Here is a 140142-nt window from a genome sequence, read left to right as displayed (position 1 = left end):
GCAAGACGGATCACGGACGTCAACGACACGGACACTGATTAAACCAACTTCACGCACCAGCGTCACTTAGAAGCCTGAGAGTCGGGCAGGCTACGTGGGCTTCCAAGCCCCTCTCACGACCAGAGCTGGTTGGGTAATCGAGAGCCCAAGCCAGCGGGTCTCAGGTCAAGTTTAAAGCTGCCAGGGTCTCCCTGTGTCGCCCCAGCCCCCCACCGCCCTGGGACGCTCGTCCATCTGTGTGCTGTTGGTAGCGTCTGCCATCCGGTGAAGGAAGCCGTGGACAACAGAAAAGTCTGGAGTCCACCCTAGCCAGTTCCTGGGCCAGGGTGCAGAAGTCTGGGCTTTAAACTCAGTTCCTGCTTCGCCTTTATGCCAACATCTCCAATTCCCCCTTCTGATCTCTCTCAAATCTTCCCTTTCTCTCCATCACCACGGTCCCCATTAGAGACGAAATCCACTCACATAACCTGAAGACACAACAGAGCAGGAGACGGGACGTCTTGGGCAGGCAGTGTCCTTGGAACCCCCTAGGCGCAAAGTACCGTGCCCAGTGCGGTCTTCGCCAGCCCTCTTCAATACCTGCCACGACCCTTTAGGTGGGTATTCCTGCCCCCATGTGACAGATGTGGAAACTGAGCCCAGAGACGTTAAATAATTTCCGTTACTAGATGAATAAATCCTGGGGATCAGATGCGCAGCATGGTGACTGTGGTTAATAATACTGTGTTGTATACTTGGAATTTGCCAAGAGAGTAGATCTTAAGGGGCGCCTGGCTGGCTGAGTCGGTTGAGCCCCCGACTTCGGCTCCGGTCATGATCTGGCGGTTCGTGGGTTCGAGCCCCGCGTCGGGCTCTGTGCTGACAGCTCGGAGCCTGGAACCTGTTTCGGATTCTGTGTCTCCTCTCTCTCTGCCCCTCCCCTGCTCGTGCTCTGCTCTCACAAACCGCGAGATCATGACCCGAGCCGATGTCAGACGCTTAACCGACCGAGCCACGCAGGCGCCCCTAAAATGGGCGTATTATTAAGAAACTGTTGTCACCAAGCGAAAGTCACGATTTGCGGTGATTTTCTTCTCGTTCTTTTCTTCATTCATTGATTTTCTGAGTGCCTACGCCAGGCCTGACACCCGTTTACTGTCCGAATAAGGGAAAACGGCGTGTGTGGAACACAAAGTGCTGGACGTGTTTATCTACTGTGTCTTTGGTGTTCCCGACAGAGAGTATGAGCTCGTTCATACCATAACGAAGCTCCGATGGCTGAATTAACTTGCCTTGGGGTCACGCAGCTGCTGAGTAGGGGTGTCAGGATTCGAACCCGGGCACGTGGCCCTGGAGTCCATTCTCCTCGTGCGGTGGTGACCCGGGGGACTGGGTCCCTTCCTGAAGGCCCTACGGCGAGTCGTGTCGACCACACGCACACAGTGAAGCCTAGCACAGGGCTGCTTATACAGAGGCCCAGGCTTCCAGAGTGGGGAGGCAGCATTGTTACATGGATGAGTCCGGGAAGACTTCTTGGAGGAAGCGACATGGAGTTCAGTTTGCCGGCAGTGCAGAAGAGAGGTCCTCCACCCCCACCCCCTGCCCCAATCCATGCTGCTCTGGTCCAGGTCCCCAGTGACCTCCATGTGGCTAAGTCCCATGGCCGGCTCTCCACCCTAACCTCACCTGAGCCCTCCGTTCATGTGCCCCAGTTCACCTCTCCCTCCTGCTGCAGACCCTCAGGAAGCACTGCTTCATCCCTGCTCACTGTCCCTTTACCCTCCTTTGCAGGTTTCTCCTGCTCTCCTCTCCCTGCCAACATCGGAGAGCCCCGGGGCTCAGGCACGCATCTTCCCCATCCGGACCCCGACTCACTCCCTGCTCTCCCCACTCCCCGGTGTTCTGGGGCATGAATCGCCACCCCCAGAGGTCCTCTCGACCGCGGACCTGTTTCCCCAGCTCCCCCAACGTGACATCTCTACTTGGGAGCTGCGTTCGTTCCCTGGGCCACCCTCCCCCAGAACCACAACCTTACTGTCTCGTAGCTCTGAGGCTAGAGGCCCGAGATCAGCGTGTCGATAGCACTGTGCCCCTCGGAAGCCTCTACACAAGAGCCCTTCCCTGCCTCCCTCTGAGCTTCCGGTGATGGCCGGCCACCCTTGACTTTCAGCCACCTCACCGCGGCCTCTGCCTGTGTCGTCGCAAGGCCTGCATCTCTGTGTCTGTGCCTCTTCCTTCTTCTTAGCAAGACGCCAGGCATATGAGACTTAGGGCCCCCCCTACTCCAGGATGACGTCCTCTTAACGAACCATGTCTGCAAACACCCCGCTTCCAAATAAGGTCACAGTCTGGGTCCCAACTGTCCCTTCCTGGAACGTATGGCACGTAAGTAACCACGCGATTGGTACAAACAATGGGATATTCGCACAAATGTCCCCTCTCATCAGGCACCAGGGCCCTGCGTTGAGGCCACATGGGGATGAACCACCTGGTGTGTCCCTCAGGGCCTCCAAGAACATTCCAGAAGAAACCTGAATGCAGAAGATATTGCTGGTTGGCCTTCACAGGGCCAGCCAGCCCTGGTCAGGCCTAAGAGGAATTATACACGTCTGTGGCATCTCTCTGCCCACAGCCCCCTCCTACGGTGTTCTAGAACTTACCACTCCCCGATGACATAGGACACATCTGCTCTTGCTTTCTTTGCCCCCCTTAAAGCGAGGGCCCTAATTCATCCTCCAAACCCCTCCCGGAGATCCAGACCCCATCCTGCACCCCTATCCGCCTTGTTGGCCCGCCCCTGCACCACAGTCCAGAAGGCCCTATCAGCTCGGACAGTCCAGAACAGGGGTCTGACACTGTGGCCCAGGGACCGAAGCCAGCCCACCACCTCTTTCCGTATGCCTGGTGAGCTGACACTGGGTTTTACATTGTTTAAAGAGCTGGGAAAAAAAAAAAAGAAAGAAGAGAGAGAGAACAAAATAAAAACAGTATGTCACGGCACGCGAACATTATATAAAATTCTAGTTTTAGTGTTTGTAAGTAAAGTCTGGAACGCGGTCACGCGTATTTGTTTACATCTTATGGACGGCTTCTTCAAGCTACCCAGGCAGACGTGAAGAGCTGTGGCAGAGACAGTATGGCCTGCCAAGCCTAAAATATTTACTGACTCGGCCTTTGCGAAATAAGTTTGCTGATTCCTGGTCTAGAATGCAATGATCTACCAGTGGGGGGCCAGGGAACCGACAAGCTAATCCAGCCGGGTCCCCCATGAGCAAATCCAATGCGTGCGAGTCCAGAGTGGTGAGAGCAAACTTGAGAGCTGTCTCCTCACTTGGCAGGTGCCCCTGTCACAGCCGACCTGTCCGCTTCAGACTTGGACTTATGCCATCTGAGGTCAGTGAGCTTGACTTTGGAGCTGTATCACCATTTCCAACTGGCCTCCCACCCAGCACCTTTCTAACTTAGCCAGATTGTTCCTCGATTCACAAATGTCCACGGTTCTGAGAAAGAGTGGCCCTCATCTAAGGAAGTGCAGTGCAGAGGAGGAGTCTCCCACTAAAATTGGCGTTTATTGAGTACCTACTACGTTCTAGGCACCGTGCTGGGTACTAGATGGGATACAGGAAGAAGGGAGACATGGGCCCGCCCCCTGGGAGCTTACATGGAGTGGCAGAGGCAGGTGAGGGCTGGCACGGAGGGCCCCAGGAGACACCAGCTGGGACTGGGGGGCTGCGACTTCCTTGAGGAAGAAGAAGGGGTATTTTCAGCTGAGGTCAGTGGGGCGAGCATTTTCTCCAACTTCAGAGGGGGCAGCATCTCTCAGACCGTGGGAAGAGAGTGAATGGAGGCATGGCCAGAGGGCACCAGAGCCAGGAGGACCCAGAAGTCCTTGCGAGGGGCCTTCTGGATGTTCTGGGCAGTGGGAATCATTGAGCACTCTGACACGGGGTGAGTTTCACGTGGTGTTCTCAGCAGGGAGAATGGACAGGCAGGGTGAGTCAGCCAGTGGGGCACGGTCGGGGGCGGCGGGGGTGAAGGACGAGCACTGATTCAAGAGGTATCTGGGACAGACACCAACATGCCTGTCCGGACGGGGCAGAGACAAAGAGTGTCTGGTTGACGCAGCTGGCTGGCACGTGGATTCCGACGACATCATAGCGTGCAACACGCGTGTGCCACTCACATTTTGCAGCACAGCATCACATCTATCCTTCCGGCCTCACGGCCCCCTGATAAGGGAATGGAACGTGGAACACGGGAGACTGGGGCGCTATCCAATGGCCCCGATGGACAGATGCAGGGACAGCCTGTCCTGAATGTGGCAGAGTTAAAACCCCAGGTGTTTTGGAGCTCCACGGACAACTCCAACTGCTTCCCTCGGTGACCCCCCCGCAGGGCCGGGGCAGAACACCCAGCCTGGCCCTCTGCAATGCCACCCACTGAGCGCCTCACCCAAAGACAGCTCCTATCTGTGCCTTTGCTGCATGGACGTCCATTCTTTGCTGGTTTCCCTCGTGGAGAAGCAGGATAACCTGCTGAGTGTTGCCTGCGCCCGCTTTATTCTTTGACAGGAGGCACTGTGATGAGGCAACTGAGGCACGGAGAGCTGAGGAGGCACGTCCGAGTTCAGGGGGAGCCCAGATTCCCATCCCGGTCTTCGGTCCCCAAACTCCTTCCTCGCCATCCCCTCCCTCCCGGCCCCGGATGACTCTCAGCCTGAGGACCCGGGACCACCCAGTTCTGCCTGTTCCGGGAGGCATTTCCGGGGGGGAAAGGATGGACTCGAAACTCACCAGGCTCCTCTCTATATGGTTGGGCTGCCGGTGCCAGCATATACTCGCTCACACCCGCGAAGCGTCAGGGAAGGGTGCGAGACCCCTTCCGCGGAAGTGAGGGCTGTGGGGGAAGCGGGGGCTGTACCTGGGGACACGTATACATCAGCCTGATTTGCTTCCCACATGGAGGATCCTTCAGGAAGGGCAGAAGACGCCTCAGCGTGGCTAAGCGGGGGACAGACCCCGAGCCGGGCCTCACCACCCCCCCCAAGTGGAGGGCTCAGCGCCGGGGAAGCGGCGCCACCTGCTGGACCTCTGGAGCGTGACGCTGTCCGAGACAGAAGAGAACAAAACCACTGAGCAAATAGCATCTCAGACCCATGAAAAGCTAACTTGGTATTTTACTGTTTGCAGTGGAATTTGGGGTTATGCCACGGTTTTATCCACTTAACATTTAAAACGAAACCCAAGTGAGTGTCAACTGTGCCCTAAATCCGTGTTGAGCACCTAATAGAATAAGACAGACGTGGTTTCTGCCCTTCTCGGAAGTTGTGTTTGGTAAAGGGTAGCCACACCTTCACATGCACACACATGTACATACAGACCTACCTACCTACATACCTGTGCACACATGCATACGTACACACAGAAGCTTGGTTTAGGCACTGACGGATGCCATGATTAAGACAGGATATTTATACAGATACTGATACTGATATTGATTTTTTAAAATTTTTTTGATGTTTATTTATTTTTGAGAGAGAGAGACAGAGTGCAAGAGTGGGAGGGGCAGAGCGAGAGGGAGACACAGAATCCGAAGCAGGCTCCAGGCTCCGAGCCGTGAGCACAGAGCCCGACGCGGGGCTCCAACCCACAAACTGCAAGATTGTAACCTGAGCCGAAGTCAGACCTTAACCGACTGAGCCACCAGGCGCCCCTCGATATTGCTATTGATACAGATATTGACCAGGGTTCTGGGGGGTGTAGGGTTTGCCCCCCCAGCCAGGGTGCTAGACATGGCCTCTCTGAATAGAACTGAATCACAAGAAGGCAGCAACCCCGCGGGAAGGAAGAACTTTTTAAGCAGAAGGAAGGGTGACTGCAGGCGGGGACAAGCCCGCCAAGTGTGAGGGACAGAAGGAAACCACCACGATCGGGGCACAGCTGAGTTCTGTAAGTAAGACCTGAACTGGTGAGACTGATTTTTCTCGAAATTATCTCTTGAAAAAGAAGACACTTCTTATAATTGATCCTTTGCAAAATCACACGCTACAGGGCATTTTTTCACCTACGTTAGTTGAAATAACTACCTTCCATCTGGGAAAGCCTGAAATGTCCTCACTGGGAGCTGGTTTGGCCAAAGAATTTAAACAGGATGCAGTCGATAGCCCCCGATGGAGTGTTGAACGTCATTATAAACAAATCTTTTAAAGATAACTTTAAAAAGCAAAACAGAGGGGTGCCTGGGTGGCTCGGTCAGTTGAGCGTCCCGAGTCTTGATTTCAGCTCAGGTCGTCATGCCAGGGTCGTGGGATTGAGCCCTGCGTAGGGCTCTGCACAGAGCATGCAGCCTGCTTGAGATTCTCTCTTTCCCTCTGCCTCTCTCCCCCGCTCACACACACACTCTCTCTCTGTCTCAAAAAAAAAAAAAGGTAAAAATTAAGAAACAAAACAAAACAGTAGGTGGTTATACCATGGAGACTGAGGGGAAACACCTATAGGAAAACAAGAAGAATTCAAGTGTCCTAATATGCATAAGATAAGATTCCCATGCAAGTGGTCGTACAGAGACTCAAAGCTGCTCCTTCTCAGGCAACTTAAATAAAAGCCAAAGGTATGTGCTCCTGGAACCTGCTTCTCACCCCACGGTCTTCAGACCAGCAGCAGCAGCGGCATGGGCCTGGGAGCTGGTTAGAAATTCAGAACTGGAAACTGCATTTAAACAGGATCCCTCCATGAGTGGTTTGTATGCACCACAGGGTTTGAGAACCACTGCTCTAGAGAGCCCATTACAGATCTCAAAACACGCTCTCGTTGTGACAAGGACATCGCTGTTGAAAACGCAAATGGAGCGTCTCGATAGTGTTTCGTAAACAGGGGGAGGGGGGAAGCAATACTCCTTAAGAAATATGTTTCATAATACATTGTATGTAACTGAACTGATAGCACAGCAGTTACGATTATGGGCCCTGGAGCCACTTGTTTGGGTTTATTATCCAGCTCTTTCACTTTTTTTTTTTTTTTTTTTTTTTTTTTTTTTTTTTTTTTAGCTGTGTGTCCCTGGGCAGGTCGCTTGACTTCTCTACGCCTCAATGCTCTTGTTGGGAAATTTAAAATCAGTGTTAAAAGTGGGATGGTTGCGGCATATATTTAATATATTTGAGTGTTTGGAAACATGAAGTGGTTCTGTTTCAGCTGGAATTCAGCTAGCTGGTGGAGTTCCTTTCAGTTCTTTGTTCTTAGCCGGATTCGGCCCAAGTCCCGGCTTTCAGGCAGTGTTTGTGTTGACCAACTCTGCTAACCTCAGTAAACACTAGGGTCAAGTCTTCAAAGGCAAACAATCTATTCAATGAATAGATGTAAATCCAGGGGACTTTGAAAAGCACAGGAAAGTTGCAGCTTGCCCAATGTCATTCTACAGGACGATCCCCCTAAGTGCCCTTGACTGTGGGTGGATAACGGCCAGCTTACCGCCCGGCACCGGGGCCAGAGGTCTCTCCCAGAGACACCGACATATGAAGGAGGCTGGGACCCAGATGGGAAATCCCAGCTCAGAGACTGGCTCTGGGTAGGTGACAGTGAGGGCTTAGAACCGTTTGTCTCTTGGCTTGGGCCTTGAACAATGCAGAGTCCCAGTGTGAGTGTTTGGGGGCAGGGGAGATCAGGGGTCTGATCCAGGATGGAAGGTCACAGCGGACAAGTCCAGGTGCAGAGGCTGCATCTATAAGCCGACTTGTCTACTCTGAGCGTGCTGGTTCCCCAAGTCTTTAGAAAAGACTTTGGGGGCGCCTGGGTGGCGCAGTCGGTTAAGCGTCCAACTTCAGCCAGGTCACGATCTCGCGGTCCGTGAGTTCGAGCCCCGCGTCAGGCTCTGGGCTGATGGCTCGGAGCCTGGAGCCTGTTTCCGATTCTGTGTCTCCCTCTCTCTGTGCCCCTCCCCCATTCATGCTCTGTCTCTCTCTGTCCCAAAAATAAATAAACGTTGAAAAAAAAAAATTGCCAGGAACTTTCTCGGGCAACTCCTCTCATTTGGGATCTCTTCTTTAAAAAAAAAAAAAAAAAGAATAGAAAAGACTTTGGCCACGTGTCCCAGTCTTGACCCGGCTATGCTAAAGGGCACCATGGGAAGGGGCATGGGTCCCTGAGTCTGAGGTCAGCCTGGGAACGGTGGAGGTAGTTTTGTAAGGAGTTAACGAGATACGGTCACTCTTCGAGAAGAGTATAGGGGATTCCGAGCCTAGCCGGTTGGAGATCCTCCCCATTGTCAGGGTCCCCAAGAGCACCTGATAGGACTCATGGGATTCAGAAAGGCTACTACATGGCTTATACAGTGAAGGGATATATATAAATTTTTTTAAGTTTATTTATTTATTTGGAGAGAGAGAGTGTGTGTGTGAGGAGGGACAGAGAGAGAGAGAGAGAGAGAGAGACAGAGAGAGAGAGAGAATCCCAAGCAGGCTCTGCACCGTCAGCATGGAGTTCAATGCTGGGCTTGAACCCACAAACCGTGAGATCATGACCTGAGCTGACGTTAAGAGTCAGACGTTGGGGCGCCTGGGTGGCTCAGTCGGTTGGGCATCCGACTTTGGCCCAGGTCACGATCTCGCAGTCCGTGAGTTCGAGCCCCGCGTCGGGCTCTGTGCTGACAGCTCGGAGCCTGGAGCCCGTTTCAGATTCTGTGTCTCCCTCTCTCTCTGACCTTCCCCCATTCATGCTCTGTCTCTCTCTGTCTCAAAAATGAATAAACGTTAAAAAAAAATTAAAAAAAAAAAAAGAGTCAGACGCTTAACCAGTTGAGCCACTCAGGCACCCGGGATAGAGCTAATTTTTAAAGCAAAGGTAAAAGGTACACGGGCAGAGTCCACGCAGGACCAGGCAGAGCTCCCCGGTGCCCTCCCCGGGGTGGCCGCAGGGACAGCACCTGATTCTTCCAGCATAGGACACGTATGCTGTGTGTGACCGAGCAGGGGAGCTCACCCGAGCTGGGGGCCCGGGGTTTTTCCTGGAGGTCAGTGGTGCACATGCTACTCTTGAGCCACTCAGTCTCCAGTCCCCGGGGCCCCCGGCCACGCAGACACTCCCAGCAGGCAGGATGTCCCAAGGGCCAGGGGCTGTCACCCAGGAGCCAAAGGCCAGTCCTTTCTCTGAAACGTGCAGGGTATTGAGCACTCCGAGCCTTTCTTACACCCTCCCACGTGCCACACTCCTAGGTTCCCCTTTCGTTTCACGCAGGAAGGTGACAGATCAGCGTACACAGGCCCACACTATGGTGGCTTGTGGGAGGCGGAGAAGAGACGCTGGCCAGTGTGGCCAACACCAGACGGGGGCCCCAGCCCCGAGGTCGGCCCGCGGAAACCTGCAGATGCACGCACACACGTGGGGCCAGTGGGCCCGTCCTGTGCGGCCCGTGCCCCTCCTGGAGCCCCGGGGCAGCGCTCATCAGCGGTGAGCCTCGTTCTTGGCACAGAACCACCAGAAGAGCGAACGTCCAGCGTCGGAGCAGAAAGAAAGCCTGCAGCTCCACCCAGAGTGTTCCAAGCCAGTGGCTCCCACCTCTCGGTGGGTTCCTCTCAGTTAGTCTTCAATCCAAACTGAGCTAAGCTCCTGCCAGTACCTTCCTCAGAAACACAGAGAAGAATCCCAAGGTAGGAAGTAAAAACAAACGTGAAGGGGCGCCTGGGTGGCTCAGTCAGTTAAGCATCTGATTCCGGCTCAGGTCATGATCTCGCGGATCATGAGTTCAAGCCCCGTGTTGGGCTCCGTGCTGACAGCTCAGAGCCTGGAGTCTGCTTTGGATTCTGTGTCTCCCTCTCTCTCTCTGCCCCGCCCCTGCTTGCACCCTGACTCTCTGACCCTCAAAAATAAATAAACATTTAGAAAAAATTTTTAAAACAAATGTGCAAAAGGGGCAAGAGACAACCCAGGTCACATCCCTCAGCAGGTGCAGGAGGCGCACGTCTGTTTCCTCAAGGAGCCTGCACGGAACCACAGGACCCATGGCAGTGTGAGAAGGGAAAGCCAAAAGCAGGTCTCTGGAGGTCCTGGGGGCAGCTGGACACCTGCAGGAACCCAAGAGAGCCCCAGCAGGAAGTGGGGTGAGGTCCTGGGCTCTAACAGCAAGGGAGGGGTGGCAGGTGGGGGGCCCAGCCCTCCTCGGCCAGATGGCCCCCCTCACTGCTATTCACCACACACGGCTTCCTCATTCCTAGAATGTTCTCGGCCACGGAACGGCTACACTGGCTTCCAGGCGAGCATTTCCAGCTCAGGTGGCAGCCTCTACTTCGGTCTCCCCAGAGCTCTCTTCTGCTCCCCCCACGAAAAGTCATCAGGCATGTGCGGCATGAAGGCTGCTCCAGGCTCGTGTCCCACTACTCCCGGCTTCACCCCTGCCTCTCCCCCTCCCCTCGATCTTCGCTGTCCACCCACCAATCACCAGTTGGCCCCCACCCGCCTTGGCCGTGCCGCAGGCTGCTTTCTGTGCCGGGATGCACCCCCCCCCCTTGCCTGGGGAGGCCCTGGGGAGACCTGAGACGCCTGGACAGCCACTACACTATGTCATTACGGTCGTCCTTCCTACGTAGGTGCAGCCAGAAGATCCTGGATGAGACAGAGACAAGCCCCATCTGGTAGGAAGCTACATCTAGAACCCCCAAATGGCCTGCTAAATGTTGCTATGCACGGGGCAATTCGGGCCATCTCTGACAGGTGCGGCGTAGGGACGGAGGGGGACTCGCCCTTGGTCCTCCCGTTCTCCGTCCAGTGACTTCATCCAGCCCCCGGGTGGGGGTGGGCAGCTGAATGTGGACACTGAGCTCTGTGTCCAGGCTCTATCCCCAACTGCCCATGAACTCTTGGGCAGAAGGTCTATCCACTGGTATGACGGCACTGTCCTCCCCCAAGAACACGGACTAAGAAGCTTTCGGGCCCTTGAAGCAGAAGCTGGGCACCGAGGCGGAGAGTTCCCAGATCTCAGTTACCTGCAGGACGGTCTCGGGGAGGAAGAGAACAGGGTTCCAGGTAGGCACGGCCCTTTGGCCCCACTAACTGTCCTGCAGGAAGGGAAGCAACTAGGAGGGGCCAGGGTGGCCGCAGAGGAGGGGCCCTGATGCAGGGTCCAAGGGTGGCTGTCTGCAACTCAGTGCAGTCTCTGGCCAGCCAGCAACTCGACCTGTGCACGCGTACACACGCACGCACGCGCCTGCGTGGCAACCCAGCGGGACCACGCACACACTGGGGCCGACGCACAGATCCTGCCGACACGATCCCTACCGAGCAGGACGCAAAACTCCACGGGGACCCTGGCCACTCAGACGGGCGCACCTCCATCACCTGCAAACCAACCTGGCCCCTCATCACCAAGATCTGGCCTTGATGGGACTCGGGTGACACAGCTGTCTGCTGTGGCCTGGTGGCCCCCTGGGTCGTTGCCCTGCAAGCCTAGCAGAGGGTCCACCTCTTCAGTGACCTCAGCCCAGGAGGCCGCCTGCTCTGTGCCTCCCTGGCCACCCAAGCAAGCTCTACTGTCGCGTTAGAATTTTCTGTGCACTCACACTCAGCCACAGCCCGCACTAGACTGCTGTGAGGAGCATGGGTCTTACTCAGAATCGGGCCCCTGTCACCTGTCTATCCGTCCGTAAGTAGATATGGAGTGTCTGCCCCGTGGGAGTGTCTCAGAAGACAGGCTCACGCCCCCTGGATGTGTGGCCTTAGAAGAGGGATGTCCAAATGCTCCCAGACCTGACAGTGGATGGCCGGGGTGGGGGGGGTGTCCCCCCAAAGATCCAGCCTCCCTAGCTGCGGGCTCCTATGGGAGGTGAAGACCGAATTCAGTGGCAGGAGCGGTTCTTGCCCTCAGGCCTGTGCCCCCAGGCCCGGCCATGACCACGGAGGGTGCAATTACTTGGCTGGGCCTCCCGTGAAGTGTGATATAGCATGAGGACTACAGCTCAACCCTCGGCCGTGCTACACACAAGGCAGTGACCTTGGACAAGTGCCCCAGCCTCTCTGAGTCTGCTTGGTCATCTGAGGCAGAGATAATATCCCACATGTGCAGACCTTTGGTGGCAAGTGTGTTAGGGATCTGAACGCCTGGCACGGGGCAGGGGCTCAGTAAGCGTTTGTCCCCTGACCCCTGTCCACTCCTACCAAGTGGTGCCTACCATAAACATCCGGGTAGCCAGTGGTAGGAGATTTCTGTCGCCGTTGTAGCAAATAACCCCACACTTGGGGGCCTGCGACAAGCTGAATTTTTTTCTCTTACAGTTCTGGAGGCCAGACGTCTGAAATCAGCCTCCCTGGGCCAACGGCAAGGCTGGGGGTCCTTATGGAGGCTCCAGGGGAGAAGCCGTTTCCTTGCCTTCCGCAGCTTCTGGAGGCCCCGTGCATCCTTGGCTCGTGGCTGCCTCCCCACCTGCAAAGCCCACCTCTCCACGCTCTGCCTCTTGACGCCCCACCTCCTCTCTGACCGTGGTCGTGGCTCCCCCCGGTAGGACACGTGTGACCGCACCGGGCCCGCCGGACCATCCTGAACTTGACCACGTCTGCGACGTCTCCAGTAACACAGTCTCGAGTGCCAGGATCAGGACGCGGGCACCTTCGCAGCTCCTTGTTCAGACTGCCAAACCAGACCCTTTGGGAGTCTACCCGAGGCGTAGTGATTTGGACGGGTGAGACGGCGACCAATCCCTGCGATCGTCTCCATAATAGGGTTCCGCTCTGCCAAAGATCATTCTAAGGAGACTTTCCTAAGTGGGGAAAAGCTAAAAAAAAAATCAAAATTAAAAACGCCAGTGGCATTGCCAGGTTCCCAGGATTCCAGCTTCCTTGTCAAAGTACTGAGTCAATGCAAAGTCCTCCCCCAGATTCCAAGGGTTCTGACACCTGTATTGGACCCTGGCCCTGCCTCAGCTGACCTCCAGCGGGAAGGCTCGCCCCGACCAGCCTGGGTCCGGGGCAGGAAGAGGCAGGCCCCAAGCAGAGTCGGGGGTTCAGCGCAGACCCTCCCCTCCCACCCAGGGGGACTGGTGCATCCATGGCTGCTGATTAATTAATAAAGCCCCTGCCTGCTCGGGACTAGTGACAGACACCAATAATCTGGAAATGCTTTCTACACTTCATCCCCCAGCTTCCTATGAACCAGGAGACATTTCTACTTTTTTTTTTTTTTTTTTCCTGGCAAAACGCATCCCTGTGAAAACTGTTAATTCGGTAAGTAGAACCCAGTACCACCATCCTGGCTACTGGTAAACTGGAATTAACTAGTTTGATTGTGTTTATTCAAGCCTGACTCCGCACACTAAACGCGTAACCTATCCGTTCGCTAAAGAGTTCCCTCTGTAGGACATAAAAGTAATATTAAAAAAAATAATAAAATTCCATGGCAGTCAGTGAGATTATAATCTTAGGAAGGTAATTTACGGGGAAGTCTTTGTCCAAGGCCCTCCTGTCGCCAAGAGCAGTGGGGTGATGCGCTCCACTGAGAAGACTGTCACAAATTCTTGTCATTTACCTTCAAAGAGGAGTCTCCATGCTTCTGGGGTGACCAACTATTAACAAGGGTCTGTCAATAAATAGGGACTTAGCTCTGCTCCTTTATATCTTAGAGTGCTGGTGAAGAACATAGCACAAAACAGTCTAGATGTGGTCCGAGGGAACTGCAGGGGTTCTCTTTCCTCGGAGCTCCCTGCGGGCCGAGCTCTCCATGGGATTCTCACATCTCAGCCTTTTGACAAGCGTGACGTAGGTGACATTGGCCACTTTCCTGATGAGTCGAGTGGGAAAGGGAGGTTATTAGCGTCTGAAGTGTTACACGCCTGGGAAGAGTTGGGATGAGAATCCAGGAGGTGTGATCTTAGCTTCTGCCCAGTGCTTTGGCTGGTAAACCAATAACCTAACACTTCTTGTGACCAGTCCAAAAGGAATGGAGAAAGGGAATCCTTTGCTCATGATTTATATATTGCTTTTGAGCATTACATCTGCCAGACGTAGGGGGTCCCTGAGCAAAGTTAAGAAGGCGGCCATTAGAACCCGGTATGATGGACAAAAGGGCTGGGAGGGAAGAGGGGGATCCGGGAGGGCTTTTGGGGCAGCGACCCAGGGAGGGTCACAGGTAGGGGAGTGACGTGGCCCGTGAGGTGTTTGTGGAACGCCACTCTGGCTGAAGCTGGGACAAGGTCTTTGAAGCTGGGTGGACTTTCTGCACCAGCTCCTGCCTTAGACCCAGGCCAGACCTGCTCTCGGCCCAACTGCCCTTGGCCCACAGCCACAAAGAGACTATTCTCAGAAAGTAGGACCGGGTTCCCTCGGTCACCTTGTGTGTCTGCGCCTGGGCTTGAAAGCAGCTCTTCTCCCTTCCCCCCGCCCCCACTCGCTCTCGCTCAAGGTGGCTGTCATAGCCTTCTTAGGTATAACTTAAAGCTGTTTTGGGGTTTACTAGACAATTCATAAGCAGAATACAAAATCTTTTTTTTTTTAATCTATCGATTCAGCTACTTTTTTGACCGTCTACCAAGATCTTTTTTTTTTTTTTTTTTCCTGTCAGTGACTGTCAGGAACAAAGTTGGAAGCTTCCTCACCTCTGGTTTAAATTTACTTCAACCAAACCTTGCCAACACAAAGTTTATTCCCATGAACCCTGAACACAATCTCCCCTGTCCGGGTAACAAGGGACTTGACCTCTCAAGAAACACTTTCTCCCTAAATATCAAAATAAGCTATTTAACAAAGTTACAAGAATTCTCTCTCAAGCTAGGTGCTGTGGCTTTATTAATTACAGGAAAGCTGAATGTCCCGGATTCTGCACATGTCAGTTCACTAGGGCCAGTGACAACAAACCCGAGAGACTTCTTAAAATCTACTGTCTGTCCTCAAGAATCTCCAACACTCACTGCTCAAATGAAGTGCGATGACATTTATGTAACCAGCTTAGGAAACAAAAACTACCTGAAATCATGCAAAGGTCTAAGCTTCTAAAACAACGTCAGCTACCTCTAAAGGGTCCATTAACACAGTACCTTGAAGCTGTGACAATAAGCCAATAAATCACAACGACACAAGCCAAATGTACTCTACTGGAAAGCTATGAAGCGGACCTTGCATTTCAAAATAGATGATGTGTGATATTGCTGTTTGTACAAGGAACTCTGGTGTCACTGTTGTAATTATCACAGTGAATTCTAATTATGCAGATCATTAAAATTATTCCCACTGACATAAGATAGCATCTTCAATTTTCTACTTGGTAAAGACTCGTTAAGCATATAGGGAAAAAAAAGTATTAATTAACTTCTGGAAAGAACGTTTCTGCTTCTGTAGCGCTTAGCGATTTCCTTAAACATCGAAGCTCTTGTGAAATTATTCAGTTGGGAACCCTTCCCCTGGTCCTCAGATTCCGGGGGGCAGCGAGGGGGGGGAAGTTCTCCCCACTGTTTCCATGCTAATCTTATCATTTCATTTTTCAGACAGACTCAAAGGGCATATAGGCAGATCTAAGGAAAAGCCAAAACAGGTAGGTTAAGGTACTGGCTACACAGCAGATCTGAAGGCGAGGAAGAATTGCCATGTGTGAGCCCCACGGGCCCGGGGCTCATCCAGGGACAGTATGGAGCAATTTGTCGATGATCTTCTCTCCAAAGGTCAAGGTTGCAACCTTGGCTCTGCCGCCTCGTAGCAGCAGCACAGGGGAGACCTAGAGCCTTCCTCGTGTCCACACTTTGATTTGTAGAACAGGGAGGGTCACGTGGCTGAGCTCCAACCCCCTCTAGGGGGGTCTACGTAAACTCATTTTGAGCAGACACCAAGGCAGTGATGGGGTGGAGTGCCCAACTCATGTAATAAAAAACCTTGTGACAACAATCTTGCTTTTCTCTCTCTGAAGCCCTGAGCTCAGAGACCGGCCAGGAGCCGCCCTCTAACCCGACTGGGCACTCTGGTCTCCAGTGCAGTGGGGGTGGGGCTCCCGCTTTCCTTTCCTTTCTTTTGGGATCCCCAACACCTCTGCGGGAGGGATGGTGGCAGGAACTCAGCAGTTCCCACTTACGTCAGTCTGTTTTCAGAGCTTTTTTTCAAGAGGCGCTCGAGCGGACTAAATACACAGAACAAGCTTCGAGACCGGCTCTGGGGAATGAGCCACACCGTCCTCGTCACTCCTGCCCTTTTCACAAAAACCTGCATTCTTTGTCCTTCCTCTGCCACCGGGAAAGGTGCAATTCCAAGAGATGTTCTGTTTAAGGCCCTGGAGATGAATGAAGGCCTCTGGGGACACAAAGGCGCTTGGTGACAGGATGGGCTTTCTTCCCAGGAGCCACGGTAAAGCTCACCTCCAGCTCCGCCTCCAGCCTCAGGACAGAGACACATTGAGAGTCTTATAAAAAGATACCATACACTGGAGGCATCTCTGCTAGGATTCCAATTAATCCCTTTTGTATAGAGACCTTTTTTCTTTTTTCATGTGCTAAAGCTTTTTTTTTTAATTCCAGTATAGCCAACGCAGTGTTAACATTAGTTTCAGGTGTACAATATTCAACAGCCCTGTATATTACTCGGTGCTCATCAAGGTTAAGTATACTCTTCATCCCCCACCCCCACCCCATTTCACCCATCCCCCCACCCACCTCCCCTCTGGAAACCATCAGTTCTCTAAAGTTAAGAGTTGGGTTTGTTTGGTTTTTTGGGGGAGGGGGAGGAGGTCTTTTTTTTTTTTTTAACCCCTTTGTTCCTCGGTTTCTTAAATTCTCACATAATAGTGAGATCAAATGGTATGTCTTTCTCTGACTTACTTCGCTTAGCATTTACTCTCTAGGTCCATCCACGTTGCTGCCAATGGCACGATTTCATTCTTTTTTATGACTAATATTCCATTGTATATTTATACATCTCCTTTATCCATTCATCTATAAATGGACACCCGGGTTGCTTCCATAATTTGGCTATTATACATAATGCTGAAATGAACACAGGAATGTATATATCCTTCCAAATTAGTGTTTTAGTATACTTTAGGTAAATAGTAGCGCAATTACTGGGTCCTATGGTAGTTCTATTTTTTACTTAAGGAAACTCCATACTGTGTTCCAGAGTGGCTGCACCAGTTTGCATTCCCACCATCGGCACAGGACGGTGCCCTTTCTCCACGTCCTCCCCAACACCTCCTGTTGCTTCCTGCCTTGTTGATTTTAGCCATTGTGAGGTGGTATCTCGTGGTTTTGATTTGCATTTCCCTGAGAAGGTGATGTTGAGCATCTTTTCATGTGTCTGTTGATCATCTGGATGCCTTCTTTGGAAAAATGTCTGTTCATCTCTTCTGCCCATTTTTAATTGGATTATTTGTTTTTTTAGGTGTTGAGTTGTATCAGTTCTTTATGCATTCTGGATACCAACCCCTTATCAGAAGTCATTTGCAAATCTCTTCCCCTATTCAGTAGGCTGCCATTTTGTTTTGTTGTTTCCCCTGTGCAGAATTTGATGTAATCCCAATGGTTTATTTTCACTTTTATTTCCCTTGCCTCAGGAGACAGATCTCGAAAAACATTGCTATGGCTGATATTAGAGAAATTGCTGCCTGCGGCCTCTTCCAGGATTTTTATGGTTTCGCACCTCACATTTAGGTCTTTAATCCATTTTGAATTTATTTTTGGTACCGTGTAGGTGGTCCAGTTTCATTCTTTTGCATGTAGCTGTCTAGTTTTCCCAACACCATTTGTTGAAAGGCTTTTTCCCATTGCATATTCTTGCATTCCTTGTTGGAGATTAATTGATCATATGATTGTGGGTTTATTTCTGGGTTTTCTATTCTTTTCCATTGATCTATGTGTCTATTTTTATGCCAGTACCATACTGTTGGTTACTATAGCTTTGTAACATAACTTGAAACCTGGAATTGTGATGCCTCCAGTTTTGTTCTACTTTTTCAAGATTGCTTTGGCTGTTCAGGGTCTTCTGTGGCTCTATATAAATTTTAGGATTGTCTGTTCCGAATCTGTGAAAACTGTGTTGGCATTTTGGTAGGGATTGCATTGAATGTATAGATTGCTTGGTTGGCGTTAGTGAGTTAAGTTATTTTTGGTGCAATTATAGATGAGATTGTTTTCGTAACTTCCCTTTCTGCTGCTTCATTATTAGTGCATAGGAATGAAACGGATTTTAAATCCTACTTTTCTGAATTCCTTTATCAGTTCTGGTAGATCTTTGGTGGAGCGTTCAGGGTGTTCTCTATATAACATCGTGTGTAGACCGTATTTTTTAAGAAAACACAATGCTCAGTGGATTCCTGTCTTTGGAGGACCGGTGGTGACGTACCCCTGACGGTAGCGCAGCTACCAGATCTCAGGGGCGGGCGAGCGGGGCTGCCTCTTCCAGCCTCAGCCACCTCCCTTCTCCGCACGCCACCCGGGCGCCCAACTCGGCCAGTCAACACCACCCGGCACTCACAAGGCTTACCTCAAGAAATTAGACCATCGCTTGATGGCAATTTTTATGTCAAATTTAACAGAAGAGTATGAGAATCACTCCGCATTTCTAAAAATGGAAGGTCACGGGCACTCATAATCCACACTGCTACGGACTGAATGCCTCCCCTCAACATTCCTATGTTGACCCCAAACCCCCAGAATGGTGGTGTTGGCGGCGGGGGGGCTTTGGGAGGTGACCGAGGGCAGGGTCCTCACGAATGGGATTTGTGCCCATTTAAGAGGGACCCCAGAGGGCTTCCTCATGAGGACACGATGAGAAGATGCCGTCAACGAACCAGGCACAGCCCTCACCTGACAGCTGGTGTGCTAGAGCCTTCATCCTGGACTTGCAGCTTCCGGAACCAAAAGACGTAAACATCCGTTGTTCATAAGCCTGCCCCGACTGTGGTGTTTTGTTACAGCAGGCCCGGGCAGAGGAAGGTGCAGTGTTCCTGCTATTCAGAATGAACGACTCACACACAGGATCCCTGGGTTGGCAGTTTATTTAAAAAAAAACAACACCCCAGTTATCACATCTTCCTCCCTGCCCATCATTTTTCTTAACAGAAGCAGCTACGAAAAACTTGGGGAGATATAATTATCTTTGCAGAGGACTCATGAAGAAGGACTCAAAAGCTCCTCGTTTTACTCCTGAATCAGGCAAAGAGCAAATGACAACCTAAGAGCAGATTTTGTTGACAGCAATATCGTAACACAACATCGAATCATTACAGTGCAGTGGTTCTAACGAAGTTCACAATAGAATATCCGCAGCCCCAACACCAGACACACCAAAATCGCCCAACTGCTCACAGACTGGAGAAATCCGTGCAAGCAGCTGCCGTCTGAAGAGTCAAGACCGGAATCGGTAAGGCTCGGCCGGTGGGGAGTCTGGGCACCAACAGCCCCTGCTGCTCAGGGAGGCCCCGGGCCGCCCTCACTTGGAGTCTTGGTCTTTCTTTTCATCCAGAAGGGCAGAGCGGATCCCCAGCTTTTTCAGTTCCTCCACCAGGTCCCCATTCTGGTGCATCTGCAACAGAATGTCACAGCCCCCCACGAACTCGCCGTTGAGGTACACTTGCGGGATGGTGGGCCAGTTGGAATAGTCTTTGATGCCTACGGGGAGAGAACATTTCAGTGTCATTTAAATGGTCAGAGCTGAACTTCTCGTGGCAAAATCTGTTTTCCACGCGCTCCCAGCAGGACATCCGGTGCTGTTCCCTTCTTGCTTCCCCCATCCCTGGGGGACGTGTTTGCCACAGACTCGGAGCTGCAGAGTCAACTGGGTCACGGTTCAAACCCCACCTCCTCCAATTACGAGCTGTGAGGCCTCGGCCAAGTCTTTCCACAACCCGCCTGTTTCCACCCCCATCTCGCAAGGCTTTCACGACGGGACAATCAGGTAGGCAAGGCTGTCGTAGAATGTCACACACACACACACACACACACACACACACACACAATCGGCAGGGATTGATGGCAGAGAACCGACCGGTTCATGTAAGTCAAACACATACAGAGCCACATTCTCCATTCATCTGCCAGTCATAGTTTCAGTGAGACCAAACGTTAAAGAAATGCCAGGACTTCATTTCCGAGCGGACTACTTAATATGGGTCTATCATGGACACACGGGTCCAACTCTGCCAAATGAGGCAGTCCCCGCCTCACGGTTTTTATGCCTATCTGGGTTGGTCATGGGTTTTTGCCTTTAATTCTTTGACCCAGAGAAAAGTCTCTTTCCTAGGGCAGACTGCAGCCCTCGCCCTACTCCACAGGGCAGGTGGATTCGGCTCAGCACAGAACTCGCAGCGACCAAGTCAAAGCAAGGAGCAGCCGGAAGCTCGCCTACGGCCCATGTCCTGGGCCAGGAGCGGTGCCAGAGGGTGAGGGGGCCCCCCCTCCTCGTTCTCAAGCGCTCACGGAGGACAAGAAACCAACCAGCATGCACGGGATCAGTCCCGTGTGTGAGCGGTGTGGAGGACACACAGAGATGAGGCACATCCTAGGACAGTGAAGCCGTGTGGTTCTTCTGTTCAGCTCTGGGCCATGAGGCCGATGGTCTTGACAACAAGGTAGGGAAAAAGCGTGGTTTCGATCTCAAGACAGAAGGCTGCTCTTTCCTCACATTCTTCCAACCATTCTACTTCCTTCCTACTTGTGAGTTGAGATGAGAAAACACTTTCAAAAACATGGCCTTCCAGCAAAACGTGTGTTGGCTCTATGAAAAACGGACGATGGTCAAAACCATGGCACATGACCATCAATCACTATATATTTGCCATGTTTACACTTCCGTAGATATTTTCAAATGGCCAAAACGAGCAAACAAACAAAACAGCAACGTCAACAGGCCGTTCAAACAAAACACAATACCGTGCAAATTAAAAGTCGTTCACGTGGGGGTTTTCATGCAAACCAACGAAAAATACTGGTGCTAAAAAGCTGGTCCTGGATACCCTATCATTTACCCAGCATTTATTTCCCAAATAAAAACACCAACTTGAGTGATGACCCAAATCCTAAGAGGCAATGCGTTTTTCTCTTTTAAATAAGTCACTGCCTTCTAAAAAACGGTAACTTCGCTCCTAACCACAGCACTAAAGACAGCCCCTAGCTGAGAGCTTTATCTTTCTTCCCCAGACTTCTAGGGAGATAACGGGTCCAGCGTTACAGGCCCCAGAAAGCACAGTTTTGTTTTTTTTTTTTTGAGGTATAATTGACATATGACATATTATTTCAGGCATACAATATAATGATTTGATATATGTATATATTACAAAATGATCACCACAATAAGTCTAGTTAACAGCTGTCACCCTATAAGGTTACAGAGGTTTTTTCCTGTGATGAGAACTTTCGAGATTACCTTAAAAGCTTACAAATGTGCAATACAGGATTGTCAGCTATAGTCACCATGCTGTACGTTATATCCCCAGAAAAGCACAGTTCTAAGCCACTGTGTCTTAAAAAAAAAAAAAAAAAAGAAAAAATCAGCTAGAGGTAGGGGGGTTACTAATAAAAGGAAAATTTCATTTAGCCTTCAGAATGTCTTCAGAATACCAAATATCTAGATATGTTAGAGTATCTTGATGAATTAAAGTTTTTCATCATTCTGCTACTTGATGCCACAGAGATGACTTAGCATGAGTTGTATTTAAAAAAAAAAAAAGCTCTGTCCTTAAATAGTCTGTTAGAACGTATTTCACAAAGAAGCCAGTGATCCATCTTTTTTTACTTTCATGTGACCGAGTGGGTGTGGGAATTAAGAAATGTTTATTTATTTTTATTTTTTTTTAATTTTTTTTTCAACGTTTTTATTTATTTTTGGGACAGAGAGAGACAGAGCATGAACGGGGGAGGGGCAGAGAGAGAGGGAGACACAGAATCGGAAACAGGCTCCAGGCTCCGAGCCATCAGCCCAGAGCCTGACGCGGGGCTCGAACTCACGGACCGCGAGATCGTGACCTGGCTGAAGTCGGACGCTTAACCGACTGCGCCACCCAGGCGCCCCAAGAAATGTTTAAAGTCAACACGAATCTCTTGCAATTCTTTGAAAGCTTCTTAAGAACCTTCTGTATTGTGTGCATGTGCCATTTATGTGCATGCTTTTACATCTGGGTCTTTTTCAATTGGTAATACATTGTGTGAAGCTTTCCAAGACAATGAATATCTACTGATTCTTTCGGTGAGTCCCTACAATTTTTGAAGCGCACCATAAATGAGAGTAAACTTGCCATCTGAGGTCGCCCGAAAACCACACGCATCTGATCCTAAAAAGTAATTTTTTTACATAAGATCTTTGCTAAGTAAAAGAATGATTTGCTTCCATCAATCGTATTTATAGCACCACACTCAATCAAAGCTTTAGGCTCGATTCCTTCATTAATTTCATGCTGCTGCAGATCACATGTCCAGACAAGACAGAAGAGGCAGACACGCCACCTTTAAAACTACCCAGCAAGTGGGCTTTCCAACCTTCCTGAACATCCCCCCCCCCCCCCCCCGCCAGTCACATGCGAGGGAGCTGGGACTCCTTCCAAACCCCAGAGTCACACTATCTTGCCCAATAACTTACATTTCAGGAACTCAGAAGCACCGCGCCTCGGAGCCCATGATGGCATTGTGACAGTGGCCAACGGGCCTACTAGCTGACAGTTGATCAAAACGAAACCTACCTGCTTCTTTGGCTTTTAGAGTAACAGAGGTTACAGGCAGCTGATAGCAAGGCAAAGCTTCAGCGTCTTAAAAAACATACTATGTTCCTTTTTTTAGAAGTCTGATTACAAGTTTAAATATTTAACGAGATAACCAGTGGATTCCTATAGCACGAAGCGAGTAACTTCTGAGACTAAGAGACTGCGGCTCACAAGTTGAAAATTAAAATGAATCCCATCGGTCCACCATTAATTGTTTAAACATGGCTAATTTCTCACACTTTTTAATTCTCAAAACCTGCAATATACAGTGGTAGTTAACTTTCACTCCAAATAACTCAGGATCGGAGAAACTCGTGAAATTGAGGAAATCGAGAAAATCGTATCCAAGAGTGGATTTTAATGACAATGGTATTTTAAAGACGATAGATGACAATGATTCAATTTGGGACAAAAGTACTGACTGCGAAGTTCTACATAGGGTGACACTAGGAATTTGGAGTGACGAAGGAGGTGGTCTTACAAAACCGGTTCTACCTCTACCTACTGCCCCACCAAAAAAATTAATATTCCAAAGCATCAAACCAGAGTGGAAAAAAAGTACTTCCAGAACTTTCGAAAGGGACTTTTCAAAATTCATCCCATTTCGGAACATTAGACTTCGTTCCCGGTTTGGACAACAAACAAATGATAAGAGTTTCCTTTTTTTTTTTTTCCTGGTAGATTTTCACCATAGGAACTTCAGAGTCTGATGCAGGTTAACTCTGCCTGGGGCAAGTCACGTCACCTTCTCCTGAAGTCCTCCTAGGAAACAATGATGTCAGCACCCCCATGAGATCACCTGAGCAGAGAGACCCTCAACAGGGGAAAAGCAAAGGCTGGGGACAGAGTAAACAAAGCAATGGCTTTAAGGGCAGCCGACTGTGGCTTGCTAGCTTGCAGATGTAGCTTCAGATAAATTTGCTCATGTCTTAGCCTCAGTCTCCCTACCCGGGAAGTGGGAAGAAATCCATGCCTCACGGATTTATTATAAAGATGAATTGAGACCTAATTGGTGAAAGGATTGAGCTTGCACATTCCAGGTGCAAGGCGGATACGCTCTCCTCTCCACCAATGCCCCCTACTCCACCCTTCAAGTCCTGCCTCTCTAGAAATACATGCAACAGAGGACGCCCAGGGAAGAATGCTGGAAAAATACCAATCAGGTGTGCCAGGCACTTGCTGATAGGGTTACTGAATTTCACATTCTTTTTTTTTTTTTTTCAACGTTTTTATTTATTTTTGGGACAGAGAGAGACAGAGCATGAACGGGGGAGGGGCAGAGAGAGAGGGAGACACAGAATCGGAAACAGGCTCCAGGCTCCGAGCCATCAGCCCAGAGCCTGACGCGGGGCTCGAACTTACAGACCGCGAGATCGTGACCTGGCTGAAGTCGGACGCTTAACCGACTGCGCCACCCAGGCGCCCCTGAATTTCACATTCTTTAAGTGTTTTCAATACATACCCTCACTTAACCTTTGTAAGAGTCCTTCCGGGAAGGCATAATTAGTCCCTATTTATCAGAGGAAGAAACTGAGGCTCAGAGAAGTTCTTTAACCAAAGTCACAGTGCTGGCAAACGGCCGGGCCTGGATTTCCATCCGGGTTTCTAGGAATCCAAAGGACAGGTTCTAGACCTCCGCAGGTGGCCTCTGGCTGGCACGTCCCACCCCTGCCCACGAACCATACTTACAACTGACATGTGTCCGCAACACGTCGGGCCGTTTCACACCGGTAACGTCTGTATACACAAACGGCATTATGCCATGACTACCTTTTTTGCAACTTACTTCGTGACTGCACCCTGTAATTTTTGAGATTCAGTTACATGAGATACATCTAGAACTAGATCACTCTACCACAACTTAGTTTTCTATCGCATGACTAAACCACAGTCTGTTTATCCAGTCTGCTAATAGGCCAAGATCCTCTGTTGCCAAGTTTTCATTATTACAAGCAGTGCTTCAGGGAATATCATTACATGCATCTTCTAACTCAAACACAGGGGTCTTCCTCGCTGGAGAAAGAGGTGGCAAACTACGGCGTTTGGGCCAAATATGGTCCACTTCCTATTTTTTGCAAATCAAGTTTTATTAGAACTCGGCCACACCTACCTGTGTAGGTACCATCCCGACTGCCTTCAGGCCCCCAATAGCAGAGTGGAAGGGTCCAGAAAGACTGAAGTACTTACTCTCTGGCCCTTTACAAAGGTCGTCTGTCAACCCCCACTTTATTTGTTTGTTAACGTTTGTTTATCTTTTGAGAGACAGAGAGAGAAAGAGCGTGAGTGGGGAGGGGCTCCAGGCTCTGAGCTGTCAGCACAGAGACCAACGCAGGGCTTAAACTCACAGACCACGAGATCATGACCTGAGCCGAAGTCGGACTCTTGACCGATGGAGCCACGCAGGAACCCCTGGCAACCCTCACTGTAGACTGTATACCCAGGAGGGAAGCAGCTGGTCACCTTCAACTTGACCCGGCACCGACAGTTACTCCTCCAAGGTGTTGGTGCGACTGGATTCTCTCATCCACAGCATGTATCACATCCATCACAACAAAGACCCAGAAACACCACCCCCTAATCTTTTAACATTTGCCAAGGTCCCAGATTTGTTACTGTTGCCCGAATTCCCTGATAGTGAAAAGGCCGTGCATATCTTCAAAGGCTTAATAAACATTCAACAATAAGATAATGGCTATTCATTCAACAGACACTGCTCCTCGTGAAAGCAAAAAACAATGGGGATCTGAACAGGCAGAAATTTAAGAGGGATTGTTTTTTTTTTTTTTTTTTTTTTTTTTTTTTTTTTTTTTTAAAATTTTTTTTTTGACGTTTATTTATTTTTGGGACAGAGACAGACAGAGCATGAACGGGGGAAGGGCAGAGAGAGAGGGAGACACAGAATCAGAAACAGGCTCCAGGCTCTGAGCCATCAGCCCAGAGCCCAACGCGGGGCTCGAACTCACAGACCGCAAGATCGTGACCTGGCTGAAGTCGGACGCTTAACCGACTGCGCCACCCAGGCGCCCCTAAGAGGGATTGTTTTTAAAGAGCATGGAAGATGGTTTCCGATATGATAAATAAGAGAAGTATTTACTTATTCATTAAAATCATCACCGAAAGCTCGCGCTGCATAAGCAATATACAGGGTACTCAGGTAACGCGGTCAGACATGGTCCCTGCTCTCCAGAGGGCAAAATGCTAAGCATGGACACGTGTGATCTCAAATGCATTTAAAAACAAAACAAACAAACAAAAACCCAACTAGAAACTAGATACAAATGTTAACGGTGTATGCAGAATTACAGGTAGTTTTCGTTTATTACTTTCGGCATTTCCAAGTTTCCTCGGTGAGCATGTTACTTTTACAAAGGAAAATAAAAGACAGGCTTTGTTCAAAGGAGGATTTGGATATGCTGACATCTGTCTGCGGGGACCCACCCGATCCCTTTGTGGCTCCCTTCTGTGTGTATTCCAGATAAACAGGAGGAAGAAAAGACCGGAGGAGGACCTCACAGTCGTCTTTGTTCCCTGGGTCACAGGTTGAGACCTCTCTGCATCACACCTTGGGAACCGGGCAGCAGAAACGAGACAGAGTCTGTGGGTGTTCTTCAGGCTCTGAGCCCTTCGCAAAGCTGTGGCACAGGGAGAAAGGAAAGGCAGTTTGGCAGCTGCCCCTCTCCAGTTACTAGCGGTGACCTTGGGTCTAGGAAGGGTGCACAGAGGTAGCTCTGACTAGCAAAAGCAACCATCAGACAGCGTGGCAGCTTCTCTTGGTAAAGTCAAAAGTGTAGAGAATAAAGAGATGAAAAGTCTGAATGTTTTATAAAGTCTTACCCTGGCTAAATGAGTCCCCACTGCAGGAACATGCACACGCTACCCTGCTCCGATCTGCAGGTTAATAGTTGCACGCGAGTTTACTTTTCTAAGCAACACAAAAGGTGGATGTTATGTTCAACATATGTGCAACGCATTTACCGACCAAGATGACAATCTGGTATGAAACAAAATGGGAATGGAAATGTTGAAACGCTACGGTCAAGAAATTTAAAGGCTGGGGCGCCTGGGTGGCTCAGTTGGTTAAGCCTCTGACTCTTGGTTTCGGCTCAGGTCATGATCTCACGGTTTGTGAGTTCAAGCCCCACGTCGGGCTCCGCAGGGCTCTGCAGGGCTCCACACTGCGCGGAATCTGCTTGGGATTCTCTCTCTCCCTCTCCCTGCCCCTCCCAGGCTCATGCTCTCTCTCATATACACACACACAAAATAAACAAATAAAGCTTAAAAAAAAAATAAATTTAAGGGCTAAATTCCTGTAGCTGTTGTCTGAACACTTAAGAAAGTGAGACTTAGGACACCTGGGTGGCTCAGTCAGTTAAGTGACCAACTCTTGGTTTCAGTTCAGGTCATGATCCCTGGGTCATGGGATCAAGCTCCGTGTTGGGCTCTGCACAGACACCGCGGAGCCTGCTTGGAATCCTCTCTCTCTCTGCCTCTATCCTGCTCATGTACATACACTCTCTCTCTCTCTCTCAAAAAAGAAAAATAAATAAACTTAAGAGAGAGAGAGAGAGAGAGAGAGAGAGAGAGAGAGAATGTGAGAGAGAGAGAGAATGTGAGAGACTGGAAGCCAGACAGGTGAAACGGAAGCCAGGAATCCAAGTGCTATGAGTCAGCCTTCTTATTTCTGCTCCTACTTTGTTCTTACATTCCAGCATAGCCCATCTCCAGTTGTATTCCACAGGAGAACAGAAACCACAAACCAAAGAGCTTCAAAACTTCGTACTAAACAAGCTGTTAACAATGCAACTTTTTATGAACGGCCGTCCTAGCAATTTGCAGGGGACCTGTGGCGAGGTCCCCACGGAAAGATTACAGAGTAGTTTCTCCTATCTTATCTTTTAAGTAGAGCAGCCACTGCTGGGTGAAGACCGCAGATACTCCCCGTGCATAAAAAAACGAAAAACCAAAAACACCCCAAGGCCTAGTGACCGGTGGCATCCTAGCAGGAAAACAAACAGGGATCACGAGCATAGTACACGGTAAGATCACATAAAGCTGGTCACGTTAACCTGCCTTCACTCCTCCTAGTTTCCACCCACAGAAACCAACAGTGTCCCAGGGATTAATTTGGGGGGGTACAAATCCTTGGAAAACCAAATATCCCAATAATAAAATAGCTACCACTTAGTGGGTGCCTTCTGTGTGCCGGATAAAATGAGGGGCACTTTTCTAAAAAGTTTTACTTTCTCTTTCTTCCTCATCAAAACTTTGTCAAGTCTGCTCTCCTCGTATCTTCATACGACTGAAAAAGAAAATGCAGGGATGGGATTTAAGGCTGCACAGCCGACGGGCTGCAGAGGGATTACAACCCCAAACCTTTCCACCACAAGTGCCTGTCTCATCAAGCAGAAAGGACTACGACTGATCATTTCAACTGGAGAATAACAGTCGTAACAACTGGAGAATAACAGTCGTAAATATGTAATGACAAAATGGGAGAATTCTAGGCTTGGGATGACAGAGAAGCTGGCCCCGTAAGACTGTTTCTGGAACACTGTCACTAAAGAACAGCACTAGGCTCAGGGAGGTGCCAGGATTGAGCCACTGGGAGTCTCTAACGGGAAGGCAGGACACCAAGCCACCCTCTAGGAGGTACATACAGCCTCCCCACTGCTCCACTAACTCTGACCCAGGACCTTAGCCAAGGGGCAGGTCAACACACTCCTCTGTCCTCTTCCTCCTCCCCCACAAAATAGGAGAAAGCATGTCAATAAGGTTCCTGGCACGGTGCTTATTAGAAGAAGTACCAATTGGGGCGCCTGGGTGGCTCAGTCGGTTAAGCGTCCAACTTCAGCTCAGGTCCGATCTCGCGATCTCGCGGTCCGTGAGTTCGAGCCCCGCGTCCGGCTCTGGGCTGATGGCTCAGAGCCTGGAGCCTCCTTCTGATTCTGTGTCTCCCTCTCTCTCTGCCCCTCCCCCGTTCATGCTCTGTCTCTGTCTCAAAAATAAATAAACATTAAAAAAAAATTAAAAAAAAAAAAAAAGAAGTACCAATTAGCTGTCCGGGCCCTCCCGCCTCTACCTACCTGCTGCATCTGGCCCCAGACCCTAACTGGTCCCTGGTTCCTTCAGCTCCAAGCTTCAGTTACCTAGGGCACGGGGTTCATTCCTTATCTCTCTGTCCACAGGCCTCTCCATGCCCCAGCACGCCCCCCAATCCCAACCTGTCCTTGAGTAGCTAAAAACAAATTTCATGACTTTTTCTCCCACACCAAGTGATCCCAAGTAAGACTAGTCTAAAAGCAGTGTCAACCTCCTCCTTGTGGCAACAACAAAGGATGGTTCCGGACAGCCCGAGCCTTGAAGCACCAGCCAGCCTCAGACAAAGGCAACCCCGGCCCTTCCTCCACCATCAACAGCACCGGCTCCTTATTCGTGAGGCAGGCCGACCTTCTCAACGTGTCCCCCAAAGTGCCTACCTCCTAGTGGTTCTTACTGTATTCCTTCTTGCCTCCCTTCCCCATCACTCTCCCCCCGACTGAGCCTGAGAGATTTGGCTCCGAAACGCCTCCCTGGGCTCAGCGTGGGGACCAGTGAACAGCTGGGACTTACCCAATGCCCAAGTTGGCCAGAGAACCGGATGCCCAGATCCTCAAGATCCACTTCAAGCCAACCATGCCCCCCACTCGACCCCGAATACAGTGCAGGAACCCGCGCCCTTAGCCCCGCTCGAACCACCCCCCCCCCCCCCCGACCTCTTGCGCGACACACCCAAGCCCCGCGGAGCGGCCCCGGCCCTTCGCCCCTCACCCGGCGGGCCCCGCCTGACCTTGCCGGAGCTGGGGGTCGTCCAGCACATTGTAGGCCGCGTAGTCGCGGACGCCGTGCAGCCGCAGGATCTGCACCACTGCGTTGCTGAAGCCGCACTGGGGCTGCTCCGGAGTCCCCTTGAGGAAGACCACCACCTTGTCCTTCTTCACCAGCGCGTCCAGTTGCTCGGCTGAGCCGCCCCCGCCGCCGCCCGAACCCGCCGCCCGCACGCCTGGGCCCCAAAGGCCGCCGCCGCCGGAGCCGCGCCCCCAGCGGAGCAGAGCCACCGCCACCCGGCCCAGGGACCCGCTCATTCCCGCACGCTGGCCGGAGCCCTCGACGGCCCGGGACCTCGGATCACCCCCGGGAGCCTTCCCCGGGCCCGCGGCAGCCCGGCCCGCCCCCCGGAGGCTCTCATTGGGCCGGCTCCGAGCTCCTCCCCGTGATTGGGCAACGCTAGCCCGCACTTACTCGATTCTACCAATCGTATGACTCGCCCGGTCCCCGACAGGATGGAGGTGGTCCTTAAGCCCGCATCCTACAGCCCTTACTATTGGCCGCTGGCAATCTCTTTGTCAGTTGATTGGAGAGGAGTGAATGTCCATCAGGGTCACGCTCCAAGGCGAGGAGAGGCGAAACCAGAGGGAAGACGACTTCCCTCCGGAGGGTAGACGGGCCTGCTGGGATACTCCCGGATGACTGCGAAAGGCAGTGGGCGGGCTCCGCCGTTCCGCGGCACGCCGGGAAGAGGTCACTTCCAAGGGAAGGTTCCGGTTCCGGCGTAGGCGGTGGTTGAGTTGCCGTGGCAACGCGGTAACCCGGCTCCGGGTTTCCGCGTTAGGGGCGGCGGCGGGGCTGGAGCCGGCCTGTGCCCGCCTTTCGCAGCCTGGGTGAGCGACGCCGGTACCTCCGTGCGGCCGCGGCGGAAAGCCGCCGTTCGTGGTGGGAGTGGGGCCGGGGCCGGGGCCGGGCGCTGGGGGCCGGGGCGCCCGCGTCGAAGCGGGCGGCCACGTGTCCCGGCTGTGCCTTGGCCGCGCTGCCCGCGTGGGAGCCGAGGCCCGGACCCGGCCCGGCGGCGCCCGCCTCCGGCGTTCAATTATATCTCGAAAATAACTTTTAAAATTGTGTAACGTGCTCTCGTGTGCATATCCCTTCCGGGTTTGGGGCTTCGTGGACTTTGCAGCCCGCCTCAGTCCTTTGTTGCCTAGGGAGCCACGAGGGAATTGGTTCCCTGGACAAACGTTTTCTGAGCGGGTGCTGCGTGCTAGGCACGGTGCCCGCGCGGGATGCCCGGACTTGGTGCCCAGAGCTCGTCAGCGGGAGAAGTGAGAAGCAGGTACAAAGCAGGGTGCGGGTACAGAGAGGAGGGCAGAAAGCCTCCCGGGCTCGTTGCTTTCTCAGTTTTCCATTGTACTTAGTGCACCTTGAAATATATATTCGCTAGCTCGTTTGTTGACTCCCCCCTCCCCTTCCCGGCACTGGACTTTATTCACTACTGTAGCCTCAGTTCCTAGAACGGTGCTTGAGACGTGGCGGGTGCTCCTCTTGGTGGAATGAGCGATTCGGGGAGATGGGGACTCACGTGAAATCGAGACGTGATCTGTAGTCTTGGAGCCGCGCTGGGTTGGTGGTACCCTAGAGCACACCAGACTTGCAGAAAAAGCATACTCCAGAGGAAGCTGAGGCATGACTGCTCAAGAGCCAGCCGTTCTATGTGCAATTTTCCTCTGATAGTTCCTGGGTGCTGTTGCCACGGTGATAATGACCGCGCGCCGTGTCATTATCTATCGACGGACAGCAAGAGAAGCCTTGCAGTCGAGATATTGTTTAACAGACAGAGTGGTTTCTGTTGGACACTGAGTACTGCTACATTTTTTTTTAATTATTTTTTTTCAACATTTATTTATTTTTGGGACAGAGAGAGACAGAGCATGAACGGGGGAGGGGCAGAGAGAGAGGGAGACACAGAATCGGAAACAGGCTCCAGGCTCCGAGCCATCAGCCCCAGAGCCCCACGCGGGGCTCGAACTCACGGACCGCGAGATCGTGACCTGGCTGACGTCGGACGCTTAACCGACTGCGCCACCCAGGCGCCCCGTTTTTTTTAAACCTTACGTATTTTAAAAATGGTTTCGAGAGGTGACCTGTTTTGGAGGTTCTCGACTTTAAAATCAGAGAACGAGGCCGTGCTGGTAACAAGTAATCTTGCAACCATTCTGCCTGAAACTGGGATCCTGGTGAATTGAGAATAAACTCAAGATATTCCTCAGAAGTGCTCGTCCCTGACATATTTATTTCATCCTTATTGACGGTATGGATATGTGATAGTTTTCTGACATTGATCTGCTTCTTACAGAATCCTTTTTCCGCCCCCTCCCCAGCTTCATGGATTCCAGGTAAATCAGAGGAGCAAGCATCATGAACAGAAGTATGTACAGGAAATGCCGTGGTGCTGAAGCCTAAGCGATGTTGCAGAAGTTCCAGGACCTGGTGCGCTTACCAGTTGGGAATGTATTATTTCCCAAATCACCTAATTTTTCCTCATGCTTATAGTAAGTTGGGTTTTTTAAATAAACAGATTAAAAATATAAAAATATAAATATATATTTATATATATATAAACATATATATTTTTATATATTGGTATTGTTTTGGTATATATATTGGTATATATATGTATATGTGTGTGTGTGTGTGTGTGTGTGTGTGTGTGTGTATATATTTTTGGTAATTTGTTCCTGCAGAGCTAAAACTGTTCACTGCCTCCACGAAACTGACCTGTTTCTGTGTTGACTGGAATCGGGAGAAAAATTCGCAGACTTCTCTTCTGAGGATCCAGGGACGTAGAACAGTAATGCGAGGTGACACATCTCTTACCTAGTATGTAGCATCGGCTTGGAAGCTTAATTGTCCTTCTTACTGTCAGACGTTTTATTGAGAACACAGCTGTCATCATGAGATTACAAGTAAACCCTGAGGAGGAAGAATACCCGGCCCGCGTTCTGGGAACTTACAGTAAGTCGAGTTGCTGTGGGCAGTAGAGCATAAGAACGCAGGTGAAACCTAAGGACATGAGAGAGCATGTCTGTGTTCATTCAGAACACTCGGTGGGGCGGCTTTGATAGCACGGTCAAGGGCAAGGTAAATCTAAACTTTTGGGTTAGGCATCGCAACCAAAGAAATGAAAACAATTTGAAGTTTTTAATAAAGCAGCCAAAAATACAAAATGTTATGGATGTTGAACATACTCCTTTCTGTCTTTGATTTAAAGCCACCCTTATACTCTGGTTTCTCTTCAGATCGAATAAATCTTTCGCCTTCTAAAACCACCATTGAGGGCGCTTGGGTGGCTCAGTCAGTTGAGCGTCTGACTTGATTTCAGCTCCTGTCACGATCTCTCGGTCCGTGGGTTCGAGCCCCACGTTGGGCTCTGCGCTGGCAGCACGGAACCTGCTTGGGATTTTCTGTCTCCGTCTCTCTCTGCCCCTCCCCTGCTCACGCTCTATCTCTCCTTCTAAATAAATAAACACTTAAAAAAACAAAAAATGAAACCACTCTTGGAGTATTGCCTCCAAACATTGTGATTTAAAGAAACGAAGAAGGTGGTATGCGAGATATTTCTTCCAAAGCATCAAACTCTCATGTATGATTTGGCATTTTAGTTTTGAGGTTTTTCTTTAGAAATCTGTTCTATTCATGCCTGAATCACTATATGGTACACCTGAACCTGATGTAAAACTATACATTGACTATACTGGAATTAAAAGCAAAACTGTTTTCTATGATGAAAACATGACAAAAACCGTTGTCAGAAATCTGCTTTTATGCTCCAATGTATTTTGGGCGTTTTGAGCACGTAAGTCAATTATCTTTATCAGTTCGTGATGTCTCCCATGTGAACATTAGTAGAAGGTAGAGGTGGGAAGTACACAGAAAGTTATTTAAATCCTGGGATTTTGGTCACAAAATGTAATTAGACCACAAACTAAATAATCGTGCCACGTATAAACATGCTGGCTCAGGCATCCTCAAAACGTTTTTCTCTCTGTGCTTATTTATAGATAAAGTTTTACTGTGTTTCACACAATCTCTGCTTTCTACCCAGCCCTCCAAAAGCAAATTCAACATTGAACCTATGGTTACAAACCTAAACAAAGTTGAGCTAGTTTCTTCCCATATATCAGCCCTAAATGAAGAGTCCAGATTGTTGAACCTAAGACAATACGTTTTCTGAACGCTCAGCAGATCAGCGTTTCCAACTTCAGGTCTTAAGGTCCCTGCTTTATTCTTGCAAAGAGGGTGTGTTTCTATGCATAGGACAGGTGATACAGACATGTTGGTCCAAGCCGGCCAGAACATTCTGTAAGTCATTTTAAGAGAAAAGTGGCTGTTTGAGCCACCAGACATGCCTCAGCTAAAGTAAAATAGCATCTGAGACCCCGAGTTCCACAGTCATGAGCTGGAACCTGAACCCTTTCGCTGTGGGGCACGGAGCGAGTATCCAGTAAGTTTAGAGCATCAGTGTGACCATGGAATTAACTGGTTTCCCCAGCCGCCCTAAAAATAATGGAAAGTACGAGAAACCAAGACAATGCCCAGCCCTCTGAGAGAATTTTTGCTAATCCCTAATGCCAGACAGAAACGCCTTTGGGGATTCCTGACCTCTATTTGACAAGACAGCTGGTTTTATAAATACTTCTCTGGCCATGGGAGTGGCCTCAGTTTTTCTAATCTCTGTTTCCCACATCTCGTGGGCTCAGCCTGGAGTCAGGGAGGAAGGCCTCGTTAGGACCCCCCTCTACGGGCCCTGCTCTCCCCTGGGCGAAATGAAGAGAAACGGTGCGCTGTAAATTGGGTTGAGTTGGGTCCGGAACGGACGGGGAGACGCCTTCCCTGAAGAAGCATGCGTGGAAAGCTTGGATGCCACAGCAGAACCTGCTTCCCTCCTGGGATTTGGAATGTAGAGGTGTGACGTCACCGAGACGGGTTCCTTCTCGGCACTTTCCACCCCTTCCCGCCTTCCCCTTCCCGGGTTTGTGAAAATTACGTTTGCCGTGTCTGTGAAGGTTTACGCCGATTTCAAGATGTCTCTGTATGAGGGCTGCAGAGTTTTAAGGCCTCGATCTGTACTCCGTTCCTCTGCTTCAGAACATTCGCCGCCCCCACCCCCTGCCCCCAAATAATATCGTCTTGCATGTGTCGCATACCGTTTTGTTCTTTCTGTGTACGTGAACTCATTTGATCTGTTCGTTATCCCTAGGCTAATGGTGCTCGGACGTTGTGGTCCCCAAATTACGTTCTCCAGTATTTGTTGATCACATCTTTTTGGCAGACTCCAGCACTTTGGGTTCCTCTATGTGTTTTGTTGCCTTGAAAGCACTTTTTTTTTTTATTTTACTGCTGAATCATAGCCTCACAAGCAAGTCCCGCAGAAAATCAAATATTCCTGAATTATCTTTGCTGCATGTGTATATATTGGATACAGATGTGATTTTTTAGGCGCCCTGAAACTAAAATGGCAACAGTTTCACTCCAAAAATCCGATGAAAGAAAATATCAACGTGGCTGTTCAGTTCAGAAGCTCTGTGCTCCTTTGTCCTCATGCTGCTGTTACACAGTGAGGACCAAACTTGGGAGTAGCCCTTTAAAATGACACATATTTAAAAAAAAAAAAAGGGACACATATGCTGGACTTTGTTGAGAACCTCATTTTATTCAGAGGCAAAGAACCCAAATCATAACCTCCTATAAGGTAATAATAAGAATAAAGTGATGGGGCGCCTGGGTGGCTCAGTCAGTTAAGCATCTGACTTTTGATTTTGGCTCAGGTCATGATCTCATGGTTTGTGGGCTCGAGCCCCATGCCAATAGCGCGGAGCCTGCTTGGGATTCCCTCTCCCTGCCCCTCCCCTGCACTCTCTCTCTTTTTTAAAGAAAAAAAAGAAGTAATCAGGAACCGTGTTAAGACGAGATTAAAAGTGATAAAACGGGCACTTGGGTGGCTCCGTTGAGCGTCCAACCCATGATTTCATCTCAGATCATGATCCCAGGGTCATGGGATCAAGGCCCTCGTCAGGCTGGGTGCTGAGCGTGGGGCCTGTTTAAGATTCCCTCTCTCCCCCCCCCCCCCCCCCCCCGCCTCCACCCCATCCCCTGGTCACTCTCTAAAATATATTTTTGAAAAGTGATAAAAAAAATCTTGATTAATCTTGAGATAAAAGAATCTCAACCGTTTAATGAAATTTTTCATCTTTTGCATTATGTGCTTTTTTTTTTTTTTTTTTTTTTTGCCAGCAGATATTTTCCATAAGCTCAAACTGCTAACTATATTCCAACAGCTTCCAAGGAGCCAGTGCTGTTGTGTGTCAGACCTGCTACGAGGGTTTATCCGTTAGCAGAAGGTTATGTCTCCCTCTGATGATCACTGAGGTTGAGGCCAGATGAACATAGAGAAAATTTTCATTGTTTTCTCTTGAATGACTGCTAAGACGTTTTGCCAAGACCACAAATACTCTTTCCGATGAGTCAGAATTGCACTTTGTACTTCAGCCTTTGAGTCTGAACCCGTGCCCTCGAAATTAAATCTTGCCATCACAGCGATCCAGTTCCGGGCTTCTGCAACCATCCAGCCAGCCAAGGAAGGGAAATTCACCCAGGGTTTGACAGAGGAAGGGGGTGGAGAGGGAATGGGAGGAGACATTCATTAACTGTTCGATTTCCTTTATAGGGAAAAAGTGGAGGATTTTAAGTAATTCCCCCCCCCCCTTTTTTTTTTTTTTTTTTTTGCTTTTATGGCCGGAAAGATCCCTTTTGTTAATTCTAAACTTTATACCTTCCGAAAGTGTAGCCTACCGAGATATAATTAATTGACATCAAATTTCTGTGCGTGGGAGCTTCAGAGTTGCAGGAAAAGACTGTATGAGAAACCAGTTATACTCTGTAAGAGAGAAAAAGGAGAAGTGCTTTGCAAAAATTGAGTGACCAAGAGTTGTGTATGAAAAGCCTTGGGCAGAAGGTGACATATTTCAGGCCCGCCACCCTCTGCAGCTACACACGCAGCTGACCTGGCATTCTCACTTCTGCTGGGGGGGGGGGGGGGGGCCTGTATCTGCGCAGCCCTGTCTGTGTGAGCCGGGTGGGGGTTGGGGGCGAGAGACCCCCACTGGTCCATCTCATTTCCTCCCATGCAGCTGCAGCCCGGTGACAGTTCACACATCCCGCTGGCTGGCTGGCTGGGGACGGGGCCAATATGATCACCTTTTACTTGAAGGGCTTTTTGCTCGTGTTCAAAAGTAACACACGTCTTTTCAAAATCATTCTGTCTTTTGAGACACTTGGAGCTCTTCCCTAGTGCCTGCCTTTCCCGGCAAGGCAGGTAGGGGGCACTAGTCCTTCTAGAAAGGCAGGGCAGTAAGAGCCAATACCTGCCGTCCCTGTCCCTGCACAGAGTGTCTGGGAAGTCTTCTGCTGGCCAGATTTTTGGAAGAGCCCCTCCGTCCTCCCAAGGCCTACTCTTGTTTTAAGGAAGGCCTAGCTTGCTTACTTTTCTCCCATTACAGCCACAACGCATGAGAAGCAGTAAACTTGCATGGCTAACGCTAAATGCAGGAGGAAGCAAGGACTACAAGGCCAACAGGAGATTGCAAAAATTAAGAAGCCAAAGCCGACCGTCTTTGGGATTTGTTTTAAAGCAGCATTCAGGGAGCATTTGATGTGAGTGGGGCCAACAGCCCTCACATGGCACTATGCCTTGAGCGTTAGAGCCTGGTATAAAAATTTCAAGTCACCAAGAAAAGACTTACGATCCATGTGCTTTGGTGAAGAAGTCAAGGAAACATAGCGTATATTAGGTTGCCAGCACAAATTATACACACTGGCTTTATTAAAGGGGCGATGGTAAAAAACAAACCAGAAGAATACTTTCTTCCTTCATTATGCCAGATAAACAGAATATTATCCTCCTCCTGTTATGTACCTCCTTTTAGTCCATGGTAAGCCCCTTAGAAATACTCCGTTGAATTAGATGGTGAGGGATTGAATGCTATGGGCGTACAGTTGGGTCTTTCTAAACCGCGAACCAACTGTTGGGCTTAAGAGAGCTCAGCTAACAGCAGGCCTGCAGACGGGCGTCCATACAACGGTTTAAAGCGTGCAATCCAGGAGGCAAACTTGGAGGCGTCAAAGAACATAACCACTGCGTGTCCTATGGCCCAGCCCCGTTTTCTCGCTGTTGGGGGCCAAACCCTTCAGGGGTTTTGTACGGATTATGGTGGTGGTTGTTGCTGTTTTCCTGCTCCCCTCCCCCGCCAGCCGACCATCAGCTTCTGGTGTGACAAAATTCATTATTTTGCCTCCCAGTCCTTAGCACTCAGTACACGCTCCATGCATAATTCTCAAGCGAAGAACCCGTACCATGGTGAGCGATACAGGACAGTATCTCAGAAATTCCAAACTGCATGAAACTCACACTGCCGACCACCGATGCCATAGGATGTGAAGACACATCCCCCCAGGGATGCTAAGCAGGGTTCAGTGGTCAGCAAGACACTTCCGCTCCCCAGGGCCTCACAGCCAGATGGCGGGGACAGATGCAAGAATGTCCCGGTGCTGGTGCCGGTGGACCCCCCCTCCCCCCGCCAGGGCAGTGAGTCAGCGCCTCTGGGACCAGAGAAAGCTTGGTAGAGGGGTCGGCACTTGAGCTGAGTGTTGAAAGAAGGGTGAAGAGCCACTGTTTGAAAAAGGAAGGATGGTCCAGGAGAGGAAGCATCCCCGGCAAAGGCACGGAGGTCCGAGCTCGCTCTGGGGAGAGGAGGACCCGTGGACCTAGCTGAGGGGTTCGGATCTCCTCCCCAGAGTGAGAGAAGGTCACGGAAAGAGTGTAAGCTGCGGAGCTCTGGAGAGTTCCCCCTGGCGGGCACGTTGAACGTGAAAAGGAGGTGGCAGGGTGGCAGAGGGGGGCCAGGAAGGCACCGGGGTGAGCAGAGGGCACCAGTGTGAGGGTTTCTCTGAGGATTTGGTGACTGGCTGGGAAGAAAAGCCAGGGCCTTGGGCTTATCCCCAGGTTTCTGGCACGTGCAGCTGCTGTCTCCTTACTGAGGCTTGGGATACAGGGGAGAAGGGAGGGATCGGAGGGCGAGTTGTGAATTGCTTTCGGACATTCAGAGAGGACTCGAAATCATTAAGTTGTACCTAAAATATGGGGGCACAGAGGGCGCCTGGACGGCCCGGCCGGTTAAGCGTCCGACTCTTGGTTTCGGCTCAGGTCACCATCTCCTGTCTCGTGAGACCGAGCCCCGCATCGGGTTCTGCGTTGACAGTGCTGAGCCTCCTTGGGGGTTCTCTCTCTTCTCCCTTTCTCTCTGTCTGTCCCGTGCTCGCTTGCTCTCTGTCTCAAATAAGTAAAAACTTAAAAATTAAGTTAAAATGAAAAATACAACGTGGGAGCAAACACTCAGACTGTTGCCTCTACAGGTCTGGGCCTGATGACTGGAGATTTGGGCGGGGAGAACAAGAAAGGGAGCTGCAGAAGAAATTGGGGAAGGTGTGCAGTCAGGAAAGAGCAGGCCATGGGACTGAAAAGGAGGCAGGTGGCAGAGAGGCCACAAAGGACCCAAGTGTCGCCTGGATCTGGTGACCGAGGTGAGCATGGTTGGGGGCTGGAGCGGCCGGGGTGTTCCCTGGACCTCTCAGGGTCTCTGGAACACGGAGCCAGGCCAGGGGGTGTGGAAAGTGACTTCTGGCTGTCATCCCCGCGCGGACGTGCGAACTCAGAGTCTGTAAACCGAGCAGACAGGCCCCGGCGCTTTTGCCCAGAGTCGGCAGTGACACGAGCAAACATTTCAGTGTGGATGGTGAACGACCTTGACTCCCGAGGCGCCGTGCCAGCAAGGGCCTTTCTGGAACACCCGAGGACACCAAAAACGCCGTGCGCGCGGGGCTGCCTCTGTCTGCCGAGAGGGCAGCCGGGAGGGCGCACGGAGTGGCACTCGCCGTTCCTCTCTGCATGCCAGCTCCACAACATCAAAGAAGAAACTGAGGAGGAGAGTTGTTTCAGATCTTTAGGCCAGGTGCACCTCCTGCAGCAGCGGGAACTTGCGAGCAGGCAGTCTAGAAAGAGCTCCTTCTGCGAGTCTGCGGTCAAGTCGTTTGCTGCAGGATCCGTTTTTGTTTCTGTTTTTGTTTCCTTTGCGGCAAGAGCCTAATGCTTTGTGCATGAGGCCCTGCTGGGGAACATCTTGGGCCATCGAAAACTGTCCCCAAGAGCAGCAGGGTTTCGCACAGAGCCCGGACCTGCCGCTCAGGCACAGGGCCCCCCAGGGCGGTCCGCTCCCCTCCTGATGGAGGGGGCGACGCGGAAGCCCCGCCCTGGAGCCTGGGTTCCGCTGCCCCGACACCAGGGCCAAGGCCACGCCCCCGCGTGCCTGCCAGGCGGGGCCCAGAGGCCTCCCGGCTTCCTGGGCTTGCTGCCTATCGCACAGGACCTCTATGTTATCGCCTGCCCAGCACAGCCGAGCCCGCTGAAAAGCAAGCCGAGAACACTTCGGCAGGTCACAAAAACGTGTCTCCAGGGGGCAAAAGAATGAAAGATTTCTCTTGCCCCCGTAGCGGAGAAGTCTTCCTGACTCACAGCCTCTTCCTGAGCTGGCTTCTGTCCTCAAGTTTTGTTTGCAAGCATCGTAATTGCAGGATCTAATTTCCCACAATAGCACACATTTGCACAGAAAACGAGTCTGTGGCACATTCTCGTCATCCTGACGCTCGTGGACAGCTCCTGCAGGGAAGACAGGGCGAAACTGGCCCCGCTTTCTAGATGTGGAGACAGTGTGGGGGCGGGGGGGGGGGGGCGGGGGTACATGGCCCAGCAGGGTTAGCCAGCGGGGGTGGGGGGTGGGACGCAGAGCCCAGAGGGACCCCACGTCGTTGGGAGATTCTCACCCAGAGAGCCCTTCATGCTGCCCGCCCACCCCAGGGCTGGCAGCAAGGGTGCCCTCAAGGCTGCATTTCGTTTTCAAAACGAAAGCAGACAAATAAGCCAGGTTGCCCGCATCCTGTCGCTTAAACCAAAATGATGAAGTCGTAAGGGCGAGTGGTCGTGGACGCTGTGACGGAAGACAAATCACACCCCTCGTACGTTTAGCAGCCACGGAGAGAGCCAAGTGTGGACATGGCTTTTGTGGTATACAGAGATTCAGAAAACACGAAAGCACGTTATCTGAAATGCACTCGGCCAGCCTGGGTGTTTTATGGTATGAAGCTGGGAGTTTGATGCATTTCTTGCCACTCACACAGGTAATCAACATAACCAGAGCATTCAGTCCTGCTGTTTATGTGCGCACACACGGAGCAGACTTCTAGGCTGGTCCTTGCCTCTCACAGCAGACACACACACACACACACACACACACACACACACACACAGAACAGGCTTCCAGGCTGGTGCTTGCCTGTCACCGCACACACATGACCTGCAGGGTTCTCACCTGTTACTAAAGCTGGTGCCGTTCTTTCCAAAGCACTTTAAGTTTTCATCTATAACCTTGACCCCTAAGGAATTCATCACACCAGGGAAGCCAGAGTTTAACATTTCAGGTTCAACGTAACTCTGTGTAAAAATATAACCTAACAAATGGGTGGGAATTGAATCACGACCAGGAAATGGTCCTCCGCCGTTCCTACCAGACAGACAGAATCCACAGCGATTAAGTGTGGCCCGAGGCCAGAACGCCTGGCTCTGTACCCTAGATGGGTCATACGATAGCTGTGTGATGACGGGCAAGTTATTACCCTCTCTATTCCGTCATTTGTAAAATCGGTTAATAGTAGCCACCCTAGAGGGTCGTGATTGGGGCGCCTGGGTGGCTCAGTCGGTTGAGCATCTGACTTTGGCTCAAGTCATGATCTCACGGTTCATGAGTTCGAGCCTTGGGCTCTATGCTGACAGCTCTAGGGTCGTGATGAGGAGCAAGTGAGTTAATATGAGTAAAGGCTTAGTACCGTGCTTGGCACGTAGTAAGCCCTTAATCAGTGTTAGGTATCATCATTACCCAGAACGCCTTCCCCCAGACACTTGGGCCTTCACTCCTCCCATTTCTGGATTCCTCTAAGGCTCAATTCTGTACCGCGCAGCCTAGCATTTGATAACGTGCGGTGCGGTCTTGTTATTTCAGTGTCATTTCAATGTCTGAGTCTCACTGTTGCTCCCTCGATAGATGGCAAGTTCCCGATGGCAGGAACCGCGTAGTTTGCTTCTGCCGGATTTCCACAACTCCCAGCCCAGTCCTGGGCAACCGCCGCACGCATAAACATCCCGGGAGCGTGCGCATCACTGTAAGCAAGTGGGAACCCACCTGGTGGTGCGGCATTATGGACGGGTACTACAACCAACAGCTGAAACACCCAGTGGGAAGACTTCTATTGACCCCCCAAACCCGTACTGAATGTTGACAGCTGCTCTACTCACAATAGCCCCAAACCGGAGGGACATTACCATTGGGGGAAACTGGGGAAAAGGTACAGGGATCGTTCAGCCTAGTTTATTACAACTGCATAATCTACAATTACCTCCAAATCAAAGGTTTAATTAAAAAAAAAAACCACTTATGGGGTGCCTGGGTGGCTCAGTCGGTTGAGCGCCCGACTTCAGCTCAGGTCATGATCTCGCGGTTCGTGAGTTCAAGCCCCGCGTCAGGCTCTGTGCTGACAGCTCAGAGCCCGGAGCCTCCTTCGGATTCTGTGTCTCCCTCTCTCTGCCCCTTTCCCACTCATGCTCTGTCTCTCTCTCTCAGAAAATGAATAAACATTAAAAAAAAATTTTTTTTTTAAAAACCGCTTACGGTGTTCCCAGAAGAAGCAGAAAGACTAGATAGGGTTGCCCACGGATGGGAGAAATATATAGCAAGCCTGTTCTAGAAAGATTTTATTTTTTAGGAGTGAAGTTTGTCGATTGTACTTGACATTTTGTCTCTGTTAGTACTTAATCCTTGGAATATGTTAACAGTCGTAATACGATTAAAATTCACACAGTTTTTTATTATTTTTTTTAATTTATTTCGAGAGAGAGAGAGAGAGAATGTGTGAGCACGAGAGGGGCAGAGAGAGAGGGAGAGAGAGAGAATCCTAAGCAGGCTCTGCACCATCAGTAAGGAGCCTGACTCTGGGCTCGAACTCACAAACCACGAGATTATGACCTGAGCTGACCGATGCTTAAGCGACTGAGCCACCCAGGTGGCTCAGCTTTTAAACTGAGAGGAGTAACCGGGAGGTGATCCTGCTCCAACTCCCTCGTTTCCAGATTCAGAAACTCAGAAGTGGCCCAACGTTACACAACTAACTAGCAGCATTAACCAGGACTGGGACCCAGTCATCCCAGGATCCAGTCCTGTGTTTCCAACACACTCTGTGTCTTTATTTTATAAAAGCAGCACAGTTCGTGTGTGTAGACAGGTGTCCTGAATTACTCCAGTTCCCATGCTTGGTGCCTGATAGGACTCGTGACCCTCCAGCAGGGGTGTGCCTGCCCGGTTACAGGGTGGCTGCTGCTGGTGGGGTCAGCAACGTACTCTGAGAACGATCCAGGCTGGTGCCCACCCCTGCCCCCTCCCCCCCCAAGCACATGATAGGACCAGAGTGGGAAAGACAGAAGAGCACTCCGCTGGCTAGAAAGAAAACAGAAGACGAAGCCGCTGAGAGCAGAGCCAGGATGAGAACAGCTCTCCTGCCCAGCTCAGGGCTTCTCTGAGGAGGCACCCCAGAAACGGCCACCCCCGTGCGAGCTTTTCATCGCCCTGCGGCCAATGGGACTGACTTAAGTCATCATGAGGGGAAAGCCAGGCTAGAGACAGAGAAGTGGCAACAGAGGTTTCCGGAGCACCAATTACCACGTGGGACCCTGGGCAGGGCCCCTCCTTCCTGCCCCCTTGCCTCAGTTTACTCACTCATACAACAAGAGGTTTGGATGAGCCCAGAGAGCCCCTCCAGCTTTTGTTCTAAGCTTCCCATGGAGACCAAACACACAGACAACTAAAAATCATGCCTGCAAAACAAGGCTTGCACGGATCGCGGTGGAGGCAAGCTAAGGAACCGCCAAGGCGTAACAGACCTGGATCAGTTCCCCCGGCTCAGTGAGTCGGCCCCTGCTTCCCCACGGGTGGTGGTGGCGATGTCGGCTGCAGGGAAGAGAGGTGGGGGGAAGGAGCAGCAATTTCACTTTTTGGGAGACATTTTGTACGTTACACAAACAGCCCCCGCCGCCAAGTGAGTCAGAATTTCCGAATGGCATAATTTTAGGGCCTTCTTGTGGTTCCCTCTCTGGGCCACTTCTGAAAGGGAGGCCTCAGGGCGGGGTTTCCTGTGCTCAATTCCAGAGATGACAGAGGGGCTCTCCCCCACCGTCCTTTGCCAGAATTTTCTTTCCAGATCAGTTTTTGTTTCCACGAATTTCTCTAGCAGCGGGTGATGCTGAACACGAGGTGAAGGCTTCATAGCCCTCCGAGTTGCAAACTCCCCCTTTCTCCCGCACCGATTCCTCCAGGCTTTCCCCTTCGGCATGGACTACTTTGGAGTGGCCGAGGACTGCCGCAGAATTCGCGAAAAACAAGGCCCTGTTTTTTACGGCAGGCTTAAGAAAAGCAACGGGAGAGCGTTCTCACAAATCCCCAAGCCCGGTAAAGCTGAAGATAATAACTGATGACAATAAAAGTACTAATACGTGCCCAGCATTTTGCAGCTTCTGTATATTTTTTTTATCACATCTATTTTCACCTATGGAATATTATTGCTATCTCCACTCAAGAGATGAGAAAACTAAGGCTCTACGAGGTTGCATGGCTTGCTAGGGTTCATTCGGGAAAGTAGCAGAGCCGGGTCCCGAATGCGGGTCCGGAAGGTTTGAAGCCGGTGCTCTGCGCTCTCTCAGCACCTCACGGCCCCATTCAGGAGACAGCCCCCTGGACACGGAATCCTTGCACAGTGACTTCCTCCTCCCGGGGGGGTCCTACTCCGTGCCTCCCTCCCCATATCCCCAGGGACTAGCACATAGTAGGCGCTCAGGAAATGTTTTTTTTTTTTTTTAAATTTTTTTTTTCAACGTTTATTTATTTTTGGGACAGAGAGAGACAGAGCGTGAACGGGGGAGGGGCAGAGAGAGAGGGAGACACAGAATCGGAAACAGGCTCCAGGCTCCGAGCCATCAGCCCAGAGCCCGACGTGGGGCTCGAACTCCCGGACCGCGAGATCGTGACCTGGCTGAAGTCGGACGCTTCACCGGCTGCGCCACCCAGACGCCCCAGGAAATGTTTGATGACAGACTGAATCGCTGTTTACCAGAACCTGTGGCGATCACACCATACCCGGAACAGCTCACGTGAGCCGGGTGCTCACGCCGTCAGGCGCAGAAACATTCAAGATAGATTCCCGTTATTAGGCCCATTTAACAGAAAAGGAAACCAAGAATGAGTAATGAGCAGAAAGCTGCCAACTCGGGCAGTTTGGTGCCAGGGCTTGAACTCCCTACCCCAACTGTGCCCCGCCATGGCTCACCGCAGGAAGCCGACCGCTGGCGGCCAGCCGCTCTGTCTTTCCAACAGCGCCGGTGGGGCCATCTTCGCGCTCGGGCAAAGCCCCTGACCTCTGTGCGTCTCAGTCTCCACCCTCAGACAGAACCAATTAAGCTTTTCCTAATTACCCAGAAGACCTGTGCAGGGGTGTAATGGGGAGACACACGTGAAAGCTGGGGGGGGAAAGCAAAGAGCGCTATCCAAGCACAGGCATCACGATCGTAATTGCCCTCTGGGCCTTTCACGTGGCTGTCGTGGCCCCAAGGCCGGTGTCAGCGTTTCCGATGGAGTCAAGATGATAATGAGGAACATAATAAGATACCTAGAACAGGTCAAGGGGAAGCAGGGGAGAGGCCCTTTGCTGGCAAGTCCTATGACCCTGTGAATAATCACAGCTTAATGAAGGGAGTCCTGAGCCCTGCCTTAGAAGGTGTGGCTGACACTGGCATTCTAACTTCAGCTTGGTCTACCCCAGTGTTAATTCTGGCCTTTGGCATTCTTCTCCTTTGCCCTCAGTTTGGAAAAGACACACGCGCGCGCGCGCACACACACACACACACACACACACACACACACACACACCATGACTATCTGGTCCTGTTTTACAATGATTTTATACTGATTTATTCAACAAATACGGATAGAGGAAAACACCCTCCGGGAAGCACTAGATTTGGGGCAGCTCCCTAACTCCTCAAGCCCAGCCTCCATTTCCTCGTCTGCAAAATGGGCATAGCCACACTTAAGTTGCAAAGCCTGGAGTCCCCGTGGTACATAGTTCCACCAGTTGTGTCCTTAGCGGCTCTCATCCCCACCCAAAGGAGACAGAACCAATCAGGCAGAGATGTAATTAGGCTGACAAGGATCAGGGCTGGGGTGGAGAACAGTTCAAAGAGCCCTAATGCGCTGGGAGCCAAAGGCACAGAGGCAGATAAGATTCAGACAGTCTGCCGTGAGGTTTAAGAGTTGGTGGAGTTGCGGATCAAACGTGGGACGGTAAGCCTGTTGCGCGGCGGTGGGGACAGAAGGGAGACACTTACCAGGGCCTTGCGGTTTGTGAGATATCCAGATTATGCTTTTAATTCACATTCCTTGGGGCTCACCCCCCTCCCCCCTCCCCCGCAGTCGCTTCCTCTGGACATCCTCGGGGCTCCCATCTGAGCCCGGGACCCAGAGAGATTCCCACCCCCCCCCCCCCCCCCCGCGGTGGCTCCGGGCACTGTGGGGTAGGAGTGGCCGGATGGGGCGCCCCCACTGTCAGGCCAGCTGATAGGTGTCACTTCCTCCTTGGATTTCGCGCCTCCGGGAGGAGTGCCCCTGCCTTTGGCCGCACCTCGGCTCTGAGGGGGGCCAGACCTGCCCGCCCCCCTCGCCTTCTCCCCAAATCTGGACGCCAGAGGATCTCCCTCCCCAGATCCAACTTTCCCCCGGGGGACAGGCAGCTCCGTGCCCTCCCGAGGATGAGACCCAGGCGGAGGCAGGCGGGGGTCCGGGGATCCGGACGGCTCCTGGGCCGGAGGGGGTAGCCCGGGGCGCGGAGCCCGGGGGTGAGGATGGGGAGCCCCCGCGGCGGCGCTCCTTCCCTCGGAGGGGGGCGGTCTGCGATTGGGCGCCGCGGGGCTGGGGCGGTGCGCCGGGGGCCTCCGCCTGGAGCCCGGGGCCAGGCGCGTCCTGCTCGGCCCGGCCGGGTGGCACGGCCCCGGGGCGGCTCCCGCGGCGGGTCCCCGAGGGGACTGGGCGGGGCCGGGGGCGAGTGTCCGGCCCCGCCCCGGCCCCGCCCCGCTCCGGAGCCGCCCGGGACGCAGGGAGGAGGGCGGCTGGGCCGGAGCTGCCCGCGGCGCCGCGCTCCTGCACGCTCCGGACCCGGTAAGTGGCGCGGGGCGCGGAGGCCGAGCCGGGGCCGGGAGGGTCGGGGCCGCGGCCCCCGGCCCAGCCCCGACGGGCCTCCCAGGGATCGGGGTCGCCGAAAGTCGAGGGGACCTGGGGAGGCGCGCCCGGCGCGGGGGCGGGGGCCCTGGCGTGACAGCTGCGGGCGGGCGGGTATTTTTAGTTTAAACCTAACCGATCCCTGCCGCCTGCGAAGTCCCCGAGCGTTTCCGCTCCCCAAGCCTGGAGGCGCGGCCCCCAAGAAAAAGCCCCTGAGCCCTGGGCAGCGTGTCCCCGGCGGGCCGGGCGCCGCCTCCAGTCTTCACTCAGCCGCCGCTTGGGGCCAGCGGACCTGTCACCGCGGGCCCGCGCCGCCGGCTGTCCCGGGCCTGGGCAGCAATCGCGGGCATCAATACCCCCTCCTGGCGACCACGCGCTCGCTTCCTAGTGCCTGGGACAGCCCGGAGCGGGCGCGCTGGAGGAGGTGGGGGGGCCGGTAGCCCCGGACAGCTTCGGGTTCATTCAGACACCTCCCGGCTGTGCCGCTTTGGGCAAGCCGCTCGGCCTCTCTGAGCCTCATCCCACATCTCTCAAGGAGGGCATAGTGAGGCCAAAGATCTCTTGCGGGGCTGAGCGAGCCCCCAATGGATGCTGACCACCTTTAGGGTCTTCAGATCTTGACTCTAGACAGTGGGCCCGGTGGATGTAACCAGGCAGGCAGCCGGTGGGGGGGGAGCCTGACATGCAAGGGAAGCATGCCCCATCCCAGGCGAGTGAGGGCAGGGGGAGACAGCGAGGGACAAGAGACTGCCCTCCCAGAAAAGGGAGTATGTCACAAAATCACTGCCATTCTGAGCTTGGCGGGACGGCCTCCTTCCTCCACCAAGAAGAGAGGAAACAGGCCCAGGGATGGGCAGCGATTTCCCTGGGGCTGCACGACCGAGAACAGAATCGGGCTCTCTGGAAGGGTCAGGCCCTGCCTCCTGCACAGCCAGCAGCCCCCAGGGGTCAGGGCTGGGAGGCGGGAGGCACGAGCCGGTGCCACCGGGCTGTTTTGCTCTGTTTCCCGGAACCGGTCCCCAGCGGGGCTCTCTGACACGTGTGGGTCTGCACATTCCTCAAGCAGGACTTCTCTCTGCTGCCCGACAGCCGCAGCTGTGTCCTGCCTGCTGGCCCCAGGGTGCCGTTTTCAGCCAGAGAGGCCCCTCTGAGGGCAGCTGGAGGGGGGAGTGGGCTGGGAACTCCTCCTGTCTTGCTGGGGGTCCTGAGGGGAGGGGTGAGGATCCCGGCTCTGGTTTCTGCCTCAGGGTGCAGGCTGGCCCCCTGCAGACACCCTTCAGGGTGAGTTTGTCTCCATGGGAACAGCCCTGTAGCATAGCTGCTTTGCATGTTCTGTTGCGGCCGCAGACCTGTCTGTGCCTGGGTGGCCCCCCCCCCCCCCCCATCTCCTGATGCAAAAACCTGGGGCAGGGACAGCTGTGACTGCCGTTCTAGGGAGGTAAGACCGGACAGGTCCAGCACAACCCCCTAAAAGCCTTGGGGCCCCTGAGAGCCAAGAGGACTGAGGGCCTTCCCGTGTTGCCTAGCTGTTGAGAATGGGGGTGGCCACGTTAGATTACCTGGGTCCAGGCCTGCCTTGGCCTTGGCCATGAAAACCTCCCTTCCCCTCTCAGAGTTTCGGTTTTCTTCCCCACGAGAGGGGGATAACCGTAGCACCCACATCGTGGGTGCCGTGAGCATTCGATGAGACGGTCCACGAGTAGTGTTTTGTAGGGTGCCAGGCACCGCACAGCGTTGTCACCGTGTAGGGTGACGGGACCTGGTTGGGACACCTGAGTCCCTCCCCCCTGCCCACCTCAGCTCTGCCCTTGCCTCTCTGCCTTGATTTCCCGTGTCTGTCAAATGGTGGGTGGCCCTGGATGATCTCCCTCAGAGCCTTTCCATCAGGAAAGCTGGTCTTTGAGCCAGGCAGAGACATTTGAGAGGGGTCTGCCAGGGGATCCCCTGTGTCTGTGGGCTCCTAGGAAGCATGTTCTGTCTCTCACCTCCTATGACCCCGACGAAGGCCAAGGCTGGTGCCATTGCTGGCCCATTTATGGATGAGGAGACAGGTTTCAGAGGGCAGGGGTGGCTGAGTCAGGATTCGAACTCGAGGCCGTTGACTCGCTGCTCTTCATTATACCACACAGTGCGTCTCAGGCAATAGAAAGAAATGACGCTAATCACCAGGCCAACAGTATGGGCGAGGCAGGATCCCGCTCATCATTAAGACATTGGCATTTGCTGGGAAGAATGGATTCTGAACTTTCTTCCCCCGTTAACGTCTGAAAGTAGCCCAGTAGGGCCACCACGAGAGGAACCTGGGAGGGGGAGATGGAAGTTCTGGAATTGTCTACTGACCCTCTCCACCCCCAGGGAATCACGACTTCAGGATTTGGGGATGATGTTCCTGGGGCTGAGCTGCCAGGAAGCACATGGGGGACAGTCCCCGCAGCCAAAGCCTCAATTTTGTCTTCTCTAAAGTAGAGATAAGAGGCCCCCTGTGGGGTTGCTGTGGGGATAAATGAGACAATTGGGGACAAGCCTCAGCAGAATGCCCCGGGGGGCGGGGACACATCATAGGAGGAGTTATCGTGGTTTTATTATTCCTAATCCACCTAATGCGATCGTGACAATGTACTGTGGCCTGCACCTCTTGCCTGGATTTCTAGGCTGCAGACTCTGTGCAGGGAATCCCAGCATCTCCGAAATGCTTTGAAAGGCAGGGCACAGAGCTGCTAATTAGGAAAGCTCAAAATACAAACAGGAACGAGGAGTCGTTTCGCGATGTATACATGAGAAGTCAAGCAATCGTGGGGCAGAGATGATCATGGGGTGGGGGGTGGGGGGTGTGTGGGAAGAGGGGATTGGTAGGGTCATGGGGTCCGTGATAGAAGAATTTACCTTGGAACTGCTGGGGACGCCATGTATGTTTTATGTGTGCCTCTCTATATGGAGTCTTTTTTTAAATTTAAGCAGATTTTATGAAAAGCAGGGGAATGGTAACCCCCAAATCAGGGTGGGGAAGAGGGCACAGGGTCAAAGAGGAGCCAGGTCCAGTCTCGGTGGGATCCATTATGTTTTTCTGTCGAGTGGTGCAGTCGTGGGTGCTATTAAAGTATTTTTATGCTTCATCATTTACGAATATACATTTGTTTATACACATACATGCCTATATATTCCATTGTGTATATCAAATCTTACATGCAGATACAATTAAAAGGTAATGTGAGGGGCGCCTGGGTGACTCAGATGGTTAAGCATCTGACTTCGGCTCAGGTCACGATCTCACCGTTCGTGAGTTCGTGCCCCACATCAGGCTCTGTGCTGACAGCTCAGGGCCTGGAGCCTGCTTTGGATTCTGGGTCTCTCTCTGCCCCTCCCTCTCTCTCTCAAAAATAAATAAACATTAACAAAAAATTTTTTTAAAGGTAATATGAAACATTTCACAAAGCTCTCATGGGAAATCAGACTCTTCCCACAGATTCCAGTGGTAGTCTGGCTGGATTTGATAAAACACGACAAACACAAACCCTACCCTGTGACAGACCCATGGCATCTTATGCGGAGAAATCATCTCCCTCTTTGAAGACATACGACTGGGAGATGGTGTAAACGCTCTGCAATCTCAGATTATCTATGAGAGTTTTTAAGGTCTTGGTGTGATGATTTATGCTTGTGAATCAGAAAACCCTGAAATATTTGAGCTGGGAGGAACCTCGGGTCCCCTGGACACAACCTGTTGCTTTTGTGGCTGGTGGAAATGCCCCGGCCCAGGTCAACATCAGGCCCAAAGGTAGGGAAGACAGCTTGCTCTGCGCCGCCACACCTGAATGCCTCTCGCCGCGACACCACTGTGGCAAGGGCCCCCTGGAGACAGGGCAACGGGCGGCCCTGAGATTAAACTCAGGTTTCCGTTTATTTATTTTTTGACTCGTTTATTTATTATGTTATTTAAGTTTACATTCATCCGAGATTAAAGTGATCATTTTAATTGTTGAACGCGAGCAGAGAGCTGCCGCGTGCAACGACCACACAACTTCCGGAACTTACACAAACGCAAACGTCACCAAAGGACCTGCATAAGCAGTGCCCATGCTCTCCTTTCCCATGAAACCGGCCTTGGGGAGCCACCCCTATTTTTCCTGTTCTTTGTGGGGCAAGCTGGATATATTTAGGAGTTATCAGGACAACTTAACCGCCACGGGTATGGTTATCGCCATTTTGCATCTGGGGAAACAGGGTCAGAGAGGTTGATGGCCTTGCCCCAAATCCCCATGGCAGCTGAGTAAGTGACGGGGCGGGAGCCTCACCCAGAGGATGCGCTGAAAGTTTTTTTCGCGGGTGCTGTGCTGTGAACGCGGCCTTCGCTCCTCCGGAGCTGCAGTCCCTGTCGTCCCGGCCCAGCTGGCAGGTGGGGGGGACATGCCCTTGTCCAGGGTCGTTGGGTGGTTTCTGCCCAGCTGTCAGATCACAGGAGGCTCTCGGGCCGGACGGCTCTGACCGCCACACCTTCTTCCTTATGATGGAGTGGGGCAGCGGTGCGCCGAGATTTGGGGAACCCATCCCACTTGGGGCCCTGGTGCTTTGAATGCTCGCTTCAATTCCTGGCCACCTGCCCTCTGCCCACATCCAAGGTGTTCTTTGGGTCTTCCCTCTGCAGAGATAGCTGTCCCGGCCAAAGGGTCTCAGAGCGCCGGATGCCCCAGGACTGATGCATTCGGTGGTGGTTCTGATGCGCGTCGGGCACGGAGACAGCGGTTGTGTCCAGCTTGTGTGCCCCCCTGGGGAGTGGAGACCTGGGGCCGGGTCCCCCTGCTCTGTGTCCTGTGACCCCATTTTTTCCCTAAACGGTATTTTTTTTTTAATGCTTATTTTTTGAGAGAGGGAGAGAGAGAGCGAGGGCGGAGGAGGGGCAGAAAGAGAGGAGACACAGAATCCGAAGCAGGCTCCAGGCTCCGAGCTGTCAGCACAGAGCCCGACGCGGGGCTCGAACTCACGAACCGCGAGATTGTGACCTGAGCCGAAGTCGGACGCTAACCGACAGCCACCCAGGCGCCCCTTTGTGACCCCATTTTTCACGTGCCTGATGGGGCTGGTGCTACCTCCCCGTAGGGCAGGGCTTAGGACCCGCGGAGACGGAACTGCACAAGTCGGGCATCTTTCAGACGCTGGGAAACAAGCCCTCAGTGTATGTGCCTGCGGGGAATGTGTGTGCAGTGTTCTCGAACTGACAGCTGCAGCGGAGAATAAGAGAATGCCAGAACCAGCCGGAGCCTTGGATTCCTCTCATTTGAGCCTCTATTTTTACCCCTGGGGAAACTGAGTCTCCGCAATTAGAAGTGACCGGCCCAGGGGCACCTGGGTGGCTCAGTCGGTGAAGCGTCCGACTTTGGCTCAGGTCACGATCTCACGGTCCTTGAGTTCGAGCCCCGCGTCAGGCTCTGTGTTGATATCTCAGAGCCCGGAGCCTGCTTCGGATTCTGTGTCTCCCTCTCTCTCTGCCCCTCCCCTGCTCATGCTCTGTCTCTCTCTGTCTCAAAAATCAGTAAAAACATTTAAAAAAAAAATTTAAAAAGAGAGAAAGGAAGAAAGAAATGACTGGCCCAGGTCTCTCTGTGGTGCCTCGGGGCCAATCTCGATCTGAGATGGTGTCTTCTGGTCCTTGGCCAGCATTCTTCCCTCGCAGCCACCTTCCCTAAAAGTCTGTTTGGTCTGTATTCATGCCTGACACAATGCGGGCGGGTCACGTGATGAAAATGGGGAGGCTTGTCTTTGGGGTCGGGCCCTCCCACTCATCACCAACGCCTAGATAGAGTAGGAGGGTCCCTGTGGCCACTGGCAGGGCTCTAATTAAGCCAAGGGTTTTATTTGAGGTCTGAAAAGGGCTGAGCCCCTCCCGAGTGACATTCGCTGAAATAATACAGCAGGCTGACTCACTGGGGTAGCCTCTTTCCTTGTTGTTTCAAAGAGCTGGCTCTTCTGTGATGATGGGAGGTGCTGGTAGCTCCCCAGGCGCCTCGACCTTCAACCTGGGCCAGTCTCAGGCTTCCTGCCCTTCCGAAGGGGAGGCCGGCATGAGGAGAGCTCTAAGGTGCCTTGAAGTCTGGGTGTTCTCTCAGCCAAGAACCACGGCCTCAAAGTAGGTGTTTGGGGCCTCAGTCTCTCCCGATGGCCATGTGCCACCCTTGGGAGAGGCCAGCTCACTTAAGGGGGTGAGTCCCTGCCCGTCCCCTCCGGTGGGTCCCGCCTGCCCTGAGGAGGAAGTCCCAGGCCCCCAGCCTCCCCTGCTGGCATTTCATGCTTTCTACCACCCGGTCCCACGAGGCCGCAAACTCATCCTGGTCTTTCCCACCTCCAGACCTGCGCTCCTGCTGTCACCTCTGCCAGAAGGTGCACCTGCCCCCCGGCTCCTCCCCGCCAACCCCTGCTACGTATCTCCAACCAGAAGCCTTCCTCCGGCAACCCAGTGGGGTCGCTGGTTTGTTTTCCAGTATACTTTCCACTCATTTCTGTTTTCGTGTCTGATTCCCCACTAGGTTGTGACCTCCCGGAAGGCAGGGATACAGGATTTTTCCTTCTGTCATGATTACTGTCTCACGAACAGGCTTTACACTTTAAAATCGGATCTCGCGAACGGCAGGGGGGCTGTGTCGCCCCAGCGAGCACCCCTGAATGAAGTGGACGGGACAGATCCTGGTGATCACAGGACACGGAGGGGAAAAGTGGGCTCCGGAGTCATGAACCAAGGCTGGGGAGAGAAGGGGGGGATGCTTGTCACCTCCCTTTGGGGTCCTCTTTGGAGATTGCCCTTCTGGAGAGCTGTCCCTTTTCCGGGGCTCCCCGGGGCCGGTGCTGGAAGTTGAGGACCTCCCTTCGCCTGTCTGGGACTCAGGTCTGACGTCCATTTCTTCTCCGAGGACGCTGGGCGCCTCCCCCCTCAGGCCTGCCTTCTTGCCTTTCCTCTGCCTACAGACTGCACCCCCGCCCCCCTCAGGGCTTTCCGACGCTGCAAATGCTCATCACTGAGATCCCGAGTCCCCGTCACAGGCCACTGGAGCACCTGTCCTTGCGCCCTGCCCTATCGCCCTGTTTCACTGTCTGTCTGACACTTGCCACCAACTGAAATGGTCTTACGTGTCTGCTGTCTGCTCTTGGGTTTATCATCCGTCCCCTCCGCTAGCACGGACACTCCCTGAGTGCGGGGATTTTTTCCGTCCCCAGAGCCTGGCCGTAGTAGCTGCCGAGTCCATATCTATGGAATGAAAGAAGGGATGAATGAAAGTGTAAACTGATGAGGAGGACTGGCTGCCACCTGGGGCGCCTCGCGTGCTTTAGCCTGATGGCTGGCGCCCCTCGGTACTCGGTACTCGGTACTCGGTACTCGGTACTCGGTACTCGGTAGGGAACGCTAGTGTTGCTTGAATGCCCTCTGCATTTTCCCCCTCAATCCTCAAGACAGCTCAGGAGGCAGGCTCTGCTAGTCCTATTTTACAGAAAGGTTCCACAACCCGCCCTCAGCAGGGGATTGGAATTTAGCTCCGATGATCTGATCCCACAGTTCATGCAGGGAAACCACCAGTGTCCCCTGGCCTCTCCATGTTCCGTGCTGGGAGCGCACTGGGCAGGACGTGGTGAGTCAGACCCAGACCTCGGGCCTCCTCCCCCAGCATCTAGTTCTTTCTCCACAACCCCCAGTGGCTCTCGCACGGACAGGCCGTTCCTCACAGGAAATCCTTTCTGTGTGGCCAATATCACACGGGGCACAGCTTTCCCAGAGCGGGGGGCCCACCCCGGAGCGCCCTACCCTCACCGCGCTGACCACACCCTTTTCTTGAGTGGTTCCAGGGAAGTCTGCGGGCTCTGTCACTCGCTGCGGAGAGCGTGGTGACCACAAGCCGCGGTTGTAGGCTGGATGAGAGCCAGTCGGGGCGGCCAGGTTAAATTCCTTCATTCAGGACTGGGCAGCAGTGGAGCCTGGCTTATGTAATTTGCCTGTTTATCTGTTTGCTGATTTCAAATTCAACTTTGCTCAGGGATAATCTTAGAACATGAGTTTTTACAAAAATTCCATCTCGTGGTGTTGTCTTGTCCCCACTTCCTTCTGGGTAGAAGCACCTGGATGCCTGGGGGTGGGGGCATATGCTCCCAGCAGTCTCTACTTATGGATATGCTCCTTTGGGGAGGGGGGTGGTGGCCCCATAAGTCCCTGCCCTTGTCCCCTGTAGGTAGCAGCGGGGGTTTGTCCCACAGCTCCTAGCTGGAGCCACTTTAGTTTGGGAGCCAGAGAGGCACGCGTTTGTGGCTGGGAGGTAGCCCTTCCGCTCTGGAAGCCGCCTGGCTTGGGCAACCACATTCCTTTAACGTGCTGACATTGACCGAGCTGGACAGGGGAGGAGGGCTCCAGGGCCACGTCCGTGCCCTGTGGATAGGAGGAGTGTGGTGGGTGAGGTGGGTGCTTGAAACAGGATGTCCCATCCTGGGGGCGGGGTGGGCAGTGGCTCAGAGAGAGGGGAGCCCAGGGGCACCAGGAAGGACCCTTTTATTTTGTTGGAGGGCACGGTCTTTGGGGACCTCAACTCCCTTCTCTGTGAGGTTGGGAAACATGTGCTATGCTCTTGACCATGCTGGCTGTGTCTGAGCATGTGTTGCAAACCAAAAACCCCCACCTGGAGCTAAGAGGCCATTAACATGGCCAGTTTAGCCCACGGACCAAGGCGTCACTGTCTTCCTGTGCAGAGAAGACAGAGCTTTGGCAGAGTTCCTCCCCGCTCCTGGGCCTGAGGGGTGGGGCTGGCAGCCTTGACTGGTGGAATCAGACAGACCTGGGCTGGGACCCAGGTTCTGCCACCTGCAGTGTAATCTCGGCAAGTCACATCACCTGCATGGCCAGCTCACCTGTTTGGTGGGGCTGGTCACACCTTCCCCGCAGAGTTGCCGCGAGGGACCGATACGATCACAGGCGGACGAGGAATTCTTAGCTCCGAGTGGGTGCTGGGTCCCAGCATCTCCGGCTTTTCTATTTCCAGCTTCTCTGAGCACTCCCTATTTCCCCGAGGTGCTCCCTGGCTGGGGAGGTGACTTTGGTGGCAGTGCGGGTCACATCGAAGGGAGCGGGGGCACTTCCGCCTGCCTCTGCCCCGGCCCACACAGTAGTTGGATCCGCACAGCCGCTGGTGAGTCAGCCCCCTGGCACAGGTGTTCTTGGCTGAGGCTGTGCTCTGGCCAGGCCCGGGGTGCGATGGGCTGAAGTCAACTCAGCCAAGCCTGCCCCACTTTGGAAGACCCTTATTGAGGTGGACAGCGGGCAGACCAAATGCCTCGATCACCCGTTTCCCTCCCGGCCACCCCCGATGGCCAGTGGGACCTTTTACTTTTATAGAATTGACTATGGGAAAAAGTCAGCGTCACCCCACTAGGCTCTCCGGTCTTATCCCAGCCCTGAGCCTCGGGGTCCTCAATACAGTGCAGGGGTGCAGACTAGGTCTGAGTTTGGACTGGGGGCTGCTGGTCACCAGCAGCTGCTGGTCCCCTGTCATCATGGACAGGATGAATGTGGTGGCATGTGCTTGGAGCACGGAATGCCAGTAATTCCCTACTCCATCCTCCGTGCCGTCGTCCCTTTGACTTTTTCCTTTTATCCTTCTGACTATGCAATGTTTTCCTAATCATCGGGGCTCCACTTTAGGCCAATGTAGGAGTTTCTGGACCAAGGGCTGCTTATCTGAGTTTTTTTTTTTTTAATTTTTTTTTTTTAACGTTTATTCATTTTTGAGACAGAGAGAGACAGAGCACGAACAGGGGAGGGTCAGAGAGAGAGGGAGACACAGAATCTGAAACGGGCTCCAGGCTCTGAGCTGTCAGCACAGAGCCCGACGCGGGGTCGAACTCACGGACCGTGAGATCATGACCTGAGCCGAAGTCGGACGTTTAACCGACTGAGCCACCCAGGCGCCCCTATCTGAGCTTCTTAAAAGCTCCCTGGGTGATCCTGCTGCACGGGGCTCGTTGGGAACCACTGGATTTTGTCAGGAGAACGTCTCCGTGTGGGGCCGGTCTGGCTGTAATGTTTGCACATCCCTAACCGGGAGCGGGCCTCAGGCACAAGCTAGCTTCGGCCTCAGATGATAGAAGCACCGTATTGATCCCTTATGTTGTCTTATACATGGCAGTCGACTCTCATCCTGGTGGTCTATTTGAAGTGAAGATAAAAAATTCTCCTTCTGAAAGAAATTTAAGTTTAAATGGGTGGAATTAAAAAAAACAAAAAACAAACTAAGGAGGAAAAGTAAGCCAGGCATCCCCAGATGTGCCCAGAATCACGGATGTGATGCGCCGATGGTCGGCCCATTCTGGATATCAGGGATTGCAGACTTGTAGCTGAAAGGAATAGAATGGAATCTTCTAGATTTCCAGACCTCTCAGGAATGCTGTGCTGATAGGCTGGGGGGGGTGTGCGGGGTGGGTGAGATATTTGTCTTGAGCTGATAAATGGAAGTGGCCAACCTTGTCTGTAAAGGGACAGATAGTAAATATCTTTGTCTCATGGGCCGCACAGGCTCTCATAATTCCTCAGTTCTGTTATATCTGAAGCAGCCACGGACTCCCGTAACGAGTGGGCGTGGCTGTGCCCCAATAAAACTGCATACGGGACACTGGAATTTGAATTTCGTGTCACTTTTACCTATCACAGAATATTACTCTCTCAATTTGTTTTTCAACCCACTTGAAAATGTAAATATCGTTCTTAGCAGGAGAGCGGTGCTGAAACAGGTCATAGTTTACAGGGCCCTGTTCTAGAAGCCTTTTAGAAGCCTCTAGAAGCCGGGGAGGGAGGGGGGCGGCTTGCAGATTTGAGGAAGTCTCTCTAACCATTTCAGTTCTGAAAACTCTAGTTCTGAAACAGGTCCCGATCTTTTACACCGGCTGCTTAAAATAAAATGGTTCATAACTTACGACCTGCGTTCAGCAAACCTCAAGTCTAGTGGCAAAGAGGGGAGGAACCCGGAGGGAGAAAATTTGTCCCGTGCTGGCTGTGGAGCCCTGGGCTGGTGGCTGACCCTCTCCGAGCCTCACTTCTTCCATCTCCATCCATACAGGGAGGCAGTAATAGTGGGACCTACCACATCAGCGAAGTGATCAATGCGAGGGTTAACGCATACCTAGCACATAGCACCCTCTCCACCGAGGTCAGCTATATTCTCTCACCTCCGCGAGGGTTCCGGGATACAGGTGGATGCGAGTGCTTTTCCCTTCAGCCAGCAGACCCCGCACAGTAGACCTTACTTAGCGCTTTATGGAGAAGGAGGCCCGGAGACCTTACGGAGCTTGTCCAAGGTCACGGCTGGCAATAAATAGCAGAGCTAGAAGACTGTGTAACTCGTAGGACCTAGCTCTTGCCATGCAATGCCCTTGCAGGGGACCAGAGGAGGCATTAAATCTAATTCAGCTCCATACTTGTGGAGGGGTTAATGCAATCAGCATCTTTCCCTTTGCAGCCAGGCTCTTAAAGCTCCTCTGTGCTGTGCCTCAAATTCTCTGGGGGATGAGCATCATTTGAGGGACCCCACAGACTTCCAGCAGCCCGTGGGGGACTCCAGGCTGAGGGTTTTCTGTCAGTATCCTAGGGGGAACTCTGTTGCTCTGCAGGGAGCTCTGGTTTAGAAATCCCAGCCTGGAAACGGGCATCTGGGGAAGTCTTTAAGTTTTTCTGACTCCCCATGGGTGAGAGCGTCTGTGGGGTCTGAGTCTCTGCAGGGCTAGTGGGGAAGGCTCTAGAAAGTTCTAGAAGACTGGATCCAGGGTAGCCGCATTTGAAGAAAGGAATCGTCAGGGTCTTAGGAAATAACTACTGGCTGTGAGTTCCTAAAAAGTGTTATGCCCTGGTTTTCACTTCTGTAAAATGGACGTGGAAATGTCATAATTAGTTGCCTGTTGCTTGAGCACGTGCTTGTTGGACGCCCGCCACGGGCCTTGCTCTGAATGCACAAAGGACGCCTGGGGGGTGGGGGAAGCCTGACCTTGGATCCTGGAGGCCTCTGGAGATAAAGCTCAGACAAGGGGAACAGTGAAGGGATCGGGGATTCTGTGTTTCTGGCAGAGCTGCGGCCAGGCTCCGAGCTGGGGAAGGTGTGCTGAGCCAGGGTTTTCTGTGCCCCTTGCACTTGTCTGAAGACTTAATCAGAGAAGGGAGGACACATGGACGTTGGAAACTAGCCGGCCGGCTGCCCCATCTGTAACCTGGAGCACCTTCCGGTCCCTCTCAGTTACCTGAGGACAGGCTGCCTCAGTGCAGGCTGCTGGAAACCCAGCCCCCACCTGTGAGCGGCTGAGAGGTGGGGGTGGGGACAGGGGTGTCAGGAGTTGGGGGGAGGGGTCTTGGGCGAGAAAGGAAGATGGGGGCAGGTGTGACCAGCTGTCCCCGGTTTGCCCTGGATTGAGGGGTTTCCTGGGACACAGGACTTTCAGGGCGAAGACGGGGTAAGTCCTGGGCAAACCAGGACAATCGATCACCCTTGGTCAGTGAGTCATGACACCTTGACTGTGGCATTGGGCAGTCTGGGTCATGGCTGGGCAGTGTAAGAGGGGTCCGCTCTCCCCCGAGCCTCAGTGTCTGCTCAGAGCCCCTGTGCGTGAAGAACCACACTGACTGCTGTCCCTCAGGTCTGTGGGCGCATGATGGTAGAAACCAACCCACCCCCGAGGGGACCGGCCCACCCCCGAGGGGACCCACCCCTGCGGGTCCCAGAGCACAGAGCACTTAGTAAATGCTGTAGGGCGAATGGATGGGGGCTGAAGGTCTCCATCACGCTGGGGCAAAGGACTCAGATGCTAATTCATGCTTTGCCACTTTGCACATGCTGTTCCCTGTCCCTTGTCCACCTCCTCTGTGTCCCATCCCTTGATCCTTCACCATAAACAGTGTCTCCCACCTCCTCTGTGTCTCTCTGAGCTGCACCTTTCTCAACTCCCTAACTGGGCGTCTTTCTATATGCATCTTTCATCCACACACTGTGGCTCCTTGGGGAAGGTCCCTAGTGTAGTATTTCCTCTGTCGCCTTTGGGGCCTGGAGGTTTCTTGAAGGAACGACTGGCGCTGAACCCATGGAGCAGAGCGTCATTCGTGCCTTGCTGAGGGCCTACCGTGAACCGGGCACTGTCCCAGGAAGTGGGATGGGAGCCGTGGACATGACTGGCAGAGTCTTTGCTCTGATGGGACTTAGATTCTAGAAGAATCTGGAATCATCCAGATCCAACAAGCAAGCAGTAACTAGGCAGCCCGTATCAGAAGGTTGCATATGCTCTGAAGAAAAGGAAAAGAAGGAGGCAAGTCTCTGAGCCCCCGCCAACTGTCAACAGGCGGGGGGTGGAGGCTGCAGCTTGGTGGCGGGGGTGGGGGGACGTGGGGGATGGTTCCGGCCTAGCGCATCGTGGCACCTTCCTATGGAGGCAGAAAGAACGTACCGTCTCCTGGGTGGTCGCAGCCTTACTGATCACTGTGGTCAACTCAGGGTTGGTGGCGTGTGGGCCATCGGTCCCTTCAAGAAAATCTGTCAAAGCCAGCATTGTGTGAGTGAGGGAGAAAACACATTTTGGAAAGTCAAATGATGTTTTGTGCCTGGTGTGGGGGCTGAGTGTGCGTCTGCCCGTCTCCTCAGCGTGGGAGTGCAAAGTTCCAGGCTCACATGCTGGGTGGTGACCTTGCCGGGACAGCAACAAGAGGGGACATGAGCTCTGCCAAGGGACCGGTGGCAAGAACCCGGGAGCCCAGGCTTTTCCAGTGGGAAGGGGATCAAACTTGCTCCAGCCCAAAGCAGGGAGCGGGTCAAGGGGGTTAAGCTTGATCCCTTTCCATGAGTTGCACTTGACAATGGAGTACTATCCCCTGGGACTGATGGGGAGCTCAACCCCAGACACCGGCCTTTCCAGGAGGGAGGAAGCCGCCTCCTCTGCAGGGCCAAAGCACCCCGAGATTGGGGAGCACGCTGCTCCCCAGGGCCCCAGGGGATGGCTTTTGTCTGCAGCCCCTAGTGCCAAGGTCTGGGAAGTTCAGGTGGCCCCTGAGTCTACAAGGATGTCACGCGTGTTGGTAACATCCTCATGCTGAGACCCTGGAGGACAGAGCAACGGAAGTCAGTCTACAAGCCAGGTGCCCTTGGCTTCCCACAGATCCATCCTAAACGTGGCGTCTTGAAGCCCTGGCAGGAACAGGCATGTGCTAATTATAATCTGTGCGGACTGTTAACACTCGACCTTGGGCACCGGGGAGGTGAAGGTTCCTGGGGGGAATGTCCCCAGGGTGCTCCGAGGCTCACAGATACAAGGCAGGGGTTGGCAATCCAGGGCGTGGAGTCTTCTGGATGGCCCAGTGGATATCACCTTGCAGCTCCAGAGGAATGGGGACAGTTTTAAGCGTCTTGGGCTCCGCTAAGAGGAGAGGAGAAGGCAGCAGGTTACTTGCTGTGCGACCTTGGGCAGGTTATATAGCCGCTCTGACTCTTGATTTCTTTAGAAAAAGGCAAGCACTCCTACTTAACAGTGGGTGGGAGACCCCAATGAGCTGATGTGTATAAACACCTAACGGTGCTTGGCACCTGGTAGGTATTTAGCCGTGTCCCAGACCTCTGCTCGCTGAGAAATCCCAGAGTGCTTCCTGGAGGCAGTGATGGGTCAACGTAGCCAGGGAAAGAAGACCATGAAGGGGAGAAGCCCCAGGAGAAGGAGAGGCTCCAGCTGCAGGGAGAGGAGGTGGGAAGGGTAGGAGGCGAGGCTGCGGAGATGAACAGAAAGGGACTTCAGCTGTCCTGTTAAGCATCTCAGATTTTCTCGGTTGGGGGCCGTGGAGCACTGGACGGTTTAAGTCAGAAAGGCCTTGACCCTGAGCCCTTAAATACCCTTTTCTGTCAGGAAGAGAGGACTCTGGTCCCTCTGCCTCCTGCAGGCTTCTGGGGAAAGGGGCGAAGTACCCTGATGCCTGAGGCTCGGGAACAGGGCAGGGATTTGGCTCCGCAGGGCCATGGCTCTTGCCAGGGTTCAGCGAGCACAGCCCCCAGGGCGCCCCGCCTCCAAGAACCACCCCCCCCCCCCCCAATCTGGAACGAACCCTGTTTTCCTTGGGCTGTTGGTCCCACAGCTGGAGTGCCTTTTCTTAATTGAAAAGCGATGTTCAAGTTGTTCTGTGTCGTTTTCTAAGCCAAACCTGAAAACCATGGGAGGGCGCTTTTCTTGCCCGGAAAGTAAAGTGTGCTGGGCTTCCTAGGCTGCCTTGTTCTTGGTGACGACCGGGGCCCCTGTGGGTCCCTGTGGGTCTGAGAGGCGAGCCCTACTGGGCCCCAGGCTCAGCGCCAAGCCTTTGTATGCCCCTCGGTGCCATTGTTAGTCTGGCTTTACAGACAAGGAAAGCTAGGAACAGAGAGGGTAACAAACTTGCCCAAGGTCACACAGCTAGTACATGGAGCAGCCAGATTCAGTCCCAGACTGACCGTGCTTCAAAGTCTCTACCTTTTCTGTGCAGCGTAATGTGACTGCTGGGCTTAATACTTATTTGAACTTATTTTGAAAGTCGAACAGACCAGAGAAACCTCTTAATTTGTTATTAGACTGTATGTCACTTTAAAGCCCTTTAATTAAAAAAGCAGTTTGTGGGGCCCCTGAGTGGCTCAGTCGGTTGAGCGTCCGACTTCAGCTCAGGTCATGATCTTGCAGGTCGTGAGTTTGAGCCCCGCGTCGGGCTCTGTGCTGACAGCTCGGAGCCTGCTTTGGATTCTGTGTCTCCCTCTCTCTCTGCCCCTCCCCCGATGGCACTCTGTCTCTCAAAAATGAATCAACGTTAAAGAAAAAAAATTAAAAAAAGAAAAACAAAGGATACATATATTCATTCAGGGAATCTTTATTAAAATACGGCTTTTGGAGGGGCGCCTGGGTGGCTCAGTCGGTTGAGCGTCCGACTTCGGCTCAAGTCGTGATCTCGAAGCTCGTGAGTTCGAGCCCCACGTCGGGCTCTGTGCTGACAGCTCAGAGCCTGGAGCCTGCTTCGGAGTCTGTGTCTCCCTCTCTCTGCCCCTTCCCCACTCACCTTCTGTCTGTCTCTCTCAAAAATGAATAAATGTTAAAAAAAAATAAATGAAAAAAAATTGTAACTCTCCCCTTAAGGAAATTGCAGTTTTAAGTGTCCCTCTGATCCCACCGCTCTAAGAGAGCTCCTTGTCTTTTTCCATATTCCTTTCAATCTTTGTCTGTTTTTGACACAGCTTTTGCTGACGTTGCCAGCAAGGCTTGGCACATTGCAGCCTACTGGCCGCATGCCACTTGTTTTTATAAACAAAGCTGTTGGAATACAGCCACGCTCATGGCTCGCTTACTATTACCCACGACTGTTTGCACACCACAGCCGTGGATCTGAGTGGCAGCGACAGAGACCACATGGCTTGTGCAACCCGAAATCCTCCCCGATCCTTTCCAGAGAAACGTTGCCGGCCCCTGGTCCAGAATGCACGGGGTGTCACGGCATGCTCGTTTTTCTGGTCAGCTGCAGCATTATGCCACGGTGTGACCTGTCCCAGTGTCCCTTGTAAATGGCCCAGAGTCCGTGAGATGGGTATCACAGAATTTTCCCGACCCTTTCCTTTTTGCCGGCCTGTCATATGGCACATCTTTTGTTTGATTTCGTCTTGTTTTCCCTCGTGTCCGCATTTGCTAATTTATCACTTCTTTGAAACACGGATAGAACACCCACTGCTTACCGGTACCGTCCTGAGCTCTTTACCAGCCCAACTCACTTTATTCTCAGATCGGCGATAGGAGGTCTTCTTCTTACCCCCACTTTACAGATGAGAAAGTGAAGGCAGGGGAGTTAAATGCACGTGGCTTCGATCTGAATCTGCTAAGGAGGCTAGCTCCGGAGGCTTACCAGCTGTTAGGAAGCTTCCAGAAGGAGCAGGCCTTTGTGACTGTGATGAGGTACGGCGGCGGGGGGGGGAGGAGGGGGTCCAGTGACTCACCAGGATGAACCCTGCCTTGCCCAGCCCAGCCGCCCCACCTCACCCAGCTTGGACTCTTCTCTGATCATCCTTGTCACAAGCCCGGCAACCAGGGCCACGTGAGCGCAAATGCCGTTTCTTTGTGGAAAATGGCTCAGAAAAGAGGGCTGGCCGCCGATGCTAAAGATGCAGTGAGGGCCCAAGAAAATGATGTCTCCTGGTCAGAAAAATACCGCGTGGGTGTAACAGATCAAGGGCTCTGCTTTGCGGCCACAGGGATCCAGGGTCTTTGCTCAATTGTTAAATAAGCGAGCAATGTGCAAATTCTCTAATCAAACTGCGGAGAACAACAACAAAAATGCAACGTTCCGGTCCGGCAGCGTGGCAACGGTTCAGGATGATCTGTGACGTCCACCCCGTGGAATAGTCTGGGTCGCTTACAGTGAGAAATGTTCGTGGTTAACACCATGAGTGGCGTGGGGAGGGCTTGGCTTTAGCCTTCCCCGAGCCAGGGGGGGTCCCGAGAGATCCGCGGACCTCGTCGGGACAACAAGCGGGCCCCAAACGAGACCTAAGGTTCCGGGTCCGTGGGGCCCTCGTGGCCCCTCCAGAGCTCCTCGACCATTGTCCCGGGGGGGTGGATTAAAATCCTTGGTTCACAGAGACATGCTGAAAAGGTGCTTCCCGTAGGACACGTGAGCTGGTGGCTGGCAGAAGGGCTCAGGCAGAGAAACGCCTTGGCCTAGAGATCCGGGTGGGAGAACCTGGACACCGTGCCCATCTCCCAGAAGAGTAAAGGGACGCGGAGCTGCCAGGCCACCCAAGGGTGCAGGACCTGGTGGTCCTCTTCCTCTCTGATCCTCACGCCGACCGACGACCGCAGCGTCTGGCACAGAGCAGGCGTTGAGACGAGCTTTGCCAGTAAAGGCACCGAGCCTCTCCCGCCCGGGCTGCGGGGCGGAGGAAGTCAGGCCTGCTGTGGTTCTCGCTTAGGAGACAGCTGGGCCCGACCCGAGTCTCTGCCTGCTCACTCGGGGTCCTTGGAGGGCGTGCCCTGAGCCAGACACCCAAGAGACCCGCTGGGGAGGCGTCACCAGGCCCATCAGCGCCAACTTCAAGGCACGCGTGCCTCTCGGGCTTGCCCCCCGTCCCTGCCGCGCTCACCGTGGAGGGCTGGCCCCGCCTGGGCGCCTTGTCAGCCTGAGCCTCTGGGGTTCACCCCCGAGCTTGTCTGCCTCTGCGGCCGGTCGGGTGTGTGATGGGAAATCCTGTTCTGACTCAGAGAGGAACCCTCCCCCTCCCCCTTCTTTTGCCTACCTGACTCACTTCCTCATTTTGCAGACCATTTTGTACCATGGCATGGGTGATGGAGCCAGACAGGCCCGGGCTAGTTCCCAGCTCTGTGCCTCAGCAGCTGTCCGACCTGGGCGGCGCAGGTGGCCCCTCTGGGCCTCAGTTTCCCCATCTGTAAAGGGGCGCAGTCACCCCTGCCTTGGTGTTGGTGGGTGATGGATGGAGAGCATCTGGCCAGTGCCTGGGAGACAGCAGGCGGCCTCCCACGTGGGCGCTTTCGCTGACATGTGCCCCAACCCAGAGCAACCTCCTTTGGCACCGAAAGGTCAAGATCCGTGGTGAACCTGACACCCGTGCCCCCCACCCCGCTCCCGGGGCCACTGTAGGTCACAGCTGAGCTTGGGGTGGGGACAGGGTAGAGCAGGCAGGACACCTGTTACCCACCACGGTGCGTGGCTGCGTGCTTTGCTGGCCGAGGGCCCACGAGGGCAGGCTTCAAGCACCAACACTGGGAGGCGGGAAGCTGTTCTCCGCAGCTCATCAGATGTCTGCATGTTCAACCGGTTGTCGAGGGAAGATCTTTCGACTTGAACTCTTGCCCTTGTGTTTGAAGAGCAGGCTTCGGAGGAGAAGGATGCCCTGGGTTAAGTGACACTTTACGAGGCGCTTTCCCCGCATGTGGATTGACGTGCCGGGTGGCAAGAAGCCCGCTCAGTCCAACATTGTTTTCAGGTGGTCGGTCAGATGCTGCCTGGCTGCTTGCGGGTCCGTCCCTGACCAGAGGGTGCCACTCCCTCGCTCGCAGACCCTCGCTGGCTCCCTATTGCCTGCAGACGAAAGTCAGTGCACCCCTTGAATCCCCGTGCCGTTCGGGCCCCATGCAGCCTGCTCTCTGACAGCTGCATCTTTCTGCCTCTCTCTAACAGTTCCCAAGCCCGCGCTGCAGCCTGAACTTGATCTTGCACTTCCCCACCTCCCGGCTTCCGCGCACACCGGGCGCATCTATTTGTCATGCTCTCTGCCACTTTGCATCTTATCCAGACCCTGCTCATCCTCCACATCTCAGCCAGGGTGTCCCCTTCTCTGTGAACCCCTTCCTGGATCTTCTGATCGACGTCATTGCTCTGTTCTCTAGGCTCCACGAGCTTCTGGGGTGCCTCTCCACCTGGGCACCCATAACAGCCTCATTTAGAGTTCATGGTCATGCAGACTGTGAACTTAATAACCTGCAGGGTATGTGGGGCTCCGTGCATGTCAGAGGGTCTTAGATTTCACTCCTTGTCTCCCAACTGTTAGCTCTGGGACCCTGGGCAGGCCACGTGGCTTCTCCATCTCGGTGTCCCGATCTAGAAGATGGAACTGAAGATTGAGACCGACTCTTAAGTGTAAAAAATATTTTTATGGTTAACTCAGCAGAAGCCGTCGAATCGAGTAGCTTCTCACAGGGAGGGTTTGTCCCTCTCGGGAATTCCCGATACCAGATGGCGTGTCCTTGACTTGCAGACCCTGTCGGGATGCTTCCGAGGGCCTCACTTCTCTTAGTTTCCTCTGAGATCGCTCAGCTTTGTAGCCCCAGGATAGGCTACCTGGAATAGGTAGTGAGCCACCCATCATCAGCGGTATACAAGAGTCTTGGAGGCCTCTGGATGGGTATATTTTTCAGGAAATTCGGGCAAAGATGGATGCTTAAGCTAGGTCTTTTTGAATAACCCTCTTAGTTTTCAGATTCTTACTGTTTCTTAAAAAACAAAAAACAGCTCTGTTGAGATATAATTCACCACATACAGCTCACCCATTTCAAGTATACAATTTGGGGAGCCTCGGTGGCTCAGTTGGTTGAGCCTCTGACTTCGGCCCAGGTCATGATCTCGCAGTGCACGAGCCTGAGCCCCGTGTCGAGCTCTGTGCTTGACAGCTCGGAGCCCGGAGCCTGCTTCGGATTCTGTGTCTCCCTCTCTCTCTGGCTCTCCCCAGGTTGTGCTCTGTGTCTGTCTCTCAAAAATAAACTTAAAAAAATTTTTAAAAATGTAAAGTATACAATTTGATCCCTTTTAGTACATTCACAGCGTTGTGCAGACATTACCGTGATCATTTTTAGAACATTTTTATTACCCCAAGAAGAAACCCTGCCCAGCCCTCATCCTCCCCCGGCCCCAGCCCTCGGCAACACCAGTCTGCTTCCGTGTCTATAGCGTTGCCTGTTCTGCACATTTTAAGTACGTGGAATCATGCCATATGTGATCCTTTGTGATTGGCTTTTTTCATTGAGCATCATGTTTTTGGGGGTCATTTATGTTATAGGATCATCAGGGCTCCCTCCCTTTTTCTTGCTGCAGAATATTCCATGGTATGGATATAACACATTTTATTTATCCACTCATAGGTTGATGGACATGTTGTTTCCACGTTTTCCGCATCTCTTTCCATACTTTGTTATTGTCTGTCTTTGAGTCTAAGCATCCTAATGAGCGTGTGGTGATAATCTTGTGGCTTTAACTCGCATTTCCCTGGTGGCTAATGATGTTGTGTGTCTCTTGATGTGCTTTTTGGCTATCTGTACGTACATCTTCTTTGAAGAAATGTCATTCAGTTCCTTTGCCCCTTTTATGATTGGGCTTTTGTCTTTCTAGATAGAAGTCCCTTGTCAGATAAATCATTTGCAGATTTTTCTTTCATTCTGTGGGTTTTCTCTTCACTGTCCTGATGGCGTCCTTCAAAACAGAAAAGTTTATCATTTTGATAAAGCCCAGTTTATCTAATTTTCCTTGGTTGTTTGTGCTTTTGTTGTCACATCTAAGAAGTCAGTGCCTCATCCAAGGCCAGGAAGATTTATGATTTATGCTTATGTTTTCCTCTAAGAATGTTATGGTCTAGGGGCGCCTGGGTGGCTCGGTCGGTTGAGCGTCTGACTTCAGCTCAGGTCATGATCTCGTGGTTTGTGAGTTAGAGCCCCGTGTAGGGCTCTGTGCTGACAGCTCAGAGCCTGGAGCTGCTTTGGATTCTGTGTCTTCCCCTCTTTCTCTGCGTCTCCCCTGCTTGGGTGTGCTCTCTCTCTCTCTCAGAAATAATAAAATCAATAAACTTTAAAAAAATACAAAAAAAAAAGATTTTTGTAGTCTGGCTTTTACATTTTGGTCTTTGATCTATTTTGAGTTACTTTGTGTATATGGTGTGAGGTAGGGGTCCAAGTTCTATCTTTTGCCTGTGGTTATCAAGTTGTCCCAACACCATTTGTTGAAAAGACTTCTCATTGAATTGCCTTGGCACCCTTGTTGAAAATTAACTGTCTGTAAATATGGTAGCTAATTGTTTCTTTATCTGTGGGTCAATTTGAAGACATGCACATTACCTCGGATGTATTTATACCAAGATAAATCCTGGCCATAGCTCTGCCACTGAGCAAGATCTTGGGTGGGTCTCTTTCTTTCTCTAAGCCTCAGTCTCCCCATCTATAACATGGCACAGCTAGATAAGATTCCTAAGAGGTGGTCCGATTATTACGTGCTGAGACTCAGGGAGGACTCTGCAGAATCTTTCATTGGCTCCTTGGGGCATCCCATCATCCTGTGAGCCCAGCCCTGCAGCCTGAGGTCGTTGAGTTATGCAGGCATCCAGGTCCCTTCTGGACCCAGCCTGTCTGGGAGCTGCAGGAGCACGGCATAGGGACCCCAGGGAACCCCCGTTTCAGAGCTCAGAGAGCCCTTCGCACAGTGCGTGCTTCTGACTGTTGGTTAGAGGTGCTGGCTTTTGTCCTCAGGGAACCTCCTGTTCAAGGAGTCGGATGGCAGGGCCCTTGGAATTGGATCGGGTTCCTCTTGGCTGCGTGTCCCCCTGTCACTCAGCTCCTCACTCTTCTGGCCGTCAGCCCACAGCCTGGGAGCTGAGCCACCCACAGCCTTAAAGGAGGAGGGGCTTGGGAAGTGCTCCTCGGAGCCTGGGAGCTTCGGACAGGAGTTCTAAGTACAGATGAAAGTCAATCAGGTGGTTGGCCTTTGGGGACTGCAGATTACAACCACTATGAGCTATCATGGCCTGCCTAAAAGAAGAGTTAAGTTTGGAAAACTGGCGGTGAGAGGGTGTGCAGGAGCCAGAAACACCCTCACACATCGCCGGTGGGAATGGACAGAGGTGCGGCCGCTTTGCACAACAGTCTGGCGGTTTCTGAAAAAAATGTCAACGCACACCTGCCATCGGAGCGAGCCACTCCGCTCCTAGGTATCTCTGCGAGAGACATGAAAGCCGAGGTCTACACACAAAGTGTTCAGAGCAGCGTTATTCATAATCATCGAACACCACATCAGTGGGTGGACCGAGGGAACCACCTGTGGTCCGCACAGACCGTGGGATATTACTCAGCACAGAAAGGGACGAGCCATCCATATGGGCCACAGCATGGATGCATCTCAGAGTAGTTGTACCGGAAAAAAAAAAAAAATGTTGCGCCCAGTGAAAGAAGCCAGGCCAGAAATAAAGAAAGAAAGCATTTAGGGTGTCATGCAATTTATGTGAAATCCTCCAGAAAACGAAAAGCAGTCTCCAGGGACGGTGCGCACATCAGCGGTTGCCGGGGACGGGGTGTGGGCAGAAGGGAGGGATCAGAAGTGGGATCAGGAAACTTCAGGGGGTGATGGATGCGTTCTTTATCTTGACCAGGGTGATGCTTTTATGGGTGTATATGGCAAAACCTACAAATTGTACTGTTTAACCACGTGTTTATGTATCAATCATACTCCTAGTAAAGCTGTTAAAGATAAAGGCGGACCCATCTTCCAGTTGATTCATCAATAAGATGAACCTGACCCTGCCCTCCTTCAGAGAACTCCTCCTGTCTGTGCCAACAAATATGAACAATAAAATACGAACAGCACTGCCGAGCTGCGGGGTCCCATCCTGGGTCCATGGCTTACTAGCCACGCCATGCCTTCCAAAGCCCCCATTTTCTTTCTGTGCAATGGAACCGATAATTGCAACGACCTCCAAGGTCGGGAGGAGAACACGGGGAGATCCACACAAAGTGCTTAGTAAACAGGCAGCAAATGGCAGCGTGCACACGTCCCGTGGGCGCCCAAGAAGGGAGCGTCCTTGTGTGGAGAAAGAGGAAGCTGGGAAGGTCTCCACCTCTCAGTGGCTGTAAGTGGATCTTGGAAAGGGGAACAGGGAAGAGTCTGAGGGAGGAAGGTATGGAGGGGTGGGGTAGGGAAGGACTTAACCAGGCAGAGCTACGCTGGGGGTGGGGCAGCATCCCGACTCTAAGCTTCTGGAAACATCTGTGCGGTAAGATAAGACTGGGGTTAGGTGGGAGCTTCATCCTGGAGGGTCCCAAGGAGCACTGGCTTCATCCTCCAATCACGGGGTTTCTCAAATTGGGGTCTGAGGAAGATCTTTCTGGAGAATGATGAGGTTTGGGGGTGTTGGTGGGGGGTTCAGAGTCAACAGCCAAGAAAGAATTCTTGAAGATGTCTTCTGTGCAAAAAGGTGATTTTAGGAAAGCAAGGGGGGCAGGACCCGTGGGCAGAGAGAACGGCACTGGGGTTGTGCCGAGTAACTGGTTATATGCGGTGGAGTTGGGACCGATAAAGTCAAGAGAAAGTTTCTTTCTTTCTTTTTTTTAAAAAAAATTTTTTTTTTTAAATTTATTTTTGAGACAGACAGAGACAGAGGGGCAGAGAGAGAGGGAGACACAGAAGCAGAAGCAGGCTCCAGGCTCTGAGCTATCAGTACAGAGCCCGACGCGGGGCTCGGACACAGGGCTCGAACTCACGAACGGTGAGATCATGACCTGAGCCGAAGTCGGTCGCTCAACAGGACTGAGCCACCCAGGCGCTCCAAGAGAAAGTTTCTTAAAGGGATTTCCACACACTAAAGAAGATTTACGGATTACTGGAGGCCTAGCTAATGTCAAGCTAAGGTTGTTTTTCCCTCTAGCCAAGCGTTATCATTAAGACAGTAGGGGGTTCCCAGAGATTAGGCTATTGATGAGATATTTGTGCACTGACGGAGACTCTGATCAATTTAACCAGTTGTTTTCCGTCCTTTCGTTTGTTCTTGGGCGGCTGGGAGTCCCCGAGGAATATCACACATGACCCACCCGGGGTGGGGGGGTTGTTTGCGCGGGGCGGGGGGGGTGACCTTGCCTTACGCTCCCTCATCAGAGACCGCAAGCTCTCTGAGACGTTCTACAATTTTTGTCTAATAAAACCAAAGTCAAAGTTAAAAAAAAGAAACAAAAACCTGCCTATGTTGGTGCGATGCTTTCGAATTGAAAGACATTTTCATCTAAGTGGAAAGCTCTCATTTCTAAAGTCAGCGTTGCTAAGGGTGGGTTCTGAGAGTACGTTCCGGCGCAGCCGTGGTTTTCTTTAAAGACGTTTGCTCACGCGTATTCCATTAGGGACCGTGTTCCATTAGGGTCACTGTGACCCAACCTGCTCCCGTGGGCTGGGGTGTCGATGGACCGGAAAGTCCAGGGAGGGCGCCCTGGTTCCGTGGGAGGTGAAGAAGGTGGGGCCAGAAGGCCAGGCCGGTCTGGTGAGTTCAGGAGGGACTTGGGAGTCACCCCTCTCTGGGGATGATTCCTGCCCCAGAGCAAATGTGAGCTGCTGGGGGCCTGGCATGAGGCTCTGCTTCGCAGGGCCGGTGAGAGGCCTGGAGGGGGAGGGACGCCTGTCGCTGCTGTCCGTGTTGTCTCGGGCGCTGCCGTGGATCGCTTGGGAAGGGCGGTCTGGGCAGGTGCAGGGACAGAGGGCTGACATCCCATCCTGGCTTCCACCCCATTGGGTCATTGTCTCAGGGAGGCGTGGTGGGGGCTGGGGCGGCACCTGGGGCTGGCCTTGTCCGGGGCCAGATGGAGCGCTGTCCTCCTGGCCCAGGGCCTTGGGAATGTCATCTACGAGACACGTGGGAGTGTGGGTGGTGCTTTTATTGCCCAGGCAGTGAGGTTGAGTCACGACCCGCAGTGTGAAAAACCAACACCGACCTAAGGCCCTCTTTTGAATCAGAGACCAGTAGGACTGAGTTGACTGGCCTGCACACCCTTAGGCCTGTGGTCTGAGGTCCTGTGTCCCAGCCAGTTTCGACCAGTGCTGACGCCCTGCCCCCAGCGCTCTCTGACCTGCATCTGACGGCCAGTCCCTGCCTCCCTGACCTCTGACCACCCTGCCCACACCGCCAAGCACACCTGTGCCCTTGGAACTATGTCCCCACACCTTGAAGCCACCTGCCCTGCCCCAGGGATGCCTTCTGCCCGCAACCCCTCCCCCGTTCTCTTAGGTGCCCTGTGCATTCTCTCCCCTCGTGGAGATTTATATTTGACGTTTGACCCTGCTTGCCAAGGCGAGCGTTCCCTGGGTAGAAATCCTGGCGTTCTCCACGCCGTGCCTTTTTGATGGAGAGCTTGGCTTCGGTCAATTTGGAGTGATTGGAAATGCCGTTTTATAGTCAGAGTGTCTGGGGCAGGAGCAGGGCCAGAGATCAGCTGGTTTTCCCTGCCAGATGCCATTTATCCGTGATGGAGAGAGAGCTGTTTGAAAATCCCTCTCCGAGCCCTTGTTGTGAAGCCAGGGCTGGCCCGTCCCCTTGGTGGCTGGAACTGTGAAGCGGACCCTACAGCCCCGTTACTACGCGGGGTTTCCTGTGTAAGCGTTTACAAGGCAGTGGGCAGAGGGTGGGCTGGGGCGCCCTGCCGGCTGTGTGGCTTTGGTGCGGTCCCTTAGCCTCTCTGAGCCTGTGCTTACCTCTGTGACCGGATAAAGCCCAGTGATCGATCCCAACTCTGGACTCAGCCACCTTCGAGGGTCGTTAAAAGATCAGCCAAGATGGCGTGAGGGTTCTTTCCCTGCTCTTTGCACGTTGCTGTCAGCATCATGTTCTGCAAACGCCACGCAGGACAGAATCCCCCAGGAGCCTCGGGACGCGCCGGGCGATGCTGTGAACAATGGCCTGGCCACATCGTTGCCTGCTGTACGTCAACAAAAGAGCGTGTTCCCAGAATCCACTTGGAATAAGCTTTGGGATTAAAACCAGCTGCCCGCTGGTTCCTGAAATTCCATCTGCGTGTGTGAGAGCGAGGGTGGAAAGGGCGGCAGGGCAGGAATGAGTCACGGGGAAGCTGAGGGAGTCACCGGAGGGGAACGCGCCCCGTTCCCTGGGCGCTGGGTCGGCGTGTGGTGGGGGCCCCTGGCCAGGCTGGCGGAGCAGGTGCACCGGGCTGTCCCTGCGTATAGGGCCCGCCAGGGGGGCGGGAGTTTACCTGGGTCCGCGTCCTGAAGCCTCTGGGTTCCAGAACAAATGCCGGTGGCCAGGCACTGTACGACTGAGGCTGTGGGGGGGCCTCAGGTTATTGTCTCTGACTCCAGATTCCTGAGCAGAGGCCCAGATCTACCCCTGCAGTGGCCTTCCTGGAACCTGGATGTTCCTCAAAGATGATCCAAAGAGGGCAGGCTGCCTCAGGCTCCCCGCACGGCACGGGCCGCTCCCAGTGAGGTTTGGGGGCGCACGGGCAGGGGTGTGGGAGCCGGGTAGGGCTGTGGTGTTTAAGAGCAAAGGCACCTGAGCGGCTCGGTTGGTTAAGCATCCCACTCTTGCTATCGGCTCAGGTCATGACCTCGCGGTCGTGAGAACGAGCCCTGCGTCGGGCTCTGTGCTGAGCATGGATCATGCTTGGGAGGCTCTGTCTCTCCCTCTCCCTCTCTTTGCAAAATAAATAAATGAACATTAAAAAAAAACAACACATGGGGCGCCTGGGTGGCGCAGTCGGTTAAGCGTCCGACTTCAGCCAGGTCACGATCTCGCGGTCTGTGAGTTCGAGCCCCGCGTCGGGCTCTGGGCTGATGGCTCAGAGCCTGGAGCCTGTTTCCGATTCTGTGACTCCCTCTCTCTCTGCCCCTCCCCCGTTCATGCTCTGTCTCTCTCTGTCCCAAAAATAAATAAATGTTGAAAAAAAAAATTTAAAAAAAAAAAAAAAAACAACACAAAAAAACAAAAAGCACAGACTTTGGACTTGGGCCATCCTGAGTTCGAGTCCTGCCCCTGCTACTTAGAATCCCTCTGACTTTGGGCTGTGTTCTTAGTATCATTGATTGGCAGTTTTCTCCGCAATAATGTAGGGGCAGTAACAAGTCTCTGGGTGGGTCTTTGGAGAAGAAATGAGTTAACAGCTATAAGCCCTTTATCCTAGAGTCGGGTACACACACGATGCCAGCTATATGCTGGCTGTTACGATTTATATCGTTAATCCTGCACCAGCCGCTTTTGGCAGGCTGTTTTCCTTTCTGAATCTATTTCCGTCTTTTTTTTTTTAAGCTTATTTATTTATTTTGAGAGAGAGAGAGGGAGAGAGCAAGAGCGTGCACACGTGCAGGGAAGGGACAGAGAGAGAGAGAGAGAGAGAGGGAGAGAGAGAATCCCAAGCAGGCTCCAGGCTATCAGCGCAGAGTCCGACAGCGGGGCTCGAACTCACAAACCAGGAGATCGTGACCTGAGCCGAAACCAAGAGTCGGATGCTTAACCACCTGAGCCACCCAGGCGCCCCGTTTCCACCTTTGTAAATTGATACTAGCCACATGACAGCCGCTCTGTGAACCTGACTTTGCCCCCTCTCTGCTCGGGAGGGGGCCGGTGTCATGTTCTGGGGTGTTCCCTAATGGGATGTGCTCGGGTCCTAAGCAGGATTCTTACAGCATCTGCATCACCACACGGCAAGCTGGATTATTGTGTTTGCACATTCCTAGAGTCTGCGTTGGAGGGACCGAGGCAGGGGACTGTCCCAGCCTGGTCCTTACGGTGTCTGGCCCTTACCGGGGGCACCGCAAAGCCAAAGAGGGGTCTCCACCGTGCAGCCTCAGCTTTGTAGGTCCCAGGAAAGGGAAGGGAAGGGGGGAGTGGGGTCTGTGCCGACGGACCCCCTTCAGGAGATGGGGCTCGGAGCCCCAGTAGTCAGTCACTGGCAGGCAATTTTGTCACTGCCAGGACTCAGCACCTGCTGCTCGGGGCTCCCAGCCCGGGTCTGATGACGTCACCTTCGTCCCTCCAGTTGAGTGGTGGGGGGGCCGGCCTCTGGCTTCCCTTTTGTCTCCTGGGAGCTTCTTGGCCCCTCCCCCCACCCCCGCCGGCAGGTCCCTGGGGTTTGTGGCTGGACCGAGTGGATTCAGCTCGCCTGCTTGGATCCTGTCCAACACAGACAGGGTCACTGGCTGCCCCGGGGCGTTGTGTCGGATGCCCCATCGCGCAGGGGACGGGACCCGGTTTTGGAGGCCGTGTGGTCGCTGAGACAAGCACGGGCTATGGAATCTGACAGAACGAGGTTCACACATCAGTGCTGAAGCCACGGGCCCATGTCCCGGGCTGCTTGCTCCATGGCAGTGCTCTCCTCTGTGAGTGGACGGGGTGGTGGCAGCCCGCCCTCCGAGCACCTGTCTGCCTGGGTAAGCGCCCGAGGGGTCTCCGCAGCATTCGAAGAAGAAGGGGCTGGTGGAGAGGAGGAGGCTGGGCTGAGATCCCCCCCCACCCCCAATCAGCCGCAGCGCACGGCACAAGCGGAAGCCCCCCGCTCTATCTGCCGCCTTCCGTGTTCCCTACCCCTCAGGTCCAGGTGCCACAGGGACCGGAGCCCAAGTGCCCAGCATGGAGTGGGCCATTTATCATGGCAGCCGGGTTAGTGCCCTTGCCTCTCCTGGATGGTCTTTTTTTTTTTTTTTTTTAGGCTATATCACATCTCCAGCACCCTTTGCCCACTGCACGTTTATTTTTTTAACTTTTGTTTTGAACGTTTATTCATTTTTGAGAGACAGACAGAGCACGAGCAGGGGACGGACAAAGAGAGAGAGGGAGACCCAGAATCGCAAGCACGTTCAAGGCCCTGAGCTGTCAGCACAGAGCCTGACGTGGGGCTTGAACCCACGAACCGCGAGATCATGACCTGAGCCGAAGTCAGACGCTTAACCCACTGAGCCACCCCGGTGCCCCTTTAAACTTTTTTTTTGAGTTTATTTATTTTGAGAGAGAGAGCGAGTGGGGGAGGGTCAGAGAGAGAGAGAGAGAGAGAGAGAGAGAGCGCGTGCGAGAGGGAGAGGGAATCCCAAGCAGGCTGTCAGCACAAAGCCCGACGTGGGTCTCGATCCCACAAACCCTGACGTCATGACTTGAGCTGAAGTCGGAGACTTAGCCGGCTGAGCCACCCACCGCCCCTCGCTTCGCCCTGATTGAAGACTTTTCCGCCCCCTCCCTTTGTCCTCAGCCTCCCAGCGACGCTCTGGTTAAGCTCTCCGCTTTTGATCTTGGTCAAGCCTGCGAATCCTGCCGGTCTCCTGTCACCGTGTTCTTCTCACCGACCTGTGGCTGTGGACCCAGCTCCCTCTCAGCACCCGGATCTGTCTTGATCCGGGCTCTTCCTCTGCCCTGGCCCCGCTTGTCTGTTGTCAAGGCAAAAATGTCACCTCTCTTCCGGCTGTCATTTGTGATAACCACACAGGATGCTGGAAACCAAGGCAGTTTATTTACTTTCTCTCTCTCTCTCTCTCTCTCTGCCGGCAGACCAGCACCAGCCCGAACCGCAAAGGGCTATGTCCTTTTGCCTGGCTCTCTCGCTGATTCCTTAGGGACAGCCCAGAGACGCACGGGGAGGCCCAGTCTCTGGCCACCTGTAGCCACACCGCAGGGCTGCTTCTTGGACTTGGATATGGGAACAGCATTTTTTTTTTTTTTTAACCCTGAGCACATTTTCTTCCTTTCCTTCTCCCTCCCTCCCTCCTCTCTCCCTCCCTTCCTTCTCCCTTCCTTCCATCCTTCCCTCCTTCCTTCCTTCATCTCTTTTTCTCTTTCTTTTCTTTCTTTCTTCCTTCCTTCTTTCCTCTCCCTTTTTCTCTTTATTTCCTTCCTTCCTTCCTTCTTTCCCTCCTTCCTCTCTCTCTTTCTTTCTCCAAAATGTTTGGAAAATACGTAGTCCCATTTTTTTTAATTTTTAAGTTTATTTATTTTTTCGAGAGAAAGAGAGCAGGAGAGAGGCAGAGAGAGACGGGGAGAGAAAATCCCAAGCAGCCTCCACACTGTCAGCACAGAGCCTGACACAGGACTCAAACTCACGAACTGTGAGACCATGACCTGAGCCGAAATCAAGAGTCAGACATATAACTGACGGAGCCACCCAGGCGCCCCTATGTAGTCCCATTTTTTTTTTTTCAACGTTTATTTTATTTTTGGGACAGAGAGAGACAGAGCATGAACGGGGCAGGGGCAGAGAGAGAGGGAGACACAGAATCGGAAACAGGCCCCAGGCTCTGAGCCATCAGCCCAGAGCCTGACGCGGGGCTCGAACTCACGGACCGCGAGATCGTGACCTGAGCTGAAGTCGGACGCTTAACCGACTGCGCCACCCAGGCGCCCCCCATTTTTTAATACTATGTCCGTTCAACCCGTCCAAGGACAGACAAACAAACCTGCCAAGGCTGAGAACTCTCCTCCGGAGAGGCATGCCTGCGTGCTCCCTCCCTCGTCCTTCCCTCATGGTCCTTGGCCTCCCGCAGCTGTCCCTGTCTGCACTGACCCCCAGCCTCCACCCCCTGCCCCCCACTGTATTTCCCCTCCCTACCCTCCCTGGCCAGGGTCACCTGTCTGAAGCCTAGAATAGTTGTGTCACCACCACCCGAACATTTGCTGGCTCCCTGTTGTCCCCAGGGCCCTGGACCTGGCTCCGAAGGCTGTGATCTGGCCCTTGCACACCGCCCCGCCCCCACCAGCCTCCTCCAGTCACCTCCTCCCAGTTCCCACGTTCCAGCCTCACCATCCCCCAGGAGCCTCCCACAGCCCGCAGCAACAAACACCTCCACTCGGCCCTGCTGGCTCCAGGCCGGGTGACAAGCCCTCTTTTGTGGCCCTGTGGTCGGCGTCTCTCAAAGCTCACGTGGGTCTGTCCCCGTTCCCCCCACCGCACCCCCCCCCCCCCCCCAGAGCCACACCTCTGCCCCTGGCTTCCACAAGACAGGTTCCCAGGAAGCTTTCAGTGAGGGATGCCCTCCTGGTCCTTACATCAGTTGTGGGTGGGCTTTTCTTGAGCTGCCCATTTGATTCTTGAAACTCAACCTCGTGTAACAAAACAGGCTCCCCTTCCTATGTGCGAAGGCATAGAGCAGGCTTCCTCCCCAAGGTCCGGCTCTGAGAGGCCATTTAGGGGCCAAGAACTCGGATGGGAAACCGTAGTCTCATCGCCTCGCACCCTCTCCCTGACGGCGGTTCCCTCCGTTAGGTATGAGGCAAAGCCAAGGCGAAGCCCTGTCTCGCCTTAGCGGTGCTGGTAACCCCGTCACACCTATTTTCACGCTGCAGTGAGGTTGTACGTCTCTTGAGATGTCGTGTCTGCCCGTCGCTACTTCGAAATTCTGGTGGTCATTAGACCCAGCGTTAGCGCTGGTGATTTAACGTGTTAATAAAGAAGCCTGTGCCTGTGCGTGCACGTGTGTGTACTTCATTGATTCAGTTCAGTCTGTTTGAAAAAAAAATTTTAAACATTTTATTTGTGTTAGAGAGAGGGAGAGAGAGAGGGAGCACGAGTGCGGGAGGGGCAGAGAGCGAGGGCGGGGAGAGAGACTCCCAAACAGGCTCCACGCTGTGAGTGCAAAGCCCGACTGGAGGCTCGAACTCACCAACCCTGAGATCGGGACCGGAGCGGAGAAGGGCTCTCCATGCCTTTCGGTGATTAGGGCAGCGTTTCCCCGCCACCGTTGTGCCACGTGAGACTCTGGGGAAACTCGTCCCTGCCCCTCCCGTTCCTCGCTCGGTCAAGTTACGTAAAAGCCGAGCTCTTGGAAGCCAATCAAGTCCCACACTAGACAAGTGATTAAAGTCACAATGAACCAATTTAAACGCCCGCACAGTCTCCTGTGCTTTACAAACGAAGCATTCAAAGGCTGGGAGTGGCTTCAGGGAACACACTAAACGGTTAGAAAAACTCCAAACAGCTCTGAAAGGAGAACAGGCTGGGAGGCTGAGCTCTGAGCCGCAGGCCCAGGTCTCCCTCGCCGCCGACAGCGTCCCCCGGCGGTGACAGCTGTCCCCTGCGATCTGGTGGCAAAGCCCACCCAGGGCGGTGGGGGCGGCGTTCAAATGCTCTGTCCGCGCTTGTTGGACCACCGACTGCCGATCCAGAAGAGAGGGCCAACGCGGTTCCGCCGAGGTCAAGAGACTGTGTACGTTGAAAGTGATGCTCGCTCTTTCTAGAAAGTTCACAAGACGCCTAAGGAAAAACAAGGACACAAAAACTCCCAACTGCGTGTTCCCACCGTCCGCACGCAAATCGTCCGTAATCAAGTGGCCTCTGAGAGCACTGTGCCCGGAAAAGAGAGGCCTGAGGTCACGTGGGATGTGACTCGGGCCACTTCAGCCCACACCCCTTGTCACGTGGACACATCGTGGCAAGACCGCCCAACCTTCCCCTGTGAGGGTAGTCTTTTGTGGTTTTGTTTGCTTTTACTGGTGGTGGAGAGTCGTGTCTGCTAAAGATACAATTTTGCCTAATTCGGGGGTGTCATTATATCGTAAGGATGCTCCTTTATTAAATTCATTTTAGGCATACTTTTCAGTGGCTGCGTGATATCCTGAAACGCGCATCGTGCTTCCCTTAACCAACCCCCCTTTGTTGGGCATTTGGGCTGTTTCTACTTTGTCCTGTTTGCCATTTTTAACTAATGCTGTGTTCGTCAGCGTTACACTTTATACCGATGCTGGGCCATTTCACCATCGTGCGAGGCGTTGCGGGAGCTGGAAGATAAGCCACGTACAATCCCTTCCCGTAAGATGCAGATATAAATAACTTTAATCCAAAGTAGGTGATAGTTGCCGTAAGCAGACAACTGGAACCAGAATGTAGGAAAGGTCTTGCCTGGGCTGGCACGGGATTCTAGGAAAGTTACCCGCGAAAATCTGAGCCTCCGCGTCCGCAGCTACGAGGTCAGGAGGAGGGAGCTGTGGGCAGCGTGGCCGAGGGCGGGTTCAGCTGCAGGATCCAGGCCAGCAGGCAGGCGTCGCCTAAGGGGGCAAAGCGGGTGGGGATCGTCTCACAGGCAAAGGCAGTGGATCGTCAGTGACGTCTGCCGTGGGCCCAAGTTGGTGGCGAAGTAGCGAGCAGGCACCTGGCTGTCATGGGCACCCCCAGCCCTGAGATCGTGATATTCAGGCGTGGTTTCGGGGGCTGGCATCAGCCTGGCCCAAAACTGTGTTTCTTCAGTTGAGGCTTCTTTTTTTTTTTTTTTTTTTTAAAACGTTTATTTATTTTTGAGACAGAGAGAGACAGAGCATGAACGGGGGAGGGGCAGAGAGAGAGGGAGACACAGAATCGGAAACAGGCTCCAGGCTCCGAGCGGTCAGCACAGAGCCCGACGCGGGGCTCGAACTCACGGACCTGAGCCAAAGTCGGACGCTTAACCGACTGAGCCACCCAGGCGCCCCCGGTTGAGGCTTCTTGATCCATGCACCTCAAGATTCGCTATCCGTAGTGCCCATCTCAGACCGTATATGTGTTTTGGGATCCCTTGCGGAGGGGCTTCAACCCACAGAGACAGAGGAGAATTGCCCCTGAGTCTCCAGCAGGGGAGCTGAGAGGCCAGCCCAGCGCCCTGCACCTGCTCTCCCTGATCCCACAGGAGAGACCTGTCCTTCCTCCCGGGTCCTTTGGCCCTTTGACGACCACAGTCGCCCCCAGCTGTGGGGCCAGGCAGACGTGCCTGCTGGGAGGGGCACTGGTGCTGTGTGGGCCTGTCCCCAGCGTTGGCTCCCCCCCACCCCCATCCGGCGTCACCCTGCTTTCTCGTCTGCTGGCCTGATCTCACGTGTTCCTGCCTTCAGCCTCTGCAGGTGCCATGACTCAACCGCCCCAGGAGGGCTTCGACAGGAGCGTGGAGGAAGCCCGGCAGTGGATGAAGGCTGTGCAGGAGCGGCTGCAGGTCAACGACAACACCCAGGGGCCCCGGGCGGCCCTGGAGGCCAGGCTGCGGGAGACCGAGGTACAGAGACCGTGGCTTCCATAGCCCTGGGGCCTCGGCCGTGTCCCTCCCTCGGGCCTCGTGTTTCCTGACTCTTAAATGGCAGGGGCGGTCCAGGCTAGTGTCTCTCTCAAACTCTGACGTGTTTGAATCTCCTGGGGATTTGGGTTTGAGGGCCGATTCTGACCCAGGGGGTCAGGGTGGACCCCAACTCTGGCATGTCTAACACGATCCCTGGTCCTGGGACCACACTTTCATAGGGAGGGGCTAGAGGGGCTTTCTGGTTGTCCCGTCCTGGCAGAGGGACCTTGCGGCCGGAGGGGGTGGGGAGGGTGATGGGGTTGGGGGGTCCCCAGCCCAGTCCTTCCTGCTGCTTCCCGGCTTCCCTGGGCCGGGTCTGGGTGGGCCCAGATTGGCCTTCAGGAGGGTGGAGAAGGGTTCTGCCCCGTGAGAAGTGACCCGTCAGCTTCTCCAGGGCCAGGGTCTGGCCTTGCTCCCCACCTGGCACGAGGCAGGGCTCAGGGCGTGTGGTGCTATGCCTACCGGAAGTGCTGGTGTCCCGTGCCTGGCCCGGCATTATGGTGCCCCCATCCGAGGGCATCTGTTTCAGGCCAGGGGGCCAGGGGGCAGAACCTGGGTTATAGGCTCCATGCTGCTGTGAAAGTGCTGTGTGACCTCGGCCAAGTCCCTATCCCTCTCTGGGCCTCCGTTGCCCACGTGTAGGCAAAGCCATGACTTATGCATCTCTGGGGTCACACCCATTGGGATAGACAGCTAACAATGGTCGCTTTTAAGGGGGTGGGGAGACCACCTTCTCGTATACAAACTGATCTCCTGACCAGGCTAGAAGGGGTGCTGGCCCCACACCCAGTGTCCTGCGTGCTTTCTTGGGTGTGCTGTCTCACTGATTTTGTGCATCTTATTGAAAACACCTAATCCTCTTTTCGGAAACAGTCAAAATGAAGAAAATTTGTATCATCTTTTCAGGGCCGATGGTTTAAGGCTCACAACCACGTTACGAAGGGAGAGCCATGGTCTGCATTTTATGCATGGGGAAACTGAGTCTCAGAGAGGTGACTTGTCCACGTTGGAAAGGTCTCCGGGTGGGACATTCCAGCCTGGAATTTGAGTCTTCTGATTCCTTGTTAGATGGGCTTTCTGCTTCCCTGCCAGGACACGTGCCTCTCAGATGATCGGAGACGGGCGTTCACAGTAAAACCGTGCCCGGCAGGGCAGAGAGTGGGGGACCACTTTTAAATCATACGGCCAGAGGCTTCCCAATTGGACAGTGGAGTGAGCAGAGAACTTGGGACTCTCTGAGGCAGCCTGGGGCATCAGGCCTCTGGGGACAAGTGACTTTATTGCTGAAGCTGAAAGACAGACGAGGTAGCTAGGCTGGGGGCCGCAGGGGTGAGGGTGGAGAGGAGGGGGCTCTAGGCGGAGGGAGCAGCAGAGGAGAGAGACCAAGCAGGTGGGCATGGCCCGAGGCAGGTGCTCAGAGCCCCAGCAAGGCTGGGTTGGGGTAGCACCAGCCATCAGGCAGGAGCCGGGGACAGGGCCAGACGGGTGGTCAGGGGTCAGAGGGTGACGGCCTGGAACACTGAGCCGGGGAGCTTGGATGTCGTTGCTGCGACAGGGGGATGGTAGGTTGGAAACTTGGAAGGAAGGTCGGGGATTCAAGGAGAGGAGTTGGCGGCCCGGAGCCCCTTCTGTTGTCGGACTTGGCCTCGGTCATCATCCGCATTGTTACTGTCACCAGGAGGCATTTATCAAATGATTGGTCCCCAGAGGTCAGACGGAGGGGACCCGACATTCTTTCGGCACCTGTTTGTCACGTGCCCAGGGCCGCACCGTCAGCTTTCATGTTGAATTTCACAAAAGCCCTGTGAATGTGGTTTTATGGTCCCTAGTTTTCAATAATAAAATGTGATTCCTAGACGCGGTGATGGGCCCAAACTCTAGGAACCGATCTTGTCAGGACCTGAGCCCAGGGCCGAGTCCAGAACATCACTGGCCATCCCCGTGGGGGGTCCTGGGGCAGTGGAGACGGCGAGGTTCACTTTACTCTGGGGCTCACAGCATAAAGGGGAATGGGGGATTATACACAAAATCCAGGCCGCACAGGATCTCGTGATGTTATTGATGTTTATTCTCCTCCTCTAGAACCTTCCGTGGCTCCCCATTGCCCACAAAACTAAAACCAAGCTTCACCTGGCACCAAAGTCTGCCACTGTCTACACCACCCCATCTTCCTCAGCTGTCCCGGCCATCCCATCTACCAAGCACAGATCCTGTCCTGGTGGCAGACAGCCTAGATTTCCTGTCTGTAGGCCTCTGCCCTGTGCTGTTGCCTCTCCTTGGGATGCCCTCCCGTTTGCTTGTGTGTCTGTGCTTGTGAAATGCAACCCTCCCCCTGCCCCCAAGCTCTGGCCCCAGCTCCTGATAGTCTGTGTCCCGGAACACCACGGCCCTGCGTGTGTACTTGCTGTTTCAAGGCCAAGGGTTGCTAATCCCTTTGCACCTTGCACCCTTCTACCGGCAGGCCATTCCCCTCCGGTGGTGGGTCGGGCTGCAGCCGAGGCAAGAGTGGTCCTTGGGAACAGCCCTCGGCCAGGCCAGGGTGGAAACCGGAGGGGAGCACGCCCACCAGGGACTTGACTCAGAGCCTAGGCGGAGGGGGTCACGTCCAGGGGCTCCGCCTCTGGCTCTCCCATGGGGCTCCGGCATGCTATTTTCTGGGCCTTGACATTTCAAAACCAATTTTGCAATAAGAAAGAAAACATTTCGCTCCTGCCATCTGGTGAAGGGAGCGTCTGGTGACTTTTCCACCTCTGCAGTTCGCGGGGCCTCACTCTGGGGTCGGGGTCTCGTGCCGCCCCCCACCCCCACCCCAGCTCAGTGATGTGCGTCCCGGGTGACCCCTCTCCAGAGTGGCCGGGATGTGAGTCCCCATCCAGCTCTGACGCCGCATAGCTGCGTGGCCAGAAGCGAGTCCCGTGCCCTCCTGCGACCTCACTTCCTAGCTACAGAGTGTGAGCAGAGCCCTCTCCCCCCTGCGTACAGAGGGGCTGTTGGCGGCTCCGGGACCCTCGTGGTGGGTAGTGAAAGCCTTCTGTGAAGGGAGACCGGGAAGAGGGTTGCTCCCGGGGTTCGAGGCCCCACCGTGGCTGTGGCGCCTTGGGAGCGTTTCTGGAGCACCTTGGGTTTCAGCTCACTGGGGGTGGGGCGGGGTGGGGGTGGGGGCGATGGTTGCCGCCTTGCAGGAGGGACGGAACATGGGGGAGAATGACTTACTGGTGCGCTTGGCAGAGTGCGGGCGCCCTGGCAGAGCCGGTCCGATGGATGGGGTTATTTCTTGCGGTTTCGATGCGGGGACACGCGCACGCCGACCCTCCCTGCCCGCGCCCGGGCCTCCCGGAGCCGGCCCCCAGGTCCCAGCCCTGCACTCGGGGCCCGGCCTCAGCCAGGCTGCTTCCTGACCGGCCTCCAGGCCCCTCTGTGGCCAGAGACGGGCTGCCTTTCCTAGGACGTGGCCTCCGGACACAGCCGTCGCTCAAGCCCCATCTCGAAGGCTTGCGCGTCACTAAGGCTCGGTGCCGACGCCACCTACTGCCCACCAAGCCTTGGATTTCCCCACGTCCCTCACTGGAGCTCCAGTAGCTACTCCGTGGTGTCGGTGGCTCTGTTAGTCATTTGTGCTCTTCTCTGCAGACCCCGGCACGGCCTGCAAGCGCTAGGTTCCTCCTGGACCCCCGTGCCCGACACAGTACCCAGCATAGTACCCAGAATAATATCTAGCATAGTACCCGGCTCAGCTCAGTACCCCATCCAGTACCAAGCATAGTACCCAGCACAGTGCCCAACCCGGTACCCAGCACAGTACTGCACACAGTACCCAGGGCAGTGCTCACCTCAGTACCCACCCAGTACCAAGCATAGTACCCAGAAGTGCCCAACCCGGTACCCAGCACAGTACTGCACATAGTACCCAGGGCAGTGCTCAGCTCAGTACCCCGCCCACTACCAAGCATAGTACCCAGCACAGTGTCCAACTCAGTACCCAGCACTGTACTGCACATAGTACCCAGCATAGTACCCAGAATAGTATCTAGCATAGTACCCAGCTCAGCTCAGTACCCCCTCCAGTACCAAGCATAGTACCCAGCACAGTGCCCAACCCGGTACCCAGCACAGTACTTCACATAGTACCCAGTGCAGTGCTCAGCTCAGTACCCCACCCAGTACCAAGCATAGTACCCAGCAGTGCCCAATTAGGTACCCAGCACAGTACTGCACATAGTACCCAACATAGTACCCAGAATAGTATCTAGCATAGTACCCAGCTCAGCTCAGTACCCCACCCACTACCAAGCATAGTACCCAGCACAGTACTGCACATAGTACCCAGCACAGTGCCCAACTCAGTACCCAGCACAGCACTGCACACAGTACCCAGTGCAGTGCTCACCCCAGTACCCCACCCACTACCAAGCATAGTACCCATCACAGTGCCCAACCCGGTACCCAGCACAGTACTGCACACAGTACCCAGTGCAGTGCTCAGCTCAGTACCCCGCCCACTACCAAGCATAGTACCCAGCACAGTGTCCAACTCAGTACCCAGCACAGTACTGCACATAGTACCCAGCATAGTACCCAGAATAGTATCTAGCATAGTATCCAGCTCAGCTCAGTACCCCACCCACTACCAAGCATAGTACCCAGCAGTGCCCAACTCAGTACCCAGCACAGCACTGCAATAGTACCCAGCACAGTGCCCAACTCAGTACCCAGCACAGCACTGCAATAGTACCCAGCACAGTGCCCAACTCAGTACGCAGGACAGTACTGCACACAGTACCCAGTGCAGTGCTCACCCCAGTACCCCACCCACTACCAAGCATAGTACCCATCACAGTGCCCAACTCAGTACCCAGCACAGCACTGCACACAGTACCCAGTGCAGTGCTCAGCTCAGTACCCCACCTAGTACCAAGCACAGTACCCAGCGCAGTGCCTACCTGGTCTTGGCTGCACTGATGGAAAGCCCTGACTAACCCCCTCCCTCCGGCTTTCCTGATCTATCTTTTCTTCTCTCCCCAAAGTTTTCCCTCCATCCACCCCCCACCTGACTGTTGCCCTCATTGGCTTCTTCCAATCAGAATAGTTCTGTACCCCGTCCCAGCTGGCTTGTCCCTCCTGCCGAGCACTCCTGGATCCTGCTGGTGATCAGCTCTAAAGGAACCTCACACCAGCCGAAGAGCGTAGTCATGACTGCGGTGAAGAAAGGTGGAAACTACTTCTGGAAAGCTGGATTTGCCAGCGTAGCCACGGCCTCTGGCCTCCTGGCCCCCCGGCCGCCAGCAAACATCCCATTGGTTGATATTTCGGTTTGGGGGCAGATGTTTCTGCTTTGGGCCAGGTAGGGCTTGGTGTTCTGCCTGCCTTTGGGGCTGGCCGGCTTTTCTGTCTCCGGCAGGAAAGCAGCAGACTCACTCCCCTGCGAAGGGCAGGGAGTTGGGCGTCTGCCGTGTCTCCCCCGTCCGGCCTGCCCGTCTCCGAGCAGGAGTCAGGAGAGCAAGAGTCCAGAGGCCTAGAGGAGGTCACACAATCAGGAAACGAGGCTTTGGGAAAGGGGCCGTTGTCCTCATGGGGACTTTCCAGGCCCAGCTGGCTCCCTCTGGGTGTGGCGGAGAGAACGAATTCAGCTTCTTCCCCAAAGCCGTTGGCTCCCTAGATTCTGGATTCTGACTGAGCCTCCTCTGGACAGCAGGCGGAAAGGAGGCCTCTCTGGCTGCTGCAGAGAACAGCCCTGCAAAGCTCAAGGTTTCTGTGGGTTCCCAGCACCCTTGTCCGTTAACTGCGATTTCCGCGGCGTGCGTCTTCCTAGCTTGGAGGGTGGGTCTGCAGTCTGTTCCTCAGCGCTGGGTGTCAGAGATATCAGGTCCTTAAACTGAATGTCGCGGGATGGCAAGAAATTCCTCCCCAGCCGCCCTGTGGGGCTCCCGCTCCTGAGTGGTGTGAAATGTTCCATGCGGCGGGTGGGGAATCTCGCTCAGCCCACAACATCCCGCGGTGGCCCTCGGACCTTTGGTCCACACTAATTGCCATAGTACCTTTGTCTTCTGCATCGCTGCCTGTGCTGAGCGGCACTTGGGGTCTCGGTCGGATTCTCGTCGCAGCCGTGACCCTGCGGGGTCCTGCTACATCCCTCCGCTCGGCCGGGCTCAAACAACAAACAAAACGGCTTTCCCCTTCTTGGGGTATCTCCCCGCTCTCCACTCTCATCTGCCCCCCACCCCCAAACACACACTCATAGACCGCAGAGAGCCTGTGTGGAAGGAGCTTGTTTAATGTCACTCTGATGACACAGGTAGGAGGGGACGTCCCTCTCTACCATCATCGTCGCCGTCATCGCTAACCAGTCTCACGTGAAGCAACAGAAAGGATTGACACCCTTGCTCACTCGCACATCTCGGAAAAGGATCTACACCTTTTACACCCCACCGTTTACTGAGTATGCTGACACATCGATGTTTTAACGAGCTGTATTTTCAAAAATGAATGTTAGAACCCTGTGGGGTAGACAAAGCAGGCATTGTTATCGCAATCTCACGGTAAGAGAGGGAGGCCCAGAGTGGTCAAGCAACCTGCCTGGGGTCACACAGCTATCAATGAAGCAGCATTTCGCTCCCCCCTCCCCCACCCCTGCGCCATCCACAGAGAGGGGTCAGAGACGGCCGGCCCACTGGGACTTCATTCAGGGAAGGCTGGCTGCCAGCCTCCCAGGGAGACAGGCTGGGGAATAGAGCTTGAACTTCAGGCAAATGTGCTGTCAGTAAAGAGGGCTCAAAGGTATGAAAAGACGGTACTGAGAGCGAACACTATTAGTGTTGGGCCAGGCGGTGTGCCCAGGGCTCTCTCGGCTTCGCGGAACGTTCCTGGAACCCTGGGTGGTGTAACTGCCCTCTTCCCCCATTTCATAGGTCTCGCGAATCGAAGTGCTGTGACAAAGGTCAGGCAGGTAGGAGGGAATGGCTCTGGAATTGGAATCCAATTGTACTTTTCTTACAGAGACCACGCTTGAGTTGCCAAAGAACTAAATAACGGCAGGTAATAAGGACAAGAGCTGATGTTAATCAGAAATATGCCACTTGCTAGACGTTGGAAATTCGTGTTGGTCCTCCCAGAGCCCGAGGCCAAGATGAGACTAAACGCACGAGATGTTTGATAGGGAAACTTCCACGAGAGACCAGGTTGGGCGCCCAGGAAGGCTGGGAGGGGTGAGGTCAGCCCGACGCGGGTCTGACCCCCAATCCAGGAGATCAGGGAGTGTCTGGGACCGCGGTGTGGCTCTGTGGGAGTCTGGCAAGGCCGTGGGGCCTCCTGGACCAGTCACCCATCAGAGGAGCCCGATGCCACGGGGGAACAGGCCTGCCTTCCTCTTCCTGCTTGGTCACTGGTGGGAGCAGCTGAGGGAGCAAGGCCTCGGTGCGAACTGCAAATTCAGAGAGAATTCCGGAGCCTCGGCTGGGGCCCTGGGTCAAGCCCACTCCCTGCAGTAGACGTGAGAGGCAGATTCTCACAGCCCCACACACCGCGACGTGCACCTTGCGTTTTCTCATTTATTTATTTATTTTTTTAATTTTTTTTTTCTTTTTCAACCTTTTATTTATTTTTGAGACAGAGAGAGACAGAGCATGAACGGGGGAGGGGCAGAGAGAGAGGGAGACACAGAATCGGAAACGGGCTCCAGGCTCTGAGCCATCAGCCCAGAGCCCGACGCGGGGCTCGAACTCCCGGACCGCGAGATCGTGACCTGGCTGAAGTCGGACGCTTCACCGACTGCGCCACCCAGGCGCCCCCTTCTCATTTATTTTTTAAAAAATGTTTACATTTATTTATTTATTATTGAGAGAGAAAGAGAGAGCACAAGCAGGGGAGGGGCAGAGAGAGAGAGAGAGAGAGAGAGAGAGAGAGGGAGAGATAGAATCTGAAGCAGACTCCAGGCTCTGAGCTGTCAGCACAGAGCCCGACACGGGGCTTGAACTCACAAACCCAGCGAGATCACGACCTGAGCCAAAGTCGGCCGCTTCACCGACTGAGCCACCCAGGCGCCCCTACGTTGCATTTTCTCACTTAATACTGAAAAAAACCTGGGAGCTCGGTACTATGAATAACCCCATTTTACAAACGAGAAAACCGAGGCCAGGGAGATGGCGAGACGTGTGTGAGTTCACACAGCCGGAAGCGGCCCAGTGGGAAAGGGAAGGGACTTTCGCCAGCAGACGGCTCCACGGTTCTGGGCTCCCCTCGTCAGTGCCTTGCTTCCGACCTCAGGGCCTTCAGCTGGCCACCCACGGTCACAGGAGAAAGCTGCAAGGGCCACCGTTCGAACCCCAGCCCCTCTGGCCTCAAAGTCCCGGCTCTTTCCATCACGCCACCGTTAACGCCAAGGCTCTGCCTGCTCGTGGCTTTGTCTAACCCCCGGAAACCGGCCTTTGTGTCCACGACAGAAAATATGCCAGCTGGAGCCGGAGGGGCGCGTGAAGGTGGACGTCGTGCTGCGGGCGGCGGAGGGCCTCCTGGCGTGTTGCCAGGACGGCCAGAAGCCCGAGATCCTGGCCCAGCTGAAGGACATCAAAGCCCAGTGGGAGGAGACGGTCACCTACATGACCCACTGTCACAGGTAAGGCGGCTGGGGACCCCCGCCGGGCCTTCGCAGCCTCTGTTGACCCTCCTCGTCCAGCACCGCGCTGTCCTGGGGCCTCTACCCCGGCGACATTTCTCCGGTCCTGGAATTGCTGGGAACAGGATGTTCTCTTGGGATGTGCGCCAGCCCTGCCTGCCTCTTTCTAATTATAATCGCGCTTAATGATGATAATGGCAGTGGGAGTCCATCAGGTTTTGCTAACACTAAATTCTTAGTAGACTCGCCATGTGTTCGTCCCCCAGCAGAATGGCGGAGTGGCCCTGTTGCCTGGCTGGCGACGTAGCCTAGATCCTGTGCTGCCCCTGAGAGCCAGGGAGGGATGGGGGGTTAGGCAGACCTGAGATTGCTGCCTGCCTGCTGTGCGGCCTTGGGAAAGTTACTTGAGCTCTCTGAGCCCCAGGCTCCTCATCTGGACAACGGGTATAATCAAGCGTTCGATGAAGGCTGTCAGGAAGACAGAAGAGGAGAAGCAAATGTCAAGAGCGAGGCACAGTAGGGCCCTCAGGGACCAGCAGCTGCCAGGACCCCCTCCATCGCTCTGAAGCCAGAAGGTTGAGTGGCTGGGGCGACTTTGCACTGTGCTTTCTGCTTTTCAAACCCTCTCACTTGGAATTGCAAAGTCGTTTGATGTGGGCTGGAGAGATGGGGCCGTCTCCCTGTTATGGACGGGGAAACCGAGGCAGGCGAGGAGGCAGGGTTATGCAGCAAGCTCATGGCGCCTCTGGAACCCACACGTAGGCCCCCCAGCCTTCTGCCCCACCGAACAGCCACAAGCCCCCCAGACACTATGGCACTGTGTCGATTATTAGACACACTCCCACCACACTGAGGTAGGGCCCCGAACCTGGAGGGTCGTCAAGCTGCCCAGGTGACCCTGAGGCCCAGAGAGAGTGTCATTTCATTGCGCTCCTGCCCACAGCTCCCCCCCCACCCCCCCACGAGTACTGGGGAGGGGGCCGCTGCCCGGCCCTGGGGCCAGGTGGGCGGGTCGTTCACGGCCCCCTGCTCTCTGTCCACAGCCGCATCGAGTGGGTGTGGCTGCACTGGAGCGAGTACCTGCTGGCTCGAGATGAGTTCTACCGCTGGTTCCAGAAGATGATGGTGGTCCTGGAGCTGCCCGTGGAGCTACAGCTGGGCCTGAAGGAGAAGCAGTGGCAGCTGAGCCACGCCCGGGTCCTGCTGCACAACGTGGGCAACCAGGCCGTGCTCCTCGACCGGCTGCTGGAGGAGGCGGCCTCCCTGTTCAACAGGATCGGGGACCCCAGTGTGGACGAAGATGCCCAGAAGAGGATGAAGGCCGAGTACGCCGCCGTGAAGGCCAAAGCCCAGGTGCGTGAGGCGTGGGGGGCTCTGTCTTCACCTGTGCGTCCATTAGCCGCCTGTCTCCCCGTGCATCCATTATCCACCACTGTCTACCCATGTAGCACGCGAGAGGCCCCTGGCTCCACATTCTGAAAGGCGATTAGTCTTTCCTTTGTTTTGTTTTGGGTTTTGCCCCAGAGCCCGCGCTGAAACCCGAACTTCTTTCCTGGATTGTGCGTAGGGGGAGATTTTTTAAGCGGTCCTCTGAGTTATCAAGTTCAATTATTAGTATCTTGCAAAGGAATTCTAATCGGGTTTTTATGACACTCACCGTTCTGTTTCGCATCGTGTAAAATTTGCCCACCTTCCGGGTATGGGTTATATCTGTAATCGTTCCGAGTGTACGTATTTTGCAGTCTCCGTCAGATTGTTCGAGTAGCTGAAGTTTTGGAGCCTGACGCTGCAATTTATCGGGTCTCCTGTCGTGGTGGAGCCTTAGGGCCTTTGCGGTTCTGGGCTGTGAGCTCGTGCTAAGCAGGACTTTATCTGCAGACCCCCGTGGCTGGGGCCTGATGCTCCGAGTGGCTGGCGTTTCCCTCAGCCAGGCTCCCCCGGGAATTCACCTTCATGGTTCCTGTGCTTACATCAGTGTGTTCTTGACTTGGGGATTCCTGCGTCTGAACTTGAACCCCAAGCCAAAATTATGCGAGAGGCCCCACACTCTGAAAGGTGATTAGTCTTTGTTTTGTTTTGGGTTTTGCCCCAGAGCCCGCGCTGAAGCCCGAACTTCTTTCCTGGATTGTGCGTAGGGGGAGATTTTTCTAGTTCATCCTTTGACGGTGGGGGACGCGGCCCCTTGAGGGTTCTGCCTTTTTGCTTCTGGGCCCAAAGCCTTACTTCCTCCTCCAACCGGAGCCTTAAACCCAGGAAAGCCTCAAGCACACAAGTGAGTTTAGCAACCTGTAACATCTTTGCGTGTCGTCCACGTGACGTCACTTACCTCGGTGTGTGCATGTAAACAACGCTTGTTAAATTTTATGCAGCCGTTTTGGCCGTCTATCGTGGAAGGGTGCCCAGGCTTTCTAGTCTGCCATGTTGCTGGCTCCTTTGTGATTACAGTTTAAGGGCAACAGACCTGTAATGGACAGAGATCTGAGAATGCACTAGCAAGAACAGGACTCTGGTCCTTGCATGCTTGGGAAGGGGCCTGGGTTCAAGCCAGGCTCTGCCAGCTTTCCAGCTGTGTGGCCTCAGGGCAGCTCGCCCTACCTGCTGGTTCACAAGGGAGTTCTTTGAAAACTGGCACCTGGTTTCCCCACATAAAGGACACCTCGGCCCCCAATAGCAGTGAGAACCAATAGCAACAACAATGGAGCTTTGAGCAGGTGCTCAAAGCTGTTTATTGAATGAATGAGAGCCCCGCCCTTCAGCTTGGAGGCTCACGAGTCCCAAGCCCCGTCCCCCCCCCCCCCCCCCCAGGGAAGCATCGGAAGGTTCTGGGGGCAGCTGTGCAGGGGCCAGAATGGACAGGCAAGGCGGGTGTGGACTTTGGCTCTCACATACGCAGCCAGCTGGCCCTCACCAAGTCCCGAGTGGCAAGGGCAGGCTTAACAGCGATTCTTTCTCCAGGTCGGCCCCTGGGGCCGGGCAGAGAAGGTGTCTGCCCCCGTGGCCTCATTGTGACTTCACAGGAAACAGGTGCACCTGTCAATCAGCAGAGAGCCTTCCGCGAAATGTGCGGAGGCTGGGAAATGGAAAGTAGTTTGGCCTGTGTGTGTGTGTGTGTGTGTGTGTGTGTGTGTATACATGTGTACACGTGTGTGTGGAGGGGGCGTGCCAGGGGCACCGGGTGAGCACCAGTCCTGGCCCACGTGTGCAAACGATCACCTCAGAGATTCTCACAGTCGCTGCTAGGGGACCCTCCCCTCGCTGCGTCCAAAAAATCATAGACCTCACAATTCTTGTTGACGACTGCTGTCTTTTCCAAGTCTCTTCGTGTCTTTGACCTCGTTTGGTCCCCCCAGCCTTCTCGTGTGGTGGAGAGCGAAGGTTTCGAACTGGGCCCGTTTTGCGGACCTAAAAAAAAACCCATGTAAGTGGCAGATGCCATTGTCCCGCGAGAGAGACCCAGAAGTTCTAGGCGACTCGCAAGGTGGGGTCTTCCCTCAGTGGTGCCTCAGGTCCTGTCCCCTGTGCCCGTCAGGGAGGAGCCCGGACCGCCCGAGCTGCTGTGGGTCCGGCTGAGAAAGTGGAAGGCAGCAGTGAGTGGGCAGTGTGGAGACCCTGGAGGCGGGAGCACATTGCTTCCAGAGGTTTCTAGGAGGCGGCAACCAGCTCGCAGGGCAGGAGAGCGGGGGATCCAGAGTGTAAGGACGGCGTGAGTGCATTTTGCTGGGGAGAAGAGCCACAGCTTCCTTCAGATTCTAGAAGGGACCTTGACCTTCAGAAGACTGAGGAGCTACTGAGAAAATCTAACTTTGGCGTTGCCCTTAACGAGATGTAACTGCCAACCCCACGGTCCTCATTAGTAAAATGGGGTAGAGCCCCAGACCCCAAGCCCCGGGTCACAGCCCCTCCTGCCAGCCCTAGACAACAAGAGAATGCTCGAACTCCATCCTAAGCAGGGTAGGGAACTCTGCATGTCCGCTGGGGCCCCCGAAGAATCTCCGTGGCCCAGATGCCTCCTAGTCACCTGCCTCGGACATTTGATGAAGGCCTCACCTTGTGCGAAAGGCTCTCTCAAGGCAGATAAGATGGCCATCCCGAAGCAGGCAGCTGAAATCCCCCAGCCCAGGGACAGGACTGGGGCCATGTAAGAATCCCAGGCATCCAGGCCTGTCTCAGGGTGGCTCTCTGTGGTGTTGCCTTAGTCCGCTCAGGCTGCCGTAACCAAACACCATAGACTGGGGGGCTTAAACAACAGAAATTTATTTCTCACAGTTTTGTAGGCTGGGAAGTCTACAAGGTATTGGCAGAGTCGATTCCTGGTGAGGGGCCTTTTCTTGCTTTGTAGATGGCTGCCTTCTTCTTCTTCTTCTTCTTTGATGTTTATTTTTAAGAGAGAGAGAGAGCACAAATGAGGGAGGGGCAGAGAGAGGGAGACGCAGAATCCAAAGCAGACTCCGGGCTCCGAGCTGTCAGCACAGAGCCCGATGCGGGGCTCGAACTCACGAACTGTGAGACCACGACCTGAGCTGAAGTCGGACCCCTAACCGACTGAGCCCCCCGGGCACCCCTAGATGGCTGCCTTCTTGCTCTCATGGTGGAAAGATGGGGACAGGGGACAGTAGGCTCTCTTCTGTCTCTTCCTATAAGGGCACTGACCCCATCATGGGGACCCCACCCTCATGACCTCTCGTGATCCCGGTCACCTCTCAAAGGCCCCACCTCCAAATACCATCACATTAGGGGTTAGGACTTGACCCTATGGATTTAGGGGACACAGCTCAGTCCGTTGCAGACCTTGTGTGTATTAATACCTTGACTTCCACCAACGAGAGAGCCCGTTTCAACATTTCTCAAGCTAGTCAACGGGCCATTGTGTTCACCTCTGAGAATCCACTTTTGACTTCCGATATGTTAACTAGCAAAGCCTCTGGTGTGGAGGGGCACGGGAGCCCAGGAGCGCCGTGGGGGCCACCTCCGGACCCGTGGCCTCTGTGACCACCCGCGGCAGGGAGATCCGAGGACTAGATCAGCGGGCCAAGCCCGGGAGTGGGGGGGACAATAGGGCTGTGTCAACCCCAGACACTGAGAGTCAAGAATAGAGCAGGCTGGCCGCCAGTGGGGTCCTGTTGGTGTACTATGAGTGTTTTTAATCCACCAGGTACGTTTTCTGAAGGGCCAGGCACACAGCAGCCTCCTCCTCCCCCTCCCTGCCTCCCCTGGGCGCCTCTCAAAGGAGGCGGGTGCGTCTGGCATCTGGGCCATGAATCAAACCGGCCGGCGCAGGCTTGCGGAGACATCAGTCCTCGCCGCCCTTGTTAATTGGTGGGGTTTGGACGTTCCCGACGACCCTGCCCGCCGCAGATGGTTTCGTTGTTTGGTCTGATGAGGGCAGGTGGAGGACCCCCCTCCCCGCCCCCAGCCATCCGTCACCCCTGTCATTCTGCGACGTGGCCGGCCGGCAGCGGCTGAATTGTGCGCTGTGATCGCTACGCCTGGCACGGGGCTCGTCTGGACGCCTGCCCTGCCGGGCCACGCTGCTCTCCGAGGGCCTGCTCACGATCACGGAGGCTTTTATTTACTCTGGGCTTCCCGAGTGCTGGCACCTCATCGCTCACACACGGGGCCGCCGGCCAGCGCGTTCCGGGGGAGCCTTTGCTGCGCGACGACATCTATCACCGGCAGCGTCGACCAGGGGCCCGGCGCCTATTCTCTGCTTGTTATTCCTGACCCACTTCGTTTCATAAATGAGCCTTTCCCGGGGACGGCGGAGGCTCTGGGAGGGTTTGGACGGACGCAGACAGCCCCGCGGGAAGGGGGGGCCGGCGCGGGAGTCGCGAAGGAGGTGGCGGTGGCCTCTGTCTCTTGGTCCGTGCTTGGAATTCAGACCCCGCGGGGCACTGCTGTCGCTGCTCTCCGGGCCACGCTCCCCTGAGTGGGAGGTTCCCAGCTCTGCGCTGAAGGACTCGGTTCCGTGCCTCGGTTTCCCCATCTCCAAAGCGGGGATGTCTTCTCCTCCCTGCCATGGCTGTTGCAAATTTAAATGAATTAATCCATGTTTTCAGGTTTGGTGAGGACTTTCTCAAAGGGCAGGGGAGGCATGTACGAAGAGCGGGAAAGTTTTCTGAACCCGCGTGTCTGTCCGCGCTTCCCTTTGGAGCACTTTTGACCAGGTTTTGTAGTAGAGGCCAGCGAACTCCTGGACGCAGCCTCCTCCCCGGCTGAGAGCGGAGGCCAGCTACTGATGGCCCGGGGGCCAAATCGAGCCCATCTCCTGATTTTGCGTGGCCTGGGAGCCAGAAATGGTTTCTGCCCGCTTAAATGGCAGGAAATAAAACGCAGAATCTTCCAGGACATGGAAAAATGCTATGAAATTCACATTTCAGTGCCCATATTTCAGTTTCACTGGAACGCAGGCCTGTTCTACGTGGTCGCGTGTGGCAGCCTGTGGCACAACGGAAGGAACGCATCACCGGCTGCAACAGAAGCCACATGGTGGCTAAAGTCGAAAACGTCTCCTCTCCACCGCCAGCCAACCCCCGGACTAGAGCAGTGGTTTCGGAGTTGGGCACCTGCCATTTAACTCTTGTCCAGAAGGCCCTTCAAGAGCTACGTGACCTCCCAGCCTCGGCTTGGACATCCGTGTAGCGGGAGGGCTTGGCATCGTGGTGACGATTAAGTGTGAGATAGCTTGTCACGCTCCCGGCACGTTGGCAGGTGCTTGGTAAATGGAGGTCCTCCCTTTCCCTCTTCTTGACCCTCCTTGAAAACTTCCCTCCAGCGGCCACACTCAGTGTTGAATCTTCCTGCCCTTTGGGAAGCACTCATTCACAGAGCCTGGGGGGGAAGTCAGCCTGGTGTGTAGGGAGCTCTTGACTCTCCCAGCGGATGGGGAGGCATGGACAATGCCAGAGGGAACCACAGGACAAAGGGAAGGCTGCTAAGTCAGCCTGGGGCAGCGGGCCAAGTCAGAGAGGCTGTGGGGCCCGAGGTCAGCGTGGCCGGGCAGAACTGCTCCCTTGCCCACTCGAGCTGCCCAGTGCGGTTCCGGGGTCACATGAGTTCTGACTCATTTGACTCCACTGCGCCATAGTGAGGTGGGGTTGTTATTAACCACACGTACAGAGAGACGCGGGCACGTAGCAGGCCAGGGTTCAAGTCACGGGCAAACCCTCCAAACCCAGGGTGTTGACTGCAAGCCCACAGCCACATGGCGGGGTCCTGCCCTTGACCTGAATGCTGCAGCACTTGGATCCGGGCCTGCGGGCAGCGGGGAGCCATGGAGGGCTTGAGAGAAATGGTGTTGCGATCAGGGGTGTGTTTGAGAAACGGTTCCTGGGCACACAGGTCTGATAGAAGGGGCATTTATTTCTCAGATGACAGCCCCGCTCGGGACGCCATCTTGCCCCTGTGTGGCGAGGACTAGAGTAGGGTTGTCTGAAAACCGAGGTGACTCCAGCCCATGCCACCAGCAACGCCGCACCCGTGAGGAAGGGGGGAGGGCCTCCTGTGTATTTGCATGCGCTGCACACACCGCCGGCATGGGGCACGGATGCCATTGGCCCGGTCTGGCCTTCTGGGTTTGAATTTGGTCCTTCCCTACCCAGGTGAGCTTGGGCAAGTGCTTTCTGAGGCGCCGCTCTGTGCCTCCGTTTCCCCATGTGTCAAACGGGGATAATAATGGTGCCACCTGATTGGGTGGTCAGGAGAGCGCAGTGAGATGACAATGTACGGAAAGTTCCTTGGGTGCTCCCGGCACCTTGGTGAGTGCTCCAATGATAGCATTGTGTAGCAGGAGTTGTTAAATGTTCCTGTCATGTTTATTTATCGTTGAGAGGGATGGAATGTGAGCGGGGGAGGGGCAGAGAGAGAGACAGACAGACAGACAGACAGAATCTGAAGCAGGCTCTAGGCTCTGAGCTGTCAGCACGGAGCCCGACGCGGGGCTCGAACTCACGAACCATGATATATGACCTGAGCCAAAGTTGGATGCTTAACCGACTGAGCCCCCAGGTGCCCCTGTTCCTGTCATTTTTTTAATGTTTATTTATTTATTTTGAGAGAGAGAGAGAGAGAGAGAGAGTATGCAAGCAAGGGGTGGGGCAGAGAGAGAGAGAGAGAGAGAATCCTATGCTGTCAGTGCAGAGCCCAATGCGGGGCTGGATCTCACAAACCGTGAGGTCATGACATGAACCGATATCAAGAGTTGGACGCTTAATCAACTGAGCCACCCAGGTGCCCCTAAATACCCCTGTCTTGAGTCCCATTCCCCGGACACGGCAGGAAAGAAAGCCAGCTGTAGAGTTGGCGGGCCCAGTGTGGACATGCTCTGACCAAGAGTCTCTTGGGTTACCGCTAATAAGGTGGAGAAGAGCCACTGGGATGTCTTTATCTTCGGCAAAAGGGCAGACGGTCGGCTGTATCTCACACCCCCTAAACACACACATACACACACACGCGCGCACACACACACACGTAGGCCTTGAAGGCCAAGGGCAGCCTGGGCTGGGGACCTGCCTAGGTGGTGACCGTCCTCCCCCCCCCCCCCAGGACAGAGTGGGCCTGCTGGAGCAGGTGACCCGGGAGCACGAACATTTCCAGGCAGGCGTGGACGAGTTCCAGCTGTGGCTGAAGGCGGTGGTGGAGAAGGTGAGCAGCTGCCTGGGGCGGAACTGCAAACTGACCACCGAGGGCCGTCTCTGCGCGCTGCAGGTAAACTTGACCGCGTCTCTACCAGAGGGGAAATGCTCAGCTACTGGGCTTCTGTGTTGTTTATGTACTGGGATGTGCTGGAGGCCCCAGGGGATACAAGAGCCACGGCACGCAGAGCGCACACGAGGAGACGTGTGGAATCTAGCGCAGTAGGTGTGGGGCCTCGGCTGCTTTACAGAAATCGCCGAGCCAGCGGGGCATTTGGAAACCCAAGGTCACAGCAGCGTGGTCTAGACCAGTGGGTCTCAAATGGGGGACGCTTGGCAACGTCTGGAGACATTTTTTGGTCGTTACCACGGAGGGCGGAAATGCTATTGGCATGTAGCAGGTAGAGGCCAGATCGGATGCTATTATGCACCTTGTGACGGGCAGGACAGCCCCCCCAACAGACCTGTCCGACCGCAGGTGTCCTTACCGCGGGTAAGGAGCCCTGGTGTAGGCATCAGGCCTGCAGTGGAGACAGGCTTGGTCCACTCCGGCCTTCCTGAATGGCTGTGACCTTGAATGAGCTTCTGACTTCCTCCATAAAGGGCCTGTTAGAGTATGTGCAGTGATTCGGGGACTACTTTATAAACTTTGCCACAGATCTACAGCACCTGTACCATTTATTTAATATTTGTATGTAAGTTGACTCTTGTTTAAAAACCAGTGACTAACGACATCCCACCCCCCAAAATCTTATGTGAGTAGTGTGAGAATGTTCGTCGGAACTTTATTTGTAATAGTTCCAAACTGAAAACACCTCAGATCTTAATCAGCAGAGTGTTGGATTCACATATTGTGGCATGGGAGAGAGATATCGGCGATATAGATATAGATATAGATTAGCTATAAATCACATGTCCATGTCGTATCTATATACAAAGGAATACTACTCACAACAAAGAAGAATGAAGTGCTAAGACCTACGACAGCATGGAAGAATCCAAAAAACATGACGTGGAAAGAAGCCAGTTTCAAAAGATAATATATCCAATGCTTTCAGATACATGGAGTTCTAGAATCTTTTGGGATGTTAGAAATGCTCTATATTTTGGTAACAATGTGCACTACGTGGGTGTGCATATTTCTCAAAACTCTTTGAATAGTAGTGCTTAAGGTCTACGTATCTTACTCCATGCAATTGCGCTGCGACAAAAAAGGAAAATATTTGGAAGGCACCTGCAAATAAAATAGACTTGCAGGTGCCTACATAAATTTTTTAAATGGAAGACTAATGAATATTTGTATGAAAGGAAAAGTTCTGTCATTGTCGTGAATGGAAAACCGCTGTCACTCGGCATTCGTAGATAACCCTACAAATAAATATAACGAAACCCAACGGGGTCGTTAGGTTCTATTTGGCTCCATACTTCCTCCAGCTGAAGGCTCCCAGCCCGAGGCTGCCTCTGTCTTTGTTAAAAGGGAAGATCAACAAACGTCACAGAGGGTGAAAGGCAGAAACACCCAACCCAGATTTTCTCCTCGACTTAATCAAGTGGCCGTAAAAGTCGCGGGAAGGGAATTACATCCTCTTGTGGCAAGTCAGTGTGATTAAGGTGGACAGTCCACCCCTTGGAAAGGCGCGTCTGGCTCTCATCTAGGAGTTTGTGTTTAGCATGACATTCCAGGGGCTCTGGAAAATGCAGCACGTGATGTCTTTTTCCCCTTGTACGTTTCCCCATCCGTCCATCCCCCCCCCCCCACCCCCTTCAGGACATCGCCGGCGATTTTCCCCGGGGTAAGGAGTCATTGAGGAGGCTGGAGGAGCAGGCTGTGGGCGTCATCCAGAACACCTCTCCTCTGGGCGCGGAGAAGATCACCGAGGAGCTGGAGGAGATGCAGAAAGTTCTGGACAAGCTGCGAGCCCTCTGGGAGGAGGAGGAGGAGCGGCTGCAGGGCCTGCTCAAGTCCATGGGAGCCTGTGAGCAGCAGAGGCGGCAGCTAGAGGCCGAGCTGGGAGAGTTCAGGAAGGACCTTCAGAGGCTGGCCGAGGAGGGTCTGGAGCCCGCGGCGAAGGCGGGGACCGAGGACGAGCTGGTGGCCCGCTGGAGACTCTACTCGGTAAGTGGGGTTTGGCTAAGACAGGGACCGTCCAGGTGACATGTGTACCTCGGAGCTCCTCTTCACGGGGAGAGAGTCATGCTAAGCTTTAACCACGTTTACTCTGGGCCTTCTAGATCTTTGGTGATCTAAGTTCCCTGGGTGTAGTACACAAGTTGGGTGTTTGTACCCATCTTCCAGATGAGGAAACCGAGGCCTGGAGAGGTTTCCCTTACCCTCAACATCCCCAGGATCACGTGAGGAGTCTGTGGGTAAATAAGACCAGAGGTGGCTTGCCTTTCGGTCTGCCATTCCCTTGACCCGTGGTGGGATGCGGGGTGGACTGCTTGAGCCCAGAGCAGGGAGAGTTAGGTCAGAGGGAAGGTTCTTCGTGTAGAGACGATGGGGTTCTAGGGAGACCAAGCCAACGGTGCCCATCCTGGGAGGGCGGGGCGGGTTCCAACCCAGACACAACGTCCGACCAGAGCACGGTCGCCTTCCTCCCACGCACGTGCACACCCGGGAGGTCTGACTTACGGACAGAGAGGTTTTTTTTCCAACAAGGGTCAACATCCTCCCTCACGCCTATCTTCACTTACTAGCTCAGCGGGTTAGCCCCACGTCAGTGCCATCAGGGAAAATGTTTTCAAAGAAAAGCTACCCGGATCCCACCTCCGCTCTGCATTGTTGTTCTGTTTTTCTCTCTTCCTTCCGATGCTTGCCCAAATGCAAACATATTTTTTGTGTGGGTAGAAAGAAAGCAGTTACCCTTTAGGGCTCATTGAGCCTCGTAGTAGACGAGGTTCCACTGCGGTGATCAACTTAGCGCAAAGAGAACTACTTCCTGTTTCGGACTGTCCGCCTCAGCTCAGGAGGAGCTGGCGTGTGCAGCGGCCAAGGGCAGGGGGACGTTGGGGTCAGACTGCCTGGGTCCAGATCCTGCTCTCTCTTCTTGCTAACTGGGCGGCCTTGGGAGAAGTACTTTAACCTCAGTTATACACGGACGGGGACGAACCGCTGAAAACTCAAAAAGTGCTTAGCAGAGCACCTGCCAAAGTCGATGCTCGGAAAGTACCGGCTTTTACCACAAGATAAGGGATAAGGGTCACAAGGTGCAAACTCGGGAGCCAAGGCCCGGAAGGCCCTGCCACCGTTCCACCGCGACGGCTACTTGTCTGTGCCCAGCTGGGTTTCAGGAAGCCTTTCCTGAGGCAGAGCCGACCCCATCCCTGCGGAGGCTCTCTGCCCGCCCCGATGCCAGTGGCCCCTCAATTATGATCAAGCCATGACTCACCGAAATCGGCGAAAGAGAAGCTTGGGATTTATCACTGAAGCCTTTGGTTCTTAAATGAGCATTCGCACAGTGGCTGATTGCACTTATGATGTGGTTTATAGCAAGGAGCAGACACCACGCCTGCTCCAGCCCAGCCCTCGGAGTGGCTGGGTGCCCTGGGATGAGGCCAGGTCCGTGGCCGCCAGGCAGCCCGACCTGCTTTGGCTGGGAGCCCCCGTGGCCCAGCAGAGCAGGGGAAAGGTAGAGCACAGCCTTTCTCTCTTGCACCAAAAAGGAAATTTGGACTCTTCCCTCTTTTGAGAAACAGGCAAAGTTCGAAGAAGCGGGTGGTGTCAGGACCGCGGTTGAAAGCGCGACTTGTAAAGAAAGCATCTGTGAGATGGGGCGCCTGGGTGGCGCAGTCGGTTAGGCGTCCGACTTCAGCTCAGGTCACGATCTCGCGGTCCGTGGGTTCGAGCCCCGCGTCAGGCTCTGGGCTGATGGCTCAGAGCCTGGAGCCTGTTTCCGGTTCTGTGTCTCCCTCTCTCTCTGCCCCTCCCCCGTTCATGCTCTGTCTCTCTCTGTCCCAAAAATAAATAAACGTTAAAAAAAAAAAAATTAAAAAAAAAAGAAAGCATCTGTGAGAGATGCGTTCGTCTTTAAAACCGACATAGCAGGGTTGTACTTACCCAGACTGCGATGTGCCGAGTGCTGTATAACCCTATGCGGGGGGAGGGGGGGCGGGCACTGCCACGATCCCCTTTAATATATGGGGAAACTGAGGCACTAAGGAGTTTAAGACTTGCCTGTGGTGATGCACCCTACAGGTGGAGGCGGGGGTCTGAACTTAGCCCCAGACAGTCTGACTCAACATGACATGCCTCTAACTGCCAGCTCAGACTCCCGGTTTTAGGAAATTAGCATAAAGAGAGTCAAGGACCAGGAGTGAGGACATCGGGGCTCAGTCTGGCCGTGACCACCTCCTGATCTCTCTGCCGACAGTCCCAAGACCCTTCCACACGGAGAACTGGGGGCCGGGGGTGATTTGTGACATCCTTACGCGGACCAGGCCGGGACCGTTCGTGCACTTCAGGGAGACTTTCGGCAGCCGAGGTTGAACTCAGAGCAGTTCTGTGGCTAAAGCAGAGTCCATCAGAGTGGCCTCACAGAGCGCCCCCCTCGGGCATCCCAGCGATCCAGAAACTAAAGACGCCTCCATCATAGGTGCAGAAATGGCACGGCTGGACTGGAAGGGGCCCCTCTGATTCCATAAGGAGGCAGCTGTGTCCAGAGAGGGGCAGTCCTTAGCCAGGCCAGCACAGTGGGCCAGCAGCCTTCCCGCTGCGGTCCCCAGATGGTCCCTCCCTGGTCCCTGGATATTCCAGTGACCCGCACAGCCCCACATTGACGCGTGACCTCTCTGTGGTCCGCACGGGCCTTTCTCTTGAGGCAGCCCGTGATCCTGGTCCTCACCGCAGACCCCTGCCCTGCCTGGGCCGAGGGCCTGCCTGTCTGTAGGCTGGCCAGCCTTCCCGGGCGCTCTGGTGTGGAGTTTCTTTGTGAATGGTTTGGAAGGAGCCGGTTCACACGCACCGATCGTGTCCTCATCTTCTATGAAACCCTGTACAGATTTCATCACAGTTCCCTAATAATTGAATGTGGACAAGGATAGTTTTGAGACTGAATAAGACCGTCCGGGCAGATTCCATCTTCTGTTGCCTCTAGAGTGTGCCAGCCTGCCACTGACCGCTGCTTACGATCCCTCTGTCGGAACTCGCTCTCCAGCTCCAAACTGGTGGCGGTTCACCTGTGGTCCCTCCATCACCGAGCGTGGCTGGAGCTGCCTCTAGTCCCTGTGAATGGGGGTCTGGACCAAGGCACGAGGTTGCACGTGGGGCAGCTGGGGAGGGGCTCGGCGAGGGGTGGGGGTGGCCCCATCTTACCAATGAGGGAGCAGCCCGAGGTCGCATGGCTCAGAAGGGGTCGAGGGGGGTTTCCGGCTCAGCCCGTCATGCCAAAGCCAGGGCACTTTCTGCTGCCCCATCTCGCCTCCTAGTGAGCGTGGCACCTGGCAAGAGTCCAGGCCAGGGTCAAACTCTGCCCTTCCCAGGGCAGCAGGAAGGGGCCGTGTCTGGTGTCAGCCCCGTGGTTTGGGAGTGCTCAGCACAAAGCATCTTTAGATCACTGTTCCCTCTGGTGCTGAAGAGTCACGTGAAGAGCCAGAGCTCCCTGTCGGGTCCGCCATTTACTTGCTCTGTAACCATCGGAAACTCTCAGGTGGCATTTCCTTGTGTAGCAAATGGGGACGTGGCGGATGCCTTCCTAGGCTCTTGGCCCTGCTTCGATGAATGGGACGGCCAGAGCACTCAGCACGGAGTTGATGTTCCCGAGACACGAGTTACTTGTATTATTAGGTGGAGGCACTCACGGCACCACTGGGAGGCCAGTGATCGTAGAGAAGAGCCGGCTCAGCGAGAGCAAATGCTGAGTTCGAGGCAGGAAGCCGGAAGCAGGAGAGCGGGCGCCGAGCTCCCAGGGACCCCAGTCCCTGCCCTTGGTGACAGTTTTCTCCCAGGCTAGCCCACTCCCACCGGCCATGCCCACGCCCCGTCACCCAACCTCCCGCGCCCCTCTGGTTTCCTCCCTGTGCTGCAGGCGACGCGGGCGGCCCTGGCCGCGGAGGAGCCCCGGGCGACGCGGCTGCAGGCCCAGCTGAAGGAGCTCGTCGTCTACCCCCATGACCTGCAGCCGCTCTCTGACAGCGTGGTCGCTGCTCTCCAGGAGTACCAGAGGTACCCGGGCAGGCTGGGGGCGGCGGGACTCGGGCATGCCTCGAACCTGACGCTCACGGGGCCTTCCAGCCTCATCTAAAGCCATTTCTGGGAGGTGCGCTTGCTTCCTCTTGCGACCTGCTAACTCTTGCGCCCCTCCACGACTGGCATTTGGTTCCCAGAAGGAGGGCTGGACTTGGCTGGGTTCCCTGCTGAGTGGCTCATTCACTGGTTTCCGTTAAGTCTCTGGGCAGCTTAGCCCTGGGGAGGGGTCCACAAGTAATGGCCCAAAGGGAGGACTTTGCAGCGGTCACCCCCACCCCCCCCACCCCCGCCCGGCCTGCACGTGGTGCTGTGACAGCATCTTCAGACCGGCCTCTACCTCCCCCTTGGGCTCTGGGCTCAGGCAGAGCAGGGGGCTCCAGTTTCCTGGCCGAGCCCAGAACAGTGGGTCAGGTCTCCACCCCACGTGTAGGGTTGCGGTCTGTAGCTACCGTGGCTGCGTGGTTGTCCCACTGCCGGGGGGCCCGCTGTCCCCGCCTCCGGAGCACCTCTTGTCCCTCTGCCTGACCCAGGGGTTCCTTCAGACCGAACTCAGGGGCCTCCTCCCTTGCGATGTGTCTGTACATCAGAGCAGGGGCCCAGATCCCCCTGGGGGGCACTCAGGTGGTGGCAGGGACCCAAATATCCCGTGCACAGGGTAGCCAAGGGTGTTCCCTTCCCTCCAGCTCCTCTTGGTGAGGTTTTCCGTGCTGGCCATCTATGACCGGGTGCTGGACATCGTATCTGAAAGATTATTTCTAACAAATGATTTGGATCTAGGATGATGGGTCTCTTACTCAGGAAGGGAGTTTGCTTTAGCTTCTGCACAGGTGCCTGGGGGTAGGCGGTTCCGGGCTAGGGGCTCCGTGATTCCTCTTCAAGGCCTGAGGTTCTCCGGCCACGAAGCTGGGCCGCAAGTCTGTCTGGGCACTGGCTGGCGCCCGGTGGGCTTTGATCCAGAGGGAGAGACCTCCGAGGCCCCAGAGCCACTCCCGGCAGCCCGTGGGTGGGGGAGAGCCCACCGTGGGGACGGTGGGTGCTGGGCTCCCTGGGGGTCTCGGGAGAGGCCTCAGTTCTGGGCTGACCCCGCTCTCTCCTCTCTCGGCCTCTCCGTGGCTCCTCAGCATGAAGGGGAAGAGCGCCAGGCTGCGCAATGCCACGGGGGCGGAGCTGTGGCAGCGTTTCCAGAGGCCTCTACAGGACCTGCAGCTGTGGACGGCCCTGGCCCAGAGCCTCCTGGACATCACCGCCAGCCTGCCGGACCTGCCCTCCATTCACACCTTCCTGCCCCAGGTCGAGGTAACTGTGAGCCTGCCAGGAGGGCTGACCGGTGCAGGGGGGCGGGGAGGAGGCCAGCAGCCAGGCGTGACGCCGGAGCCGTTCTTCCAGGGAAAGGCGTGTCCCTGGATCCTCCAGGTATCTGGGTAAAGGTCACTGCACCCTGCCTGGCAAGTCTTAAGTTTGCACAGGAAATGTTACCATCGTCCTCAGTTCCTGGGTAGAAGGCAAAGGCTGGTCCCTGGTGTCCCCCTAGGACTTGCTACTGACCCTCCCACAGTCCGTCCTTCAGGACCCTCCTGCCGACGGTCCCCGGGTGGAAGCAAGAGCCGTTCTGAGAGAGAGCATGTTAGGTCATTCCCTTTGCTGCGTGCGTATCAATTGGGACGCATGTGGCAGAAATTCTGACCAACGGTAGCTTCAAACCCAGAGACTCCCAGGTGGTCCCAGAGCTGGCTTGATGGCTCAACAAGTGTCTTCCAGGACCCAGGCTCTTTCTGGCTCTCAGCCACATGTCCCCTCATGGCCCCAAGATGGCTGTCACCACAGCAAGCCTGCATCTTCACACGGACAGCATCTTGTCGAACGGCAAGGGGGCAAAAAGACTTTCTCCGTTCACCATTTCCAACAGGGAGGCAAACCCTCTCCCAGAAGCCCCAGCAGACTCTCCTTACATCTCATTGGCCAGGCCAGGTCACATGACCACCCCCTGACCCAATCACTGGCTGAAGGTGATGGGGTTGCCGGGATTGGTTTATACCAATCGTAGAGGTAACCCTGTGTTAAAGTGATCAAAGAAGACAATTTAGATGATACAAACAAACTTTATTTAACACTTCATGAAGTGGACAGCCTCCTTTTGGAGAGCTGCAAAATGGGGCAGAAGGCGGGAAGGTTTAATAGGATAAAGAATAAAGAAGGAAAAGACAAATAGAAAATATCTGACTGGCTGAAGGTCAGCCTTGTTTGGGGTGAGAAGGCCCAGGGTTGGCTTGGTGTTTGGGCATCGTGGACTGGATATCCTGCGTTTCTGGCCAAGTGGAGCATTTACAGGGACTGGAAACTTAATCTAAGTTTCGCTTTGTTGCCTTGGCATCTAGGGGAGGAGCAGCCCCATCCCGGGCCTAGAAATTTATTTCAGCACCTGTAACTGGGCGCTTTGTCACCCAAACAGAAGTGCGGGCCGTTCGGTGATCAAGAAGGAGGAATGCGTGTTGGGTGAGCGGAGGGCCGTGTCCGTGGCAAACGCCAGTCAATATGGCAGCTCTGACTGGCCCGTGGACGCTGCCTTAGGGTTTCCTGGAGCTCTGAAGTCCATCAACTTTGGGGTCTAGGGATTCTAAGACACACAGAGTGGGAGGAGACACAAAAGCGTATCAGATGTAAGCCTTATTTTACATTAACTTTCATTCTGGTTATAAAAGCCATGCCTCCGTGGAGAACGTAAAGGTTTGTGAAGAAGGCAACAAAAAGTGCCCACGGTCCCCCACGCCGTAGGAGCCCTGTTAACACGCTGAGGTACACGACATCACGCTTTCTATCTGACCTGGTATTTCCGGGGAGGCCCTTGAACCAGGACTGGCCTCTCCTCACCCTTGAACACGCTGCTCAGCCACACACAAGGGTGCCTGAAGTTTGGAGTGTCTGCTCTTGGGATTTTCCACGTGGGGCTCACGCTGGAACAAGGGTTTGTTTTCTCTGTCCGTATTTCTTCATTTGCAGGGCTTAGCCTTTCCTTCTGGGGTTCCTATGGGCCTCCTTCTCCCATGCTCTGAAAGATGACTGTCCATCTTTTTTTTTTTTTTTTTAATTTTTTTTTTCAACGTTTATTTATTTTTGGGACAGAGAGAGACAGAGCATGAACGGGGGAGGGGCAGAGAGAGAGGGAGACACAGAATCGGAAGCAGGCTCCAGGCTCCGAGCCATCCGCCCAGAGCCCGACCCGGGGCTCGAACTCACGGACCGCGAGATCGTGACCTGGCTGAAGTCGGACGCTTAACCGACTGCGCCACCCAGGCGCCCCTGACTGTCCATCTTTTTGAGGAACTTCTCAGGGCTCCCCAAAGGTGAATCTTACATGTGTCGCAGAAATCTACTTTAGGTCCGACAATCCCAAATATACCCTTCATACCTGATGAAAACCCATCTAGCCGTTTCCATGCAATCTTGTCACCAATAGACAAAAGCTTTCACTAATTCTTTGCCATTGTTTGCGTATTTGGAATCATGTTATAGAGCTGTGTATTCTGATATTTTCAGTTGGCACTTACAAGCTTCATTTAAAATGGTCCCCGGGGCAGGGGGGTTGCCTGGGTGACGCAGTTGGTTAAGCGTCGGACTCTTGATCTCCGCTCAGGTCCTGATCTCACAGTTTGTGAGCTCGAGCCCCGCATCGGGTTCTGCGCTGACAACATGGAGCCTGCTTGGGATTCTTCCTCTCCTTCTCTCTGCCCCTCCCCTGCCTGTGCTCGCTCTCTCTCTCTCTCTCTCAAAATAAATAAATAAACTTAATAAAAATAAAATAAAATGGTTCAGGAGGACAGTCCAAGATGGCAGCATAGAAAGTTCCTGAACTTAATGTCCTCCCATGGATACACTGAATCTGTCGCTACGTATGGAATAATGCCCTCTGAAAAAGACCTGAACTGTAGCAGGATAGCTGCTTCCATCCAATGGTAAAAGGGCTTCACTGAGATGCGTCAGAGAGGCAGAGATGCTGTCTGGCCAAAAAATCTCACCCCCGACGCAGCGACCCGCCGTGAGGAAGGAGCTCACAAATTTGGAGCTTCTCCTCGAGGAGTGAGGGGTTTGTGCCCCACATCAGGCACCTGACCCCTGGGACTTAAAAATAAAACCTCAAGGGGAAAAAAAAAAAACAAAAACCCTAATGAAATGGAAATAAGTAATTTACCCGATAAAGAGTTGAAAGTAATGGTCCTAACGATGCTCACTGATCTTGGGAGAAGAAGGGATGAACACAGTAAGAACTTCCCAAAAAACCCCACGTAAACAATAAGAAGGTACCAAACAGGAGTCACAGAACTGAAGAATGCAGTGACTGCACTGAAAAATACACTGGCGGGTTCAGCAGCAGACTCGAATCCAAAGAAGGGGTCGGTGATCTGGAAGACAGGGCAGTGGAACTCACTCAGAGCAGCAAGAAGAAAAAAAGAATTTGAAAAAATGCAAATAGCTTAAGGGACCTGTGAGGCCACATCAAACCGAATAACATTTGCATTGTAGATGTCCCAGAAGGAGAAGAGAGGGGAAAGGGGGCAGAAGACTTATCTGAAGAAATAAAGGCTGAAAGTTTTCCTAAACTGGGGCAAGAGACAGACATCCAGGTCCAGAAAGCACAGAGATGCGTGTTCAAACAAGACGAACAAAAAGTGACCCATACCAAGATGCATTATAATTGAAATGTCAAAAGTTAAAAACAAAGATAGAATCTTAAAAGTAGTGTGAGAAAAACAATGTGTTCCATGCAGGGGGACGCTCACAAGACTACAGGCAGGTTTTTCAGCAGAAACTCGGGACCGACAGTTTTCCAAAGAAAACATACAGGTGGCCAACGGGCACATGAAAAGACGTTAACGTCACTCATCAGCAGGGAGGTGCAAACCAACACCACGATGAGCTATCCCCCCACACCTGTTAGAACGGCTAAAAGCAAATGGCAAGAAACAACGAGCATTGGTGAGGACGTGGAGAAAAGGGAACCCTGGTGTACTGCTGGTGGGGATGTAAACTGGGGCAGCCACTGTGGAAAAACAGTATGGAGGTTCCTCGAAAAATTAAAAAGAGAACTGCCATGTGATTCAGCGATTCTACTTCTGGGTGTTTGTCCAAAGAAAACAAAAACACCAATTTGAAAAGCTATATGTAAAGAGAGCCCCATGTTCATTGCATCGTTAGTTACAAAGCCAAGGTATGGAAACAACCTAAATGTCCACTGATGGGTGAACGGATGAAAGAATGTGTGATTATGTCTATGTCTATATCTATATCTGTATCTGTATCTGTATCTATATAGATATATATAAAGAAATGCCACTCAGCCATAAAAGAGAACGAAATCTTGCCATTTACAATAACATGGTTGGACCTTGAGGGCATCGTGGTAAGTGAAACTAGTTGAACAGAGAAAGACAAATACCACATGATCCCACCTCTATGTGGAATCTAAAAACCGAAAACCAAACCCGTAGATATAGAGAACAGAATGGAGGCCTCCCATGGGGAGGGGTGTCGGGGGTCGAGAAAATGGGTTAAAGGGGCTCAAAAGATACAAACTTGCAGTTATAGAATAAATAAGTCACGGGGATGTCATGTACAGCATGGCGACTACAGTCGATATGGTAGCCCCTCGTAAAAGTTGCCAGACGAGTGAATCTTAAAAGTTCTCATTGTCAGAAGGAAAAAAGAAATTATAACTTTGTGTGGTGACGGTCGGCCCTAGATGTATCATGGTGATCATTTCGCAGTGTGTACAAATATCGAATCGTGTCGCGCATCTGAAACTGATACAACGTTACGTGTCTGTTATGCTTCAGCTAAAAAAGTTTTAAGAAAAAAGATAAAATGTTGCCGAAAAGTCATCGCTTTAAATGGCTGCACAGTATTTCGCAATATTTTTTGTTCCGTTCGTATGATATTTAGGTTGTTTCCAGTATTCCTGGTCATAACTTGTCCATGGTGGATATCTATGTACACAGATTTTGGTCTGCATTTCTACTATTTTCCTCCTCATTTTGCTGACGAGGGACCAGAACCAGAGAGAAGTTAGGGTGTTTGTTCAAGGTCGGGCCACTCCAGAGGCGGGGCTGAGGCCAGAAGGGCAGGCTCTAGACTCTCATCTTATGTTTCTTATTCCTGCCGTCACCCTGGGTCCTGGGAACAGGGTTGGCATTTACAATGTGGCAGTTTTATTATCATTTGACTGTTGAGGAAACCATGTCCCAGAGAGGGAAAGGCACTGGTTCAAGGTCACACAGCGACCAAGTGGCAGAGCTGGCTTTGACCCAGGTCTGGTTGACTCCACGGCGAGTGCTTTTCCCGCTAGATCAGATTGCATTTCCATCCCGTCCTTCCCACGGGGGGCAGAAAGCTAACCAGGACCTGTGCCAGGCGGGCGGGAGAGGTTCCGTCTTTCTAGAGTGTGACTCAGGACTCCCCGGGGCCGGAGTTTCGCGGATCAGTGGGTTGGAACAGGTGGGCAGGACTATGGCTTGTCCGTGCTCTGTGCTGGCTGGGATCACGTCTTGCGTTGCGCTCACGAGCCCTTCCCGGGCCGGATGGACTTCACGGGCCAGGCTCGAGCCTCCAGCCCTGTTTTTCTTGGCTCAGCTCCTGCGCCTAGCTAGCCTCCGAGTAGCCTATCAGACCTGCAAAGTTCCTCTAGGACTAAGGCATCAGGCCCCAGAGCTGGGCATGGCTGAGATGCTCATTTCCAAGGACGACTGTGACAAAGTTCCAAAACCAGATGGCTTAGCGCGATGGCGACTCACTCTCACACAGTTCTGGAGACGACAAGCGCCGAGTGAGGAGGGCCGCGCCATCTCCGAAGGCTCTGGGGACCATCCTTCCCTGCCTCTTCTAGCTCGTGGTGTCGACTGACAGGTGTTGTTGTTCGCTGGCCTGTAGACCTGGCCCGGCGATCTCGGCCTTTGCCGTCACCTGGACAGCTTCTCCCCACGTGTCCTCGCGTCGTCTTGCTTGGTGCCTGTGGGTCGGGGTGCAGATTTCCCTTTTGAAGAAGCGCACCGTCCTAACTGGATTGGGGCCCACCCTCATGACCTCATCCCAACTTGACCGTCTCCGTAAGGACCCTGTCTCCACATGCAGTCACATTCTGGGGCAGTCGGGGCGGGGATGCTGTGACTTCACATCTTTTGGGGGGACGCAATTCAGCCCGCAGCAGCTGGTTAGACGGTACCAGAGAGACAAGCCGTCTGTTACTCTGTGTTCCCTGCGGGCTGTGCGCCAGGCTACAGGCTGCATGGGCACCGCCCCCTTTCAGCCCTCACGCCGACCCCGGGAGTTGGGCGTGGCTCTGCCTGTTCTGCAGATGAGGAAACTGAGGCTCAGAACTACCCAAGGCCTCCGGATCGCAACTTCTCAGCCTGAACTCTTAACTGCTGCACTATTGTGTCCAGACTTTCTGGAAAGGGAGTGAAGGGCACCCTCCCTAGCAAGGGGCTTGTCCTCTCACACCACCTGCCCCCATCGCGGGGGATGCCAGTTCGGCTGTGCCGGCCATGTCTAGGCTGCCCTTCCTCCAGGGGCCCCCTCTGCTCTTCCCGGGCTCTGGCAACACGGCCTGCTCTGGGGAGGCTTCTCGGATTTCCCCAACTAGGGGCGTTCAGCTCCGCCTCCAACACCCAGAGGGCTCTGTCGTGGACACTTGAAGGGAGATGATCACTTTCGGCCTTGGATCGCAGGTACCTACCTGGGTTGGGGTCTTTGTCCCTTCCCAGCCCTGTGCCCAGCTCGGTGTCTCAGTAACATCACCAGGGATAAAGCGGAAGGACTCTGGACAGCCGAACACAATTCCCTTGGCCTCCGGGACCCTGGGCCCTCAGATCAGCAAGGCGTGCTGACCCCAAACAGCTCGTTAGTCAGCAGAAGCCAGAGACTGGCACAGGGCTTTGGGGCAGGAAGAGTGAGTGTAGGCTGGGGGTGTGGTCGGGGCCTGCTTCCTGGAGGAGGCGGGCCGGGGCCATGCAAAGGCCCAGGGGGCCAGCTGCTCATCACGTGAGTCTCCCTTAGGTCCCTCCTTCACCTGGCACCTCCATCACCTGCACATCACGATTCCACTCAGATGTCACCTCCTCTAGGGAGCTTTCCTGAATTCCCACGTGCTCCCATAGACCCCTATGTCCCAAACAGCACCCAAGGGGTAGCCCTACTGCTGTCGGTGATGGGGGATTATCGAGTAAAGGATCCAACTGGTTTGGTTCAGGTGCAGCCGCAGTGTGGGCGTCGATTCTGGGGGGACGGCTGGGGGGGGGGGCAGGGGCGGCCGCAGTGTGGGCGGTCGATTCTGGGGGGACGGCTGGGGGGGGGCAGGTGTGGCCGCAGTGTGGGTGGTGGATTCTGGGGGGACAGCTGGGGGGGGCAGGTGCAGCCGCAGTGTGGGCGGTAGATTCTGGGGGGACGACTGCGGGGTGGGGGGCAGGCAGTCAGGGGCTGCTGTGATCCAGGTGAGCGAGGCTGGGTCCGCCGTGGACACCGGCAGGGGGGATGGCTGGACAGGAGGTACAATCTTGCCTGGGCTTTGGTGATAGGATAGAAGTAGGGGGTGAGAGAGGAATCAAGTTGACCCTGAAAGTCAGGGCCTCCCTGACGCGTCCCCGCCAGCCCGTTCCTCCTGGCGTCCGCCGCTTTCTCAGTTCCAGGCACGCAGGTGCGGCGTCCCGGGGAAGTTGAGGCAGGACCGATGTGCTCTTGGTACCGCTTCCCAGCCCGGTCCCGCCCTGCCCTGCCGTGCCCTGAGGGTCACGGAGGCCTTGTCCCCTGTAGGCGGCCCTGGCAGAAAGCTCGCGCTTGAAGGAGCAGCTGATGATGCTACAGCTGAAGAAAGACCTGCTGAGGAGCGTCTTCGGCCAGGACAAAGCCACGGCCCTCCTGGAGCAGGTGGCGAGCTCCGTGCGGGACAGAGACTTGCTGCACAACGGCCTCCTGCAGAGGAAAAGCAAGCTGCAGGTGGGTGTCGTGGCTGCCGTCCTGGGGGACAGCCTTCTGGGGAGGGAGTCGGGAGGCCCAGACTCCTCCCTCGGCCCCACCACTTGTCACCGGGTGGCCTTCCCTCGCCCTTTGTCCCCGGGGTCTCAGCTCCTCATCCGTGAGCCGGTGCGGTTAACGTGCGATCCTTCTAACTGGCATCCTGGGCACCTGCTGTGCCCACCCCTGCCCCTGAATCTCCCTCGACACTGCTCCCTCGACACTGGAACTGTCTTCCTGAGGAAGCCAGGGTTGGGGGGCGGGGTGGGGGGACTGTCTAATGAGAAAATGCAGAGAAAATTGCCTGTGAACTTTCGACCACCTAGAGCCGGAAGCTAATGTTATTAGGAGCACATTTCTGAATGACTGCACTAAATCGAAGGGGTAACGTGGCATGTCAAGGACGGTGTGTTCTTTTACGTAACAAATGTTTGCCGAGCATCTGATGATGACGATGACATAACTCTCGGGCACTGGGAGGGACCGGGCCCTCACTGAGAGCTCCATTCACATCCGGGATCTCATCTCCCCCAAGTAGCGAACGTTTAGCAAATCCCCTAGGGTTTGTGTGGCAGACAGTCTCGGCTGCGGCTCCTCGGGTCTACCGAGGCTTGAGAGCGGCTAGAAGTGAATGGGCGTGGCCGTATCCCAATAAAACTTTATTGACAAAAACAGGCCTCTGGCGGGATCTGGTGTGTACGTATTAGGAGATGCAGTTCTGTGCTAGGGAGCAGAGCAACTGTCACGGTGAGGACGCCACGGTGATTCCAAGGAGGGGCGTCCAACCCCAGCAAGGGCTCCGGGAAGGCTTCCTGGAGGGGGTGATGCCCGAGTGGATATGAGCCGGCCGGGAGAAGGCCGGAGTTTGGTGGTGAGTGGCCGGTCGTACAGGGTGCCTGTAATCTGTGTGCTGTCCGTTGTGTGTCTCTGCAGAGCCTGCTGGCTCAGCACCAAGATTTTGGGGCTGCTTTCGAGCCCCTACAGAAGAAGCTGTCGGACCTCCAAGGCAGGGTCCGAGCTGAGAACGGGCTTCAGCAGGACCTTCCTAGGAAACAGACCCAGCTCTCCAGGTTGCAGGTAAGGGCTTTGTGGGGCCCGGGTGGCCCCGTTCAGGTGCTCAGCTGCGTCTCTAGGCAGCTCCCCTCTTGTGGCAGTAACTGGCAAAACAGCGGCCGCCGAGCCCCTCGCCTGAGGTCTGACCTTTTGTCCAGATCTCTGCTAGATTGATCTGGTGGCTTCTGGCCTCTGCGGGACCTTTAGTACCTGCAGACGGCGAATTCTTGAGCCTCAGGAAAAGGTCAGCTACACTTCTGTTTACTCTGTCGCTGCCAAATGTCATGTTGGTATTCGGTTTTAAAATTGCTCTGCTCTAAAAGTGTTCCTGATGAGTACCGAGGCCTTCAGTTAAATGATCTGATTTTGGAAGCGAGAATAAATGTGTTAAAACGCAGGCAGACTGTCCGTAGGCAGATTGGTCAATAATGATTGGCTGGATAAGGAGGTTGCAGGATTTTAAATGCGTGTGATACAATTACCCTGTTAAAAGTCAAGCACTTTTGACTTCATACGTACATTGAGAGGGTTCTTGGGAAGACGTTAAAAATGGTGTGTCCGGGGGCTTTAAAACTGAAGTTGGGCGTGATTCTTCACGAGGAGAGGGGGTCATCAGGTAAGAATCCAGGCGGGAGTTTGACCCCCGCCCCCCTCCCCAGAGATGCCTTCCAGGCCGTAACCGTTTGTTTCCAGGGTGTCCCAGACTATTTCTGTCTCCTTTTAAGAAGTCTCACCAGCTCTGAGAGTAGGCCCATCAGATGGCCATATGGTGCCGCCACTGGGGTGGGGGAGCCCCATCTTGCCGGGACCTTCCCAAGCTCCCCCACTCGGAGCCCCCCTCCCCCCATCAGCTCCCATGACAGGAGATAAACGGGACGGCCACACTTGCTCCTTTTTGCTGCAGGGGCTGCGGGAAGAGGGGCTGGACCTTGGGGCACAGATGGAGGCCGTGAGGCCTCTCGTCCAGGGGAACCCCACCCACCAGCACAAAATGGAGCAGCTTTCTGCCGACTACCAGGCCCTGCAGAGGTCTCTGGAGGTAAAACCAGGCGCCTGGGATCCTACGCTCTCTGCCTTTTCTTCCTGCATTCCTTCAAACCTTTCTGTTTTCTTTTTCCCTTCCTTTCTTCCCTCACTCACTCATTCAGCAGATGAGTAGTGAGCATGTCCCCTATGGCGGGGGGGGGGGGGGGGGGGTGGTTCTGGGCCCCGAGGATGAAGGCTGGCACCAGGCCGACAGCCAAAGCCCCGCTCCCCAGGGTTATATTCCAGTGGGGAGATGGACCGTGAGCCCGCAAAACAACAAACTCATATACAATTCCAGGTGTGCCCGGAGGCCAAGGGACAGAACAGGCTAACAGCCCCGGGTGCAGTGGGCGTGGGGGTAGGTAAGCCACGTTAAGAGCGGGTTGAAAGTTGCACCCCGGGGGCTGGGAGCCTCCTCTGCGGCGCCCTCTAGTGGCCACCCGGGCCCTTTGAGCCCTGGGAATGGAATGGGGGGGGGGGGGGCTGGCGCAGGCTTCTTCAAAACTGGCCTGAGGACAAATTTAAGTGATTCAGATGGGGTCCCGGGAGTCTGCATTTGTAACAAGTGCCCTGGGGATTGTGGAGCCGCCTCTCGGGCAGCCACACCTCAAGAAAACCTAGGCTGGGGGCACCTGGGTGGTTCCGTTGGTTGAACGTCCGACCCTTGGTTTCCGCTCAGGGCATGATCTCACGGTTCGTGAGTTCGAGCCCCGAACTGGGCTACACATTGATAGCACGGAGTCTGCTCGGCATTCTCTGTCTCCCTCTCTCTGCCCCTCCCCTGCTCGCGCTCTCTCTCTCTCCCCCTCTCTCAAAATGAATACACTTTAAAAAATAAAAAAGAAATTAAAAGCCTTGAGCGACACAGTAATAAAAGGGGGACAATGCTTCCTTGAAGAAGTGTTTAGGCAATAATTAAAGAGCGCGATTGAACTGGAATGTTAGCGTTCTGCAACCGCTAATCATACTCAGTTAATGCTTATTAACTTATTAACTATTATCACGATCAATCTGGCTCATCATTGGATAGAGGCATTAAAGCTGGTGTTTGCTGTTTCTCTGGGCTCTGTGGGCCCCCAAAGGGCAGGGATGGTGATTTCCTAGTTCTCTACTCCCCCACCTCCACCTTGAGACCACTAGCTGCTAATTTATTAGGTGGAGTTAAATCAGTTCATCTAGACCTCACTCATCGCTTAGACCAACGGGACTCCCTCGGTGGAGCCACGTTTCCTGGAAGCTCATAGGGGGTTTTGGTTGCTGTGACCATGATAGAACAGGGGTGACCCCTGCAGATACAGGGAGAGGGACAGGTGACCTCATCCGGCTCCCACAACGCAGAACTGCCCCACCGCCCACAAGATTTCCTGAGCCACTCAGGTGCCCCACTCAGGGCTTTTTAAACCTAGTAAGTTCTAATAAGTCCTTTCCCCACAGCCCAGGCCATTTTCCCGTCTCCCCCCGGGGGAGACAGACCCCACTAAGCAATCGGAGGCCGTTGAAAGCATTGGGGTTGACATTGGTGCATGGGGACATGGGCTATGGTAGCGACAGTGCGGAGAAGTGGACTTTTAGGTAACTGTTCAGGCTCTCATCACTGGTTTGTGGCAGAGAGTTGGGACGCACCCTCTCTGTCTCCCCAGTTCTAGGGGGCCTGGTGTCCAGGGGCGGGCGTTAGCCGGTGTCTGGAATGAAGGAGGGCAGGGCCTGTGGTGGCCCAAGCCAGGGGTCACAGCCAGACCCTGGGGTCTGACTGGCCTGCAGCGGGTGGGGAGAGAGGGGCTCAGAGGGCCCCAGGTTGGGTGACCAGGAGCACAGGCCCCTTCCTTACCTGACGACGGAGAAGAACAAGGCCCCAGCCTGAGAGCTGGGAAGGGCTGACCCAGAGGAGAGGGGAAAAAAGCAGGACCATTTTCAAAAACTCTCTATCGAAGCATCATCGTATGTAGAAAAGAGAACATCTCCCCTGTGCGGTTCGATGCATTTTTAAAAACTGGACACATCCACGTTCTCAGCACCCAGATCATGACACAGAAGGACACTGGCTCCCCCAACCCCCAAGCCCCTCGGGGCCCCCCCACGGCCACTCCTGGTGCCTGAAGGCAACCCTGATGTTTGACTTGGAACACCCTGGGTTGGGTTTGCCTGACTTTACACGTTATTTTAATTGAATCGCACAGAACGGTTTTCTGTGTGTGTCTGGCTCCTAGCTGTCCACACGCCGGCTGTAAATTCACCCGCAATGCTGTATTATAATGACTGTTGCATAGACCGCTCGTTCCTGCTGTAAAATATCCCAGCGTGTGAATATACCTCAACATATTCATCCATACTTCTGCTGACGGGCACTCGGGTGCTTTCCTGTCTCTTCCTGTTACAAGCGACACCGCGTGCAGGCCTTTTGGTGACGATACGTTTGTATCTGTTAGGTGTCTACGCCCAGGGGCGACAGGGTTGGGTCGTAGGGATGCCTGTGTGCAGTCTTAGTAGATACTGACCTCTGGTTTCCCCAAGTGGTATATGATTTACACCCACGCCAGTGGTGGACAGGAGCTCGTCCACACCCTCGTCCAGACATGGTAACATCCACATAAAAGTTAAGAAGGCTTAGCGGCACTTTAGGGGCACCTGGGTGGCTCAGTCGGTGAAGCGTCCAGCTTCAGCTCAGGTCACGATCTTGTGGTTCGTGAGTTCAAGCCCCGCGTCGGGCTCTGTGCTGACAGCTCAGAGCCTGGAGCCTGCTTCGGATTCTGTGTCTCCCTCTCTCTCTCTGCCCCGCCCCCGTTCATGCTCTGTCTCTCTCTGCCTCAAAAATAAATAAACATTAAAAAAAATTTTTTTTAAATAAGAGGCTTAGAGACACTTTAAACCAGAGGTGGTCTTGCCAGAGTAAATCCCTGTCCTGTGTACAAGGGAGGACCAGCGTCTCACGTTCCCGCTGGCTGGGAAGCCCTGGGGGCCGTCTTGCCCCAGGGAAGGTCTGGGGGCCCTGCAGGATGGGGTGGCCCGGGGTCCCACCTTGCCTGCACTCAGAGCGCCCTGGGCCCCCTGGGCTGTGCTGCAGGACCTCATGGACAGGTGTCAGCAGAGCGTGCGGGAACATTGCACCTTCAGCCACCAGCTGCTGGAGCTGAGACAGTGGATCGCCGTGGTCACCCAGAAGCTGGAGTCACACCAGGAGGAGGCAGGCCCGTGGGACGCCCAGTCCCGGGAGGTCGAAGTCGAGGTGGGATGGCTTTCCCCACGGGGATGCCCGTGCCTTCACTTACATCCCCAAAAGCAGGCTTGGGAGGCCAAAGAGCCCACACTGGGGAATAAGAGACCCCTGTCCCAAGAGCTCACTGAGTGTGTGTGCGTGTGTGTGTGTGTGTGTCCTTCAGAGGCTGCTGGCTGAATTCCCGGAGAAGGAGGCCCAGCTGCCCCTGGTCGAAGCCTATGGCCGGCTGGTGATGAAGAAGTCTTCTCTGGAAGGGGCTGCTCTGGTCCAGGAGGAGCTGGAGGAATTGGTGCAGTCGTGGCAGGCTCTGAAGCTGCTGGAGGAAAGCCTGCTGAGGTGAGGGTCCCCCGCTCCGAGCTGGTCTCAGGCGACACCCCCGTTTTGCCAGGGGGAGAGCTCAGCGGGCCCGTAGAAGCATGGCGTCAGGTGCCCCCGTGTATCTCCAGTCTGGCCCAGGGGCGATTCTAGCGGGAGCAGTGGGAGCAGGGAGGTGTCCCGGCTTGGGGGGGCGGGGTCAGCCTGCAGCCCCTCCTGGCTTGGGCCTCCCCCGCGCCGATGGGCGTGTGCACTTTAACGGCAGGGTGACGCGGGTCTCAAGTAGGGAACTGGAGCCTTGGGAAGGTTCTGACGAACCCGAAGGATGGTCACTGACTTGCGAGGCCCAGAACTCGGCTCCTACCCCGTGGTGCCCCCAGTCTGTTGCTTCTGTGACCCGGGGAGTCCCCATCACAGCGCCACGCTGACTGGGCTGGGTGTCTTCTCAGCCTCATCAGAAACCAGCAGCTGCAGAGGACGGAAGTGGACTCGGGGAAGAAAACGATTTTCACCAACAACATCCCGAAGACTGGGTTTCTCATCGATCCCGCGGAGCCTCTTTCCGGGCGTCACCGCCGGGTGAGTCTGCCCAGGGGGGGCCTTCCAGGGAGACGGCAGACCCGGAGGGAGGGACGGTGGGTGGCCTTCCCCCAAGCCCCCTCCCTGCCTGCGGCCGCGTGCTCAACTCAGGACTTGGCCGTGTCCTCTCCTGGGTGTGCTGCTGGACAGAGGGACTCAGAGGCCCCAGACCCGGGCCAGGGGGAAGGTCAGAAGTGTCGCTTGGGCAGACAGGTCCCCACCCCTCGGAAACCTCGCCCCTCGCAGGGCTGACGGCTTCCTGCTGGCCCCACACTGCAAACTGAAATCGCGCGAGAGGGGTACCTTTTTTGTGTGTCATAAGCCGCATTCTGTTCAAAAGAACTAACCCGACCATCTCGTATCGCTCACCCCTTCTCCTGACGGCTTTTAAAAAAAGGAACCGCGTTGAAAAGGCCCATCCTTCCCTGTCCTTCGAAAATGACACCTCCACTCCCATTCTCCCATGTATCCTTGTGTCACCCCTTCCCAAATCACTGAGCGTTACTGTGCCCTGGGGCCCGCACTTGGAGCCGGGGTGCAGCCGGGAGTGAAACAGAATCGCTTCCAACCCGCGGGAACTTTCTTTTTTTTTTAATTTTTTTTTTTTCAACGTTTATTTATTTTCGGGACAGAGAGAGACAGAGCATGAACGGGGGAGGGGCAGAGAGAGAGGGAGACACAGAATCGGAAACAGGCTCCAGGCTCTGAGCCATCAGCCCAGAGCCTGACGCGGGGCCCGAACTCCCGGACCGCGAGATCGTGACCTGGCTGAAGTCGGACGCTTAACCGACTGCGCCACCCAGGCGCCCCCCGCGGGAACTTTCGACCCAGCGCAGAGCTTTGCACGCGGTAACGTGCACCCCGATCGTGGGAGAACGCACCTTCCGATCAGCAGGTCTGGGGCGGGGCCCAGGATTCTGCATTTCTGGAAGCTCCCGGGTGGCGCCCATGCCGCTGGGCTTCGGGGCACATTTTGAGGAGCGAGGAAATGGGAACCGCAGGCAATTAAGTCAGGGTTTACAGGAAGCGCAGTAGGCACTGGCAAGGGCCTCGCTGAATGGACTTGCATTTCAGACCGGCCGCTCTGGCCACAGAGCCCGGAGGGGGACAGGTGTGGAGGAAGGGGAACCACTGTGATAGCCTTCCTGGTGAGGAATGGTGGTGGCTGCCGCTAGGAGACCAGCAGGTGACCACGGTGATCCGTTGTCGCGGCTCGGGGGGGTGGTCCAGGAGGGCGCTGAGCACTGGCCGAGGCAGCGCAGGACCCTGGACCTGAATTAGAATTAAATTTCTAACGTGGCCTCGTTGGCTAGAGAGACATTCCTCCCTCTCCAGGCTCCAGGCCCCTCTCGTCACCTTTGGGCATCCTCAGCCCTACCTTCTGCCTCAGAGGGAAGCCACAGGATGCGTGGCCAGTAGGCTGACTTCCCCTCTGAAGTGGCCAGTAGGCTGATTTCCCCTCTGATGGGTCGGTCGTGCTGTGTATTCCTGCAGGCAAATCTGCTCCGAGAAGAAGGCAGCCGGGAAGGTTACTCCCAGCTCCTGAGGGACTTTGAGCAGTGGTTGGAGGTGGAAAACGCCAAGCTGGTTAGCATCATCGCGATGAGAATGGCCGCAGCCAGGGATCTGAGGGCCAGGGAAGCGAAGCTACAGGTTTGTTGCCACAAAACGCCCCTCCTTTTGCACGCACGGATGTGTTCGCCACCAGGGGGTTCTTCAAAAAGAAGCACACACGCGGCTTGTGAGCCATTTTCACCCGTGTATAAGTAATAGTCTCTAAACTTTTTTGGTTCACGTATTTCCGAAGGACTTTCGGAGAACCATTCATTCCTTCAGCCTCCTTCTGTATTCCCCAGCTTGGACAATATCACGCCTCATCGCGACTCCTATCCGTCGGCGAGCCGTGGCTGTGTAACAAACCCTTCCATCAGGTTGAGCTTTCAAACGGCAAACGGTGATTTGCCTCATGGTTCTGAAGGTTGGCAATTTAGGCCGAGCTCACCTGGGCAGAGCTTCTGGTCTTGGCTGGGCTCCCTTATTTGCTGTCAGTTATAGGTCAGCTGGGTGGGTCTACTCTGGGGGGGCTGGCAGGCTGTGGGAGATGAGCGTGAGACGGACCGCACAGCCCTCATCCTCTTGTGGGACAGCCCAGGCTTCTTGTGGCAGAGGCGTCGTCTCAGAGGGCAAGTGGGAGCACTCGAGGCTTCTGAGGCCTCGAGTCGGAACTGGCGTATTACTTGCCCTGGATTCCGTTGGACAAAAAGGGTCACAGGGCCAACCCACGTTCACGGGGAGGGAAAACAGACTCCACCTCTTGGTAGGAAGGACTCAAAGTCATATTGCAAAGGTCATGAATACGGCGGGGAGGCAGGCTGGGGGCGTCCTGGCCATTTTGGCAGTCCTTCCACCACAGATCTTTCTCCTTCACACCCAAATCTAAATAGTCACCAAGCCCTCCTGGATTCCACCTCCTGGGAATTTTTTGTTTCTGTCCCCTCTTACTATGTTACTCTAGATACTTTTGACCTTGATTATGGCAATAGCCTCCCAGCTGGCCTTCTTTCTTCCTGATGGGCCGCCATCCAGGTCCTGACTCATTCCGCGGCTAGAGTGACCTTTAGCATCATGAACGTGACTTTATCCTTCCCCTGATGTAAACCCTTCGGTATAGAGTCCAGCCTCCCAAACGTATCACACAAAGCCTTTCTCATCCGGGCCCCAGCTTAACCTCTCTTTTTCCTTACTTCTCTGCAGTTTTATTAGGATATGTTAGGGTTTGGATGCCTTTTTAGTTTTCTTACTTGGGATTCATCTGGATACTGGAATCTGTAGTCTAGAGTCTTTCCGGAAAATTCTAGAGCATTCTCCGATACTAACGTACTGCCTTTGCCTTATCCCCTTTCTCCTCTCCTGCTGTGATGCTGCTTAGACACATGTTATTCCTTCTCTCTGTGGGCTCTATGTCTCCTACCTTCTCCTGTGTTTTGTTCATGCTCTCTCTTCCTGTTGCATTCTGGAGAGTTTTTCTACACTACCTTCCGGTTTACTAATTCTCTCTTTCACTGTGTCTCATTCACTATTACACATGTCTGTTAAGCCTTTCGCTTTTGATATTGCATTTGCCAGTTCTAGAATTTCTACCTGGTTCTTTTGAAATGCTACTCTGTCACTTTTTGTAGCTTCCAGATCCCTGCTGAGTCTGGTTGTTAATTCTTCAAGCACGGTAGCTGTTTTCTATAGTGCATCTAATAATTCTCAAGTCATTTTAGGAACATTTCTTTTGCATGTTGTTTCTGCTTGTTCTTGTTATCAGTGTCTTGTATATATGAGGCTGCTTTGATTGTGTGCTGGGCATTGCATTCGACGAAATAGATGTAGGGGTAATTTGAGATTCAGGATCACCTCTTCTCCAGAGAGAATTTTGTTTGTGACTGCCAGGCAAGGAGGACTTTATTGTTCTGAAACCAGTGAGTCCAAGTTCAAAGTTTGAGGCTCCCTGGACCACTGGTGACCTGGGCTGGACTTTAGTCCACTCAAGGTGTGAATTTACTTCTTTTCTTTTTTCTTTTTTTTTTATTATGTTTCTTTATTTTTGAGAGGCAGGGAGAGAGAGAGAGAGAGAGAGAGAGAGAGAGAGAGAGAGACAGAGCTCAAGTGGGGGAGGGACAGAGAGAGAGGGGGACACAGAATCTGAAGCAGGCTCCAGGCTCTGAGCTGCCAGCACAGAGCCCGACGCGGGGCTCGAATTCACGGACCGTGAGATCATGCCCTGAGCTGAAGTCGGACGCTCAACCGACTGAGCCACCCGGGTGCCCCAAGTGTGAGTTTACTTCTGATTCACCTTTAGGAATCTCAGCCAAAGGGGAAGCAGATTATCAAAGTCTCTATCCCTGCAGAGCCCAGACCTTGACCTTTGTCTCCATAGCCCCATGGGGTTTCCCAAAGCGTGATCTGTTTCACAACTGTTTCTTCCAGATCGACAAATGTCCTGCAGACAAAAGCCGGTCTGAACACCGGCCTTACTTCTTTGGGTTTCACCCTTTCCCAGGGTTTAGCCTGATGCGTCTTGCTCTCTTGTTAACTCTTTGATGACTCTTAAGTGTTTCTAATACTTTGCCCTCGGTGAGAAGTTTGGTCCAATTACCTACGATGAGGAAGTCCTTGCGTCCCTCTTGTCTCTCATTTGGCTGTGACGCTCATTTCTCGCCACCCCCATCCAACTCCGGCCGTATCAGAGATTACTTGCGGCTGCCCCCGTTTAGGCCTCCTTGCTCTTAAAGAGTTCACGTTCTAGTCGGTTCTGAGAAGCTGCGCAACCTGCCCATATCACACCGCCAGCAGGATGGGGTGGAGGCAGGATCCTTGGCCAGAATTTAAACCCACACGCTCAGATTTGCAGCCCTGCTCCTACCCCCACATCGCTACCTCTCAGGAGTCCTGAGGATAACAAGTGCCACCCTGGGGTGACACAGGACTATATTGTGATAGAAAAATCTGCCGGCTCCCAGTAGCACTCTGCCAGGCTTAAGAATGCCAACAGAAAAGCACGTTCAACCGTGGTGGCTCTTATCCTGATGGTGACTCTTGTGTCAAACCCTCCGAGGACTTGGTTCTAGAATGTCAGAGACGGAAGTGACCACGGAGGTCAGCAGCGCACCTGCCCCCCTCAGGCAGGAGTTCCTTCTGTAGCATTCCAGAGAGCGACTGCCTGGCCTGGGCTTGAATTTGCACGATGGGTTTCTCACTTTACAGGTTCCTTCAGCTGCCTCTCGAGACAAATTCGATTGGCTCCTCCTTACCAGGCAGGTGGGGCCGTCTGGGCCATTTGGAAGGTGCACGTGACACTGCCTATCCCCACAGGAGCTGCAGGCTCGGGTTCCAGAAGGTCAGCGTCTCTTCGAGAACCTCCTTCATGTCGGGCCAGCGAGGGGGTCCTCGGACGAGCTCGAGGACCTGCGTTACCGGTGGATGCTGTACAAGTCCAAGCTCAAGGACTCCAGCCACCTGCTGGTAGGTGCCAAGGGCGTGCAGGTCCCAGGCCCCGGGGGTGGGGCTATGGCTGAGCCCGAGCTCGCCTGGGGAGACGTAGCTGGGCCACATCCTCTCTGCCCCACACGCTAAACTCGGGAGTGAGTGATGGAGGCTCGCGGGTCATAGGTGCTTCACTTCCAACATGTCACCTGGCCATCCTGCCGCCCCGTGAGGCTGGCGCTTCCAGTAATGACAGCAGCGACCATCACGGTTCACGTTCGAGGAGCGGCTCAGCTGAAGTCTTTATGACCCCATTCAGGTCCTTACACCAGTCTCCAAAGGGAGAGGGGAGACTGAGAGCCGGAACTCCCACGGCCGTGGCGCTAGTAAGCCAGCATTCAAACACGCCCTGCCGTGGGAGGCACCATGGAGGGGCACGCTGGACTGAGGCCTGGGGCCCTGGGATCCTCCACCCATTTGCTCTGCGATTGTGGACCATCACCTTCCCCCTTTGCCTCCCCGTGCGTCCTCACACAACACGATGATAAAGCTAACTAGTAATAACAGCCTTTATTAAATGCCGTGTCCCCATAGCAACCCTACAGAGGGGGCACCGTTGTCATTCCCCCGAGAAGCGATGGGGAAACTGAGGCACCAGGGTTAGCCCGAGGAGGGGGCCAGTCGAGACGGCCTCTGAGGGGGCCCTCAGGCCCCAGACGCCAAGCTTCAGCGCTCTAGCTTTGCCGTCCCCGCCACGGCCGCCGTGGCCACTAGGTGTCAGCGCAGTCCCAGCCAGGTGGCCGCCGCCGGCCCGGGGTTCCCAGACGGAATCCCACCTGGGCCTGAAGTGCGTTAAAAAGCTCATTAAATCGAATCACCTGCTGGTTCAGCCTGTCCAGATGACCAGAAGTTTTAAAGAAACACTCCCCTGACAAAATGAATATTCCATTACAGGCTCTGCTGGGATTTGAGTATCACTCACTTAACTTCTTCCCCCCCCCCCCACCCCCCTTTTCCTCTCCTTCCCGAAAATAACAGACACAGAGTTCTCCAGGGGAGCCGACTGGATTCCAAAAGGTACGGTGTTTGCCATCTGCTCCACACGCTAGAGGGCAGGGCGTCTGGAGGTGGGTAGGCCTGTGACGCTGCAGCCAGACTCCTGGGCTTTCTGGAAGGTTCCGCGAGGTCTGAGGAACATTTATGGGGAATGAGCTGCGGGCCGTGTTGTGCTGTGCCGGGCCCCGGGGTCCTCGGGAGGCCTCCGGAGTGTGTGCAGAACGTATTCAGCTGTGACAAACGCATGACAGAGGAGGGACCCTGGAATTTTTCATCGCACGCCAGGATGCGGTGGGGAGTGAACAAGGACGCTATTAACAATTATGTTGTGACAACAGGTGTCAACCAGGACTGTCCCAGGAGACCTGGACCACCCCAGGCCAACTGGATCGTGTGGCCGCCTGAGTGGTGGTTGGGCACACGGGGGCCAGTGGGGGAGTAACGGGGGAAGGGGGGTTGTGCCTCGCGTGCTCTAGGAGGAAGGTGTTTCCACTTCCGCCCGCTGAGAAGCGCTCAGAGCCACTCCTGTGGCGTTTGCAGGCCAAAGTGGTAACCGTGGGAGCAGCACTAGTCATGAGTACTAATCATTATTACTTTAGTCGCTCTGTGTCGTCCATCCACCGTGTGCCAGAAAATCCTGCTGAATCATGGTGAGGGCATCTCATTTAACGGTACCATCAACACCCAAGAGGCATCACCGCCTTCACGGAAGCGTGCGGAAACTGAGCAATGCAAGGTCGGAATGAGTCCTTCAGCACAGGCACGTGGCTTCCGGGTGGTCTCTGGGCTGTGGCCCCAAGGCCGTCATCTGGACTTTCCACACCGCGCCTTGGAGAAAGCATCCCTGGGGCCTGGCGGGTGTCCCTGCTTCAGGGAAAACCCGATGTGAATGGATGTCTCCTTTTGCAAGGGAGCTCTCGTTTCAAGCCCTGGCCCAGAACAGAGTGAGCCTTCAGCAGGCTCTGCCTGCTCCAAAGAGCCCTGGGTTCCTCGAGGTCCCTAATGCCATGGGATCGGTTTCCAGGCGCTTTGCACGCTGGGATTTCTTCTTGGTCTCCAGCGGGTTTTTGTGTCTCACGTCCGTAGGAGAGCGGGTGTCCTGTGGACTGGGTCGGGCGGTCACGAGACCAACGCTGTGCTTGGGGCCCAGAGTCAACTAGCTTGGTGGCTTCGGGCAAGTGGCTTTGCCTCTTGGGGCTTGACTTTCCCCATCTGTAAAATGGAATTATCAGTGCCGACTTTCGTCGTGAATGAATTCTGAAGATCATGTGAACTGTCATTTGTAGAAGTCCTTCAGGGAGACTGTAGCCCTGGATCCCCCCCTCATTTAGAATGACAGAGAGCCTCCTCGAGAAATGTGCAAGACCATCAGGAAGCCCGGGGGCTTCCATACTTTTAAGCCCTGCACTGGGGAGCCCCCATCTGGAGCTCCCAGGGGGAACCCAGAGGAGTCCTGTCTGGGTCCCCTGATCCCTTGCACACAGTGAGTGCTCACTAAATGTTTCTGAGCCGGGGGACACTTGGCTGGGGGAGGCCAGGCCTCCCGAGCAGGCTGTTTCCTGGCAGCCTGCGATTGGCTTAGCGTGGAATGTCTACAGCCCTGTCATTCGGGGCTCAGCCACAGCTCATTTGCTGTCCGTCATTCGTTCCACAAGTATTTACTGAGTGCTGACTGGGCCAAGGACTGATGTGGGCACTCGGGACCCATCAGTGATCACAAGAGCGAAGTCCTGCCCTGGTAGACTGCAAACGCGTCCGTCCTGGCTGGGAGGAACGGCACGTCTCTGAGGCCGGGGCTCTAAAGGGCAAAGGTGGCCTGGGGTCCTCGTAGCTACAGGTCGTGTCTTATCTGCGGCTGGCAGATACTGGGCATGGCTTTGTGGGGTATGCGAAACCGGCAGGCTCTAAATGGCTAAAAGACACGGGTATCCGGGCTCTGTGCAAAATAATCAGATGCGTGGGGGCGCCTGGGTGTCTCCGTCGGTTAAGCGTCCAACTCTTGATTTTGGCTCAGGTCATGATCTTGGGGTTCTGCTTGGGATTCTCTCTCTCTCTGCCCTCTCTCTCTGCCCCTACCCCGTTCATGCATCTCTTTCTCAAAATAGGTAAACTTTACAAAGTTAAAAAAAAAAAAATAATAGTAACATAAAAGAATCGGATGTGTAACAATCTGAGTTTGCGGCTGGCCACCTGGCTTTCGTGAAGCCCGCCCGCCAGGAAAGAAGCAACCTGCAAGGCCATCTCGGGCTCATCTATGCGACAGCTTAGGCACAGATTTCTGGGTCCCACTCTGAGTTTTTGGTCCACTAGGGCGGAGACGGCCCAAGAATCTGCATCCCTAGCAAGTTCCCAAGTGACGCTGACGCTGCTGGCCTGGGACCCCGCTTCGAGAACCACAGCTGGACGCACCGGATTCGAATCTCGGATCCACCATTAGCGTGCGTGACTGTCGACGAGCCACTTAGCCACGCTCTCCAAGGGGCACAACGAGGGTCCGCCAAGCTGATGGTGGACAGAGTCCTTGTAACCCTGCGCATAGTAGGTTCTCGATGGCCAGGTAAATGAGGACCCTGAAGACTTTGCAGACGCCGCCCCTGCTTATATCCCTCGGAGAACAAAGGGAACAATGACACCCCTGGGGGGGGGGGGAGACCCCTCCCTTGGGTGTGCTTCTTGTGTTGTTTCTGCGGCCCGTGTGTGTGCACACAGACGCATATACACACACACGCTGACAGGGTGACAGTGCCGTCTTCAGAGGCTGTAATCTGGCCGCCTTAAAAAACATTTCATATGTTATTTTTAGTCCAAAAGAAAAAAAAAAAAACAACTTCCCCAAAGCTAATTATTTATGAGCAGTTGGTTCTCTGCACTTTTTTTTTTTTCTCTCTGCACAAAGTCACTGGAAGCTCCAACTACGTCAATGGCTTCAGCCTGTTTGTTTGTATAAACACGGTAATTAAGATTTATTAAATTTGCAGCCTGTCTACGCCCTTGCCAGCTCAGTGCCCCCGGATACGTTTGCCTGCAGCATTGAGCACATGAAATGTAACTGCTTTTTTTTTTTTTCTTTCTTACTTTTTGTAAGTGTTTATTTATTTTTGAGAGAGAGAAACAGAGTGTGAGTGCGGGGAAGGGCAGAGAGAGAGGGAGACACAGAATCCGAAGCAGGCTCCGGGCTCTGAGCTGTTGGCATAGAGCCCGATGTGGGGCTCGAACTTGGGAACGGCGAGATCATGACCCGAGCCGCAGTCAGATGCCCAACGAACTGAGCCACCCGGGCGCCCTGTAATTGCTTTTTAAGTTGCAAGTGGGCCGTGAGGGGACCGTCTTCCCACATCCGCCCAGGGCAGTGGCGTAGTCTACTTGAGACAAACTTTGTGTCCAAGCACAGATTTGCAAATGTGTCTCTTCGGCCTGGGTGAACCGGGCCACAGCCAGCGTGCCGTTTTGCAGGAGTGGAGAGCAAACACCGCCCTCCCATGCACGCTGTGGCCTCTCGGGATGGGGACCCAGATGGCGAGCATTTTATTTACTGGATCGCATTTCGTAGGTTCTAAGGCTCATCGTGACGTTTCACATTTTCACATTTCTGGAATCCGGGTGACTTATTACGATCGAGTTCTTCCCGTGAGGATTTGGGTTTGCTTCCCTCCACCACCCAGGACACTATCCACCTGAGATTTCTCGAAATCGAAAATCTTTGCTGGCAGGGCGGCATTTTGTTGTGTTTTCCTTCGGCCCACGGCGACCGCGTGGATTCCGACACCCAGCCCCCGGGAGCTCCAGGGACTCACATTCTCGGGGAAGAGTCTTACCCCCCTCCCTCCACCCAGTGCCAAGATAACGCGTCGTATTTCCTCGCTTCCCCTTTCCGTGAGGTGGGACTTGCTCTCGACCTCCCTGATGTTGAAGGCGCAGCCCCCCGGCTTCCCAGCTTTGTGGGGGGCTCCAGTCGGACCCTCCGTCACGGTTGTTTCCTTTCTTAGCGGCGTGTGAAATCATGACCCGCCTCACAGTGGGCACCTTCGATCACGCAAAATACTCAGATACCACATCTAAGGAAGCGTTACTGAGTTTTCCAGGTTAGAGGGGAACTGTCTCTCACGATGACTATGATTTTTTAAAAAAATCTCTCCTGGGTGCCAGGCGCTGCTCTCGAACACTCATGTGTCCGGTCTTTGCCCCTCACGACCACCTTCTCCTTTTTAGTGGGAGAAGCACGGCCTCTTGCCCTCTTCTCCATATGTGACAACGGGCCCTGTTGGGACCGGAACAGAGGAGATGTGACTTGACATTGTTCTTCTTGTGATTCGCTGTGCAACTTTGGGGGCTAAATTTGGCCCTTCCTTCGTCAAAGGGCTGGGCCTTGCTGGGGCAGTGCGGTCTTTGAGCTTCCACAGGAGAGAGCCCGGGACAGGCCTCGACCCACGTGTTGTGTTGTCCCAGGGCCCTGTGTGTCTGTCCGTCTGCCAAGCCTAGAAGCCACTGGCCATCGCTGATGTGTGAAAGAATCAGCATTAACTCTTCAGACATCAAGTGTTTGAAACTTGTCTTTGACTTCAGAAATCCAGACAACTGTCACCTGTATTTACTCTGTCTTTATCCTTCCGTCACCCAGCCCGCCTGCCTTCTGATTCCCCGCCCCCCACTCCTCTGAAGCTCACCCCCGTGAGGTAGCTGCCTGTTCAGTAAGCCCAGTGGCTGTGTTTCTGCCCTCCATGCAGCTGGCCTCTGGGCAGCCTGGATGGGTGACCGCACTCCCCGCCCACAGCCGCTCTGGCCGTCCTCACACTCCATTGTGGGGCCCTCTCTCCTTGTTTTATTATTTCCGTGATCAGAACCAGTGTGGATAAGACTCAGTGTTGATGACACCCGATTACTTAACACAGAGTCCCTAGTCAAGGGATTTGCAAAGGTGCCTCAATGGCCTTCTAAAAAATTAATGGGCATTTTGGCTTTGGAACAGTTTTAGGTTTACCAGAAGAACTCAGCAGATCCTACAGAGGGTTCCCAGGTAGCCCCTCTCCTCCACCCCTCTTCCGTTTCCCTTACTATTCACATCTCGCATCAGTCTGATAGATTGGTTACAGTCGATGAATCTCCACTGGCTCATCACTGTTAACTAAAGCCCATAGTTTAGGGTTTTCTGGGGTTCACTTTTTGCATCATACATTCTATGGATTTGGAAAAATGTGTAATAGCACGTATCCACCGTGGTGTGTCACACGGAACAGCTTCGCCGCCCGCAAAACTCCTCCGTGCTCCACCCACCCGTCCCCTGGCAACCGCCGATCTTTTTACTGTCATTATAGTTTCGTCTTTTCCAGAATGTCATACGGTTGGAATCAGTCCGTAGCCTTCTCAGATTGGCTTCTTTCACTCAATAACACGCATCTGAGATTCCTGCACGGGTTTCTTTGTTGCTCGAGAACTCCTTTCCTTTGGTCACGGAGTAATACGCCATCGTCTTAGTATTCCATTTTGGGTCTTTCTCATAGGCTTCTCTTCCCAGGGAGGGATCCAATCCAGGATCACCCATTGCATTCAGTTGCTGCATGTCTTTTCTTTCCTCTAGGCTAGAGGTATCCCTCAGTTTTTCTTGACCTTGGGCACAGGTCAGAGATGTGATGGAATGTCCCTCAAAGTATGTTTCCCTGATACGTGCTTGTGATTGGAGTCAGGTTGTGCATTTCTGGCAGGAACGTCATGGGTGATGTTGGGCTCTTAGCGCATCTTCCTGGGAGACCCCCGGTGTCGGTAGGGCCCCAGCATCCCTGATGCTAACTCTGAGCACGTGATTAAGGGGGTGGCTGCTGGGCTTGTCCCCTGGACAGCGCCGTCATTTCTTTTGTAATTAACAAGTAATCTGCGGGCGCTGCTTAGAAACACTGAAGTACAGTGCCTCTTTCTTCAGTGGTTGTATGTATCATGGGGTTTTCTGCAGCCTCTTTCTCCCCATGACTCACCTGGATGGTTCCTTCTGCTACCGTGGCTTTGTTCCCTGACTCTGGGCCCCTCAGGTCCATCTCTCCAGGCCAGGTCTCCCTTCTGCCTTCAGCCCCAAAGTCCCAATCACCTGCTGGACGTCTACCCAGGAGTCCTCTAGACCCTCGGATGCAGCACGTCCAAAGCTTACCTCACTGTATTCCCTGCACCCAAACAAACCCCAGTCCCCGTATCTGGACAGCATCATGACCACCCACTTTCCCAAGCCGGATGCCTCCGGGTCATCCTAGACCCTCACCGACCTTGGTTCTGGTCCTAAGCTCAGAGCCTGGTCATGATGGCTCTTAGATGAGAAATCGTGAGGGTAGGAAGGGAGGGAAAGGGAAGAGAAATGAGCCATATGGCCATACATCTGTTCCCAAATGAGGCTGTGTCCTTGCTTGAGTAATAACAAAATCTCCAGTCATTCCATCCAGAGGAACTTCCCACCAATTACCTAAACCACCTCCAAAGGCCAGCTCAGACGGCCTCATCTCCCATCCCTCTCCAAAACCAACTCAAGGTTCTGGAAAAATACAGTTCTATGGCCTGTCACGTGCAGAGCCACCCCAGGGAGGAGATACAACGAACCCAGCCCCACCCCAGCCACTGCCATCTTGTTCCCATGGGGCAACTATCCAGAGCCTCTGAATTCTCACGGGAGTGAATCTTGGGCTCCAGGACTGAGCCATTAGTGAAGAAATTATCACAGGCATTGTGAGCAGGCCCTGGCCCGGGAAACCCTGGTCTCCCTAAGACTCACTGGTGCAGCCAGGGAAATGCAGTGGGCCCCACGCACAGCCCCCTCCTGAGGGGAACCCAGGGAGGAAGCCAGCCAGCACGGGGCACTGCAGTCCAAGAGGGTCCTAAGAGGGACCTTCAGGGACTAGACAAATGGCTAGTGAGGGCTTCCTGGAGGCCTAGGGACTGGCCCATCTTGAATTGCCAGAGAAAAGCTGGCCCCTGCCCATCACTCTGGGTGCTGGCCCAGCACACGAGCCCCAGCCAGCTCCCAGGAAAGCCCCTGAAAGCCCCAGAGGTGACACAGCGTGACTTCTACACGCGGGGCCCCAGCTCAGGGTGGGACCAGATCCGACAGGCCCAGGCTGACTGACAACGCGGGCCCAGGGTGACTGTCGTTGTCGGTGTTGTTGCTGAGTTGTTTCTTGTGAGAACACCATGCAGGATGGTGGGCGGAGCCCGGGCACTGGATGATGCTCGTGAAAGATCCTTGGTGAAATGGACGCAGGGAGCCCACGTCCCGGAGCTGTGCCAGAGCACAGGGAGGCCGTGGGCAGGGAGGAGAACCGACATCTGGGCCTGGGCGTTGTGGTCAGGGCGTTTGGTGGAACAGTCAGACAGCGAGAACAGCCACAGAGAGCGGTCAGCGAGCATCTGTGTGGTTACACCCTGGGCGCCAAGGCGGGGAGCAGACGGTCAGAGGCACAGGCAGGGAAGGATCCTTTCCTTCGCTCAGCTCATACCTGTCGGACACCGCTGGGAATACAGCAATGAGCAAAGTTAATGTGGACCACGCCTCCGAGGAGTCAAGGGGAACATAGACTTTAATCAGTAATCCGGAGGAAGGTACTGGGGCTGTGAAAATGTGTTAACGGGGCTGTTTTGGTCTATGGCAGGGAAGGTCCCCCCGAGGAAGCCACTCACAAGCTGAAATTAGAGTGTTTGGCAGGAGTTAACCAGGTGCACTGGAGAAAGGAGAGAAATTAGTATTTCAGACAGAGGGATGGCCTGTGCAAAGGTCCAGTGGCGGGAGGATGTGAGGGCCTTGGAGGGGCCAAGAGCTGGCATTGAAGGAGGGCAGTGCTTTTCTTTCCGAAGGGCCTGGGGAGATTGCTGGTGTCTGATCCCTGGCATCTGGTGGAGGGGGGAGCTTGTGGGGCTCAATGACGTGCCTGTCTGCCCCTGTATCCATCGGCTAGAGGAGGAAGGGAGTGAGCATTTATTGAGCGTAGCGTGCATTGCCTCATTTATCCTTATGACCTCGGTAGGCAGGTTTCATTCCCTCTTTTCCCCAACAGATGAAGGAACCGAGGCTCAGAGAGGCTGAATGCCCTGTCCTAGGTCACACAGCTAGGACACCATAGAACCAAGGTAGAACCAGGACTCCAAACCTTTTCTTTTCCTCACATCACCTTTCTTTCCATCAATGGTAGAAGATGCTAGAAAATCAGGTCCCATTTACCGTGATAAACTCATCTTGCCTGAACTCCTCAAAACTCTAGAGCCTCAGATTCGTGTGAGATCCCGAAGGACCCCCAAGCATTTAGTTACCCAATATTACGTGTCCTGTTTCCGCCCCACTGCATGTGCTGTCTACCCTCTGCCTCCATACCCTTAGGGATTAGGAGCTTATCGCTTCCCGAGGAAGCCCCTTCTCTCTTTGGATAGTTTTAACTGGGTGGAACACACGTAGTCCTTTCTGTGGGCAAACTGAGGCACAGAGCAGCTTCCAGATCTGGGAAGAGCTGAGATTGTCAACTTCTTCGTGGGCTTCTTGAAAGGTAGTTCATGCCTCTGTGTGTGTGTGTGTGTGTGTGTGTGTGTGTGTGTGTTTTCTAAGCATTTGAGGGTCATATTAAAACGTGTCTTTTATTTCAAAGAGCATTTTAGAATTCAGGTCCCTCCAAGTAAAGATGTGAGCTCTAAATGAACAACCACTGGGCAGGCAGCAGGAGTCTTTTGAAACAGACCACCCCCTCGTCAACACTTGTAAATGCAAACACGCTTTGGACCTTCAGAGATGTTTTCCCCAGAGGATCGTGGCCAAGACACCGCTCCTGGCTTCAGTAAGCCAAGGGTTAGCTCTGAGAATGTAGGCGCAAACACAGGACCCTGTAAACAGATTCCCCGTTTGCGAGACCATTGATTACAGCTTTTCAATGTGGTGCCAAGCCAGGCTAGAGTGAACCTGTAGCTTCTTGTGGTCGCTCTTTCTTTCTCCCGGACGGGTCAGAGATTTGGAATCAGGCGGCGTCAGCGTGAAATGTCAAGGAGTCAAGTTAGAGTCCACACGGGCTGAGGCAGCCCCGCATGAACCGAGCAGGTGGGCAGGAGCATGCACCAGCCAGGTGTGGCCCGGCCCAGTGGCCGTGGGAACTCACGCTCACTCAGCTGTTCAGGTGACTTACTGCCCCCCGCTCCTGAGTCCCTGCTGAAATCCGTGCGCCCAGCAGAGTCCTCGCCACAGATGGGGGCAGGTCTTCTATCCCCATTTATCAGAGAAGGAGACAGGCTCAGAGAGGTTATCGGCCCTCCCCAGGGCACATAGATGCTGTGTGACAGAGTCTCCACTGGGACCTAGTCAGCCTGGCTCCTCCCAGTCAGGCCCCTGCCCTTCACCACGTTGTGTTTTGGCCGGGCCGGCGGGGGGGGGGGGGGGGTCTCCTTTCCCGACTTTCTCCTCTCCTGCATTCCTTGGCGGTGAGGACATCCCATGAAGCCACAACCTCACCGGTCCCTCTGGAATTTCGGAAATGGCCTTTGGCCACTTTCGTGGACTCTAGGCACTTGGACCTGGGAGTCTGGCCCTCGGGTGATACTGGTGGCGTGGATGGTGAAGAGGGTGGAGGAGAAAGAGGAGGAGGAGGGAGCGATGGTGAAGAGCGCGGTGGTGATGACCCTGACTTAGGTAGGGATCGTGTGAGTGATCGTACAAATTGTGGCAGCAGCCTTGGGCGCCTGCTGTATCTCCCTTAATCCTCAGAAAGACCCTGTCAGGTAGGTACCGTTTCCCCCCTGTTTAGAGATGAGAAGCTTGAGCTTTGGAGGACTTGAGTGACCTTCTCAAGATTTACAGCCGGGGCTCTCACACGCCAGGCAAGGATTTATGTAAGAACAGGCAAAGCCTGGAGCTCTGTGTTTTTCCCTACCCTTCCTGCCTTGAATGGTTTGAGCAAACCAGACACCTTGGTTTCTGGCGAAACCGACCTTAGCCCCACTTGACAGTCGGGAAGACTGAGACCGGTACGGCCGGCTTGCCCCTCCCCTCCCGCCTCAGAGGCCCGCGTCCCCCGCCCCAAGCACACTCACACGTCCTGCTTTGGTTCTGCAGGCTCCACGGTGGCGAGGACTCGGGCCCCTCTTCCGGAAGGTGTGCTGTGTGGCTCTCCCCCTGCAGCTGCTGTTCCTGCTGTTCCTGCTGCTGCTGTTCCTGCTTCCGGTCGGGGAAGAGAACCGCAGCTGCACGCTGGCCAACAACTTCGCCCGCTCCTTCAAGTTCATGCTGCGCTACGATGGCCCCCCGCCCACCTAACCCGCCGGGCCACGCAGGTGACTCTCTCCTCCAGCCCTCCATCCGCCCCAGGGCTCCTTCCAAGGGGGCCCAGGAAACTGGAAACAGAGGCAGGCTGCGACCGGCACAGCTGCCTCGGTGTAAATACTGCATTGATGCCCCCCAAACAAAACCACTTTTTATATGGTGTCGTCTTAGCCTATTTATCCTAAAGGTGCCCTATGTGCGACTAGGGAGTGATGCATAGAATGTTTATATCCTCTGTGTGTAGATATGCTCAGTCCGTATAGTTTCACGTTATGGCGTCTATTTGTGGTGGGAAGGTTCCTAGCAGCTTGCAGGTCCTGTGGGATTTTGTGGCATTTTTGCCTGGGTCTGCGGCGCCCCCCCCCCCCCCCCCCTCCCGCCCTGGGGAGCGAGAACAGGAGCGTGTCACTTTTCTGGCAACCGCTTAAGCGGGAAGCCACGTCCCAACCCCAGATGCTGGTGGAGAGGCCCCTGAGCTGTCAACACAGAGGAGCAACACCAGCCCTCACTCAGCTCAGTCGCTCTCGCTCTAGACACAGTGAGAACAAAATGACAGCGGGTTAGATGCTGTGGGTCAGAAGCGTAAGGGTGATGCTTAAAGGCAGGGCCGGTGACGGCAGCCAAAAGTGACGAGTGATAGCGTGCTATCCCTGAAGGAAAAGAAAGATGACAAGCAGGACCCAGAACTATACCAGCTCACAGAATTTTGGGCACCTGTGCAGGGGCGGGGCGGGGCGGGGGGGGGGGTGCTCCCTCCCCCCCCCACCCCGCCCCACCACCTCTTGGCCTCTGATGGCCCAGAGCAATGCAGAAGGCCCGTGGCTGTGACCCTGATCTGCAGGTCTGGTTAGAGCATGCTCACTGTGTTCTGGGAAAGGAGAAGGGGAGGGAAACTTCCTTGCCAAGGTCTTCATTCAGAATGGGGAGCACGCTGTGCCGGGGAAATGTGTCCTTCCGTCCCTCTTGGGCTGTTTTCCACTGTCTACTACTCGAGCTGAAGGGTCGGGGGGGGGGGGGGGGAGCACGTGGCCCTCCAGGGACCAGGGATCGAGAGTCCAAGACAGAGATGAGAGATGGGCGTTGGAGCTCAGCCTGTCTAGGGGTCTCTGCCTCTTCCTCCCTGGAGAACGGACTTCGGAGGGGAGGTGGGTCTTCTGGGCTGAGAGTGTCCCACACGTGTCCTCACAAGGGGACCCAAACGAGGCTGCCCAGGAGAGGGGCCCCCCCGCAGACCGGATGCGGGGCCCTGAGGCCAGAAACGTGTCCTTTCCTCCTGAGCGCATTATAACTGGATCGCAGTTTCCCTAAATCAACAAAAACACTAAGTTTCCTTTTGGAAAACGCCTAGTGGCCCCTCTTTACAAACTGATTTTGTCCGCTCACCTACAAGCAGTAGACCCAGAGGGGATCCCGCAGGCCTTTGGAATCATGAAGTGTCCAGCCTCAGAAAGGCCCTGCAAAGAGGGAAAGGAGGACCCCGGAGGGTCCTGACTGCCGGCACCAAGCCCCGCCCCCCAGCGCTCCGGCAAACACCGCCCCTCCCTCTGCAGAACCCAGGCCCCCCACCCCCGACTGGGCCAAGCTGGACATTCCGGGGCAGGAAAAACGCAGCTGCGGAGAAGTCCGCACTCAGAAAGCACACTTTTCTCAGATACTAGGAGGCGGAGCCACTAGACGGGTCCCCGCAGGCGACCACTGTCCTGGAAAATCAGGGCTGGAGGACCCAGGCCTTGGGTCACGTGGCCGAGCCCAGGTGCTCCCCGGGCCGTGCGGGTCCGGCGCTCCCAAGGTCAGACTGTGGCCGGGCCTTCGAGCGTCTCCGACTCTCCACTTCGCGGGCGAGGAGCCGAGGCCCCGAGAGGGGAGGAACTTGCCCAAGACCACACAGCGAGAGGCGGGCGCCCGAGCCCCGGCTCACCGTAGGGTGGCCTGTCGCGTCGGTAGCCGTGCTGCGTGTAGCCCGCGTCCCCGGGCAGAAAAACTGCAATACGCAGGCCGGGGGGGGGGGGGGGGGGGGGGGGGGGGGTGGAACGTCTGTACGTATTTTTTAAATTTTGATAACGAGGCCCTAGAGCCTGCTTGTTTGCATCACTTTTTTAAAAAAGAGAATGGGTATTTTCATTACTTTCATATAAATACAGTTGTGAAATAGCCCACGGACTGGTGCTTTTCACGTGTAATCTCTCCTGCTTACAGTGGATGCAGACGGTTAGGATTTGTAGGACTTTCTAGCTTCCTGCACAACAACTCCAAAGAGCTTTAAAGTGCCGTGTGAGAAAGGTGCCCAGTGGGGACCCGCGTGTGTTTGTTTTCCTCTGGCCCCAGAGTGAGAGTCGTGGGGACACGGGAAGATCACGGCCTGGCCCACCAGCTCATGTGTGTGTGTGTGTGTGTGTGTGTGTGTGTGTGTGTGTGTGAAAGAGGACAGAAGAAGAGAGGGAGAGAAGGAAGGAGGGGGGTATGGGAGGGGAGAGCAGAGGGAGAAGAGAGGAGGGGAGAAAGGAGGAGAGAAGGAAGAGGAGGAGGAAGAGAGAGGGGGAGGAGGGGGAGGGCAGAGGAGAAGAAGGAGGAAGAGGAGGGTGGAGGAGGGGGAGGGGGGAGTAGGAGGGGAGAGAGGAGAACACGGTATGATCGCGGTGCTGGTCGCCCTCCTCGGCTGCCTCCCGCCCCCTGCCCTTCCTCTTAGTCTGACCTCCTTGCAGACCGGCCCATACAGGCCCCGAGGGTGTTTCTAAAGAAGCCAGACGAGGGGTGGGATGTGCAGGTGCCGATGACAGAGGAGGCCCAGAGACTCAGGGAGGAGCAGAGGGGACAATAGCATCGAAACCAAGAGTGCCTTACATTGGTGCTTGTGGGTGCCCGGACCCTGCGTGGCACCGGAGAAGCCATACTTGATTTAACCCCCACGACAGCTCTCAGGGTGAGGCATGAACTTTACCTCCATTCTCCAGATGGGCAGGCTGAGACCTAAAGACAGAGACGCTTGCTCGCACAGAGGTGGGATTCGAACTCAGGTCTGCCTGTGCCAAGCCCACACTGGCGGGAGAGGAGGGGGGTGGGGGCGGTTCAGGCTGGCTCTGCCAGGGTGCGGCCTTTGCAGATGGATCTCAAGTGCCCCCTGCTCAGCAGGACGGGCCAGCTCCCACATCGGCCTCGCTGCTGCTCTCGCCCTGGGTTCTGGGAACAGTCGCCCCAGGGGCACAGTCACAAGGGTCCTCCGGACACCTTCACAGCGGTTACTGCCGCTGCAGAGGGAAGCAGGGCTTCCTGCCCGTCTGGGGGCTGAGCCCTTCTCTGTCCACCTTCGAGGTCCAGGCATGGCGGCCCGCGAGTGTGAACCCAGTGCCCAGCACAGGGTGGGGGCCTCGGCTGTGGTTGGTTGTCCAATTGCACGGAAAACCCCAGAGGCGAGCGTGTTTGGTGAACCCCCCCCCAACCCCCCTCCCAGATACAGAGGAGATGAATCCTGCTGGATGGGACTCACTTGTCTCTCACAACCTCTGATTTCTTTGCTTCAGGCCGCAGCAGGGACCAGGGGTCCGAGGATGTCTGTCCCTGCTGGGGGTGGGGGGGAGAGTGGGGAGGATTGGCTCAGGCTGCCCAAGGGTGAGGTTAGGAGGGGATCGAATCTTCTCCCGGAGCCTGAGCCGGGGCCTGAGCCGGGGAGGCTGAGCGGCCCTGCGGAAGCTTTGGGGATGTGCCTGTGAAGCTGCCCTGGTTAGAGAGGGCGGACGGAACAGGTGAAGGAGCAGAAGACAAGTGAGGGGCAAAGGCAGGAGGGGACAGAAGACCTGACGTCACCAAACTTCACACTTAAAAGTGGCAAAGATGGTAAATTTCACGTTCTGTGCCTTCCGCCACAATTACAGAGGGAGGGAGGGAGGGAGGGGGGGAGGGGCATCAGGCTGTACCTTTATAGGTGTCGACTTTTATCCGAGGACAAGGACCCATGGCCAAGTTTTCACTCCCCAAAGACAGAATGAAAATAATGGTACTAATAAGGGCAGATGCCTGGAGGTTTGCGCTTTGTAGGATTTT

At 54.3% G+C, this 140142-nt stretch overlaps 2 protein-coding genes, 1 long non-coding RNA gene and 1 other non-coding gene across 8 annotated transcripts; 3 read left to right on the top strand and 1 right to left on the bottom strand.

Annotated features, from left to right (window-relative positions):
* Nucleotides 1-18906: 18906 nt before the first annotated feature.
* On the bottom strand, nucleotides 18907-29827 carry GLRX5 (glutaredoxin 5). The gene is made up of 2 exons (XM_047863957.1): nucleotides 29447-29827; nucleotides 18907-19537 (listed from the first exon to the last, which is right to left on the bottom strand). Exons 1-2 carry the CDS (start codon nucleotides 29739-29741, stop codon nucleotides 19359-19361), a joined length of 474 nt encoding a protein of 157 aa, XP_047719913.1. The 5' UTR covers nucleotides 29742-29827; the 3' UTR covers nucleotides 18907-19358.
* A 76-nt stretch (nucleotides 29828-29903) lies between these two features.
* LOC125168705 (uncharacterized) lies at nucleotides 29904-34622 on the top strand. Of its 3 annotated transcripts, XR_007153259.1 has the most exons (4): nucleotides 30324-30763; nucleotides 31809-31979; nucleotides 32172-32442; nucleotides 32727-34622. It is a non-coding gene; the product is annotated as an uncharacterized LOC125168705 (long non-coding RNA). The 3 variants fall into 3 exon arrangements; XR_007153260.1 differs by lacking the exon at nucleotides 30324-30763 and adding an exon at nucleotides 29904-30317 and having other exon boundaries at nucleotides 32172-34622; XR_007153258.1 differs by having other exon boundaries at nucleotides 32172-34622.
* On the top strand, nucleotides 31025-31301 carry LOC125169325 (small Cajal body-specific RNA 13). Its single transcript, XR_007153636.1, has one exon. It is a non-coding gene; the product is annotated as a small Cajal body-specific RNA 13 (non-coding RNA).
* An 11259-nt stretch (nucleotides 34623-45881) lies between the features above and the next one.
* SYNE3 (spectrin repeat containing nuclear envelope family member 3) lies at nucleotides 45882-136339 on the top strand. Of its 3 annotated transcripts, none has more exons than XM_047863841.1 (18): nucleotides 45882-45977; nucleotides 80990-81147; nucleotides 89643-89815; nucleotides 90859-91168; nucleotides 98357-98518; nucleotides 100214-100561; nucleotides 104469-104605; nucleotides 105751-105925; nucleotides 113426-113608; nucleotides 114560-114703; nucleotides 115584-115718; nucleotides 118767-118928; nucleotides 119083-119255; nucleotides 119684-119813; nucleotides 121308-121466; nucleotides 124674-124823; nucleotides 125823-125861; nucleotides 135898-136339. In XM_047863841.1, exons 2-18 carry the CDS (start codon nucleotides 81004-81006, stop codon nucleotides 136096-136098), a joined length of 2925 nt encoding a protein of 974 aa, XP_047719797.1. In that variant the 5' UTR covers nucleotides 45882-45977; nucleotides 80990-81003; the 3' UTR covers nucleotides 136099-136339. The 3 variants fall into 3 exon arrangements, with proteins under 3 accessions (XP_047719797.1, XP_047719795.1, XP_047719796.1); XM_047863839.1 differs by lacking the exon at nucleotides 45882-45977 and adding an exon at nucleotides 46579-46847; XM_047863840.1 differs by lacking the exons at nucleotides 45882-45977; nucleotides 125823-125861 and adding an exon at nucleotides 46579-46847.
* The last annotated feature ends 3803 nt before the right edge of the window (nucleotides 136340-140142 follow it).

This window comes from Prionailurus viverrinus, chromosome B3, assembly GCF_022837055.1.
Source record: "Prionailurus viverrinus isolate Anna chromosome B3, UM_Priviv_1.0, whole genome shotgun sequence".
NCBI lineage: Eukaryota > Metazoa > Chordata > Mammalia > Carnivora > Felidae > Prionailurus > Prionailurus viverrinus.
Note: the sequence above shows the minus strand (reverse complement) of the source record. Positions and strands in the feature narration are given on the sequence as shown.

What these genes read in the sequence shown, in the direction of transcription:
- SYNE3 (XM_047863841.1), top strand. Translation starts at nt 81,004, where the DNA reads ATGACTCAACCGCCCCAGGAGGGCTTCGACAGGAGCGTGGAGGAAGCC. An exon ending in GCTCTCCAGGAGTACCAGAG is followed by an intron (nt 104,606 to 105,750) that starts GTACCCGGGCAG and finishes GTGGCTCCTCAG; the next exon opens with CATGAAGGGGAAGAGCGCCA. An exon ending in CCTTCCTGCCCCAGGTCGAG is followed by an intron (nt 105,926 to 113,425) that starts GTAACTGTGAGC and finishes TGTCCCCTGTAG; the next exon opens with GCGGCCCTGGCAGAAAGCTC.
- GLRX5 (XM_047863957.1), bottom strand. Translation starts at nt 29,741, where the DNA reads ATGAGCGGGTCCCTGGGCCGGGTGGCGGTGGCTCTGCTCCGCTGGGGG. An exon ending in CGACCCCCAGCTCCGGCAAG is followed by an intron (nt 19,538 to 29,446) that starts GTCAGGCGGGGC and finishes CTCTCCCCGTAG; the next exon opens with GCATCAAAGACTATTCCAAC.